The 142,543-nt window shown below is 41.7% G+C and overlaps 2 protein-coding genes across 3 annotated transcripts; one reads left to right on the forward strand and one right to left on the reverse strand.

Annotated features, from left to right (window-relative positions):
• SLK (STE20 like kinase) lies at positions 5,403–63,934 on the forward strand. 2 transcript variants are annotated; one of them, XM_001929430.6, is made up of 19 exons: positions 5,403–6,145; positions 24,801–24,965; positions 27,478–27,526; positions 28,394–28,543; positions 35,389–35,461; positions 35,625–35,819; positions 36,374–36,455; positions 37,885–38,013; positions 38,352–39,713; positions 42,006–42,136; positions 42,241–42,364; positions 43,882–44,061; positions 46,716–46,808; positions 53,750–53,879; positions 54,640–54,764; positions 55,283–55,471; positions 56,044–56,169; positions 57,064–57,177; positions 60,038–63,934. In XM_001929430.6, the coding sequence occupies exons 1-19, from the start codon at positions 5,996–5,998 to the stop codon at positions 60,182–60,184; spliced, it is 3,714 nt and encodes a 1,237-aa protein (XP_001929465.1). In that variant the 5' UTR covers positions 5,403–5,995; the 3' UTR covers positions 60,185–63,934. The 2 variants fall into 2 exon arrangements, with proteins under 2 accessions (XP_001929465.1, XP_005671492.1); XM_005671435.3 differs by lacking the exon at positions 46,716–46,808.
• On the reverse strand, positions 65,844–114,174 carry COL17A1 (collagen type XVII alpha 1 chain). The gene is made up of 57 exons (XM_013983710.2): positions 113,685–114,174; positions 108,741–108,803; positions 106,480–106,524; positions 105,368–105,472; positions 104,255–104,386; positions 103,444–103,491; positions 102,502–102,537; positions 101,390–101,437; positions 99,627–99,770; positions 98,264–98,422; positions 97,648–97,719; positions 96,241–96,312; positions 95,394–95,462; positions 94,154–94,315; positions 93,700–93,780; positions 92,515–92,559; positions 91,073–91,294; positions 90,266–90,484; positions 89,822–89,851; positions 89,419–89,445; positions 88,037–88,063; positions 87,872–87,934; positions 87,145–87,249; positions 86,303–86,365; positions 85,687–85,722; positions 85,031–85,084; positions 84,751–84,786; positions 84,196–84,231; positions 83,220–83,282; positions 82,065–82,100; positions 81,724–81,795; positions 80,884–80,910; positions 79,879–79,914; positions 78,032–78,067; positions 77,702–77,782; positions 76,610–76,645; positions 75,978–76,055; positions 75,054–75,107; positions 74,893–74,934; positions 74,683–74,736; positions 73,991–74,047; positions 73,686–73,712; positions 73,347–73,379; positions 73,189–73,263; positions 72,606–72,638; positions 71,949–72,074; positions 71,295–71,432; positions 70,760–70,828; positions 70,315–70,455; positions 69,712–69,801; positions 69,501–69,611; positions 68,888–69,034; positions 68,318–68,653; positions 67,691–67,828; positions 67,374–67,436; positions 67,140–67,220; positions 65,844–66,795 (listed from the first exon to the last, which is right to left on the reverse strand). Exons 2-57 carry the CDS (start codon positions 108,790–108,792, stop codon positions 66,743–66,745), a joined length of 4,521 nt encoding a protein of 1,506 aa, XP_013839164.1. The 5' UTR covers positions 108,793–108,803; positions 113,685–114,174; the 3' UTR covers positions 65,844–66,742.

Genomic DNA, 142,543 nt, shown 5'->3' on the forward strand with positions numbered 1-142,543 from the left:
ATGAAGATATTGGGCTAGACGCAGGAGGTGTAAGGATGTGCAAGACACAGTCCCTGCCCTCAAGGTGCTCTCGGTTTAGAGAGAGAAACATACCTGTACCTTCAGACATATATTCAGGTACACATATGCTCGCACAGACAGACTCACACATACCCCTGTACACATATATTCACAGAGACACACACACAGGCACATACACAAACATATCCACACTGCTATATGCTTCCACACACTCACACACATATTCACATAGAAACCTATTTACATAGGTACACGCGTTTGGGAGCTGATAAAGTGGAGACCATGAATAGAGTATGTATTCAAGTTATGAAGGAAAGGAGTAAGAAATAGTAGTGGAACAATCCTGTGAGATAGCTATTACAGAAGCTCAGTAAACCTAAGGAGATGTTAATAGTGGAGTTGTTAAATGCTAAGGAATTGATTTACCAAGATCTAAAGTCAAGTTCAAGTCTTCCAAGAGGATCTCTGAGGCCATGACCATGCTATTTATATTTAATGTTGCTTCCGTTTCCCTCACTTTTACATGGGGGCTATCAGAGCACCTACATCATAGGGCTGATATGAAATTTAAATGAGATGATACACGTAAACCACTTAGGGCAGTGCCTGGCATATAGTAAGCACCCAGTTTTTAATTTTTAATGCTATCCTTATTATTATTAGGGAAGGTTAATGACCTGGTAAATTGTGAAGACTGTTCTCCCCTCACCAAGCTGTGAGTGGAGACAAAACATTGAATATTAAATGAATACTTAACATGGCTACTGATTACACTTCACTTTTAAAGGACTAAAAATTCAAGGAAGTCAAACTATAATTTACAAATAACACAAACATCTAGATATCATGGTCATTACTGAGAAAATCTGAATCCGTCTAAATATCATCTCACCTGGTATTACTAAATAATTTATGTAGCTATCACATCATGAAAAAAACCATACAAGCTATTAACTCCATAAGCATTTCACCAGAGTATGTTAGACTCGATCACCTCATTTATACAACACTATTTGATGTTATTCATTGATACAATGAGGCAATTCGAAAAATAATAAAAGTGGCCAGTATACATCTGAAAATTGTAATAATCAGAGAATTGTAAATGAGAGATTATTTTGGACTATCTTGGCAAAGATTAAAAAGATGGATTGGGAAGTTCCTGTTGTGGCTCAGCAGAAATGAATCTGTCTAGTATCCATGAAGACGAAGGCCTCGAGAATTCCTGGCCTCACTCAGTGGGTTAAGGATCCTGCGATGCTGTGAGCTGTGGTGTGGGGTGCAGATGTGGCTCAGATTTAGCGGTGCTGTGGCTACGGTGTAGGCCAGCTGCTACAGCCCCAATTCTACCCCTAGCCTGGGAACCTCCATTTGCCACAGGAGTGTCCCTAAAAAGGCAAAAAATAAATAAAAAGATGGAATGGTACTATTAAGGGGCTGTGGAAACTGACATTCTCACACATACATTGTTAGCAGGAGCATAGATAAGTACAATCTTTCCAGAGGCCAATTTGGCAATAAGGGTAAAAACATTTTAAAATAGGGTCTTTGCTTTAGCAATTCTACTTCTTTTATAAAGTGGGTTTTTTTTTTTTTTTTTTTTTGCTTTTAGGACCACACCCGTGGCATATGGAGGTTCCCAGGCTAGGGGTTGAACTGGAGCTACAGCTGCCGGCCTACGCCATAGCCACAGCAACACCACATCTGAGCCACGCCTTTGACCTACAACACAGCTCAAGTCAACACCAGATCCTTAACCCACTGAGTGAGGCCAAGAATCAAACCTGCCTCCTCATAGATCCTGGTCGGGTTCATTTACCACTGAGCCACACGGGAACTCCATATTTTTTTTTTTATGAAGTGTTTTTAAAAATTGTTTTATTTTTTGTTTACTTTTTTGTCTCTTTTTAGGGCTGCACCCATGGCATATGGAGGTTCCCAGGCTAGGGGTCCAATCAGAGCTGTAGCCTCTGGCCTACACCACAGCCACAGCAAATCAGGATCCGAGCCCTGTCTGTGATCTATACCACAACGCCAGATCCTTAACCCCCTGAGCAGGACCAGGGATTGAACCCACGTCCTCATGGATGCTAGTTGGGTTCGTTAACAGTTGTGCCATGATGGGAAGTGTTTTCTTTTTTTTAAATTCCTTTTCCTGAATTTTATCTTAAGGAAATATAACCATACAAATAGACAAACATGCTTTTATACACATGCTCACTGCAGTGTTGTTTTTGATGATCCATGCCCCCAAATTGGAAACCACCTAAATGCCTGCCAATAGAGAAATGCTTAAATAAATGATGGTAGAGCTGTACACTGGGACTCTATGAACCTATTAAAAAGGATTAGATAGATTTATTTGTGCTGGCATGGCAAGATGTTCACGATCTATATCAGATAAGTTTTTACATTAAAAAGTCTATGCATAGAAAATCACAGGTTCTACATCTAATAACTTTTTTTTTTTTTTAAACTGCTGCACCTGAGGCATATGGAAGTTCCCCAGTTAGGGGTTGAATCTGAGCTGCATCTGTGACCTATGCACAGCTTGGGGCAATGCCAGATCCTTAACCCACTGAGTGAGGTCATCTATAACTTTTTAAAGGCAGCTTTACTGTGGTATAATTTACATACCATGAAATTCACCCATGTGAATCTACAATCCAATGATTTTTGGTCAATGTATACAGTTTAGCAATGATTACTACAATCCAGTTTTAGAACTTTTTTGTTACCCCCCCCTCCAAAGTTCCCTCCCGCTCATAAGGCTTAACTGTTAACAGTGGTTAGGTTTGGGGTAGGATGAAAGCAGGGTTGAAGAATTATAGACAGCTTTGGGGTTTATTATTTCTGAATTCATTTGAATTAATTTACAACAAGGATATACTACCTTTTAATTGAGAAAACAGTAACGCTTTTTCTACTTTTAAAAAACAAAAAAGGGAAACAGACTTAGACCCTTTGACCCAAATTTACTTCTGGTAATTTATCCTAAGGAAATAATCAAATATGTGGAAAAAGATCTGTGAACAAAGACATTTATCAATATTTTATTTGAAACAGAGGAAAGTTGTTTTGTAATCTAAACATCTCATGATGGAGGAAAAAATTACTAATCACACTAAACTATGAGAAGTATAGGATGTAAATCTTTATATGCAGTATAATTTTATCCGTGTAAAAAAAGTCAATGCACATCCCCAAAGTTGTGTTTGGACATATAATAAAATCTTGCCAATGGTTATCTCTGGATGGTAGAATTATAATACTTATTTTACTTATTGTTCATTTCTTCATTTCCTACAATGAGTATGTATTATCTTTATATCTAAAGCCACCTATACAAATGATATTAATTAAAAATAGATTGATTATGGTACTGTTTTCAGAGGTGTATACATTTGCCAAAACATAAAAGTATATATTTATTTTTTTTACAGTAACATTGCTTTAATGTTTTAAATTTTTTTTTTTTGTCTTTTTAGGGCCACACCTGTGGCATATGGAGGTTCCCAGTCCAGAGGCTGAATTGGAGGTGTATCCCCCGGCTACGTCACAGCCACAGCAATGGCAGATCCAAGTTGTGTCTGCAACCTACACCACAGCTCATGGCAACACTGGATCCTTAACCCACTGAGCAAGGCCAGGGATTGAACCTGCATCTTTATGGATACTAGTCAGATTTGTTTCCGCTGAGCCACGATGGGAACTCCTAATGTTTTTAAATTTTAATTTTTACTGCAATATAGTTGATTTACAATGTTGTGTTAGTTTCAGGTATACAGCAAAGTAATTCATATATATATATTCTTTATAAGATTCTTTTCCATTACATTATAGGTTATTACAAGATATTGAGTATAGTTCCCTAAAACATACATTTTATTTTATTTTAAAAATTATTTATTTATCTATTTATTTGGCTTTGCCCTTGGCATATAGAAGTTCCTGGGCCAGGGATTAATCTGGGTGGCAGCTGCTACCTAAGCTGCTGTGATCTGATACTTAACCCACTGCACCACAGCAGGAACTCCCTAAAAGCATATATTTTAAATATGTATAGTTTGTTTTGCTTTGTGATTTTTCTTTTCTTGGCTCTGTCCAGTGCATGTGAAAGTTCCACAGGCTAGAGAGAGAAACATACCACAGTGACAATGCTGGATCCTTAACATGCTGAGCCACCAGGGAACTCCTGTACAGTCTATCGTATATCAGTTATACCTCAATAAAACTATTAAAAATTGAAAGTCTTGAGAAACAAAATCATCTTATCCCTCCTACTAGAAGAGGGGTTTTGCTATGCCATTTTGAGGGTGGAGGGAAGAATGGTTTGGGTGTGGTATGTAGATAGCAATATGGCCTCTGCTCCAGACAGCTTTGATTAATTAATTCCAGGGATCTGTCTTCCTATCATATGCCAGGAATGTTGGTGGGTACCTGGATATCAAGGTGAACAAAGAGCCACTGCCCTAAAGGGCTCCTGTCTAGTGGTGGACACCATCTGAGAGATTCCAGCCAAAGCCCACATGGCCCATTAGGTAGACTGTCCACTAGAACTGCCCAAGGAGGCGGAGGCTGGTCAGGAAGTCAAGACCTTGGTAAGAGGTTTAGATGGAGTCATGAAAGGTGGCACCAGCGTTATAGCCACCATATGTAAGTGGCCAGAAGAAGATAGATAATCCTCAAGGGAGTGTCGCGGTCATCCCTGGAGAAGAAGTTGGCTTAAACAATTTTTACATGTATTATATATATCTTACCAGCACACTTGTAGCAACAGCAGAAACTGAAATTGAGCGTTTGCCAGTGCAGGCACCGTGCAAAGGGTTTACATCCATTGCCTTCTTTATTTCTCTTCACAGTTCCCAGGTCAGGACTTTTAAGGATTTTCATTTAACAATGAAGAAACTGACGCTGGAAGAGGTTACCCGCGCAAGGTCATAGAGCTGGTCGGCTCTGGCTCCAACGCTCCCATACTCCCCTCTCACTTAACTCTGGGACCGTTGGAGAGAGAACAAGTCCCCTCCGAACCGGACAGCTCATCTTTCACCCTACACATTTTCCCTGATCCGGAATGAAGGCAAGATCCACTAGTACAATCAAAGGGGTCGTGCGCAAAGGGGCAACTACACCAAAGCCATAGGCTGATAAAGATAATGGGGCTTGGAGGGCAAATCGGAAGCAACCAGCAGCCAGCCCTCGGCTCAAGCGCCCACTTCGCCCCCGCCTCCGCGGGGTGCCTGCAAGCCGCCCAAGGGCTGCCAGCTTGTGGGGCTTAACGCGCGTGCGCGGAGCCAGAGGTGACGCCCCCGCGCGAGTGCGCGGAGAGTCCGGCGCGCGGCAGGAGGAGCGCGCGGGCGCGCTGCGGCGTCGGCGTCGGCGCGCGCTCCAAGCAGAGGCTGCGTGGGCTGGGGAGGGAGCGAGGCGGCGGCGGCTGCGCCCCAGAGCCCAGGGGACGCGCGGGTCTCGCGCCGCGGGTGCAGACGGCTGCAGAGGAAACCCAGGGCTCCCGGCCCGGGGCGGGAGCGCTCGGCCAGCCGACTGCCCGGCTCCGAGGCCGCCGGCTGCGTCCCTCACTCGGAGTGGCCGCCGCCCCTGGAGACTCGCCGTGACACGGGCCTAACCGTGGCGGCTGCGGGCGTCCGGACCGCTCGAACCCGTCGGGCCGGGCCGGGTGTGGACGAACGTCCGGGCAGGTGCCGCCCCCCGAGGGCCGGCGGGGGTCTCGGCGCTTAGCCGCTCGGCCCCCGGGCCGGGCTTCGCGGAGGGGCCGCCGGCGCAGCGCCCCCACCTTGTGGGCGGGAGCGGGAGTCGCGCCCCGCCTTCCCCGGGGACAGCCCGGCCGGAGCGGCGGGAGCCCGGACGACCCGCGCCCGCCGCCGCCTGCCGGGCTCGCGCGGGAGACGAGGGAGGAGAAACTTTGCCTTGTATTGTTTTCAGTCCTTAAGTGCGAGGAACTCTGTTGGGAAGAAAAATGTCCTTCTTCAATTTCCGTAAGATCTTCAAGTTGGGGAGCGAGAAGAAGAAGAAGCAGTACGAACATGTGAAGAGGGACCTGAACCCCGAGGAGTTTTGGGAAATTATAGGAGAATTGGGCGACGGAGCCTTTGGGAAAGTGTACAAGGTAAGAGGGAGAAAACGGGAAGTTCCACTTGTGAGATCAAACAGCCAGTGGCCCGGAGTGGCACGAGGATTTCTAGCTCCTTGGTCCCGGTCCTGCCTTGTGGACCTTCTTGTGACTTCGTAACTGTACATTGGAACTTTATTTAGGTTACCGTTCGAAGAGTAGCTAAGACACAGGGTTTAAGGTTGAACAAAATGGGGCCTGGATGTAGTTTAAAGAGTGATTGCCAAAGAGAGGCAGGATATGCATTCTGCTCTGTCAAACGTTAAAGGAAATGAGGGTGTTGTTTAATTTAAAGGAGGGGTCTGGTCGTGGCCCTCAAGTATTTTCGAATCAGAAATCATTATACTTTTCAGTGGCTGCCTGTTTGTGCACTAGCTGTTGGCAGTCATATGTACACTTGGACTAAAACAGTTCCCTTTTTTGGGTCCAGGATATATATTTGGTTGTATCTGTACCTAATAATACATAACCAGTCTCTTGGGATGAGGGCAAAGTGATTGCTACTTGCAGACTATTGTTGAATTGGTTGCTTGACAACATACTATAAAATGGAATGGAATTTCTGATAGAAAATTTCCAGAAGGGAACCTGCATCTGGTACTAGTTTCCAAATGTAATAAGCATTGACTGGAAGTCCATACCAGGGTTTAAGAAACAAAACAAAACAAAACAAAAACAAGCACACAGGTATATACACATGTATTTTTATATACAGATGCTCATTTTGGTAGCAAGAGGTTTGATGGTTCAACCTGAAGGCATTAATGTTAACTGTTTACTGTCTTGTAAGGAGTATATGAATGATGTCATCGGAATAGTTTCATCCTGAAGGGTGAGGTTTTTATGAGACACAATTTAGAGGGAAGGACCCAAAAGGTTGCCTAGAAGTGAACATATAAATAACTTGTATTTGTACAGGCCTCTGTAGTTTTTAAACTATTTTCACATAGTTTGGCCCCTGTGAAAGTCCTGTGAGATATGCACGTCTGTAGTATCTGCATTTCACAGATGAGGACACTTGGAAATTGTTCACGGTCACAGCAGGCACAGCCTAGATGAACTCAGGTCTTCTGACCCTGTATTTACTTTTTTTTTTTACTTTAAAGTCTTTTGGTAGAAGTGATAGCGTTTTCTCTTCTTTCTAAGCACCATCACACATCTGCCTTTGCCTGCCCCTAATGCACAGCAAAACCCCTAGTCCTCATTCTTGACTCATCTGAAATATTTACTCTTTTCTGTGTGCTTTCAGAACACATTGTTCACATTGCTTCTGTGCTATAGTTAATGTGTTTATGTTTTTATGAGGAAACCAGGGGCCAAAATTAAGATATACATTTGGGTTAATTCTATTGTCCTAGCACATAGTGCATCTCTCCTTGTATTTGTTGAAATTAAAGACTGTGTATTACCTGCTTTTGAGTGCTGTTGAAGTTATTATGTGCTGTGAAAGTTGACAAAGTAAATTTCAGTGCTTAGTGTGGAGAGTAGGATATGGATTTCAACAAGAGCTTGCAGTATAGATGCATGATAGAAAGGCCCTAATGCAGTGGGAAGATCACTCCTGGGAGTTACGAACTGCGTTTGATTGCTGGTTGTCACAAACCAGCTTCAAGGTCTTGACTAGAACACTTAACTTCTCCGACCCTCCTTTTTCTTAGCTGGAAAATCATAGATTTCCCTAAATGTTTAGATTCCTTCACCCGTTAGTGTTCTGTGAGTATGCAGTTATCTAGGCAAGGTAAAAATAAATCATCAAGGCATCTGGGAACTGGTAGTTAGAAGGCAGTAGGTGATTATGGACACTTTTCATGGTGTGTTTTATCAAATAGAAACTGTAGTATTAAGGCAGTGGCTCTGGAGTTAGACTGTATCTCAGCTCCCTGTATAGCAGCCTGTGACCTTGGACAAGTTACTTAATCCTTCCAATGTCTCATTTTTCTCATCTGTAATATTTACTCCTCACTGTGTGAGAAAAAGGACATAATAAATATGACACAAAAAAGAGCTCAGTAAATGGCAGAAAATTACAGTTATTACATTTGGAGCTCAGAAACAAAATATGGGATGGGACAGGAAAAGAGACCTCTGAAGATAGTAAACCATTTTCCGACACAGACAGACTGTGTGGACATGCTAATGCTCTGTGATTTAATTCTTCAGTGATTGTTTCTGCAAAGTGAACCTATCTTCCTATGGTGAGATACCAACTGAAAATTTTCTGGAAAGTAAGAGACTTACTCCATGTAGTTTAACACTGTAAGATTGTGTCAAGGATAATTCTCCTGTGCCTGATAACTATTTCAGTGTAATATGTGTAGAGCATGCGTTCTTTGCATCTTTTCTTTTCATCTCACTATTTATACTCACAAAGAATAAGCTCCAAGATTTTTTTAAAGACTTAAATTATCTGACCTGTTTTGGTGTTTTTCTAAATATTTTTATTTTCTAAGATTCTCGAGAAATTGAAAATTTTTAAACTTAACTTCTGTGTAGGAGAAAAAGGTATCAGACCTTACAGTTGTATGTAGTAGTATGCATTAGAAAACTATTTCTAGAGTTAATTCCAACTATCCTTTGCTTATGGGAATTAGTAACTGTTACAAAGATTAAATTTTCAATAGGCAATCATCTTGTGTATTTAGTTTATTTGAAACTTTTTTTCATCATATTGCTGTATTCTTTCCTCTCAGTCCTGCACTACACAACTCTAACAGTTACTTTCTTGCCTTTAAAATCTTCCCAATTTTAAATTTATTTTCTTTTTAATATAGTATTATTTGACAAATAAATGAAGATGGTAATATCCCTCACAGTTTTTTGTTTGGATTTCTGTTGCTTTTAACAGAAAAAAAAATAGAAGGAATGACATAAAATAATCTATTGAATTGAAGCTGAACTACTACTGACTGTGTGCTGGAAAGTGATTCTTTTTATGTCTCTGATGGGTGTGTACTTTTTTAAAAAAAATAGTGAAATATGTAATCTTTGTGTTGAAAAGTACAAAAACACATGTACACTTAGTAAACAATACTAAAGTGAACTCATGTTAACAACCATCAGAGTCAAGGAATTCTGCCAGTACCCAAGAATCCTTGCCACCTCTTTTCTGAATTCATTCTCTCTCTCCCCTTAAAGGGAACCACTATTCTATCTGTAAGTTATTCATTTCATTGCTTTCTTTATAGTTTACTATCAAGGTGTGTGTAACAAAACATGACAGCTTAGTTTTGTATGTATTGAGTGTATTTTTGTGTCTTGCCCCTTTCAAAATCAGCATTATGTTTGTAGGTTTGTTATCACTAGAGCTGTAGTTGGTTAATTTTCATTGTTCCATAGAATTCGAGTGTATGATTACGTCAGCAATTATTTACCATTATACTGTTACTGGATACATCAGTTGTTTACAGTTTTTGGCTTTTCCACACAGTGTTGCTGCATATATATATCTTAAGTTTCACTAAGATTTAACTCAGGAGTAGAATTGCAGGGTTATAGGATAGTGTATCTTTGATTTTACTAGATAATGCCAAACTCTCTACCAGTTTACCCTTCCACCAGCAGTGCATGAGAATTTCCTTGCTCTGTATCCTCCTCATATTTGATAGTGTCAGAATTCTTAAGTTTTGACAATCTGATGTTATTATCTTAGTTTTGACAATCTGATGTTATTATCTTAAGTAATTCTTTTCATAGGATTATTGGTAATTTGTGTTCAGGTCTCTTGTTCATGTTCCTCTTGGATGTTTTTTGTTTATTTGCAGTGTATTCTGCATTTTGACCATTTTCTGGTTATGGTTATGCAAATATATTCTCATTTAGTGGCTATCTTTTCATTTGACCATTTTCTGGTTATGGTTATGCAAATATATTCTCATTCAGTAGCTATCTTTTCATTTTTTTTTTTTGGTGTCTTTTTAGGAACAGGAAGTTCATAATTTTAATATACTCTAATTTTGTCTTTTAAAAAAATTTTTTTTTAGTTAATGCTTTCTGTATTGTATTTGAGAAATTCTTTCCTAGAGTACCCTTCTAGTTGTTGGATGGGATGCTGACCAATTCATGAATCACCTAATAAGCCCAATTAGATCTTCAGATTTAAAAAAAAAAAGAGAGAAGAAAAGCTTTCTTAACCTGAGATATTGAAGACAATCCCCTGAATTAGCTTCTTAGAGATTTATGATTTTGTCTTTAACATTTAGGTCTCCAAGCTGCTTAGAATAGATTTTTGTAAATGGTATGAGGTAGGGGTCGATCCAGTTTCATTTTTTTCTGCATCTGAATACACAGTTGTCTCAAGTCTCATCATAGGGGACATATTTTCCCACTGCTCTGCGGTGCCCTGTCTTCAACGTGTATCTCTTTCTGTGATCTCTAGTCTCTTCCTTGATCTGTTTGTTTATTCCTTTATCAGTATCCTGCTGTCTTCACTAGGAAGGTATTAAAACAAATCTCTGCTGGACTGGGACGTCCCCTTGTTCTTCTTCAGTCTCTAGTATATGCTTGGCCCCTAGTGTTTTCATGTATATTTTAAAATTATTTTGAGTTTCACAAAAAACCTGTTGTTTTTGGTTTTTGTTTTTGTTTTTGCTTTTTTAGGGCTGCACCTGTGGCATATGGAGGTTCCCAGGCTAGGGGTCGAATTGGAGCTACAGCTGCCGGCCTACACCACAGGCACAGCAAAGTGGGATCCGAGCCACGTCTGCGACCTACACCACAGCTCACAGTGATGCTGGATCTCTGACCCACTGAGCGAGGCCAGGAATTGAACCCTCAACCTCGTGGTTCCTAGTCGGATTCCTTTCTGCTGCGCCATGATGGGATCTCCTTTGTGTGTGTGTGTGTGTGTGTGTGTGTGTGTGTGTGTGTGTGTATTTTCAATATTTTATTGAATTTATAGATTAACCATGGAAATATTAATATGTCTGTGATACCGAGTCTTTCTATCTATGCATGCTTAATCTCTAGGTCTTTTTTTTTTTTAATACCTCTCAATAATGAGTTATAATTTTTCTCCTTAGAAGGCTTAGGTGCTGAGACTACTCTAAGAGTGTCTTAAAAGCTTTGTTTTTCACATTGGAATTTCCTCCTTGTTTTGGTTATGTACAACCAACCTTTAGTAGTCTTCTGAGAAAGAATCCATGGAAGGTACATTTTTTAAAGACCAGGCCTGTCTGAATATGTCTTTATTATAAATGTGATACTTGATGTATAGTTTGGTTGTAGAATTCTAGTTCAAAAATATATTTTTCTTAGAATTTTAAAGACTTTTCCATTCATTGCCTTTTGGCCTCAGGTGTTGTTGTTGAAAATCTGATGCCATATTGTTTCCTGGTCCTTTGTGATCTTTTTCCCTTGGTAGCTTTTAGGATTTTCATTTTATCTTCTGTTCATTGTGATGTACTTTGAATAGGTTTTTTTTTTTTTTTTCCTTCCTTTTATTTTGCTGGACTCTTGGTTAGTCCTTTTAATTCAAAGACTTACGTCCTTCAGTTCTATGACATTTCTTTGACACCTCCCTACCCCCCTAATTAATGGTTTTTTGCTGTGGTCTCAGGACACTCCATGTCTCTAAATTCACTGGACCCTTAACTATTTTACTTGACCTCTCAAGAGTGTTTAAGACCCTTGACCATCCCTTCCTTTAAAAAGCTCATCTGTCACAAAGCTGGATCCTTAATCACTTGGCCACCAAGGAACCCCCTCTCACCCGTGTCTACTCCTCAGATGTTTTTTGACTGGCTCTTCCTCTTTATGACTTTTAGTGTTGGAATTCTGCAGGGCTTGGGCATAGGCCTTCTTCTTATGAGAGCCCATCTTCTCCTATGGCTTCAATTACCATCTGAATGCAACTCATATCTAAGTTCCCTTTTGAACTCTAGATGCACATATCCAACCATCTATTAGAGATTTCCACTTGAATGTTTCACAGATTCCTTAAACAGGTACAAAACACGAACAGATTGAACTCATGATGTCAGCCTAATTTGGGGCTTCTCCTTTGTTCCTCTTCAGTAATTGACATCTCCATCTACGAATTGCTTAGGCCGGAGACCTGGAGATCATTCTTAACATCTGCTTCCTTACCCACCAAACCCAGTCAATCACCAGGACCTGTTAATTCTACTTACTAAATATTTCTTGAATCTGTCTCCTCCTTTCGTTCTTCACTGTCATAATACTATTCATAACTGCCTTTAGCTCTTACCCAGACTGTTGCAACTTACTGGTGTATATTTTTGGGTTTCACATAAATGTAATCATACATGTGTTGTTTTGTGTCTGACATCTTTCCTTCAACATTGTGTGAGTGAGAATTCGTCTTTTTAGTTTAGTTGTATGTAGTAGTCGCTTGATCTTTTTTGTTTTTCTGTAGTATTGTAATATATGAAATTCAGTTTATTCATTCTTTTGGTGGACATGCGGATTGTTTCCACTTTTTGTAGATTAAGAATACGACTTGTGAATATTATAATACATCTTGGTGCACATTTACCTTTGTTTCTGTTGGATCTGTATCTGGGAGTGGACTTTGTTGGTCATTTGGGTATATGTATTTTAAAATTCAGAAGATACTGCCAGTCTTCCACCATTGGTTGTACCAGTTTACACCCTCATCAGCAGGGGATGGGAGTTTTCCCAATTGCTCTGTATCCTCCCCAACACTTGCTATTGTTATTAATACTATTATTAATATTTTATTTTGCCATTCTAGTCAGTGTGAAGTGATTTTATTTACATTTGACTAAAAAAATCGATACCTTTTCATGTGTTTATCAGATATTCGGGGTTTTTTCGTGTGTGTGAATTTCCTGTTTGTCCATGTAGAGGCCTTTATGTAGATATAATTTTCATACCGCAGAATTCACCCATTTTATGTATATAATTTAATGAGTTTTAATAAATTTGTACACTTGTGTACTGTCATTGCAGTTGAGCTTTGCAGTCCTCCACGACCTCCTAAAGTTCCCTGGTGCCCATTTGCAGTCAGTTCCTGTTTCCACTTGGATTTTCTTTCTCTGATTCCTAATGAGATTGAGTTCCTTTTTATGTATTTATTGGCCATTTGGATTTCTTCTTCCTACAGTGCTAGTTAATGTCTTTTGGGTTCTTTTTCTTTGTCACATTGGTTTTTGGGAGTCTTTATTCTAGATTCTAATTCTCTCAAGTTATATACGAGGCACCATTATTTTCTCTTGCTTTGTAGTTGGTCTTTTTATTTCTCTTTTTGATGTCCTTCTTTTGTATAGACATGAAATTTTAATATAGTTCAATTTATTAACTTTTTTACACAGTCGTTGCTCTTTGTCTTAAGGTAATTTTCTTACCCAAGGTGATGAAGATGTATGTCTTCTATGTTATGTTCCTCAAGTCTTATGGTGTTGCCTTCTACATTAGGTCTATAATTAAACTGATGTTGATTTTTGTCTATAGTGTGAAGTAGGGGTTTAGTTTCATTTTTTTCTATGTAGATACCCAGTTGTCTCAACACTATTTACTGAAAGGGTCACCCTTTCCAAACTGCACTGCAGTACCTCCTTCATATGTCAAATGTCCACATACACGTGGTATTATTTCTATGACATTTCTTTTTTTTTTAAGATAAATTCCTAGGACTTTTTAGGGTAAAATACATGATCATTTATTTTTACTGTGAACTTACTCTAGAAAGGTTGTATAAATTTATTTTTCAATTAAATTTTAATTCTACAAATAAATCATTTCTATTTATTGGGAAATTTAACTTATTAAAGTTAGTCTCCTTTGACCGTTACTACTCTAATTATTGTTCCTTGTCTTTTCTTCATAAGTATAACTTTTAAAAAAAATAAAAAATTAAAGTAAAAGAGAGTTCCTGCTGTGGCACAGTGGGTTAAAAATCCAACTGCAGTGGCTCAGGTCTCTGTGGAGGAGGAGTAATGGCTTAAAGGATCTGACATTGCGGTAGCTGGCCGCCGTAGTGTAGGTCACAGCTATAGCTCGGATTCAGTGCCAGTCGTGGGAACTTCCATATGACATGGGTGCAGCCATTAAAAAAAAATAAGTTGGAGTTCCCGTTGTAATGAACCCGACTAGTACCCATGAGGACACAAGTTTGATCCCTGGCCTTGCTCAGTGGGATAAGGATCCAGCGTTGCCTTGAGCTGTGGTGTAGATTGAAGATGTGGCTCGGATCCCACATTGCTGTGGCTGTGGTATAAGTTGGCAGCTACTGCTCCAACTGGACCCCTACCCTGAGAACCTCCATATGCTGCTGGTGTGGCCCTAAAAAGACAAAAGACAAAAAACAAACAAAAAAAAGTTAACAATTATAATCAGGTAAATGTATATATTTCTATAGATATTTTTCTATGTACTTACATGTGTGTACATGGGTTATGCCTATTTAAACAACTCAACAATAGTCTATTTCTTGACCTTTTTCAATGTTAGTTTTTATCCTTTTAAAAATACTTCATTTTTCCATAGATTGAAAGACTTTTATTTTCCATTTCTTTGATTTCTAAAGAGATTATCATTTTAAAAATAATTGAATTATCCATATTCTAAGTGCTGTTTATTGTTGATTTGAAAGTACTCTTTATGTACTGTGGAAACGAGCACTTTGTCATAGGTGGTGCAGTTACTACTTTAGTTTATGCTGCTATTTTGATATAAAGACTTACACATGTTCTTTATTCTATAAAATCTGTCAGTGTATTACTTTGCTTTTTTTCCCCTTGGCTTTTATGTTTAGAGGCCTTCTCTACCTAGAAATTATATAAGTATTTATATTTTCTTTTAGGCTTTTACAGTTATAAAGAACTTTTATTTTAACTCTTCTGGAATTTAATTGTTTTCTGTGGATTGACATGAAGCTCTATTCTATCCTAAGAAACCAAAAATACATTTTGTCTGTTTCTAAGAATTTAAAGACTCTTATTTTGAAAACATAGCTAAGTATAAAGAATATATAAAAATAAATTAGCTTTCAGATAACGTGTTAACAATTTAAAAAAACTCAAGAGGATACTAATGTTGCTAGAAACAGTACAAAAAATGATAAAGTTGAAAAGGGAAAGCTTTCTCTGCCAGTTCTTTTTTCTCAGAGTCAACCACTATAACAGTTTCTGTGTATTTTCACAGGTAAAATTTATGCCTGTATGAGCATATATATGAATGCTTGTTTGTAAAACTGAAAATGCATTCACACACATATGTATATATAGGTGACTTAACTGTATATCAAATTGATAACAATCATACTGAAAAAGTGCTTCATGTGAGTTTTGAATAGAGTTCTCTGACTAGTGGAATTTATTTAGAGGATAAAAAGAACAGCCAGGAATGCTTGAACTGTATTAATTAGGTTTGTTACTAGTAGTGATATTACTGTTGTAATTCTGAAAATACTTTATATGTATTATAGAATAGAATAAATGAATTTAGTGCTGTTTTAGAAACTAGGGTTGTAACTGGGAGAAAGGGGTTATAATTGAAATGTGAGGAAGAAAACTGAGATGTTGATTTTTGAACTGAAGCTTTCAGTTAGACCTTGTAATGACACATGCACTCATGTGTGTGTGCATACACACTCTCTCTCTATATATACACATATATACACGTATTCCTATTTTCCACTGAAAAGGCCTAGAAATATTCCCCACTGAAACTTTCCCCGCTGAAAGGAACCAGGGCTCATTGAGATGGTTGATCCAGATCTGGGCTAGAGAAGTAAAAAAGCAATAAAATTGAAAAGTAAAAGCCTCATTACTGCCCCCCCCCCCCCAGAGGAGTCTGGAATGTCTTGTACCAGAAAAAAGGAATACACTCAAAAATTAATGAGGACATGCTAAAAAAACAGAATAGTTTGAACAACAAAAATATCAACAACAAAATCAGTATCAACCTAATAGAGGAATGCTAGTGAGTTAATATATAAAGACATAAAATTTGAAAAACCACTGTTTTGCAACCACACTGTAATACTTGAAGCAAAAAGTATTGAAAAATTGTGGAGGAAACTGGTTTCACCCCATAACTATAAGTTTCACTCCATAAGGTACCTTTACAGTAGAGAGATCTGATGGATACCTTTTTTTTTTTTTTTTTTTTTTGGCTGCATCCACAGCATGTGGAAGTTTCCAGGCCAGGGATTGAACCTGAGTGACAACGCTGAGTCCTTAATTACTAGGCTGCCAGGGAACTCCTGATGGATACTATATTAATCAAGTTATCAAACTTAGGGTTAATTAGTAGGAAAAAGTGTGTTTTCTGATAAAATTCAGTGGAAAGTATATAATCTAATATAGTATTCTTGTCAAAGACATTTAACCTGAATCTAATAATGAGGAAATAATTGACAAATCTAGACCATGGGACAGTCTACAAATCAGTGGTTTAGACTTTTAAAAATGTAAGCAATAAGGGATTTTTTTTTAAAAGATATTTGAGGAAATTTAAATATGGAGTGTATTAGATATTATATCAATGTTAAATTTCTTGGGTGTGTTAATTATATTGTGGTTATGTAGAAGACACATTCTGAAGTTTTGGGGAGTGAAGTGCAGGTGACTTGCAGGTGGTATTGTTAAATGCATGTGTTTTTATGTGTACATATCTGTATGGAAACTATATGTATATGGATGCTTGTGTGTGTGAGAGTGAGAAAAGTAAATGTGACAAATGTTAACAATTGATGACTGGTTGAAGGGTGTTTGTTCACTGTTCTGTTCACTCAACTTTTCTATAGGTTTATATTTTTCAAAATAAGAAAGCAAGAGGTCATCCTTTTAATACAATTCTGCACATTGCTTTATTTCACTTAATAGTTCTCCTTTCCATATTTATATCTCTCTATATATATTCATTCATTTCTTTCTGTCTTTTTCTATGAAAGGAGAAAGTCTCCTTTCAGATCAGGCAACTATTTGTACATTATGCTGCTGAAGTTATTTGGCATTTATTAAATACTGCATTATGCTTTGTACTCAATACCGCATGAAGTCCAAATTCTAACATGTATACATTTATGTTTTAAAAGAAGTAAGAGAAACTTTGACTGTAAAAATAGCTTTAACATGCTGGCTTTTCTTTTTTCCTTCTTTGTAAAAATTTTAGTATTTGTGTTGATTTCCTTACCTTGACAGCACACTTTTTGGCCCTTTACTTTTATAACTTAAGGTTGAGAATGTTTGTGTGGCAGTGACCTTCCTTACCATTTAGAAGCCTTTATTTTTCTTGAATTAATTTCCAGAAGTAGTATCTTTGTCTTATTTTTAATTTTTTTAATATTGTCTTTTTGTGTTCTCATTTTGTCATCTTTTCAGCTATGCAATCTATGCATATTTATACAGTTATCTATCATACAGTTGTAAAAAATGTTGGTTTATTCATGCTGCTCAGAGTCAGCAAATCCTTGAAATAAGTGGGAAAACTGTGTGATCTAAATATTGGTAAAACATAATGGAAAACTGTAGATTTAGCCAACATTTACTTATTATTGACATTTTGTTCCTGGTATCTTGAGTGACCAGTAACTAAGATTGCAATATCCAGAATAATATAAAGAAATAGTGTTTGAGTATGTAAAGAAAACATAAAGTATATTCCCCTCTTTTGCAGAATTAGGAAATGACATGAAAATGCGTTTTTTTTTTTTTTTTTTTTTTTGCCTTCTTTTTATCGCTGCACCTGTGGCATATGGAAGTTCCCAGGTTAGGGGTCTCATTGGACCTGTAGCTGTGGCCTAAGCCACAGCCAAGGCAGCACCTGATCCAGGCTGTATCTGCATCCTTTGCTGGTAATGCCAGATCCTTAACCCACTGAGTGAGGCCAGGGGTTGAACCTGCATCCTCACAGAGACAACGTTGGGTCCTTAACCCACTAGCTACAACAGAAACTCCCAAAATGCTTTAAAAAAAATGAATTTCTGGGAGCTCCCCTGTGGCTTAGTGGGTTAAGGATCCAGTGTTGTCACTGCTGTAACTTGGGTCACTGATGTGGCACAGGTTTGATTCCTGGCCTAAGAATTTCTTTCTTTCTTTTTTTTTTTTTTTTTTTTTTTGTCTTTTTTTAAAAGGGTTGAACCTGCGGCATATGGAGGTTCCCAGGCTAGGGTTGAGCTGGAGCTGTAGCCACTGGCTTGCACCACAGCCACAGCAACATCAGGTCCGAACCGTGTCTGCAACCTATACCTATATCTTGCCAGATCCTTAACCCATTGAGTGAAGCCAGGGATCAAACCTGTGTCCTTATGGATGCTGGTTGAGTTCATTAACCACTGAGCCACGACAGGAACTCCTGGCCTAGGAATTTCTGTTTGCTGCAGGCATGCCCCCACTCCCCCCAAAAAATTCTATAATATTTTCCGGACACAATGCAAGGAGTATGTATAAGTGATTCTTGTTATTTGCAAATTCCACATTTGCATATTTTTCCACTTGCTAAAATTTATTTGTAGCTCCAAATCTATACATTTAATGCTTTCACATTTGTGTTCATGTGCAAAGCTTTTTAAAATGCGAGTCCCTAGCTGCACATATTCCCAGCTGAGCTGGAACTAGCTGATGCTTTGTCTTCTTTGTTTCAGCTCTGATACAGAGATGTCCAGAGGATGGAGACAGTAGAGGGTAGTATAGTGTAGTGTAAGAAGCTCCTGCTTTGGGACACGTTGAGTGGGGTTTGAATCCCAGCTCTGGCACCTGTTACGGGGCAGCTTCAAGCAAGTCATCCAATGTTTCTGACTCTCATTTTCTCTTTTGTAAAACAAAGAAAATAGAATCTACCATGATGAGTTGTTTCTGAGATTTAAGATTATAATCTGTGTAAGGGGTGTGTGTGTGTATTCCTTCTGGGAGCAGTGGTTCAGTATTTACTAATTCAAGAATTCAAGGTTTACATTGACTTTATAGAACATAACTAGCATAAATAATGGAAACCAGCTGTATATCTTTGCTAAGTGATGTTGAATACTTTTATTCTTATTTAATATTCACACTCATTCTTAGAAAAATCTTGTCATCAGAATTAGCATATAATGTAAAACATCAACAATATCTGAAGTCTAAAACTATCTGCTTTCTCAAGTGCTGTTCCTTTTTTTTCCCCTTCACTTAACTGCTCTTTCTAACTTTGAATATTTACTAGCCAAAATATTTAATACCACTCTGTGCCTTAGTTCTCCCATCTATAATCCTCATTGTTTTAGGATTAAGCCAGTTATTAAGTTATTGTCTTTCAGCTCCAAACACTCCCTTCTGTGGTTCTGCTTTGTGACGCTGTTCTAAGATTTTTGCAAATCATATTTCTGCCTTGTCAGCTGTTCACTTTTAGGTTTCAGAAGTACAGAGCACTAGAGGGAGGCTGTAAAGAGGATGATGAAAGAGCCTATACTTTCTCTTTGTTTCCTCTGGGCCCCTTGTCTGCTTTCCTGTTACTCTGATCATCATCCTAGTGGAAATTCTTCACCCCAGCAATAGTAGTCGAGTCCAGTTTATAGTTTTCCCAACACTCACAGAGCTAAGATCCTCATAACCCAACAGCAGCTCTAGTTGGCCAGCCCCCATTTCCTCACAAGGCACCCTACTCCCACAAGAGCCCTCTTGGTTCAGAGACCTGGCAGCAGCTGAGTAGCACTCTTTCCTCAGGGAGCTGAAGTTCAGCTTGCAGAATCTTTCTTCCAAACTTCTGAGTTTTAGTAATTCCAGTCTCTTTCCTTGGGTCCTGTGATTTATGTAGACATAAACATAGTGATTTTTAGTGATAATGAATGATCTCTGAAAATTTTTTTATCACCAGAAGTTATATCTTTAAATTAAATCTGAGTTTTTGTTATTTCCTTCTTTTTGATTAGCATTTGCTTAGTTATGATTATGTCTTTACATGAAGAATTTTCATGCTTTTAGGTAGTAGATAGACTTTCTTTTTAACACTTTATTTGCATTATGTTTGTTTAAAGTATAGTTTTACATCCTTATCAATGTTTTGATTTTAGAATTTTCTAGAATCAGATCCTGATGAGGAATCAAATTATTTTCAAGAAATAATGTAAGAAGCACTGTATTTTCTCCTGTAAATTTTACTTGTTATTTATAGTAAACCAAATGGCACTGTTGGTTTAATGAGTATATTCAGGGCAGTGGAATAATGAAATTTGTTACTACAAAGCACTTTAGAGATTATCTAGTAGTAGTTATTTCCCCCCCTTTATGCCATTCTATTCACAAGTAAGACACATCTGTAAAGTCTCCCAGGATATCAGTGGAGGCATGTACAAGCAGGATGACTTTTAACTCTACTCATAATATCCTTGGTCTCTTAACAGGGCTTGTATTTTATAGCGTTTCTCTTCAGGAACAGTTCCTCTGCTCTCTTTCTTTCCAAAGTGTTACATTAAAATGATGAGAGCAGAGCTTATTTCTCACTGACTTATTTCCACTGGAGGGTGAGTTCTATTTATTATTGGCTCAACTGTAGTGTTGAGAGAGTGTTTCTTAGAGAGAGAAATTTAATGCAGTTTTCACCACTTATGACAGACTTTTAACTTTTTAACATCTTTGAAATTGGGCTATGTCCCAGTTTCTTGATTGATGCCTTAGTATTATTGTTGGCCAGGTGGCAGTTGTGATATATCTGTCATTACCTGTGCATTTGAATGTAGTTGTACCTCTGGTGTTGTACAGTTGCAACCCCTTGATATTTCAATCAGTAAACCATTTGGGAATGTTTTGAAGAAAGAATGTGAGTCCTGGTTGTCATCTAAAAGCTTATTTTAGCACCTGTGGTAGGATCAAGACAGTCTCAGCATTATAGAGGCAGTGGCCTCAAATAGGAGGCAGTGGCCTCAAAATTTTGGAAAGAGTAGTAGAGCAGCACCTTAGTCCCACAGAAGAAGTGCTGCATCACCAAATTTTTTTTTTTATTTGTGCACTTTTTAGGGCCGCCCCCGTGGCATATGGGAGTTTCTAGTCTAGGGACTGAATCAGAGCTACAGCTGCTGGCCTATGCCACAGCCATAGCAACATGGGATCTGAGCCATGTCTGCAACCTACACCACAGCTCACTGGCAACACTGGATCTTTAACCCACTGAGCAAGGCCAGGGATCGAACCTGCATCCTCACGGATAATAGTCAGATTCGTTTCTGCTACACCACAATGGAAACTCCTCACCAAAAGTTTTCGTGGCCAGAGAATATCATGTGTTTGTAAAAACACAGATATTAGATAACTCTTGAGTGAAAAAAAGTGACTCAGAAGAGTCAAACTTAAATATGAGGAAATGTTTGATTTTTCATGTCTGAAAGGATAATACATATACAATAACATTTTTTTTGTCTAAATATGTCCAGAAGAGCTCTTTAAAAGGAATAATGCGAAAATTCTAAATGATAAGTGCTGTCATAGTTTAATTGGCAGTTTTTCTTCCTTAGTGGAACATAAGATAATTAAAAGTCATCCTAGATTTGTTAAAATACGATAGATTAGAATATTCCTCTAGAGTGGTAGTGATGACTGTATATAGATATCTTTTTGTCCATGCAAATTCTCTGAATCGTAAACATTAGGGTTACTTTGTTAGTAATTGGTATTTTTAGCTCTGTTTTTACTTCAGGCAGTAAAATGTAGCAGTAATCTGCTTAGGAGAATTCCCATATATAGGCCGTTACCTGGTTTGTTCGTCTTTCTTTTTTTTTTTGGTCTTTTGAGGGCCACTCCCAACGGCATATGGAGGTTTCCAGGCTAAGGGTCTATTTGGAGCTGTTGCTGCCAGCCTGTGCCACAGCCACAGCAACGCCAGATCCAAGCCACGTCTACGAACTACACCACAGCTCACAGCAACGCCAGATCTTTAACCCACTGAGTGAGGCCGGGAATCAAACCCACAACCTCATGGTTCCTAGTTGGATTCGTTTCCACTGCGCCAAGATGGGAACTCCCATCTCTCCTCATTATCTCAAAGGTTAGATAATAGATCCCAAAGAAATATCCCATCTGCTGATTTTTTAGTACCTTATTGTTTCTATAAAAATAATACCTGTCCATCAAAAAGTTTAAACAATATGAAAAATATAGAAAAAGTCAAACACATCTGAAACTCTGCCATCCTCATTGATGTCTTTCCAGATATTTCTTATGTTGGTATCCATATGTGAAGATGGATGTGTAGTGTTTGTAAAATTGCATACCTTTCATGCTTAGTAAGTTGTTTTTTTTCCCCCATTCAGTAATGTGTTGTGGCTTTTCTTCCATCGTAAGACATATTAATCGATTAATTAGTTAGCATTAATGGCTGCATAATTTTCCATTGTGTACTGAATGATTTAAGTAGGTTCCTATTAGTGGACATTTAGGCTAAGTTTATTATAAATAGAGCTTTGACAAATATTTTTATGCTTGCATATTTTATTTTGTAAACTTATCTCCTTATATATTATTTAAAATGAAATGTGGACATTTATTTATTGAAACACATATTACCAGCTTTTGTTTATTTATTATTATTATTTTTTAATGGTCACACCTGTGACGTATGGAAGTTCCTGGGCCCTGGGTTGAACTGAAGCTGCAACTGCGGCCTGCACTATGGCCTCGGCAACACTGGATCCTTAACCCGCTGAGTGAGGCCAGGGATTGAACCTGCATCCTCACAGAGACATAGGGTCCTTAACCTGCTGAGTCACAGTGGGAACTCCACTTATTGCTATCTTTTAAAAAGTTTTTTTTTTTAAGGTGATAGAATTGCTGAAGTGATGATAACATATGTAATACTGAAGTATCTTTTAAAACTTAATTAGTATTTTGAGATTTGATTCCTATCTTAAAAAAAAGATCTTGGCTTCTATCGCATATTTGGAAACCTTTCATTTGTAATAAATGGAGGTGAGAAATTAATTAAAGAAAATAGAAAAGTTAAAGTACTAAAAACACTGAAAAATAATTAAACTGATGGAAGTATAGGGAAAATGAAAAGGGTAATGATCGAGATAAAGAAAGAACTTTGGAGACAGCCTGGATTTGAATCCTGATTCTGCTTCTTACTAGCTATGTAACCTTGGAGAAGCCTTTTAATTTCTCTTAAGCTTATTCATGCTCCTTTGTTAAAGTAGGGATGCTAATATGTCCATGGGGTCATTTTGAGGGTAAATAATAATAGTAATAATTCCAGCTAACATTTTTAAATCCTTTTTGCTATATATGGCAGGCATTGTACTAAATGTTTATATATATAAAACTTTTGTTTAATATAAAATATAACATAAAAATACGCATGTATATATTTTTTAACTTGGCAAATGTTTATTATCTTAATTCTCCCAAACTGGTGAGATGTAAGTACATTTTACTGATCAGGAAACCAAAACTAAGAGAGGAATTTTGTAAGCTGCCCAAGCAACACAGTTAATAAGTGGCAGAATCAGAATTTGAACTGTAACAGCTTGACCCAGTGGAACCTGGGATTTGAAAGTATTCTTTCTGTATATAAAGCACTTAGCACAGTGAATAGCATGTGTCAGTTAATATTTATGTTTAGGCTATCTTTTAAAAATCAGTATGTTAAGAGAATGAGAAGACAAGCCACTGGCTGGGAGAAGATATTTGCAAAAGACATATCTGACAAAAGATGGCTATTCGAAATATATGAAAAATTCTTAAAGTTCAACAATTAGAAAACCAACAATCTGATTTTAAAATGAGCAGAAGATTTGAACACCTCAACAGAGAAGATATTCTCATGGCCAATAAACGTATGAAAAGATGCTCAACATCTTATGTCATTAAGGAGTTGCAGACTAAACAAGGAGGTACCCATACACACTCAATAGAATGGGAAAAATCTCCACTAGCACCAAGTGCTGGCAAGGAAGTGGAGCAACAGGAACTCTCATTTACTGCTATTGGGGATGAAAAATAGTCTAGTCACTTTGAGAGACAATTTGGTAGTTTCTTGCAAAACTAAACGTCCTCTTAGTCAGTGATCCAGTAATTCTGCTCTTTGGTACTTAAGGAGTTGGAGACTTATGTCCACAGGAAAACCTGCACACAGATGTTTATAACAGTTTTATTCATGATTTCTAAAACTTGGAAACAACCAAGATGCTTTCAGTAGGTGAATGGATAAACAAACGGTCACATCTATAATTGACTCTTCTTTAGCACTAAAAAGAAATTAGCTATCAAACCATGAAGAGACGTGGAGGAATCTTAAATGCAAGTGACTAAGGGAAAGGAGTCAATATTCATATTGTATGAAAACATACTGTGTGGAAACAGTAAAAAGATCAGTGGTGGTCATGGGTTGGGAAGGTAAGAGGGATAAATAGACATAGTTAAGGCAGCGATATATTATAATGGTGGATAAAAGTCATACATTTGTCCAAACCCACAGAACACACACCAAGAGTGAATCCTGTAAACAAAGGACTTTGGGTAATAATGACGTGCTTTGCAGGGTCATCACTTGTAACAAATGTACCACTCTGGTGCAGAATGTTGATAGTGGGGAAGGCTGTGCATATGTAGGGGAGAGGAGTAAATGGGAACTCTCTGTACTTTCTGCTCAGGTTTGCTGTGAACCTAAAACTAATCTAAAAAAAGTTTATTAAAGAAACTAATAAAATTTGAAAAGCAAGTAGGCATTATAAGTGTGACATTTCTGATACTTTCATTTTTAGGCCCAGAATAAAGAGACCAATGTTTTAGCTGCTGCAAAGGTGATTGACACCAAATCTGAAGAAGAACTTGAAGATTACATGGTTGAAATTGACATATTAGCATCTTGTGATCACCCCAATATAGTCAAGCTTCTAGATGCCTTCTATTATGAGAACAATCTTTGGGTAAGTATTTTCTGTTGATCTATAGGGATAGAGGTTTTTAAGTTGAATAGGCCTATTTTATGTATTATCTTTTCTCTTTGGTTACTTATGTTGCTTGAATGACAATTCATCAGCTGAGAGGGTCATTGAGAACATAATTATTATCCTTAGCTTCAACAGATGTTTAGATGTGTATTTCAAATTGTACCATATTTCATGATTGTTTGACAACGGACCCAAAAGTAGAAATTTGGTTAAGAATATTACATTTCCTAAATAATGTAATTAGATGGCCTTTCTTGGTTTTAATTTAAATTTAAGCATTTACTTATGTTATGTTATGTCTTTTTGTCTTTTTAGGGCCACACCGGCGGCATATGGAGGTTCCCAGACTAGGGGTCAAATCGGAGCTGTAGCCGCTGGCCGATGCCAGAGCCATAGCAACACAGGATCTGAGCTGCATCTGTGACCTACACCACAGCTCACAGCAATGCCAGATCCTTAACAGAGGGAGGCCAGGGATTGAACCTGCGTCCTCATGGATGCTAGTCAGGTTCATTAACTACTGAGCTACGACATGAACTCCGCATTTACTTATTTACTTTAAATATATATATAGATAGATAGATAGATAGATAGATACATAGATAGTCCTTTTTTTGCCATTTCAAGGGCTGCTCTTGCGGCATATGGAGGTTCCAAGGCTGGGGGTCGAATCGGAGATGTAGCCACCGGCCTATGCCAGAGCCACAGCAACGGGGATCCGAGCCACGTCCGCGAAATACACCACAGCTCATGGCAACGCTGGATCCTTAACCCACTGAGCAAGGCCACAGATGGAATCTGCAACCTCATGGTTCCTAGTCGGATTCGTTAACCACTGAGCCGCGACGGGAACTCCTACTTTAAATATTTTTAAAGTTTTTTTTTTTTTTCCCTGGAAATTGTTTATAATTTCTTACCCTAAACTTTTGGTAAATCATGTAGTAAATTTTAAAATGCTTACCAAGAATGTTAAATATTCATCTTATATATTATTAAGCTCACTTTAGTGGATGATGTAATTGCTAAGTCTGTATGTAAAAATTTTACTCATTTTTAGAAAATATTATTTACAATTAGACATATAAATAAAATGTTAATATTTATGGTAATAACCAGTCAGTCACCTGCTCTGTACCAACACTAATTTAATCAGGAGACTTTTTGAAACAATTTTGTTTTTTTTCCTTGAAGAAAGAAGCAAAATGTTATGAAAGAAGAGTAGATAGTACGAGCTGTATCTGATTGGGAATCAAAGGCCTTTAGTTTTTATTTTGGTGATGTAGGCAGGAGCTTGAATAAGTCAGTTAACCGTTATGATTCTGTTCACTCATCTATGTGATGAGTAATGACCTATCTCCCAAATTATTTTTCAGAAGATATAATGAATTTGAAAACAATTTATAATTGGCAAGCTCCTATAAAAAATAAAAATTGTTGTTTTATAGAGGGAAAAAAAAGCTTGAAGCTACACAGTTTGTTAAGATATGCAATTAAAAAAATACAGTTATTATTAGTGTGTTGTCTTCTAATACAATTGTTCAGGAGTCTAATAGAATGTTTCCAGAGATTGTAATGAAAATGAATTCATAGACAATTTAATAAATAGATAAGATCTTTACTTGAGATTATTGCAAAATAAAAAGTTTGACCACCATGAGGGACAGTCTAGTGGGGGAGATAGATGTGTTAATCACAGAATCATGATGAATATAAAATTACAACTGTGATAAAGGTTAAGAAGGAAAGGTGCATGGTGGTATGTCCCAGGGAGGTCTTGGAATGCATTTCATTAGGAAGTGATAATTGAGCTAGGATTTGAAACTTTTTGTGTGTTTTTTCCGTATTATTATTATTGTTTTTTAACTAAAAGCAGTCTCTCTATTTTCTGGGTTTATTTCTACTAGTAAAGTTAAAAAATATGCTTACTTAATCTACAATAGTTACCTTAAAAAGGAGAATAATGAAATCTTTCAGTGGTGATGAAATGGGTATATAATACTGTCTTTTTTTTTTTGCTCTTTAGGGCCACACTCACAGCATATGGAAGTTCCCAGGCTAGGGGTCAAATGGGAGCTATAGCTGCCGGTCTACACCACAGCTCACAGCAGCTCTGGATCCCCGACTCACTGGGCGAGGCTAGGGATCGAACCTGTATCCTCATGGATACTGGTTGGATTCGTTTCTGCTGCGCCACAACCAGAACACTATAATGCTGTCCTGAATAAAAATTCTGTACTGGTAATTTTAGAGAAGCAAGGACACTAAAAAATTTGGTGATTAACAAAAATGGATATAGTTCTACAGTGTGTTCATTTCTGCTTTCTCAAATGTGTATTGTTAAGACTCATAACTTTTGACAAAGAAAATCTTTATGGTTAGCATAATATTGTTTCTGAACCTAGGTTATTTGATACTTATTCCTTTATCATTTTTGCTAAATTGAAGAAAAAATGTCATGTTAGACATGTGCTTTTGTATTTGCCTGCAGATCCTCATTGAATTTTGTGCAGGTGGAGCAGTGGATGCTGTGATGCTTGGTAAGTGCCTTTTTGTTCATGTTTATATCTTAAATTATGCTTTTAAAAAACCATAGGATTTCAAAAGTTTGTACATATTTATCTTATGGTTGAGTGACATTCAGTAAGTTAAGAAATCAGCCAATTTTTATATGCTTGGTTAATTGTAATAAAGTTCTAAAATGAAATTTCAAGAAATTGTCTTTATAGATACTTAACTTTTTTTTTTTTGTTTTTTTTTTTTTTTGCTTTTTAAGGCTGTACCTGCAGCATGTGGAGGTTCCCAGGCTGGGGGTCGAATCGGAGCTGTAGCTGTTGGCCGACGCCACAGCCACAGCAATGCCAGATCCTCGCCATGTCTGTGACCTACACTAGAGCTCATGGCAACACCGGATCCTTAACCCACTGAGCAAGGCCAGAGAATCAAACCCGACACCTCGTGGATCCTAGTCAGATTCATTTCCACTGCACCACAACAGAAACTCCCTGATACTTAGTTTTTTGTTTTTGTTTTTGTTTTTGTCTTTTTGCCATTTCTTGGGCCGCTCCTGTGGCATGTGGAGGTTCCCAGGCTAGGGGTCGAATTGGAGTCATAGCCGCCAGCGTACGCCACAGCCACAGCAGCGCCAGATCTGAGCCGCATCTTCTACCTACGCCACAGCTCATGGCAACAGCAGATCCTTAATCCACTGAGCAAGGCCAGGGATTGAACCTGCAACCTCGTGGTTCCTAGTCGGATTCGTTAACCTCTGAGCCATGATGGGAACTCCCGATTCTTGGTTTTTTAAAAAATAAATTCACTACATTTGATCCTTGACAGTGATGCTAAAAGTATATAGCCTGCCCTTATGTTTCACTGTAAAAATAATTGTTTACTTTTCTTTACAGAGCTTGAGAGACCATTAACTGAGTCCCAAATACAAGTAGTTTGTAAGCAGACTTTAGAGGCTTTGAACTATTTACATGATAATAAAATCATCCACAGAGATCTAAAGGCCGGCAACATTCTTTTTACCTTAGATGGAGATATTAAATTGGGTAAGTTTATTCCCTTGAATAAAACATTTGAATTTGTGCTCTGAGATTTCCCTGTCTGTCTGTAACTTAATATTGTTTTATTATGACTGAAATATATGAAACATGGAGAATTACTGCATGGTAATTTTAAAAATACTTCTTTGGATAATTAATTATTTATAATTCCTAGAATTCCCAAGTATAGGCACCTAATATAAAGACACTTTAAAAGGTAAGAAAGGGTGGATTTTTATTTTTAGAAAGACAGGCTTTTCAAAGGCTGGTTAATTACTTTTCCCTTAAATTTTTGGGTATAGAGTTAATACTTACAATACACTTAGAACATGAGTATGTAAAACCTCTAACTTTTTCATTTCCAAAACTTGTATCTGTTGGTTTTCTTTTTCTATTTTAGTTTAGTTTTAGTTATTTTATAGATATGGTATTTTGGCTAAACTAACAAAGTAATCTTAGATCTGAAAAGGATGCCCGAAATAAATATAAGGACTAGAATTTTTGATTTTGTTTTTTACACTGAGGGAAGAAAGAATTTCATAAGGAGAAGTAGATGTGGGTTTTAGATGGGAAATTAAATACACACCCATATGTATATATACACACACACACACACATACACACAAACAGGGGACTTTGTCCTCTTTAGTCCTCTTTAAGTATCACCAAGATACGAATTAAGAAAAAAAATCTGGTGATGAAGTCTAAATGTGTGTATTTTAGAAGGATAGTAAAAGGTCAGAATATATTCAAAGGCCTTGTTGATACCACTGATCACAGTCATTTCACTTCACTTTGTCATGACATCTAAACAGATATAATTTGATATACTACTAAATTTTAACCTTTTTATTGAGAAATATAGATACAGAAAATCACACTAACGGTTGTGTAGCTTAGTGACTTGGTAGCTTTGTAACCACCACCCAGGTAAAGAAATAGAATTATGTCAGGCACCCTAGCAGCTCAAAGTGCCCCCTCTCAATCACTATCCCTCTGTTCTCCACAGGTACCCTATATCCTGACTTTTACAGTAATCACTTGTGTGTTTCTTTTTGACTCTTTTACCCAGTGTTCATCTCTAGATGTTAAGAGTTTAGGTTTGCCCATATTTAAAACCTGCTTTTTCTTTTGTCTCTTTTATGGGTTATCCCCACCCCCCATTCCTTTCTTCTCTTTATATTTATCTACGACATGCATTCTCATGGCATGCTTTGTCAAAGAAAGTTTGTTCTTTGGAGACAAAAGATTTTAGTATTACAATGGTTGTGACCTTCCAAAAGCCCATAGATATTTACAAACAGATGTATAGTATATCTGTGGCATTAAAATTTCATGAGGGGAGGGAGGATTAGGAAAAAATATTGGAAAACGCAACTTGAGAGCGTGATGAAAAAAAGATTGAGAAGTACTGATTTGTAGGATCTGGACTGTTGGATTTCTTGAGTTTCTCTCATCTTGCATTTTGCTGATTATATACTCATGATGACTTCAGTAAGTTCCTCTCTGTATTTCCCTCTCTTTGCAGATGAATCCAAAAGCTTCATCAGTCTCAAGTGTGATTTTTTTTTTTTTTCAGGACTATAGGTGGTTTTGTATTCTTTTATTGGGAGGCATGTAATACCTGCTTTTCGTTCTTTTTTGGTGTTAGCAGCTGTTGATGCTTAATGCCTAGATCTGTTGAATAGAGGGACAAAATGAATTCTGTCATTTTTTTTTCCTTTTTTTTTTTTTTTTCTTTGTCTTTTTAGGGCTGCACCTGGGGCATATGGAGGTTCCCAGGCTAGGGGTCTAATCAGAGCTGTTGCTGCCGGCCTACGCCAGAGCCACAGCAATGCCAGATCCGAGCAGCATCTGCAACCTACACCACAGCTCACAGCAACGCGGGATCCTTAACCCACTGATCGAGGCCAGGGATCGAACCTGCAACTTCATGGTTCCTAGTAAGATTTGTTTCCACTGCGCCATGATGGGAACTCCCCATTTTGTTTTCATTTATTATTTTTAATAATGATTTTGATGTAATTTTCATCATTTGTTTCATTATTTTCATTTGTCATCATTATAAAATTAGGAATACTTATGTAAGAAGACACTTCCTTTTGTCTTTTTGGTTTTTCAGGATTATAGTTCATATAGACAAGATAGGAAAAATGCTTGATTCTTTCCTTTTATTTATTTAGTTTTAAAGACAATAAATTTGTTTTCGCATCCTTAGTTGGTGACCAGTGTTTTTTAAATGTCATTATTAATTCATAAATCTAATTGTATTTTATAAGTTTCAAATTATTACAGTTTTTAATCCTTATTAAAGCTCTTTTTGTACCACCTTGATCAATGGTAGTCTCTTCACGTTGGCTTGTTATCTTGTTGACATGACTCTAGTAGTTTTTGGTAGCTTCCTTGTTATCTGTTAGGTTGAAATATTTCAGGCTCATCTTGTGTGTTTCCTGCCTCAGACTTGTAATTAGCCATTTCTTCAGGAAGCCCTGAAGAAGTTGTTTAGTAGGATATGGTATTTTAAGACCATAATTTAAGGGTAAGAGATATTCTGGATTGGCTTTCATTCTAGGCCTTTTCAAAGGACAGAACTCTCATGAGTTCCTGTGTATTTCCTATTCAAATTCAGGATAAAGATTTAAAAAAAATTTTTTTTTTTTGTCTTTTTCGGGCCACACCCATAGCATATGAAAGCCCAGGCTTGGAGTCTAATCTGAGCTATAGCTCCTGGCCTACACCACAGCCAAAGCCATGCTGGATCTTTAACCCACTGAGCAAGGCCAGGGATCGAACCTGCATCCTCATTGATAGTAGTCAAGTTTGTCAACCACTGAGCCACGTGGGCACTCCTAAAAAATTTTTTAACCTAGCGTCTTCAGTGTTACATCTATCTCCTTCTATCCTGAGAATCTTGGTTTTCAGGGACATGGATGATAGATTTGGATTTGGAACATTCTGTAACTACTTATTTAAACTTTCATGTCTATATTCTGTGCTCACCACCACTTCTTATGTTGACGTCTCTTTGTATGTTGGTTGTCTGAAGTTCATTCTCTGGTAGATTTCTCTGGAAGGGCTCTCCAAGTTCTTATGTAATGATAACAGTTCTACCCTTAACATTTTAAAGGTCAGTTTTGCTGAATAGAAGATCCTTGGCACACATTTCTTTCTTTGAATATCTGCATTATGTTACTTCGTTTCCTTCTGTCATAAAGTGTTGTTGAAAAGTCTGAGATAATTTGATTTTCTTTCTCCTACAAGTCATATGCTCTTTTTGCCTAGATGCCAAAAAACTTTTCTTAAAGGGCTAAACTTTTATTCCCCCCACCTCCAGGAAGATTTTCTGTAATAACAGATATGAGTATTCTGTTTCTTTGCATTGACTTTCTTCTTTAGGGACTTTTATTATCTGTTTGTTGGGTTTGCCAATCATCAGTATTTATAACTTTCTATCAAGTTCTTTTTATCTTTCTTCATTTTTTTTCATTGTGATGAAGTATACCTAACAAAATTTACTATCTTAACTTTTTTTGTGTGTGTCTTTTTACCTTTTCTAGGGCTGCTCCCACGGCATATGGAGGTTCCCAGGCTAGGGGTCTAATCAGAGCTGTAGTCACTGGCCTATACCACAGCCACAGTAACGCAGGATCCGAGCCGTGTCTGCGACCTACACCACAGCTCACGGCAATGCTGGATCCTTAACCCGCTGAGCGAGGCCAGTGATTGAACCTGAAACCTCATGGTTCCTAGTCGGATTTGTTAACCGCTGAGCCACAACGGGAACTCCAACTGTCTTAACCATTTTTAAGAGTATAGTTCTGTGGCATTAAGTGTATTCACGTTGTACAACCATAACCACTATCCATCTCCAGAACTTTTTTCATTTTCCTCAACTGAAACTTTGTACTATACTAACTCCGCATTTCCTCCTTCCCCCAGCCCTTGGCAGTCACCATTCTACTTTCTTTCTCTGTGAATTTGACTACTATAGGTGCCTCATATAAGTGGAATCCTCTAACATTTGCCTTTTTGTGATTGCCTTATTTTTCTTAGCGTAACGTATTTAAGGTCCATGTTGTAGCATGTGTTAATTTTCTTCCTCTTTAAGGCTGAATGATACTTTGTTATATGTATATACCACATTTCATTTATCCATTGATGGATACTTTGGTTCTTTCCACCTTTGGCTGTTGTGAATAATGCTGCTATGAACATGGGTGTATAGCATCTGTTTGGGTCCCTGCTTTCCGTTCTTTTGGGTATATATCCACCTACAAGTGGAATGGCTGGATCATATGGTAATTCTGTGTTTAATTTTTTGAGGGGTCACCATACCATTTTCTATAGTGGCTGCACCATTTTACATTTCCACAGCAATGTACAAGGGTTCCAATTTTTCTACCTCCTTATTAGCACTTTCTATTTTATTTAGTTTATTTTTGATGATAGCCATCCTAATGAGTGTAAAGAGGTAACGGATGTGAATCTGTTGTGTTTATTTGCTCTTTTTTCCTTCTAGTTTAGCCTGTTTATAAAATGATGTTTTATCTCTAATTTTCCCATGAGTTGTCATTTATGAGTTTAAAATTCTGACTTATGTTACTCTTTTATGTCTTACATCATTTTTTAAAGTCTTATAGCTCATTTTGGAATAGTATGTTATCATGTTGATCCATTTTTAGTGTATGTTTTTCTGTAAGTGTGCTAAAATCTTACTGGAATATGCCAGTATACTTTTATGTAAAATAATGCATTCTGTTAAAAATAAATATATTCTTGAAGATTTAGGGAAACCAGAATAGTTTTAAGTTGGTTGACATTTAAAGTAATTGAGGTCTGTTTCGTTAGTTTATAAATACAGAGAACCTTCCCTTTCTGTGACACCCTTTTAACTGAACACAGATATATAGAACCATATCACTTATAGAACTGTATATAATATGTTGCAGTGACCAAATTTTTGTGATCTTATCAGATCACATTGTTGCAAGTATGTAAAATAAGTTTGTAAAATGCTCTTTTAACAGACCAGTGTATATATGCCTCATGATTATCAGTAGAACTATAAAGCACATGATGACTTTAACTTAGCCTTTCCACAAAAGTGAAGATGCCATTCTTTTTTTTTTGTCTTTTTTTGCTACTTCTTTGGGCCGCTCCCGCGGCATATGGAGGTTCCCAGGCTAGGGGTCTAATCGGAGCTGTAGTCTCCGGCCTACACCAGAGCCACAGCAACGGGGATCCGAGCCACGTCTGCGAAATACACCACAGCTCACGGCAACGCCGGATCGTTAACCCACTGAGCAAGGGCAGGGACCGAACCCGCAACCTCATGGTTCCTAGTCGGATTCATTAACCACTGCGCCACGATGGGAACTCCCTGAAGATGCCATTCTGTCCCTCCTTAGTTTACGTCCTGCTCATAAGAGTGCTTAGAGAGGTATGAATGTTGACAGTGGATTTTGTGGTTTAGGCCTGTTTCTAGACTTCCTTTCTTTGTCATGTTCTGAGGGGAAAAAAGTTAAAAAGAATAGACTGTTAATAGATTCTAGGAAAACACTAGAATAAGTACTGTGTTGACTCTACCTGATTTTTAGAAAACCTATTCTGGTAGGAATTTCATATTGTTGTCTTATTCCCTTCCTGCAGAAACATGAGAAGTTGTAAGTTGAGGAAGTAGGGGGTAATAGGGATGGAGAGTCTTGAAAACATCTATTTATGTTATACTTTTTGTAAATATATCTTCCAAGTATCGTATGTTCTATTTGCTTATTTATTAATTTAATTATAAAACATTAATGAAATATCTAATGTAACAAAAGACTTCAATATACCATATTAGGAAGCTTAAACTTCATTCTGCAGGCAGTAGGTACCTGCTAAGATATTTTAAGCAGGAGAACTACGTGGTCAGAAAAAGAAAAGAAAGCAGTATGTGATGGACATAATTAGAATGCACGGCAGTATTTCCTAAGTTTTCAGAGTTCTGCAAACAAAATATCACAAAGGTTAAAATTACGCATATGGTTAGTAACGTAGCTGCCATTTATTGCATGTATATTGTGTGACAGTGCTTGGGGCATGAGCATTAAATACTGAATTTTTGGTATTTATTCAGTTTTGAGAATTGTGGCCTGAAACTTTAAAGTTTAAATATATATGGCATGAGGTATTTATGCAGCAATAACAATTTTATGTTGCTATTAATGGTTGTCTGAGCCCTAAGCTAAAAAGGTAGGGTTAACAACTGATAAAGTGATAACGTTGCTGTGTCCTGTAATTTATTTATTAAGTTTTATTGAAGTATAGTTAATTTACAAGCTTGTGATAATTTCTGCTTTAGCTATGCACTATAATTTAAATCATAAAATATCATTCCTAATTTTGTTCCTTCGTAATGTAATTTTATGAAGAGGTTAGCAAGACATTTGATATCATAAAGGTACTTTGATATAGTTTCTGTTTTTTACAATATGGAAAAAATGTCCTTTAATTGTAATATGTTGCACTAGTTGCATTTGTTCTGAAGTGGATAGACTGGTCTATTTTGAAGTTACTATTTTTTTTCAATTCTGAAAAATTTGTGATCTGACGATATGTAAAGGTGGTGGTATTAAGTGTATTAATGATGGAAACTTTCCTTTGGCAGTTTTTTTGAGTGGGCGGCGTGGTTGTGGTAGAAAGAGATTGGTCAAGATTAGGATGATAGAGAAGTTATTTCTCTTTCATTTTGCTTACCCTTTAATAAGAGTGACCTTATTAAGACTTCATGTGCTTTCCCCTTATGTTGAATACTGTGAACCTTGCCTAAAAACTATTAGTAATATTTTTGTATGATTATTTATTTCAAGCGGATTTTGGAGTATCAGCTAAAAACACAAGGACAATCCAAAGAAGAGATTCCTTTATTGGCACACCCTATTGGTATGTATTTAGTTTTGTGGATTTGCAGCATTAGTTATGTTAGCAGTTATTATTACTCATTAATTGTGTCTACATAATTGATTATACTGCCTATCTTTTATGTGGTTTGTAATTGCTGTTCTTTAAGTTAAACATCTTAATTTTCAATTCTCTGTCTTCACAGGATGGCTCCTGAGGTAGTCATGTGTGAAACATCTAAGGACAGACCCTATGACTACAAAGCTGATGTTTGGTCCCTGGGTATCACTCTAATAGAAATGGCTGAGATAGAGCCACCTCATCATGAATTAAATCCAATGAGAGTGCTGCTAAAAATAGCAAAATCTGAGCCCCCTACATTAGCACAACCATCAAAATGGTAAAATATTCTTGAATAAAGCTTTTTAAGAGCAAAACTTGATGCTTTATTCTTCCACCTTTATGGGGTGTTTAAATTTAGGTACATGGTACAAAGATGATATGAAGTAGAAAGTGGATTTTTGGTATATTTTCAAGACTTAAGGACCATATAATATAAACTCTTATAACTAACTTTCCCCATAAATTAGAAAATACCAGTGATTTGAGTTCTACATGAAAAAGGTATTTTCTGTACTGTGGGAAAATGAGGCATATATGTGGTTGATCTATATTTGTGGAGTTTAATATAATGGAAACATTTTTGTGCGTTTTAGCATATTTACAAATATATGGCTTTATGTCAGTTACTAAAACCATGAACCTACTTACGTATATGTCTAGGTCGTATTTATAGATGGATGACTTATGAAATAGTAATAATCTCACTAGTTTTCTTATATTGAAGTAATATTTGTTACACACATAATGGAACTTAAGCATAATTCATCAGAGTTTTGATTTTAACAAGAAGAAAATAAAATAGAATGTCATTATTAAAATGTTATTTTGAAGGTCTTCAGATTTTAAGGACTTTCTAAAGAAATGCTTGGAAAAGAATGTGGATTCCAGGTGGAATACATCTCAGCTACTACAGGTAAGATAAGGGTATTATGACAATGGTAAACCATAAAATTGTAACATCTCTTTAAGAAGAATACAGTTTCCCATTCATTCACTGTGCTCTCTTTTTCCTGGAGTTCCTCTTTGCAAATTCAAGATACACTGCAATAGTTATTAACATTTGCTTTACAAACACGCTGCCTCTACTGAAAGGCATTTAGCTTATAAGTCATTCTTCCTTTGCTTTTTTCTTTCCTTTTTAGGGCTGTACTCACGACATGTGGAGATTCCCAGGTTAGGGGTCTAATCGGAGCCACAGCTGCTGGCCAGAGCCAGAGCCACAGCAACTCGGGATCCAAGCCGCATCTGTGACCTACACCACAGCTCACAGCAATATTGGATCCGTAACCCACTGAGCGAGGCCAGGGATTGAACCCTCAGTCTCATGGTTCCTAGTTGGATTTGTTTCCGCTGTGCCACGATGGGAACTCCTCCTATGCTTTTTTGATTGTTTATGTTCTTTTCATTTTGTTTTGTTATTTCCATGTTGTCAGTTACTTCTGTTTTGTCTCTTTAGTTACTAGAAAGGAAGCACCTTAGTGGCAGGAGCCATGAGCTAATTAATTTTTTTTATAAATGTCTCTCAGAATGAGGCTAAATGTTCAGTAAATATTGCTAACTTTTAAAAAATGTTGTTAAAGTGATTGAATAATTTTGTTTGTAATATTTGAAATAAAATTTTGTTAAATAGTAGTATAGGTAGATAAATAAATGATAAGTTTTGAGGAAGTTACTGCCAGGTTGAGTTAATGTGTAACTTCTCCATTACAGTATTTTAGGTTGATCTGTTTATTTTGGGGAAAAAGCAGGAAAAAAAAATTGTCTTTCTCTGTACAACGTATATTGTCTCATTTCCTACTCCTGCATTTGAAGGCCTTGGTCTGTGACACACACTAAGTGCTGAGTGTACAGAGGTGAATAAAATGTCTTCTTAAGATTGTTAGAACTATGTCAAAGAAACAGGTGTTTGTAGGCACTTTTAACAGAACTCTGAAGCTTTTCGTAATTCTGTAATTGAGCCTGTATACAAGATAAAATGTACTGTTACTTTTTAAGAATTAGTAATGTACTTGAAACTTGCTTTAAATTTTAATTTTAATTTTAGGTTATGAAATTTTCAAACATACAGAAAAGTACATGTACCTACCACCCAGATGTACTGTGTTAACATTTTTGATATATTTCTTTGAAGTTCTTAAAGGTGCAGATACAGTTTGCAGGCTGCCCCTACTCTTGCTTAATTCCCTCCTCCTCCTTCCCTTCCCAGATGTAATATCATCTGAAATTATCTGTATTTTTCCTACTCATGTATTTATATTTTTACCACATAATAATGTGTTTTTATGTTTGAAACTTACTTCACAAGCAGGCATTTGAGTATGCTCTTTTTAATGATCAAACAGCATCCTTTTGTTACTGTCGATTCCAACAAACCAATTCGGGAGTTGATTGCAGAGGCAAAGGCTGAAGTAACAGAAGAAGTTGAAGATGGCAAAGAGGATGATGATGATGAGGAAACAGAAAATTCTCTGGTCAGTATTTACAAAGGAAGTTTCATGTAGGTAATTTTTAGAGTTGAGTTTTAAGATACGATTAGGCCTATGTCTATGAATAAATTTACTGCTAACAAATAAAAAACCTTTAATTTTAGAGGTGAAGATTAATAGCAGATTTGCTTTTTGCTACCCATTTTTGTCATGTTTATTATGTGAAGATTTGTCAATTCTTTATTTCTATAATTTCATCAAATTTTACTATGTAAAGATATTAAATCATTATATTAATTAAATCATCATATATATATGAAACATTATTTTGGTCACATGTTGAAATTAGTTTTAACACTAAAACTGTAAAAAATCTTTTTTAGCCAATACCTGCAAGTAAGCGTGCCTCCTCTGACCTTAGTATTGCCAGCTCTGAAGAAGATAAGCTTTCGCAGAATGCTTGTATTTTGGAATCTGTCTCCGAGAAGACAGAACGTAATACTTCTGAAGATAAATTTAACAGTAAAGTTCTCATTGAAAAACCCACCACCAGTGAACCTGTGGCAGATATTAATGAGCATGCTAATGATGCTCATTTAGAAGCTATGGCTGAACTCCATAACAGAGCAATAATAATCGAGGAAAATGGAAGAGAGGAGAAGAGACCCAAGCTTGAAAATCTACCTGACACCGAAGACCATGAAACAGTGGACATTAATTCAGTCAGTGAAGGAAAAGAAAATAATATAATGATAACTTCAGAAACAAACATTGAACAGAATCTGAAACCTGAGGAAGAAAGGGATCAGGAAAAGCAACAGATATTTGAGAATAAAGTTATAAAATCTGAAGAAATTGAAGATGCTACTATTCAAACAATGGATTTAGTTTCTCAGGAGACTGGAGAAAAAGAGGCAGATATTCAGGCCCTTGAGAATGAAGTCGAGTTTACAAAGGAAGACACCCAAGAGAAATTGGGAAGAGATGACAAAACTGAAAAAGATGTGATCAGTGATATAAGCAAAGTGATAGGAACAAATGAGGCAGCGAATGTTGTTCAGGAGGCAACTGAAAACCGTGCTGAGGATGCTCAGAGTAATGATGGGAAAGAAGTGGATGAAGTAGGTGAGAAATTAGTGAGCAAGCCCACAGAGAGTCCTGAGGCTGGTGGTGCTGAGGAAGGTCCTATTATAGAAATAGTTGAAAGTAACGAGATAGATCAAAAATCTGTAGAAGGTAAAGATGAGGAACAATTAATCTGCAGTTCAGAGAACATAGTGGAGACCAATGAGGAACTTGGGACAGTTGAAGTTGAGATTGCTGAATCTGGTAGCACTGAAGGAATAGAGGTCAGACGTGTAGTGACTGATACTGACCAAAAGGCTTTAGGACATGAAACTCAGGATGCTCCTAAAGCCACCACTCAGATAGCTACAGAGCAAAAAGAAATTCCGTGCGAAGTGCCAATTAAAACAGAACCTCAAGTTACTGCCGCTTCCCAGCCCAGTGAACCTCAGCCTGTCCCAGTACCCAGTATTAATATCAACCCTGAAGATGCAGAAAATAAAGGAGAATTAGGTGCTTTATCAAAAACTGAAACCATATTACCAGAATCTGAGAGTCAAAAGGAAAATGATACTGATTCAGGCACTGGTTCCACTGCTGATAATAGCAGCATTGACTTGAATTTATCCATCTCTAGCTTCCTAAGCAAAACTAAAGACAGTGGATCAATATCTTTACAAGTAAGTATCCATGGGTCCTTGTTTGTGTTTTTGTCATTTTGGCAGTTGACAGTTTATGTGAAACTGATGTCCTGAAAACAAAACAGTGCTAAACCAGTATAGTATTAACCCTATAAAATTCTTAAGGCCCATGAGGCCAACCAGTTTAAAAAACAAAATGAAACAAGCAAAAGACCACAGAGATTCCAGATGTAATCTTTAAATTTTTTGGTAGTACGTACCTATTTTTGCAACTTGATATAAATATAATACAGTTGCTTATTGGAAGTTGGCTTTTCCTGCTGCACATATCTAGGTATAACTGAGGACTTGAAAGAATGATCTCTTTTTAAGAATGTTCAGGGTGCAAAAAGCCCTTGGTTTATCATTGGCCATGCAGATGAACACTCTTGGCTCTTTTCAGTCATAGCCATCACTACTGCTGTGAGAATCATCAGGAGAAAACACTACTGAACACTAAAACCCAGAACCCCTGGAGCTGTTAGAGTATAATTCTCAAATCTTAGTGTGTTCAAGAGTTACTAGGGAGAACTGTGTAGAAGTGTGGAGGGGAGTCAAAAAGAAAGTATTTGTAACAAAGGGCCCCATGGAATTCTGATGCAGGGGAGCAGTGGACTACTTTGAGACTCTGGATTGACAGCAGAAAAGCAGAAACAACCTAGGAAAACTGACCTAAGGGATAGGACTCCAGGGCATGACCGATCAGCCTGCCCATCTGCCCCAAATTATTGCATGTATTGCCTAGGTGGTCTTCAGTTTTCAGTATTCAGTTTTTGGTTTATTTTATTTCAATGACTGAAATTCCATTAATCCGAAGTTCATTCACTTGACTTAATAGCCTTTCTAAAAAATACAAATACTTCTGTGAGAACTAAGGTGATATTAATTGTGGATACTTTAGTAGGCATTGAAGAAATGGAAAACATGAAGGTTACAGGGAGGTAGATCTATTTTGGGAGCAGCACACATTAAGTTTTAGAGGAACTCTGGATAGGGTGGCTATAGTCCTGGGCTTAGGGAGAGGAGTGTGAGGATGCTGGGAGCCTAGAGAGTAGAACTAAGAGGTTGCAGAAGGGTTGCTGGAAAGTGCTAAAGGCAAACTTAAAAATTCTGGTGCATTTTGCGTGTAGTATTTTCACATTCCCCATTTGCTCCCTCTGCTTTCTAATCTTTTCCCCCATCAAAACAAAGTAATTATCTCCTCTTAGTACTTCTCTGTTTACCAAGATGTATTTGTAGCAGTGTTATACTTCTGTTATTTCTCTTTGCTTTTAGAAAGCATTTGTATACCAGTTGAGGAATGAAGAGTTTGGTCTTGATAAAAAATTTTAGGCAATAGCTAACAAGCAGAGTTGGTACTTTGGGGCTGCAGTAGAGGTGCTGTCTTTCTGGTTTCAAATATCTGTTGAAGGTTTCAAATATCTGTTGCTTTTCCTGATCCCTTTCTTCCTCAGATTAGCATTGTATTATTCTCTTTTCCTTCTGAAATCACACATCCATCTTGGCCCTAAGATTAAGGAGGCCTATTGCTGATAAAACGGATTTTGAATCCCACTCCTGCCAGTGTTTAAAAGTTATCTAGGAGCCTTTTCAAAGTAAAATTCTCAGCCACCTTTATTTATTTATTTAGCTTTTTAGGGCCATACCTGCAGCATATGGAGGTTCCCAGGCTAGGGGTCCAATCGGAGCTACAGCTGCCAGCCTACACCACAGCTCACAGCAACCCTGGATCATTTAACCCACTGAGCGAGGCCAGGGATCAAACCCGCATCCTCATGGATACTAGTCAGATTTATTTCTGCTACACCATAGTGGGAACTCCCTCAGCCACCTTTAGACCTGTTGATTTAGATTCTTTAAGGAATGAGCTCCAGAAATTCATTTTTAAGTGCTTTGTGAGTGGTTCTGAAACAGAAAAGCAGAGATATCTGAGAATCTAAAAGATGAAAAAAGAAAAAACAATGATTAACGTGTAAAAGTTATACTAATTACTCATTTATGTGAATTGTTCATTACCACCTGTGCCTAATTATGATGTGGTATCATAAAAATTATGTGCATCATCAAAATGCTGAATTTCATGTGAAAATTGATTTCATCTATAAAGTCATGTGAGAGTCAGATGGAGTATAAGATGATAAGTTGTTTCTGTAGGTGAGTCTTATTGCTTTCTGTTCATACTTTTTATGTGTAGTCTTCATGGCTATTCAATTTTTTTGTTTTGTTTAAAAGAAGATAATGTTCTCTCTAATATTCCCCATATAAAGCCTAACTAACTAAAATCTCACCCAGGAAACAAGAAGACAAAAGAAAACACTGAAGAAAACACGCAAATTTGTTGTCGATGGTGTAGAAGTGAGTGTAACAACGTCAAAAATAGTTACAGATAGTGATTCCAAAACTGAAGAATTGAGGTTTCTTAGGTGAGTAGAGAAACAGCATGATTTAAAGTTTTTTCTTTTAAAGCATTGCTTCAGAGGTATAATTTTTGCCATCTTCTTCTATCATTGTCATTAAATTTTACCAGACGTCAGGAACTTCGGGAATTAAGATTTCTTCAAAAGGAAGAGCAAAGAGCCCAACAGCAGCTCAATGGCAAACTGCAACAACAGCGAGAACAAATTTTCCGGCGTTTTGAGCAAGAGATGATGGTAAAGTCCTGGAATTTTGTACCGTTTTGTTAATAATGAAGTTTTGTGCTAAACAAACAAACAACCCCCCCGCCCCAAAACCACTGGTGGATTTTAGAACTTATTATTTGATGACTAGGTTTCTCTGGCTTTGTGACGTATTTCTGGTCTTTATCTCTTTGGTATTCTGGATGCTTTTTTTTCCCCTCTCTCTGTCTTTTGCAGGGGCAGGGGGCAGTATGGGGGGTGGGGATTTGCCTGACTTACAGCGTGGTGGGTGCCTTCATTTTTCTTTGATTAAAATCTGTCATAAAAACCTAGAATCATGATGCTAGTGAGGCCAGTAAGTAGATGGTTTACAAAGTTCTTAGGTGTGCCTCTTGCTGGATAACTTTATTGTTCCAGTTTGACCTCTCAGATTTAGAATCTAAGATTTTAAGCCAGTCAAAAGCAGTTGCCTTCAAACCTAGCTGAGTATTAGAACTTCTTGGGGGATTTTTCACAAAATTCATTAACTTCTCTGGCTACTACAGTTAAACTTCCACATCCCTTTTCACAGCTGCTAGAGAAGTTAGTACTGACTCATCAAGGGTCATTGTCACCAAGACTTAAAACTTTTACCTGTGTCCAAAGTTGGAAAAGGAATTATTAATGTGATAAAAAGTTTCAGTAACTTATGTTGAACATCCAGCCTAATGTGGGTGAGAAAAAATTGTTTTAACTATTATAGGGTTCATATTTGAATATAGTTCTTTTATTCTTATTTCAAGTGCTAAGACTCGTTTTGTGTGAAGTATGGCATTGCTAATTATATATGTTGGATCATAACTGAGTTCCTAAGAAAATAATGAACTTTTGTTCTCACCAAGTATTTTTACAGGACTTACATTCTGCTTTTTCAGAACCTTATAAAAGCTGTATATTTTCCTCCCCCCATATTTTCCAGAATGTTTTTGTTTTTAATTTTCTAGAAAAAAACACCCTTTACAAATATTTAACTCTATTTGTATCTAAAATTTCAATATTACTCAAGAATTTTATAAGCAGGACTGTTTGTTTTTGAAAGAGTAGATTTATAATTCTAAAAGATTTGTTTCAATGAACTAGGATATTTAAGAATCTTAATGAGGAAAAATGAAAATGACAAGTAATGGTGTGTTACTGAAATAAACTTCAAATAAGACCTTTGATTTATCAAAAATTTTGTAGAATAAATACTGAAATTTTCCTTACTTTAGTATTTCATAATAACTGGATGTTCTGGATTGTCTAAAATTTTTGAACATTCTATACTTGTATAATAGAAAAAAGTATTTTCCGTATTAGAAAAAAAATGAAAGGCTCATCTTTTTGAAAAATTTCTACAACAGATTTTAGTGAATTTGACTTGTTCAGTATGGCAAAGGGTCCATACCACAGCACTAAATTTAAATGCCAGTCACGTGCTCTTAGTAAAAAGGAGAAGGTATTTTCTTCAGTATAATGAGTTAATATGAGTAATAAAAAGTTAAATGACCTTGAGCTACATCATTTTACAGAGCAAGAAGCGACAGTATGACCAAGAAATCGAGAATCTAGAAAAACAGCAGAAACAGACTATTGAGCGTCTAGAACAAGAACACACAAATCGCTTGCGAGACGAAGCCAAACGCATTAAAGGAGAACAAGAGAAAGAGTTGTCCAAATTTCAGAATATGTTGAAGAACCGAAAGAAGGAGGTAAGTGTAACTACTGTTTTTTTTTTTAATGTACATTTAAGACTGTCTAAAGAGTTAATAATACTTAATAGTTAAATAGCACTAATTCATTCTTTTTTTCAGTCTCCCCAGCAGTTATGTAGGGTAGTAATATGGTCAGATGTTATTCCATTTTATTGCCAAGAAAACTGGAGTAGAAGAGGTTTTAATGGCCTGTTCAAGTTCACAAACTGCCATTAAATGTCCAGCTAAGTAACTCTTGAACAAAGTCTTTAAACTGATTCTAATCCACTTCTTTTCAGTCTATGATTCCTTCTTTATTAATGCAAAATTTAAGGCCTGACATAGTAATGTTTTTTTTTTTTTTTTAAGAAAACATACTATGTTCTGTTTGTGGGTGACAACAATAATTCATCTTAAAGTTTATTTGCAATATTTAATTCATACTTAAAAATTTTTTTTCTTGATTAGCTTGATTACCTTTCTTGGGTGATGTGCCAGAACAAAAGCTGAGTAACCTGAAATTTGGAATAATGTTTATAAGTTTATCAAATTGTGAGATATTTTGAAGAATCATAGGTATAAAATACTTGTACAGTCATTTTATTAGAATGAATTTTTTCATTTTTTTCTCAAACTGTTCCATATTGTCATAGAATCTGTTTGTGGTATTATTTACTCTAAATGATTGTGATTGTTTCAGAAAGAGGATTTACATTGTATTAGTGTGCCTTTTTCTTCCCACATTAAAGTATAACTAAGAGAGTATTTATGCATTAGCAGTTTTCAGAGATGACTTTATAATTTATTCTGTTCCTTCAGTGTAGGAGAATTTACCTTTTCATGTACCCCCAGGACAATATTATGATCCTTTCTATTACAGTTGGAACAAACTAATCTCAACCCAAATAATGAATACACTTTTACTTTTGTTCATGTCCCAAATACTCAGATTCATTGACTTTTTAGTAATGAAATTATGCAGAAAATGAATGTCATATCACTAAACTCGAAGATCTGCTTTAAAAAGGATAGGATCAAGTACAATTAAATATAGTGCATTCTATGATTTCTTTAGGAAAAGATGAATGAAATGGTGTATAATTTCATTTGCTGTGACTACCATTTCTAGAAATCACTGTTTTGGAGTTCCCGCTATAGTGCAGTGGATTAAGAATCCACCTGCAGTGACTTGGGTTGGTACAGAGGCATGGGTTCGATCCCTGGCCTTGCACAGTGGGTTAAAGGATCTGACATTGCCCCAGCTGCAGCGTAGTTGCTCCTGTGGCTCAGATTCAGTCACTGGCACTGGGAACTTCTATATGCTGTGGGTGCAGCCATTAAAAAAAAATGACTGTTTTGTTACTGTTTAGTACATTTTATGTAGAATTGCCCTATATACCATGCTGTATGATTTTACTCAGACTAAATATTAATTTTTTTGAAAACATGGGTAGTTTTTATTAAGAGGTTTTTTTAAATATCAGGTTAAATTTTAAAATTTTGTAAGTAAATATTTAACCTTAGATTTTTAAATGTCTCCAGTTATTGTTACTGTTTTGGGATAGGAGAGGTTTAGTCAGTGAACATGTTCGAGATCATGATATGCATATTTTAAATAATTAATGTATTTTTTTCTTTATCGCTAAACTTCTTGCATTTGGGGAGTCTCTTCTTTTTAATGGTGATTTGGTTTCATTAGAGATTACTGATGGGAAATTTTAAATACACTATGTTAAATCAAAATCAGTCTCTTTCACAGACCGTCAGTGGCATGTGGTGATTTGGAATCTGGTTGCTTTTGGTTCTTCTACTTGTAAACACAATGATCATTTTCCTAGTTGGATTACACAGCTGTTGTTAGGAGGAATACATATCTAGGATTTTGAAATGATTAAAAGATGGAGCTCTAAAGGACACTATTTCATAATATATTTTATCTGGTATAATAAAACACAGTATACTAAATTGTTGTTTTATGAAGGCTTATATTGCTGATTTTAAAGTTAGCAATTGATATTGGCCTAATTTATCATCAGCAAAGGAGAATGTTACTCTAATCTAACCTCAGAATCATCAGATATGTTCATTTTTATCACACCATGTATAAAATGGTGTTTTATGAGAAAAGAAAACTTAGTATTCATTTATCTCTCCTTTGCATACCCTCAGGCTTACTTTCCCTTTTTCCTTTTGTTTTCATTAAGTGAATTTCACTTAGAATTATTTCTTTGGTTTTATCAAGCCAGTTATGAAATTTTGCACTTTTGTAAATGAATGGCATTAGTTTTCCTTGTATCCAGTATTTCAAACAATTTCAGTAGATACGCTTATAATTGTATGATCTTTCAAGGTCAGTTGAGTTCATGACATTTAGTTCAGCATCAGCACTGCGAGTAATTCTTTACTAATTGTCTTTGGGTCCAAAGAGAGATTGATGTGCAGGGATAATTGAACAACTAATTAACCTTATATGCTGTAATGTCCCTTTCTGCACTGAGATTCAGCATGTTCTGTCCTTTCATTCTTTTTCACCAAACTAACACCTATGCTAATGCATGTTGAAAGGAACTTTTTAACAGCTTTAATATTTGACTTGTAGCTTGTCTGCTCACATAAATGCTTGCTGTGGAGAAAGTTTTTTTCCCCACCTCCTGCATGCTTATACACTGTAGGTTATAAATGAAGTGGAGAAAGCACCCAAAGAGCTGAGAAAAGAGCTCATGAAACGCAGGAAAGAGGAGCTTGCACAAAGCCAGCATGCTCAGGTAACAGCAGCAGCTTAATGCTACTAAAAACAGAAAGCAGCATTATTCTCACGGCTCAGTAAACTGTGGTTGAAAGGGTAAATTCTGTACTTATTACATGATGTTGACGTCTCCTCATACAAAGGCTCCCAGGGCGTTCTTTAGGTAGTCCTAAATTCATGCCAATGGTGACATTTAAGTTGCTAATATGAAATTAAGTGAAATGTTTGGAAGCCTGACTCCAGATGAAATAAGCATGTGTGTTAATGTATAATCCACTGTATTATTTTAATTATGATGGAAGTTTATATTTTTAAGTGGTAATGTCAGTGTTTGATAGAAGACTTTTAGGACAGGAAAATATAGAGGGTGAGTATATAAAAACTTTATGCATACAAAAATAATGCTTATTAAAAGGCCATTAATTCTGTAAAGGTCAAAGTTCAAAGAAAAGTGGTAAATGGTAATGTTAAATGATAGATCAAACATTTGTTACTGTTAAACTCAACAACGTAAGTAACTTACAACCAGATTTAAAATTTTAAGTATGTTTTTCTTTTTGATTCAGAATCCAGCAGCTATACAAATACTCAATTTTTGCCTATATAAACTTGGTTCTAGGTTATGATAAGGATGAGCCAACTAGTCGAATTCTTTACAAAACTAGATAAAATAGTATTTTCAACAGATTTTTTTTAGAATTACCTTACATGACTCTGAGGTCTTCTCTACTTGCGATTACCTTTCTTTTAATTAAGTTTGCACTCACCTGGAAGCAAAGAGAAAAGAGTTCAGTACTTAGAAATGTTAATGAAAGTTAGAGAAGGCGTGGATTATATATTAGTTTTTGCTTTAAATTATCTTTTTAAGTAGGGTTTTATATAATTTAAAAAGTAGTTCCAGGACACTTAAATTTTACAAATTCCTGAAAAGAAATATACACACAGCAAAAACCACTGGGGACCATGACAAATGGGTTACCATTAAAACATTTTTTTTTTTTTTTTTTTGTCAGGTAAGGATATTTTGAAGCTTCCTCTTACTTGTCAATATCATTTAAAAGGAGAGATTATTTTAACACCATGAAAAATAAGGAAAATATCTCTGAAATTAAAATTTTAAGAAAGCTAACCTATTTGAATAAATTGAGGTTTTTTTCCCTTTCCTGTGAGCCAATGAAAAATTTTGTCTTGGCCCAGTATGGGAATTACTACAGGCACATTTCGTTTTATTATTTGTTGCTTTATTGCACTTTTGCAGTATTGTGTTTTTTTTACACATTGAAGGTTAATGCAACCCTGCAGTGAGCAAATCTGTCAATACCATTTTTCAACAGCATTTGCTCATTTCGTGTTTGTGTGTCACACTTTGGTAATTCTCACAATATTTCAGACTTTTTCATTACTACTGTATTTGTTATGGTGTCTATGATTTTTTTTTCTGGCTGACCCATGGCATATGGAGTTCCCAGGCAGCAATGCCAGATCCTTTAATCTACTTTACTGAGCCAAGGATCAAATCTGTGTGCTGGTGCTGCAGAGACGCTGCCAGTCCCATGTGCCACAGCGAGAACTCCTGTGATCTGTGATCTTTGATGTTACTACTATAACTTGCTGAAGGCTCAGATGATAGCATTCTTAGCAATAAGCTAAGTGTCCTGGAACTACTTTTTTTGTTTTTTGTTTTTTTTGTTTGTTTGTTTGTTTTTAATTCCAAAAGGTAATATGTCAGACTCTAGAGTTGAAATTGAGAATTTAGTGTTGGATGAATTAGGTGATCCTGTGCTTTAATAAAAACTTTGTTGGTGATTTTTCATAAAATTTGAGGGACTAGCCTGTGTTTTCCAGCTAAAGCAGAAAGCAGTAGTAAATTTTCTTCCTGTAAATTTAATGAAGACTTGAGTAATCTAACAAATTTCAGAAGTATTTCTATTTAGCTCTTGCTTTTGATGAAGCTGCCAGCACTTGATAACTTCACTGAATCTGACATTTTAAACCTTTTTGAGAATTTATAAATAGTAACCATATAGTCATGAAGCTAGGATGTATTTGATCATCTAGTCCAGTGGTTTTCAAACTGTATTCCCAGGAGTCTTGAGTTTGGAAGAAGCAACTCAAGAATCCTGCCAAAGGTGAGGACAGTAGGGCTCTGGGCCCCTGCTTCCACTTTAGCTAAAGCACCACTTTTCATCTGTTTTATAAATTGAGATTTTTGGGGGGAGTTTTTTTGTTTTTGTTTTTGTTTTTTAAGACAGTTCAACTGGTTTAAAAAACAACAGCAGCTAACTAGAGTTTGGAAACCACTGATCTAGTTCAAATCCTTCATTTTACAAATGAGAAAGAGGCCCCCTTTTTAAGTGACTTGTTCCAGGCCTCAAGAAACTCAACATTGATATAATTATTCTTTCCGTTTGCAAAAAGTCGTTCAGCTCTGTCCTGACCTGGGAGCTGCTTTGTGTTCTGACCCACAGGGTGTTGCTCAGGCCATGATTCAGTCTTTTCAGTTGTCATCTTGTGCAGTCTTCAACGCCCAAATGCAGGACGTAAGTCCCGCGTGTCCTGTAGGAAGATGCCTTCTTCTGTTTTAGCTGCTTTTTCTTTCGCTCACATGTGCGTTTTCGTTGGTAGCATCACTTGTAGATCTGGAAGATAAATGATAATATCAGTAGTGACGGTTGTAATAATCTGACATAAACTTTGTAGTATAGTATTCTTTGAGGAGTTTTCACATTTGATTCTCACTGCCAACCCCTAATATAGGGCTGGAGTGTATCCATTTTACAGATGAAGAAATTGAGGCTCAGAAGACTAAGTGATTTGCCTAAAGTCACAAAAGAGATTAGTAGTAGAGCTGGAACTAGAACACTTCTACTGCAGTGTTCTTTTTTTCTGCCTACCCCACCACCAATTTTAATCTGATGTTTTCATCTTTTTCAAGAAATATCTTCCCAATTAGTATTTTATAAGCTTTGCACATGTGAGAAATGTGAATGCTGTGATTGGATTTTTATTTTTGTGTGAAGTGACATTTTGATTGCATATATATTTATGTAAATGTTTTAATTATGGATATGGTCAGAAAAGCCATATTGAAAGTAGTGATTTTATTTCCATTTAGTTTCACTATTCAAATTGTCCATAATGAATAATGGTTTGCTATTCTCCTTGCTATAGTTTTAAATTAAGTCTGGAATTCCAGGCTGTATTCTTTCTCACAATTTCTATAGGGAAATGACTGGCTTATTTAATATTATAATTTTTTCGTGATGTTTGGTGTACACAACTGGAGTAGCTGGAATACAGCTGGATTTCAAACCCTCCTTTCCTCTCTCCTAAAATTAATTAATTATTAGCAACCATTGGACTCTATAGTTTTCTGAAAGAATGAGCAAAACATTAATTTTTGATAAGGGGGATAAATTATGAACTATGAACACTTTTCTGATCATTACCATTTTAAGCTTTTCTTTTGAGTTAAAATTTTAAAGATTTTCTACAAACAGCCCCATATATCATAAACCATTTCTTATAGTTTTCTAGAACTCAAAGCTGTATTTTCAGTGTTCACAGTTATCTGACTAATATGCTGAAATTCCTTATTAAATTAAAATTTGTTCATTTACAGGGCACTTATTTTACAGTTTATGTTACTCCTAATGATCAAATCGATGTGTTCTTATTTTTTTTAAATTGAATGTAATTTGTGCAGTCTTTGTGGAATGTAAGATCACTTTTCTTTTAGATCCTAGGAGTAATTTTCTAATTACAGTTTCCTCTGTGACAATGTTATACTTAGCATTCCAATTTAGGAAATTTAATGAAAGCTCTATAAAATTAAATTTTCATTTCATTTGTTGTAATAAAATATATTAATATGTTAGGGATCTTTTGGGTAGTTTTTAGCTTTAATATAAAAATTCAGTTGTGCAGCATCCTTGACCATGTAATCATCCACACTCTGCATAATTATTCAGGTCCATAGCTCTGTGAGACAGCTGGTGTCTTTGCTAATAACTCTGATGGTTAGGAAGCACTTCAGTATGTTGCCTGCCTTGACTCCTAGCGGTTGATCCTTATTTTATCTTCTGGAGCAGCATAATCTAGTTCTGCCCACTTCTTTATAACAATCTTAGCTCTTTTTTCCTCTTAGATATTTGCAGTCAGGGCATGCTTCTGTAGTTCTTTGCCATTCATTATATACCTTGATTTCTGGACCCTTTATTCCTTGCTTTGAAGTTCTCTGTGGTTTACTTTTTAACTCTTGAAAGTATGTTACTAAGGGAAGGGGCCCGCTATTCTTTATTTGAACTGCCAGATAAAACCAATTTGGGACCAGCAGAGTGAAAGAAGCTTCTTAATGGCAATACTTTATTAATTTTAGTAGCCCTGTGAATAGTACAGTGCCTCGCATTTACTAAGTGCTTAATAAAGGTTTTCTTTGAACTGAACTCTTTATTTTGTTTAATTTAGATGTAAATATATTATAATAATACGACCAAAAATTGTGTTGACAGGAAATTACATTCACTTTTTTTTAGTGGCACAGACCTATATAGTTGACCCTGATCAGTGTGGGTTTTGGGGTGCTGTCCCTCTGTGCAACTGAAAATTCACATATAACTTAGTATCCGTGGTTCTGCATCTGCATGTTCAGCCAACCACGAATTATTTGGTATTGCAATAAATACTTAGTGAAAAAAATCCATGTTTTAAGTGGACCTATGTAATTCAAACCTGTGTTATTCAAGGGTTCACAGTTTTTCCCTTTTTTATTTTCACATAAGTATTTGCTCCATCTTTTACACTTTTTTCCTTGAGTCTATATTTAATATTTATATTTACGATAATTTGGACTCATTATTTCTGTCCACACAGGTGCTTCCTAAAAGTTCTTTATGCAAACCAGTGTTAAAAATGTTGGCCAAAAGAAAACTTTTGATATACCTGCAAGTTACATTATTTATTAGAATAAGTTTGCATATAGAAATTTTACAGTGAAATTAGAGAATCGGTTTAATTTTTATTATAAATGATATCTCTGTAGGAGATAGAGAAGCTTGAACAACTCACTTTGTTATAACTGCTTATGAGATAGGATGGAGACTTTCTATCTCTTTTAAGTGATGCGCAAAAGCTTTATTCTAGATAATTGAATTTAAATATTCATTGAGTTTTTTTCTTTTTATGTTTTTGCTGTGATAAAGATAGGTGACTGTAATCAAGTTGGAAAATTTTTTTTGTATAAATGTGCTCAGTACTTCCTATATCTATAGAACTGACAATGTATTTTTTTTTAATGACACACAAATACATTTCCTGCCTCAAGTACAGAAGACCGTAGCTCACTAAATATAAAAGTACATCCTAGTCTATTTGCAGTTGGCAATTGTATTTTATAGAGACAATTCCTTAGTCTTCCTGCTACTGTGTATTTGTATTTATGCTAAAATACACATCACAATGCAGTTGAGACAGCAGCATTTGTGAAAACAAATGACATTAACAGGATGTCATGAATGGTAAGTTCATCTCCAGAGAAGCAGTGGTAGGACAGGCATTTTGAGGAACACTGCTAGCACTCACTCTTTGTGCAGTGAAGACCAAGCTGGTAGTGATCCAGGTCCTGTCAGACTCTATCCAAGGCCTAAAAAATAGTTCTGAAATGGATCTTGGGGTTTTATCATCTCTTGGATGTGGAAGAGAAGGGATTATAGGTGAATTGCTGCTTCAACCCTGATTTTCTAAATCCACACTCAAATTGATCAGAATATCCCATGAGCTAATCGCAAACTGCTATAACTGCCAAGAGAGGGATGGAGAGCCAAACATTTACCGGCAGTATTTGCATTTCTTCAATTTGGATATTGTTCCTTTCCTTCTGTAAATGTACAATCCAACATAGAGGCCATAAGTCACTTAAATCTCTCATTTTCTTACACAGTAATCGAAAGATTTTTTTAAAAGCATAATTTTGGCATTTGGGCAAATATAAGGTACTCAGTAAATATTGAATGAATGAATGAATCCCAAACATATTGGTAGAATTCTAGGATTATAAGGAATTTTGTTTATAGAGTTATAAAATGTAATTTATTTGCCTATTTCTAGCTTACATTTCTCTAGCCACGAATTATTTCTCATTAAGAACTTAAAGTATTGTTCTTGTTAGGCACAGGCTAAAGATCCAGAAACTGTCTTTCTCTGTTAGGAAGAAATACCATGACTACATTAACTGTTAATGGAAAACTAGAGAGTTTAAAATCCCAATCTGCTTTACTTATTTGCCCTTTAATGCTTTTCTCCCTGAAAGACATTTCTTGTTTATTCTTGCTTTATCCACACTCTAGTGGAATGAGCAGTCAGTTATAGAAGCTGTAAATTTATTTTTTTCCGCAACGATGTAAGTGTAATAGAACATTTTAATTATAAATGGAGTATAGACTTCTTGCGTATGTATTATTCTTTTTTTTTTTTCCTTGTCTTTTTTTGCCTTTTCTAGGGCCGCTCCTGCGGCAGCTGGAGGTTCCCAGGCTAAGGGTCTAATCGGAGCTATTGCTGCCAGAGCCACAGCAGCGTGGAATCTGAGCTGCGCCTGTGACCTACACCATAGCTCACGGCAGTGCCGGGTCCTTAACCCGCTGAGCAGGGCCAGGGATCAAACCCGCAACCTCATGGTTCCTAGTTGGATTCGTTAACCACTGAGCCACGACGGGAACTCCAAGTGTGTATTATTCTTAATGGTGAGCTTAGAGTATTATGTATTCTAGTATTTTCTTTCTGGGTTTGATTTAGCTAATACATTTATATTATGTCTATACTGTATAATTTTGGTGATTTTTAATCTAGGTAACTTAAGAAACTTGGTTCAAATATCCTCTTAATCACTAATATATACAATCTTATAGATAAATGATGTTTTGCCCAGTAGATACTTATTAACTGATGGTTAACTATGTCTAATAGGAACAAGAATTTGTTCAGAAGCAACAGCAAGAATTAGATGGCTCTCTGAAAAAGATCATCCAACAGCAGAAGGCAGAATTAGCCAACATTGAAAGAGAGTGCCTGAATAACAAACAACAGCTCATGAGAGGTATGTGAAATTATGTAGCATATGTGTATATGTGAAATATCTCCAAAACATTGCAGAGATATACCTTGGAAATTATTTGAATGTTTTCCTTTGCTAGAGTGGTAGAGGGAAAGATAAAGTTGAGGTAAATAAGAGAAAGATGCTTTATAAAATTGAGAAATACTGCAAGAAGTAGAATTCTTTTATGGCAATAGAAGTGAATATAAAAATAATCCTTAAAACATCTTTCTGTCCAGATGATGCTGGAGATATACCTAAATAATTTTATGTACTCATTATGCTTTGTGATATTGGTATACTTAGTTGGCTACATGATAGAATGGAAATTTAAGCACTTATTTCCCCCTATTAAAAAACCTTTGATTTTCTTTTCTGTTCTTCTTTTTTTTTTTTGGCTGCACTCGTGGCATGTGAAAATTCCTGGGCCAAGGATCGAATCCACACCACAGCAGTGACCCAAGGTGCTGCAGTGACAATGCCAGATCCTTAACCTGCTGCGGTAGAGGAGATCTCCTTTTTTTCTTTCTTATTAAGATGATTAAATGTAATTTTGGTATTGGGAGTAGGACATTCTCTTTATAGGACATTAGAATAGAAGGGATATTATGTTTACATTGGTAATACTTCATTTATAGTTCAGAGTGTAATGTGTGTAAAAAATAGTGTATTAGAACACTTTTGTGTGAATATTAAAATATAACCCAAAGTACATTAGTAAAAGGAACAAGGTAACATTTTGAAAATTACTTTCTTCTTGTAGCTCGAGAAGCTGCGATTTGGGAGCTTGAAGAACGGCACTTACAAGAAAAACACCAGCTGCTCAAACAGCAACTTAAAGATCAGTATTTTATGCAAAGACATCAGCTACTTAAGCGCCATGAGAAGGTTAATGAAAGGAAAATTTGTTCACTTTTTGTTCATTTTAAAGTTTGCAGAGCTATTTATTTCTGAAATATTTCTTAGAGAATAAATTTTAGATTTCCTTTCTTTTATCCTAAAATTTCTTTGATGCAATTTGGAGTAATTACTTGTATATTGATCATGACTGTAAATTTCTTTTCTACAAATTCCAAGGAAGGTAACTAATTACAATGCTTAAAGACCTATTATACACTATAATCTTTTTCTTGTCTTTCAAAAGTAGCTATTTTAGCTCCATTTATAGTTCAGGTATCTTAAAAATGTGGACTCATACTTAAAGAAAGTCAATATAAGACTCTTATTACTAATAGTTCTATTTTTATTATAAATTATTTTTTTGTGTAATATTTTGCTGGTCAGTATGCAACAAGAGAGAAAGTCATTTGGGGAAACAAAGGCAAAATGTTATTTTTAAGCATACATGTGGCTACTGAGTATTAAATTTTATCATTGTCACTGGATTCTGTTTCAAATTTTCTTAGGAAACAGAACAAATGCAGCGATACAATCAACGACTTATTGAGGAATTGAAAAACAGACAGACTCAAGAAAGAGCAAGACTCCCTAAGATTCAACGCAGTGAAGCGAAGACTCGAATGGCCATGTTTAAGAAGAGTTTAAGAATTAACTCAACAGCGACACCTGATCAGGACCGCGACAAAATTAAACAAGTAAGTAAGCAAATTGCTCTCTTCTCTTTTAGGTTTGAAATTTTTAGATGGCCTTGCCACACTGTTTTGATTACTGTGGCTTTGTAGTATTGCTTGAAGTCTGGGAGAGTTATGCCTCCGGCTTAGTTTTTGTTTCTCAGGATTGCTTTGGCAATTCTGGGTTTTTTGTGGTTCCACATAAATGTTTGGATTGTTTGTTCTAGTTCTGTGAAAAATGTCATGGGTAATTTGGTAGGGATTGCATTGAATCTGTAGATTGCTTTGGGTAGTATGTTGGCCAGCTTTTTAGTTAAACATATGGTCTCACTATACTTCTGCAGTCACAGGGCCCACATAGAAATTAACTGAGGTCACTAAGTAGTTGGGAGGTACAAGGATTTAATCAGAAGTCTCTCCCTACCCCCGACCAAAGCCATGATGTGGACTGCCATTTTAAATCCCAGAATATTATTACTTGGAGCTTTAGTTTATTATACTTTAAGCTTTGTTAAATTCCATAATTATACCTCTGGAACATGCAGACATTATATTATTTGTTAATCATATTTATCTTTTGTTTTTCTTATTTGTAGTTTGCCGCTCAAGAAGAAAAGAGGCAGAAAAATGAGAGAATGGCTCAGCATCAAAAACATGAAAATCAAATGCGGGATCTTCAGTTGCAGTGTGAAGCTAATGTCCGTGAACTGCATCAACTGCAGGTTAGATCCAAAAGCGGGAACACAAAGCTGGTCGTAGATGCACAGCACAGATGACCGGTTTTGAGGAAGTAATAGCTACGCAAAGTAAGCTGCAGCTTGCTTGTGAAGGCGGGGTGATTTAAAGGTCTTCTTTCTTCTGCAGACCCAAATGAAGATCAGTTGTTGAGATTTTATATAACTGTGATTAATGTAAACATGAAGCTAATTTATAATCCAAGAAGTGGAATTTTTCAAAAGTACTATTGGGAATTTTTAGTGTATTTTGCAGAGAAGATGAACAGAGTTTTTTTAAATGATGAAGGCAGTTTTGTTAGATTCTAAATTTAAAATTTCTTTTTATCTAGGGAGAAAGAATTCATTTTCTTCAAAGTTTTTGGAAAAAGGGATAATTTCTCCTAAGGAATTTAAACATTACTTTAGAGAGGACTGTTTTTGAACCTTACCTAAGTATGCAGCCCGTCTTATAGACAGATAGATAGACAGCCTAAACTGTTTACAATTTCAGAGTAGTGTCTACATTGTGGATATTCTATGTATTTGCCTAATTTACTAGAGCAGAATGACTTCTTGGGGTAAAATCCTTGAAAGGTGCCCTCTCTAAGTAAGGTGTGTCAGTTGTGTAAGTAAACCTTCTTAGAAAGGGAAATCAGGCTCAAACTAGTTCTTTCTATTCAAGATCTTTTCATGTGGTAAATAACAGATCTAGCCTCTAAACTTGCAAAAATAAAGCAGTGACTCATTTCATAATTCTTGGCCCTTGATTTTTAGAGGAGAATTTCAACCTCAGTAATAGCCTGATGTTTGATGAGTACTTTATTATTTTGAAAGATAATTGTGTTTGTGAAAAATTGACAACTTGATCTGAAATGTTTTTAATCCAAACTTAATTTTCAGAATGAAAAATGCCACCTATTGGTTGAACATGAGACTCAGAAACTGAAGGAGTTAGATGAGGAACACATCCAAGAATTAAAAGAATGGAGAGAGAAATTGAGACCTAGGAAAAAGGTAATTTTAAAAACTTTAATTAAGATATGCTTGTGAAGTTCCCATCATGGCTCAATAGTTAATGAACCTGACTATTATCCATGAGGATGCAGGTACCATCCCTGGCCTTGCTTAGTGGGCTGAGGATCTCGCGTTTGCCGTGAGCTGTGGTACAGGTCACACACGTGGCTCGAACCCTGCGTTGCTGTGGCTGTTCTGTAGGCTGGCAGCTGCAGCTCTGATTAGACCCCTAGCCTGGGAGCCTCCATGTGCTGTGGATATGACCCTAATAAAAAATAAATAAAATATGCTTACATTCCTCCGTCCCTCCCACTTCCTAGCTGTTGGCTCCTTACCTAATATTTGTCAGGGATAGTGTCTGGGACAGAGTTGCAGAGATGAAGAGTCAAAGTCCCTGTCCCCCCAGGGCTCAGAATGTAGTAACAAGCAGTGGTCAATCAGTAGGAGCATTTCTCTGAAGGAGGTTAGTACAGGATATAGAGCACAGTAGCACAGGGTACGAGCAGAGGAGGAGGAGTGTTTGACTCTGCCCAGGGAAGTCTGGAAGCCTCAGAGAGGAGATGCCTTGTAAGCCAAGTGAGGCTTGAAGGATGAGTAAGAACTTGCTATGCAGACAGACAGATTGGAGTGGGATGGGGCACTAAGTACAGAAAAGAGCATGAGTGAAAATCATGTGTGCAGGAATCGTAGGTGGCTCCTTATCATTGTAGCATTAGGGGGACTGTGTGTCTGTGTGTAGGCTTTAGGGAGGGAGACAAGGCAGGGATGACATCTTAGTCTGGATGGGTCGACTGGAGCCCGATGACGGGGCCCTTCTGTGCTTGTGAACTGACAAACTAGTGAAGTAGGAAAGGCGTCCTTCCCTGCAGCCAGCCAGCCAGCTGTCTTTCTTTATGTGCTTGGCTTGCTGGTCTAATTGGTCAGCCATTTTAGCTCTGTCTTCACTATTACTGTGTGATTCTCTCTGCTAACTCTCACTTAAACCTTTATTTTCTCCTGGCTTCCTGCCTGTTGTTCATTTCAGCGTTCCTTTCTTCCAATAATCCAATCAATCAATGACATATGTATTTAACACCTACCTAATGTGCTGCAGCTTCCTAGAGAAAATGAACCCACCAAGTCAGCTCATAGTGTGGCTTTTTGAGTTGAATTTGATTTATTGTTAAATTTTTGAACAGGTAGTGCATCCATGTGTTTCTGAATGCAGAGGTACACAGAGAGGTTACAGTGAGAATCCCTTCTCCAGCTCCTCTTTTCATTCTTCCCAGTCTAGCTTCCAGCTCACACTCCTCCCGGTTGAATTGGTTGACAGTAGTCCCAGTCTCGTAGCATTATCTACCTGTTCTTGTTAAAAACCTTCTTTCTTAAAATCCCCTTCTTGCCTGACTTTCGTGACACACTCTGTCCTTTCTCCGTGCTCTTTCTCACCTTTCCTTTGTCTTCCAGTCACCTGAACTATAGCCCCGCTTTGCACCCTCACCCCTGCTCTTGATCTGGATGGTCATGTAGCCAGTCAGGACTTCCTCTGTTGCATATTTAAGGACAATTCCAGAGCTTGTATAGAACACAGTTATTTTTTTTGGCCACATCCGCAACCTGTGGAAGTTCCTGGGCCAGGGATCAAACCCAAGCCACAGCAACAACCGGAGCTGTTGCAGTGACAGTGCTGGATCCTTAACCCACTGTACCACAAGGGAACTCCTAGAACACAGATTCTAAAGTCATACAGGTCTGGGAATTCTCTGGTGGCTTAGTGGTTAAGGATTCTGCGTTGTCACTGCTGTGGCGCAGGTTTGATCCTTGGCCTGGGAACTTCCACATTGTACAGGCACAGCCAAAAAAAAAAAAAAAAAAGTCCAGTAATGTCCTGATGGTCCTTCTGGTCTCCAGTTTCCTTTCCTTTCCTCCTCCTTTCCTGCCGTCACCAGTGTTTATCCTCAAGAGCATCTCTGATACTGTCATAGTGGTTCCATAGAGAAGAGAATATCAATGCCTCTCTTTGACTTTGAAGCCTCCCTAGTGCTACACTTTGGCCACATCTGCGCTTCTAGCTTCATTTCGGACTAGCCACTTTGTTCCCAGTTCATGTTCAGTACTGGCTGAGATCACCATCCCTGGCACAACTCCAGTGTCCTGCCTCTGCATGCTTTTAGCTCACTCTGTCTGGCATATCTTCCCCATGCTGTCTGTCAGATTCTTATCTTTCATTTGAAACTAAGCTTATGGTCTTCTTCTTTTGAGAAACCTTCCTGTATCCTTCCATCTTTTCCTGTACTTTGTATTTCTATAGCAGTACTTCTCCCTGAGTCACTTGTCCACAAAGTCCCTGATACCTTAGGTATTTATCAAGCACTTAATTATATTTGTTCCATATTTTGGGACTGTAAAGATAAATCTGGTTTAGGTCTTACCTTCAAACAGTTTATAGTTCACTGTGGAAGAAAAGACATCCACATCCATAATCAAAGTAAAAAATAGAAAACGGTAAGTTCCATGTGCGGGAGACAGATAATAGTTAATAATAGGTGCCATCTGTTGAGTGTCTAGTATGTATTAAGTACATTATTATCATATTTAATCCTTATAGAGCAACTCAGTGAAGTAGATGATGTCATTGCTATTTTAAAGCAGAAGAATGAAATGATTCTGTAACATAGAGAAGATGAGTAATTGACCAAAGTTATCCGTTCATGTGGCTGAGCCAAGACTTAAACCTAGGGCTGCACAGCCTGTGGGCCTATCTTCTTCCTTAGGCTCACATACAGAGAAAGTCTTGGGGGCAGATAACTTTATCTTGGCTGTCAGAATAAATTCTGTTTGTAATACTAGCACATAATTTCTTTTCCCCTTCCTTTTTAAGACACTGGAAGAAGAGTTTGCTAGGAAACTGCAGGAACAGGAAGTGTTCTTTAAAATGACCGGGGAGTCTGAATGCCTTAACCCATCAACACAGAGCCGGATTTCCAAATTCTATCCTGTTCCTAGCTTGCATTCCACTGGATCATAACAATGGGAAGCATTCTGTGGTTGGGTTTGACTTTTTAAATGTCATTCTGTTCTCTTCATCTTCTGCCACAGTCTGTATCAGAGAGCTCACGAAGACAATCACCTGCCTCACCTGCTAGGTGTTTATTTCTGTTTGTTTTGTTTGTTTAGCAAAGATGAAGGGAAAGAAACTAAGACAGATGCTGGGCCATGCCGGCAAAGTAGCATCTTGCAGTAATTCCCTAAGGTGATTTGTATATAATCTTAAAAATTACGTTGTTTGGACACTGTTACCTGAAAAACTGGTAGAGATATAATGTTTAAAGTTATTTTTTAAAAAACTGTTACATCACTTAAGTATTGGTAAATATCTTTTTACCTGACTTCTTCTCAGTGATGCCTAAAGTCTATAATTGAAACTCTGATGTAGAGAGTTGGAATAATTTTCTTTTGGTGAATCAGCTGTCATGAAAAAGCTATGAGTTGATCAAAATATGCTTTTGATTCAGTAAATAAATTTATTATCTTTAAATATTGGAACAAACTCTTTTAGAGAGAAAAATTACTTCAGTAATTTGCCTAAAATAATAAGGCTTGCGCTAATGAAGGGTGCTAGTTTTATTAAAATAGTGCCTAAAACACTAAATTTCAATTGAGTCTAAAATAACATGTTCTTTTTTGATTCAACAGGGACAAAACACTCTTAGCATTAAGCATTGTTTTTTAAATCTTGCTCCTATTATCGTTTGATAGAAATTTTCATCCTAAAGTACATGTTGTACAAATTTGGAAAGATTGAAGAAAAAGAAGTTAGCTTTTAGATATCCAAATTGGAAATGCAGAACTCACCACATTAAAAGAAATGTAGGAGTTCCTGTTGTGGTTCAGCAAGTTAAGAACCCAACTAGTATCCATCCATGAGGATGTGGGTTCAATCTCTGGTTTCACTCCATGGGTTAAGGATCAGATATTGCCGCAAGCGGCGGCGTGGATCGCATATGCGTCTCGGATCTGGTGTTGCTGTGGCTGTGGTGTAGGCTGGCAGCTGCAGCTCCAATTCCACCCCTAGCCTGAGAACTTCCATATGCTGCAGGTGAGGCCCTAAAAAGACAAAAAAGAAAGAAAGAAAGAAAGAAATAGTTTTAGCTATCTCAGATTACCTCCTAAAATAATGCATGAACTGGTTAAATGACTTCTCCCATCTTAGCAAATTCTGTTTAAAATTCTCAGAGACTGGTAGGCTCTGAGTAATATTTATGAATATATTTTTTTCTGAAATTTAAAAGAGGCAGTTGCTCAGAATAGTTTTTAAGAAAGAATTTAAATAAAATATTTAGGCAAATATCAGAAAGGACTTTTTGTTTTGAAATAAAGTCATTTATATTTTGGTTTTATTTTGTTCCATGTTTAAATGATTTGCTTTGAGTGGGAAAAGGCTGAAATCTTATCATGTGATTGCTGGTATGTGTAATTATTAATGAAATGTTCACTCTCAGTCCCTCTCGAGGGTTAGAATTTCAATCACGTGTCAGGTCAAACAGTATTATAAACCATATTTTGGGGTGTGAGACAGTATGTTTTCAGATGAAGCTTGCTCCCTGCCGTTTGTGGCCTGTTCTCTTATGAGTACTAGGTACCAAATTTTAGAAGATTCAGTTTTAAGTTATGTTACACTTGAGGCTGGTGAGAAATTCAAATAAACTTTGTGGGAACACTGATTCATGTTAAGAAAAATGTAAATATCTGTAGCACTTTCTTGCAGTTAATTTGAAAACTTTGCTGAACATTATTTTGTCAGTGGTTTTTTTGATTTAAAAAAGCATGTGATTTTAATTTTATAATTGTTTTGACAAGCATAATTTACTTGGACAACTTTGTAGGTAGCCTTAACTTCTGGCCAAGTTTGTTTTTTATATAAATATGTATACATATATATTATGTATGGTTGTAAATTCAAATATACTTATCACATGAATGTGTTACTGTATACAGAACTCTTAATGCTTTATTCTCAAATGCTGGGATGAAAAATGTTTTGAAAGCCTTTAAAATATATATAATGTTTAGGATGATGATGGGAATTGTTTATATTATGATAGAAATGACAGTATAGTGTTACCCAGTATATTTAATGCTTCATTTGAAGAGGGAGAGAGGGGGACGGTTCTCATACCAGTTTCTCCTTTGAAATTTTCAGTTTATTGGCTTTTTAAAAATTAGTACTTCAGGCAGTGGACTTTTTTCCCATTTCGTTTAAATGATATTATCCTATGTGCTGAATAGTTTTGGCACATAATTAATTTGGTCTGAGTATTTGGTTCTTTTTATTCCTTTCCACTTGACATTCAGAGTATTGAATAAAGGAAAGAGGCTCAGAGTAGAACGGTTGACACTCTGGTAAGTTCATTAGCAGCTCTTGCATCTCCCTTAAAATGGCCCTTTGGATCCAGTGTTCACACCTGAGTTCTCTTTCAAATACGACCAGACCATATTCCTGTGGGTGCAGGACTACAGAATGATTCGTGTGTAGAGGTAAAACCTTCATTTTACTACTTAAAGTCTCATAAATCTTTTCAAGAAGTGTTTTGTTGTAGACCACGCTGTTTGTACCCAGCCCTGCCCACTTCTTGCTAGGCCCTGTATTCGCAGACAGCGGAGTGGTCTTTCTTTCTCTCTTGCATGAGGTGTGGGTGGGGAGCTGGGGAGGGCACAGATGCAGAAGTTAGAGTACAGTCAAGTCCATCCCTGATTTGGTGGTTTTGTTGCCGTGGCAGAACGTGCTTTGAAATACATAAACGAAATTCTCCGTGTGTGCATCTGCTCCTCTCCCCGCGCACGGTGACACACCAGGCTGCCACACTTCTGCAGGTCCGGCTCACGGAGCTCCTCGCACCAGGTTGCCTTTCCTAGTCCTGTCAGTCTGTGGTTGGGGGTGAATTGCTGAATTAGCTGCTATCCTCTATGGAGTTACAGTTAAGATTCTTCTTACCCTTTTCTATGGGGCAGCTATAGGCTGGGTAAGGAGAAATTTGGAGTGCTTAATGTTGCTGAAATGTTAGAACTTTCTTGTGACAGGATACAGCAAATTGTAATTAAATATAAACCAGAACCAGAGCTACCTCTAAGTAGTGTTTTCCTCAAGCACAAAGCTCTCAGGCATATGAGACCTCTGGTAATGGAGGGTCTCTGATTTCTTGAGCATCAGCGAGTTTCAGAAGTTGACTGTCTTTTGTACTCTTCTAGTTCCCTTGTAACTACATACTCTCCCCCATTCCACACTGTGCTTAAATGACAAAGACTCTTCTGAGAAGCCAAATTCTGTCCAATGATTAGCTAGAGATACTGCTGATTAAAAGAAAATGTAGAACTGAGGTGGAGGAGGAGAGCTCTTTAGTTCCAGTTCTAATAGGCTTCTGCTTGAAGAAATCAGTTCTTCTCCGGGAAATGATCTTTTCTAGGAAATGGGATATTTTAAATGCTTTTCTTAAGTTGAAGGCACAACAGTTAATGCCACTATTGTTGCTATCCTGTGGCTGACATGGTTTTGATATAGCTTTAAAACTTCTGCTACTAAGCTTGGGGTAGAACGTTATACCAGTTGCAAATGTTGGCTGTAGCTTTTTGTGTTCCTTCTCTGATTTGCAGTGGAATAACCTCACAAGCTAAATTTTCAGAATCTTGTTTCCGAAAATGCCTCTTGTCTATTTGGGAGCACGTGTCTTTTCAATCATGGAATTGACAAGTGAAAAAATAAAGTTATTTCTTAATCTACTTTGGGAAGCAGTCTTTTATTGAGAATCTTTAAAACTAGTTTGTCCTACGTGAGAACATTCTGTAGCTTTTTTTTTTTTTAAATCCCGATTATATTTTAAAACCTACAGTCCTCCAGATCTTCCGACCCCTCAGACTTCTTAGTGTTCCAGACCATCTCTAGTCACCACACGAGTGTCCTTTTTACTTGGAGTTTTTTGTCGAGCAAGCTCCTCCTTCGGGTGGTGCTTAAAATAGTTCTGTCAACATATGTGTATATACATTTTTTATGTCCTTTTTTCTCTTGGGATGGATTATTTTTCTCACCAAAATTTTCATGAATCGTATGACTTTACTTCTGCTAAAAATAACTTCTTTTTACCATTAATACATAGGTTCATGCAAGAATCAGTAAGCATTAGGTAGCATCATTTGGCAAGTGGTCAGCTTGGCTAGAGGCACAGCGTGTCATTTTCTAATCCTGGAGCGTTGCATACTATGGAGCACATGCTTGACTTTTTTTTTTTTTTTTTTTTTTTTTTTGATGAAACAGAGAGGCTCAGATCTACTGCCATCCAGCTGAGGACATATCTCATATCTGGGTTCTGTCCAGAGATGCTAGCAAGTTTGGGCTTTTACTCTGTTTCCCTTTGGAGCATAGGAGTCTATAAAGACTTGGATAGCTTGGAAAGGTAAATCTCGTGTAACTAGGGAAAAACTCATGTCTTGTGAATCAAGTATCATTAAAGGGGATGTAATACCAGAGCTTCTAAAGCTACTATTACAAAAACAAATTGATTCAGCATTTAGGTAAAACTAAAATATGAAAAAGGCATGATGCAGTCATTCATTATACATAGTAAGTTTTCATGAGCCAGTAAAACATTGCTTGAAATTCAGCAAGGCCTGTGCACTCATTTTTCCCACACTGATCACAGCGGTTGCTCTCAGGATGTGATAAAGGATGCACAGGACCACACAGGATGTTCAGTGTATCTGTGGCTGGTGGCTGTTGCTGCAGTTGTTTGACACAGTGGAATTAAATGGTGATTTTTCTTCCCCTGGATAACATGTGATACACTCAGGAGAGACATGGAATATAATCCCATCTTTCAGACGAGCAGAGGTGTGTGGAAGTCGACTGAATTGACTCCATTTTTAGTTATCCAGCAGTGAGAGTCACAGCTTGTAACAAATTCACAGGTTGGCCCAGTATAGCCTCTTCTGACTTTGAGTGATTTTACTGTGCATTTCTGTGGAGCATTTGATATTTGTGCATTTTTCCTTTGTGTGTGTGTGTGTGTGTGTTTTGCCATTTCTTGGGCCGCTCCCGCGGCATATGGAGGTTCCCAGGCTAGGGGTCTAATCAGAGCTGTAGCTGCCGGCCTACACCAGAGCCATAGCAACGCAGGATCCGAGCTACGTCTGCGACCCACACCACAGCTCCCGGCAACACCGGATCCTTAACCCACTGAGCAAAGCCAGGGATCCAACCCGCAACCTCATAGTTCCTAGTCAGATTCGTTAACCACTGCGCCACGATGGGAACTCCCTGTGCATTTTTCCTTAATGGAAGTTTTGCTATTCCATGTATTATTACTTGCCTTGCAAGCATAGTTCCTTTGCCCCAGGATAAATCACTACATTAATTGCACATAATCTTGTTGCTCATCTGTTGCCTATGTGTTTCTCAAGTAGTTTATGCTTTGGGAAAACCTTAAATGCTTTGTTATATGCCCAGATTGACTTAGTAGTTGCAGATTAAGGTCTGCCTTTAATGATCTCAGTGATTAAAACAAAAGGCCAGAATCTCCCAAAGTACAAGCAACTCTATGTTTGTAATAGTGTTAGAATCAAACCCAGCTGACCCAAAATATCTTTTCTTTTTAGCTTTTTTTTTTTTTTTTTTGGTTAGATAGATCACGTTAAACAATGTTAAAAAAGAAACCCTTTAATTGGAAATTTTGCAATTGAAATGACTCAATCTAATAGACCACATGAATGTTCATAGACATTGAAAAGTGCTTAAAACCCAACTGCACCCAGTCCCCCAGGCATTTCCCAAGTGCAGAGCAGGGGTGCCAGCTTCCCACCAGGCGGTCCCCTCACCCTCCTCTCCCCTTCTTTCCTCCTGCCCACCGCCCTTCCGTTCCTATGGGCTGCAGCCTAGTTCACCGTAACATACTATCAACTCTAGTGTGGCCCTATGCAGACAGGTCAGAGCTGCAATCAAACAAACTTCCTAAGCAAGTGGGAATGTGAGATACAGTGAGAGATAACTAGGAAAAACCCTGTCACCACCCTTAGAGGAAGTGGATTTCCTAATTTTTTCAGTTGCGAGAGTTGCTTCTTAGCTAACTCTTTTCTACGACTAGAGAATGTAGAGTGAGCAGGGAAGGAAGGAGCTGAGAGCACAGCCTTGCAGACTTAGCCGGAACAGCCTCATCGAGTGGCACCCCAACTTCCATTTACTGGGCTCATTTTTAGGCAAAGCTCCAGGACTCCTGAGCCAACGTTTATGGTAACTGGCTTCCTAGGCTGGGGCTGGAACTCAGTGTCACAGACAGACGCCTGGTCAGCAGGGAAGCCAGTCTCATCCTATACCATCGCTGAGCCCACCCAGTGAAGCTGTTTCAGGCTGTGTATCTTGGACTGAATTCTACATACATATATATTGTTCCAGACTAAGATAAGGGTTCTAGTTGACTGTTCGTGGTGCTGTCTCAGTAGGACAATGAGACTCCAGCTTTTGCCCTCTGGAAAGGTTTTGACGTAAGTGCCATAGGCCATTGCAAGAACTGGCCCAGGGGGCCTTTCCACTAAGGGTCGCTCATGGCTTGACGGCAATGCTTCTCCTTCTCCGTCCAGCGTAGACTTGGTCACCTGGAAGTTAGAAGATGAGTAGGACGTTGAAAAAAATACCTTTCAGTCTTCGGAAACTTAAGCTTGGATAACTTAAGGCACCTGTGGCTACTGAAAAACTGGCTTGAAAGGTGACCTCTTTTGTAAGACTTAGCAGTGGGTTTACATTGATTTTCATCATGAGCTTGGTTCTCCATTCCTCCTTGCGTTGACACTCCTTCCTTTCTCCCTGGCCTTCATTTGATTGTTATGCAGATGATGTTGCTGGCAGTGTCTGCCTTTAGTAACTGGGCATTTGCCTAACATTTTCCAGTTGCCAGAGTTGCTGGCTCTGGAACATGTGGCCTGTCTCCCAGCAGGCTTACCTTTGTCTCCTTTTTCTCCCTTGTGCCCTCGAGGGCCGGGTGGCCCAGGCCGACCTGGTGGTCCTGCAGGGCCTCTCTCACCTAGGAGGACACATGGGGGCATGGCTGAGTAAAGCACTGGTCGGGGCCCGGAGGCGCACATGTGAACCCAGCACAGCACTGGTAGGGGAGCTGCTTCCCCTGAGAGGCGGTTGTTACATAGGATCCTGGTGGCTGTTTCCTGCCACCACTTACCTTTGGGTCCAGAGATGCCCACTTCTCCTTTCTGCCCAGGGGGTCCTGGGATGGCTCCATAAGCTGCAAAGGGGGAAAACTGGCCTTAGACTAGAGATCACCCTGGAGCTTGGGAGTTAAGTGGCTTGTTTGTTCAGATTAACACAGGCAGGTAGTAGTAGAGTTTGGACTTGTAAGAGAAAAAGTGTAGAACTCATTGGATTTTCAGCATCTCAAGTGTTAATGAGGTTTTTCATGAGACTAGTTTCTAAGGAGCAGGCCCCTCATGAGTCGAGGCGGCAAGTTAAGTGTTGGGAAAATCATCGGGGATGCCTTACTTCTGAAAAAGTCCATGAGATCCGCAGTCACGTTGCTGTAGGCAGAGAAGACCTTGCTGACTCCAGGGGGCCCCTGGGGCCCAGGCCGGCCTGGTGGGCCCTGCACCGTGTAGGCCATCCCTTGGAGCAGACCCTGACCTGCGAAACACAGGGGGCCAGTCACCCGACACTGTCTTCCTAGTGGGGACACAGTGCCCTCCAACACCCAGCGCAGTTACTATGAGGGGGGCTGCGAGGGAAGGGCGCCGTGGCTTCCTTTGTCTCCTTGCTGTCGGCCTCCCTGAGCTTTTATCCCAGGCGTTTTACTGCGTAGCTAGCTGTACCGGTAAGCCGCGGGGAGGAAGGACTATTAGCTAACAACCTTCCTTCAGCCCCACCAGAAAACCTTCGTAATCAGAAATTCTTCTGAGAAAGGATAGTTGGGAAAACAAAGTGTAAAGACCCTAGCATCTCTGTTCCCCACAGCATGACAGGTTCCAGTCCCCACTGGGCCCTTTGAACCAAGCCTGTCTTCAGTCCCAGCCCATCTGACTCCAGAACTGCTGTCCCTCTGGATGTGGAGATGCTCACAGGGCCCCCTGCATCCCACCCCAGCCTGCAGCGCCGAGGCCGAGTGTCCCCACTTACGCTGCATGCTCTCGGACACCCGAACGGCCAGCTCGTTGTAGTCCAGACCTCCGGCATAGCCGGCCCCGAAGCCACCATTGCCACCGAACATGCCACCTTCTGCCACTGTCCCATAGCCCCGGCCCATGCCCATGTCCAGGCCAAAGGCTCCCCCTTCGCCCAGGGAGCCCCCACTGGCTCCTCCTATGCCCATGGAAGAGCTGTAGGAGCTGCCCCGACTGAGGGAGGAGGAGCTGCTGTCCAGGCTATAGGAGCTGTCCACCGACACCAGGCGGCTTTCCCCAGGGGGGCCAGGGGGGCCAGGGGGGCCGACAATGAAGCTACGCACATCAGGACCTGTGGGGAGGAAGAGGCATCTGTGGGAGCCAGTCTTGGGGAGAGAAAGAAGGGGATGGTGGGGGTCTCTCCCAGGGTCTCCTGCCCCTGAGCGGGTCGGGAACTCACACTGAGTGGGAGAGTGCGGGCTGGGAGGAAGCTGGGCAGCTCATGTGTTTGGCCTCTGGGTCCCTGCAGGCCCCTGCTGCCCCTCTCTCTGGAGAAGGAGAAGCACGGTCGGGGAGGGGCACCTACTTGTGAGGTAGCTGATGAGCTCACTCCGGAAGCTGTCACTGTTTTCAGCTGCATATGTCGCCAGAGCTCCTGAGACACCCGGAGGCCCTCGAGGGCCCGGGGGACCAGGAGGGCCAGGAGGGCCTGGGATGGATGACAGCCCGGCAGCTGAGCGGGAGGCAGGAGAAAGAGAAAGATGAAGACCACAGCCAGGCCTGCTGCGTCTGGGCCTGGGCCCCTCTGGGAGGAGGTGGTGAGGGAGGCCTTCCCGAGCCTTCCTCAGCATCCCCCTGAGTGACTGCTGACCAGCTCTCTGCTCCCACGCCCCAGCCTCATCCAACCATCCCCTCAGCACTTCTGCCCCTGGGAGTTGGGGCTCCCAGCTGGGCACCTGGTCACACGCTGGCCCCCGAGTTCTCTCAGGACTTGGGAGCACTGTTCCCCCCACCCACCCCCATCAGAGCCAAAAGTGCCTCAACAGCAAGTGTGTCTGCCTCCAGAGCCCAAAGCCAGCCCTGCGCTGGCTCCAGGAGGCCTAGGTGACCACCACCTGGGCTGAACCACCACTGCTGTCCTAGCTCAGCCCCTCGGAGTCCTCGAGGCCGGGCTGCAGCCCTGGCCCCTCACTCCTTACTCTGCAGGTAGGCTGAGAGCTCCTCCATGTTGATGCTGGACCACATGCTGCCTGGAAGCCCTGGTGGCCCAGGGGGACCTGGGGGTCCGACGATGCCTCTGAATTCAGACCCTGAGACGCCAAAGAAGAGCAAGTATGGGTCATGGCTCCGGCCAAGGGGGTCTGCCCTCCACCCTGAAGCACTGGTTCAGATGGCCCTGCTCAGCCTTACCTTGGAGCAAGGAGAGGAGTTCCTCGTAGGATGTGCCTGGCAAGCCTGGTGGTCCCGGGGGGCCAGGAAGCCCAATGCTGACTCCGGAGCCTGAGGAACAAAATCCCAGCCTGTGATGGATGCATGTCAGACAAGGAAGGGCAGGTGGAAACACCATGTGGTAGATGAAGCTGGACAGAAGCAACTTGAGTGGGGGCGGTGCAAAGAGAAAGAGGAGGAAAGGTGGGGTGCAGGAAGAGACCAACAGAGAGTAACACAGACACGACCCTGGGTCACCCTGGGTGCCCACAGCATGGAGGAGGGGCTCCAGGTCCTTGAAGAGTGTGGGTCAGAAGTGCCCACACACTTCCTGCTGTTGTGTGTGTGTGTGTGTGTGTGTATAGAGAAGTGTGCCTGTGAGTCCTGTTCAGACTCCTTGCAGGATGTGCCCAAGATACTCATTCTGGCTTCCCTCATCACCAGGCTCCGTGACCTGCTCTGGCCACAGGTTTGAATAGCTCTCAATGCCTCTGTCTGGGTTGGGTGCAGCCTGGCAGGGACATCCAGCACCGAGTCCCCACCGAGGCCCTCCTGCCCACCCTGCCTGAGAAGGCGGACACTCACTGGACATGTAGCTGAGGATGCGGCTGCTCAGCTCGGCGTAGTCCAAAGACTGGAGGGACCAATCTCCGCTGGCTCCCGGTGGACCGGGGGGACCCTGAGGGCCCGTCAGGAACTGCTGGAGATACTGACGCACGTCATCCCCTAAAAGGACAGGAGGTGCTGGCATGAACCACCGAGATGGCCTGGTTTCCCCGCAGATATGTATGAGCTGGGGGCTCAGGACCTAGGGGGACAGCCCCAAGTGTCCAGTCACTGAAGGGGCGCCTGCCTGGTTGCCTGGCCTTCAGGGAAAGACTCGATGCCCCTTTTCCAGCTGGCTGCTGGGAGTGAGGAGGAAAGGGCTCTTTGTCCCACTGTGCTGCCCCATAGGGCTCAGACCCAGACACGTGTGCCTGCCAAGTGTGGTGCCCGCCTGCCCTCCCTCCCACTGTCACAGGTGACTCACGCTGGAGTGCAGCCAGGATGTCTGCAGAAGAGATGGAGGCAGAGGATGTGCTGATGCTGTACCCTGAGGCTGTGGGGAGGAAACCGAGTTACCTGCTTAGTTGGTACTGAAGTCATGCCCTCATTACTCTGAAATCACCAAGACCTGGCCAAACAGCTCTCTCCATTTGGGGGAGATGAATGAATGGGGGCATTAGGAGGCTATTTCAAAAGCATGAAAAGGTCAAAGGTTGGGTTTTTTGGGGAGGAGGGTAAGAAATAGTTTGTATTCAAGAGTATTCTTTGGCTTAACTCCTCCATGATCCCTTTTCATGTACTTAGGTCACAACTGTTACCTGCAAGAAGGGCTCAGTGCTGTTATTCTTAATCTCAACAACTCATTTTTGGAGCTAGATCCTGGCAACCTGCTTACGGTGAATTCAGTATTGGACATCACATTCAGAAGGACAAAGCAAACAGCAAATTAAGAGCTGAGGCTCCAGGAATAAACATGGACCTGGGAGGAAGGTATCATTACAGGGTGGGGAGAGGCTTACTCTGTAAATAGCTCACGACGAGGCTGGCCAGCTCCGAGTAGTCGAAAGTCTCACCCCCGATGGTGGTGACAGGCCCCGGGGGACCACGTGGGCCTGGAGGGCCCGGAACTCCAGAGAGATAAGACCTGATACTGTCACCTGCCAACAAAGAAATGAAGCAAAATCAAGCTTGTCCCCAAGAAGGCATATCTTCCCCACAGAGGTGACCTGAAGTACTTGATGAAATGCCTACTGTATCCTGCCCACTGGCCAAGGCAGGGCCCACAGGGAGCATAGACTCCCCTTGTTACAGATGGAGAAACTGAGGTAGAGCCTGTGCTGGGTCAGGTGGTGCTCAGGAGCTGTGGCCAGTGAGACTTCAGTCAGCCACCCAGCCAGCTCTGGTGCCCATGTGTGTGGAGATTACATCCTTACCTCCACAGGGATGCAGGGATGGGGGGGGCGCGTGGGGAGTACACACAGGTGTGAAAGCATGCATGTGCGTGAGCACGTGGGTGTACAAGCCTCTGGGGGCTGAGGACAAGGCTATGTACAAGGGCAGCTGTGGGAAGGTGGGCCACCCAGGAGTTCACTGACCTGCAGTCTTGGTGCGCGTGTACCCCCCACCCCGCGCCAACACACACACACTGCCCCACCCTGATACTGGGCACTCACTCTGCAGGTAGTCAGAGATGTACTGCTGAATCTCCAGGCTGGAGCCGCTGAAGGAGCCTGGAGGCCCAGGGGGCCCTGGTGGGCCTGGCGGGCCCGCCATGAGCATGGTGCCCGATGACGATCCCCCTGCAGGAGAGAAGGCTTCTGAGTTGATCTCTCTACCCTGGGGTCACATAAAGGTACCCAGGCACTGCTTCCAGTCTGGGGAGGGAAGGACTTTCTCATAGGAGAACTAGGGCGGTGGCAAAGAGACAGGTCCCCCAGAAAGACAGAAGGAGTAACTTGCAGCAGCCTCTGTCTGAACGGGGCACAGAGCTCCTAGGAACCCTCCCGGCTGAGTCCTCCCCTTCCTCGGGCAACCTGCTTACCAGCCACGTGGCCTTTCTCACCCCTGGACTCCTAGCTCCCAGGTTCTGTTCTGCCGCCATCATTCATCATGGGCATCGTGAGTCATCTTCATCATGCAGGGGCCCTCCCTCCCATCCAACTAACTTTAACCTCCTTAAAGGCAGCTCAGAGATCCTAGCGTATGGAGAAAGAACCTCATCTACACTGAATCATGGGTAAGTGACGGGATTCGTTGAGTGCCACCCTCATTGGCATGATCAGCTGTGCTTGAAGAAGGGAAGCAGGACTTTGGTCACCTTTGGTTCTTACCTCGAGAAGGACCACCTGGGACTCCAGGATCACCTGAAATCCAAACAAGAAGCTCTGTAGGAAGCCTTCCTTGGTTAAGTCCAACCAAACCATCAGCTTGTAGATCAACAACTGTCCCATCTCCCTTCCTTCCTTTCCCTCCCTCTTTCTTTTTTCTTTTCTTTTTATGGCCACATGCGTGGCATATAGAGGCTCCCAGGCTAGGGGTCAAATTGGAGCTGTAGTGGCTGGCCTACGCCACAGCCACAGCAACATGGGATCCGAGCTGCGCCTGAGACCTACACCACAGCTCACAGCAATACCAGCTCCCCCGACCCACTCAGTGAGGCCAGGAATCGAACCCACATCCTCATGGATACTAGTTGGTTTGTTACTGCTGAGCCACTGGGGAAAACTCCTGTCCCATGTTTTTAATCTCGTTTCTGTATTGATACTGCAGCTTCCTTGGGCAGGCTGTATTCCCCATCCTTTTCTCCCTCCAGACTCTCCTTTCTTCAGCCTCTTCCTCCCAAGGCTGTGGCATCAGTAAGTACCCAGGCTCCGGGAGCCAGCCTTCCTCCCACTCTTCACCGCCTTCACTGACCTTTGTCACCCTTGGGTCCCTGGGGGCCCGGTGGGCCTGGTGGTCCCTGCAGGTTGAGTCCAAGAGAACTGGAGCCTGGAGGCCAACAACACACAGTGCAATCAGCCAGGTGGGGAGAGGCCCTGGCAGGCCCGCAGTGGGGGGCGCTTGGCACTTACCTGCGGCTGAGAACCCTGGGAGGCCTCGCTCGCCTGAGGAGCACAGCAGAGAGGGACGGTCAGCTGCGCCTGCCTCCCTCTCCCCAGGCGCCCGCTCAAGACACCACCTCCCTCCCAAGGCTCCCTAAGACTCAGGATTACTGGGGTGCCCCTCAGGCAGTATCTAGAGCTGCCACGCACAGGTGTGCACACACGTACGCATGCAAATTCTCAACCATCAGACACTCTGATCTACCCTCTTTTGTTTGAACCAAACTTAAGAAGCTCAGGGCTCCTGAAAGGTCAGCTTGGCCACCACCATCCCTACCCCAGTTTTATTAGATGCCAGCTCTATTGTACCTTGGTGTCCTCGGGGGCCTGGGGGACCTGAGGGAGAAGGCAGAGTTGTGAGACATGTCCCTAGCAGATGATGCAACTTCAAGGGAACCTTGCGGAGGTGGGTGTGGGGGCCCTCCTCCCACCAGAACAGCAGAGGCAGCAATTCTTTGCAGAGCTTCTGACCACTGTGCCTCCCCCAACCCCGTGCTCCAGGCTACTGAGCTCCTAGTGGAGCCCTGGCTCATCCAGCCTCATCCCAAACCTCTGGGCCACTAGCTGGGTGGGCAGGCATGTGTACACTGTTTTCCCTGAGACACTATTCTCACCTTGGTCTCCTTTGGGGCCTGGGGGGCCAGGTGGGCCTGGAGGGCCGGAGATGGTCTCTATAGAGGAAAAGAATGGTTTTGAGTGTGAATGCAGTGATGTTTGTGGGGGAGCAGCACCTAGCATAGTGCGTGTCATTCTGTAAATGCTCAATATTTGTCGGATGGATGGATGGTTGGGAAGTTGGATAGAAAAATAAAGAAGGAAAGAATGAACAAACAGATGGGTGGGTGGGAGGGAGGGATGGATGCATGGACAGATAAATGGATGGGTGGGTGAATTTTACACCAGGGACAAGTTCTGGGCTAATGTTTGCTCTGAAGTTATTTCCGTAAGTTTCTATGTTATACTGTCAGCATTTGTCTCACTTCATGAGCATGCGTCCTGCCTACTTTATCAGACCTAGGCTCCCTGAGGACGGGAACCAGGTCTCCCCAGTCAGTCTAGAAGCTCCCCAAAGGCAGAACTGGCATCTCCCCCAGGATAGGCTGGCAGGGCTCTCGGGGACTGGGTTGGCACTGTACTGTCTCCATGCAGAAGGTAGCATGGGATTTAAAGAAACACACCCATGGTGGAAAGTCAGAAGGAGGAAGCATGGTGAGTAGGTCCGGAAGGCCGAGTGCCTGTGACCACAGCCCGTGTGGGGCCCAGGGCTGAAGTGGAGAACAGGAGTGACATGACTCCCCAGCATTACCTGAGCTGGTCAGGAGAGATCCTGGTGGGCCTGGCGGGCCTGGCAAGCCTTCCCCTAGGTAAGAGAGGCCCAGGACCCATTAATGTCAAGAGGAAGGCAGGAACCCTCTGCCCAGGAGAATGGCAGGGAAGCGCTTTCCTAATAGTCAGATGGGAAGAAGCCTGGGCTTTGGATCACATTGTCTCCCACCTCCCACCACTCAGCTCTCACCTGCTGGGCCTCGGGGTCCTGGGGGGCCTGGAATGGACAGTCCTATAGAAGAAGGTGAGAAAGAGGCAATGCTGAACCTAGGCTCTTGGCTTCCTCACTACGTCCCTTGAGCCGCCTGTCCCCAAGATTCCCCACCTTCCAAAGATCCCTAAAGTGCTTACCTGGTGGGCCAGGTGGCCCAGGTGGGCCTGGAGGACCTCGTAAGTCCAGACCCTCTGTGGAAAGAAGAAACCAGAAGTGAGCAATAGCGGCCATGAGGCTGCTCTCTGCCGGGTCTTCAGTGCCTACACTCACCCCCCTACACCAGGCCACGGGGTATGGGGCACAGCACAGATTCTCAAGGACCCCCTCTGCCAGGGGTGCCTTTTGCTCACAGGCAGGGAGGGGTGGAGTTGAGCTCCCTGATGGCGCTGTGGGTGTACATATCAATGCATAAGAGCGCGACTTCAGGGTCAGACAGCCTGAGTTCAAATCCCACCCCCATGTTGCTGCTGGCTTGCGACTTGAGGCAAGTCCTTGACCTCTTTCAGCCTCAGCTTCCTCCACTGTAAACCAGAGGCCCCAGACCTGTGTCACAGGGACCTTGTGCACCCTGAGTGGGGTGCACAGCCCGGTGTCTGGTGCATGGCGACTGCTGGGCCAGGGCTGGCACTGTCTTTGCCGTTCAGGTGTCCAGGTGTGAGGTCAGTGGCATCTCCGCCTGGGCTCTTTAAAGGACTTTGGGAACAGGGAAGACCTCTGAGTCAGCCCTGCCAGGCCAGGCCTGTGGCTGAGAACCCACAGACCCTTGTCATTGCTCCCCTTGTGGGGGATAAAGGACTCTAGCCATACTCACAGGGCCGGGATCAGAGGCCTCATGTGACCCTGGTCCTTCTGGAATCCCAAGACCCTCTCTGACAGCTGTGCCATCCCTGTGACTCAGCCTCCACAGCTGATAAAGCCCCTGCTGTTCCTTCTCAGCTAGCAGGGTGCTTACACTGGGGCTCGTGATGACTCACTGGTGCAGCTGCCACAGGCCCCAGTGCACGCAGCCTCCCTGACGCCCGCCCCGTTTCACCTGTCCCCAGGAACATGGTGGCACTCACGAGCAGCGAGGACCTCAGAGATGGAGCTACTGCTGCCCAAGAATGATTCGCCAGCAAGTCCTGGTTCCCCTCGTGGGCCTGTGGGGAGGACACAGAGTTGAGGGGCACCGCCTGCAGCAGTGTGTTCCTGCTTCACTCTGGAGCTGCCCAGTTGCTGGGGGTGGGGGGCTGGGAGCCCAGCTGAGGATGAGACACAAGCTTGGGGGGTTGGGGGGGAGTGTGGGCAGGGCCAGAGTGTTGGCTGAGACTGATAAATGCCCAAGGAGGAACCGGATCCTAAGCCTATTTTTTTGATATTTGAATAAATTGCCAGACCCTGACACAATTATCAGGATCTGGTCACAAGAGGCCTGAGGCCTGTGAAAATGGTTGAGCTGGTCCCAGATCCAAGGGCCTCAAGCTCCCTTTCCAGAGGACCCCTATCTTCTCTGAAATGTGGAAGGAAGTGAGAGGAGGGGTCTTCCCCGGCTGCTGAGGCCTTGCAAGGGCCTTGGTGAAGAGCTGGTTGCCCCCTCATCTCCCTTCCGAAAGGGCACATCTCTCACTTCACTTAAAGATGGGGCACAGGTCCACCCTGGGAAGGAAGGTCTCACAATAGCCAATGTCCTGTGTTCTTTCGGGATGTGACATACCTTGCTGTCCTGGGAGACCAGCTGGGCCAACAGGGCCTGGAAATAGGGTTGGGAAAGAAAAAGTTTCATGACTCCTCTAGGGTCAGAATTTTAGAAAGAATTGGAAGAAAAAGCAGGTGCCTTGGTATATAAGTAGCTTCTTCACAAGGCATTGAATAGGGCCCACAGAGGTCAGCTTGCTTATTTGAAAGCAATAAGCAAGGACCGACCTTTTGGTCCGTTTTGGTGAGAACTCCTCTGTCAGGCACTGGGGCCCCTGGGATGGACAGGGCTGCCCTCTCTTACACTGTCCTTCAGTGGTTAGGGACTTCCTAAATGGGTCCCTGCTCTCATTGGACTTAATCAATAGGGAAGGCTGGTCCATACTTGCATTTGGTTATATTAAACAATGCATTTCATTTATACACAAACATCTTAAATAATTAAAAATAGGTAAAACAAAATAACAGACATTTTGGATAAATGGAAAGAAGTATCACCTGCAAATTCTTTAACTTGCAGGCATTTTGTTTTATTTCCTTCAAGCATTCTTTAATCTTATAAAAGTATAGTTGCAACCACAGAGCACATATTATTGAGTATACTGCTCTTTTAAATAACGCTATTATCTGCAAAAAACTTTGTCTTCATATTTTTGTAGCCATCTCATTATAGTTGGACAATTTGAGGATATTTGCTTCAAATAGATTCCTAGCATTTTTGTTGTCCTTGAGGCATATTATCAAGTTGTTTTCCAAGAGGAAACAATTTAAGGACCAATTCTGACTGGTCAAACACTGGATCCAGAGGCAGAAGGACCTGGGACCAAACACTGACTCTGCTACGACTTCGCCATGTGACCTTAGCTCCCAACAGTGCTGGAAGCCCCCAACAGTGCTGTGGAGACCTGGTGAAGCAGTGCCCGTGCAGGGCTCGGGATACTTGCTGGGGTGAGATGAGGACTCACTAGGCTGTCCGGGAGGGAGATTTCCCAGCCCCTCCTTAGTCTTCCTTGGGGTCCTGCCTGGGTTTCAGGATTTGAGCAAACATTGCTATATCAAATTGCAGCCAAGGCTGATGCTGATCTGGGGCAAAGCAAGAAAACAGACTGACCTGGAGCACCTGGAGGTCCCGGAGGTCCCATGGCTCCAGGAGGTCCTGGAGGTCCTGGGACAGTGAGAGTTGATGATCCCTCTGAAAACAGAAGGCACATGGGATGCTGAGTGGCACTGTCCTTGCTCAGAGGCACTGGGACCCAGGCCAGGCTGTGGGCCAGGTCAGGCCTGTGGCTCTGGCGGGCATTCCATCTAAAGTGTACCCCCTTCCTCAATTCTGACCAGAAGAACATAAGACTGCATCCTGCCCGAAACACCGAGCCTCCAGACTTGGAGGGTGTTGAGGCAGAGCCAAGGCGGACACACTACCCAGTGCAGGCCTGCCTACCTGAAGTCATGATCCTGCCTGGAGCTCCTGGTTCACCTGGGAGGGGAGAAAAGGGAGAGCAGTTATTCTCAGGATCAATTACTAGCACAATAAATCATTTTCAAGGCTTCTGAGTACATTTGAGTCCCACTTCTGGGCCTCTAGCCCTTAGGCTAAAGACATTTTAATGAACTGAAGGGGAAGTGCAGGATGCATTAAGCACCAATCTGGCACTGGAGACCCTGGAGGCCCGAGCATCAATCTTATGGGCCCACATTAGCTTTTGGAAGAAGCTGGGATTCTGTGAAGGGGCGTCGTTTATGGATGTCTGAGAGTCTGACTCTCAGGGAGGCCAGAATGAGCTGATCTGGAATGAGTTACCACCACCCCCTCCTCCCACCATATCCTCCCCCACAGTGGGCTTCATAGGCTCTTATTGGGAATCACTTTTGGTAGGTAAAGTACCGAGAGGTCAAAGGACAGAGGCAGTGAGCCTGTGAAGAAGAGCCTGGTTCCCCAGTGCTGCTCAGGTGCTCATTCCCTGGGAGGGTAGAAGGGCCTGGCAGATTTGAGGGGCGGGATTTGGCCTGGGGAATCCTAGATGGTATAAGGGTTAACAGAGCTCTGCTCTGCTCTGTGCTGCTTAGAGGACAGAAATGCAAATGTGTGTGGAGGGCCTCGAAGAAAGGAAGAAAGGAATGTTGGATTCACACTTTCCCAAGGTCCCCTCGACCGGGGATCTCTTAGGCCTGGAAGTCCGTGGAGTCTGGAGAACTGAGTGAGGTAGAGGATGGAAAAGCCCTCAACTGGGGGGTTCTTTAGGGACCTTTTTGTCATTTCCCAAGGCCTGTGGGCAATTCAGTTGTTCATACAATGGGGGTGATACTGATTACCCCCTTTGAGGCAGTAGAGGGATGGGCTTTGCTTGTTAGTCCCTGGGGGTCGAGGCCAAGAGGAGAACGTACTTGAGTTCATTTTGTTGGAACACGATCCAGTATTAGGGGCAATGCCCACCTCCTGTGCTCAAAGTCACAGGCCCTTGAGAAGGGCGGGGTGTCTTTCCTGGGGATTCCCAAACCTGTGATCTCTCACAGGTGCCATCAAGCCATGAGCAAATCTGTGGACCCAGAGGCTCATCTCCTGGGGATGTACCGAAAGAACTCCTTGGCTCAATCAGTTGTTAGAAATAGTTTAGAAAGTAGAAGGTTCCAAGTGACAGTGACTGCCCATCACAAAAGGCCAGGGTTCAGGAATGTGGGGTCACAGGGACAGAAGGACCATCCCTGAGCAGTGCCTTTCCTGGACCGGCTCAGGGTCGGGGTCTGATGGCACAGAGGTAGAAGAGAGTGGAGAGAGTCACCCCTGTGTATAAGGGTCAGAGTCCCAAGGATGCCCTTCTCAGAACTCAGACTTTGCCCTCTTAGCAGCAGCCAGGACCCTCCTTATTGCCTGCAGAAAAGCCCCCTCTCAGAATGGGGCAGGGTGGGGGCAGTGTCTCAGGCACACTGAGGCCCATGTGGACCAAAGAACCTAAGGTGGTTACAGGGGGACCACACCTAAGTGAGGGGGACAGAGCACCAGGGGGGCATTTTAGAGACAAGCTGGGGGATAGAAAGGCTTTCATAGGCGGGGCAGCACCTTTCAGATCCTCCTCCATCAAGGGCTTGGGGACATCCAGGTACCAAGTGAGGCTGGATTGTGGGGTGGAAGGTGTGGGGGCTGGGGTTGGCTTAGTTGATCAGAATCCCTGACTTCTCAGCCTCACAGCCTTTCCCTGAACCACTAGATGCCACTGTTGATCCAGGCTCTGGCCAGAGAAGGGCCCTCCCTCCTGCAAAAATGACTGTCTGATTTGGAAAATCACTTACCTCTAGGCCCTGGTCGGCCAGGGCTACCAGGAAGTCCTGATGTGATTGAAAACAAGCCAGTCAGGATGATTAAGAGCCAACAATTCCATAAACCCTGTGGTAGTACCTACGCTGGCACTCGGCACAGCCACAACCCACAACCGCTGATTGAGCCCCACAGATCCACCTGCTCTGCCTTCTGCCTCAGCCCTCAGCCCCTCAGCCCCTCAGGGGAGCCTCTTGCTCTGAGCCCTTCTCCCTCTCTGGGAAATGGGGTAACAGCTGAGCTTGAGGCAGGCACTGGCTCACGGACTCAGCTTTGGGGATCCCACCCCCTCTGGGTTATGACCTCTGGCTGCCTGCAAAGCAGCACTGTCCCCACCCACTCCTGCAGTGCAGGGGAGTGGGGGCTGGGCTTCCTATATCTGAAGCAAACCCTACCCCCAGCCTCCCTGCTTTTGGTCATGGATCTCCGCTATGGAGCATTTAAAAGATGTCCCTGTGCACTCAGCTGCTGGGAGCGGCTGCTTGATTTTATTTTACATCCTTGCCTAACTTCCTTTGGGAGTCAGGGCTGAGGGGTTACATTTTCTCAAATCCAAGTGGGTGCACACTGTCCAACCACTGGACAGGCTCTGACCCCAGGGCTGTCCCACAGACGCTGGGCCTTTGCACATGAGGCGAGCACCCATCCCCTACCATGTCGTGGGGGATGTGGCCCCTGTGGGGCTATTGGAAATCCTGGGCCCAAAGCCTCCTCTGGTGGCTGGAGGCCGGTGGTGGGGGTGGGGGGTCCCTGCACGAGATCTAATCTCTTCTCTTCCAGCATGATTTCTAGATTGTTCTCTGCATAATTTTCCTTCCTAAGGTGCTTCTCAAGACCCACAGTAAAATGACTTGAATCCACTCCTAGGGGAGTGAGAGAAGGAGAGGAACCACTAAGATGACTAGAGAAGCCTCTGCTAAATGCTGGGAGTGGGAGGCTTGGTTGTGGGGTTTGGAAGTGGGTGTGACCTCATGACTCACCCTGAGGTCCTTGGGGTCCTGTGAGACCTACAGAAAATAAAACACATTGAGAGGAGAGTTGAAGGGCTGAGGAGCAGGCAGAAAGGATTGGTGGGTGGAGGAGGATGAACCCTATCTCTGGGGCAGCCAGACCCTAGGGTCCTCCTAGCACTGGACGAAGCAGTGCTTTGGACTTGGCAGTGAAGTGACCCACTGCTCCATCAGGGCATGGTGCTTAGCCCACTTGGGGTCACAGACCCTTTGGCATCTGAGAGTTACAAACACAGGGAGTTCATTCACTCATGGACCCCTAATGCTGCCCCCAGGCTCCCTCCTGGGCCTTCCCTAATCTGTACACCCACCAGGAGGCCCCCTGCTCCTCACAGGCCCCTGAGGACTGCCACCTTGCTCTCAGCTTTCTAGGCCTGTTTGGATTCATTCCTCCTGCAGTTCTGAGGGTCTTGCTCTTACTGGGTAGTTGCTGGAGACCCTAACAACAGCTTCTCTCCCCAGACTGGGGAGAGTCCAGGTATAGCCTGAGGGGGGATTCTGCTGGGGAAGGGCTCAGAGGAGCAAGGCACTGAGGTGGCATTAAACTGCCATTTTTAAGAGACTCCTTGCCCCTTTCTAGAACTCCTTGCTTTCAATTGTGGATCCCTCTCCTCCAAGTTGCCAGATTTGGTGACTCAGGTTTCAGGACCCTCAGCCACTGTGCCCAGCGCAAGCCAGAAGTTGTGGCATTTTGGTGGTGAGCTGCAGAAGAAAAGTGGAACAAGGCGTGCACGCATGCATGCTCGTGGACACACACACACACACACACACACACACCCCAGGGCTGGCTCCCTCTTCTCATTCTGTTACCTGGCTTTCCTGGGTCTCCAGAAGGTCCTGGTGAGCCCCGGGTTCCAGGCATCCCTGGAAGACCTTGTTCCCCTAGAAAGAGCATGATCAACATGGAAACATTTTTCCATTAAGCGAGGGGACTGGCCACCACATCGGAGCTGGTAGTCTCTTGGGGTTTTACTGTGTAACTTGCTGGCAGGTAGAAGGGAGGAAGGAGGAGGATGAGACCCGGACCAGGCACATTTCTGCATGACACCCTCTGGCATTGTGACTAGAGTGGTGGTTTGGGGGCATGGGCAGGGTGGGGAGTCATAAGCAGGAGAGGCAGGGAGAGTGAGGAGAGCAGGTCAGTGACCAACCTCTTGGGCCTTGGTGTCCGTCGGGGCCAGCAGGTCCTAGGAAAGCAGATCCGAGCTCATCAGTGAGTCTAGGAGCGACTCAGGGACTCACTCCCTTGACTGCCCTACAGGCTCACAAGCTGTTTCCCAGGTGGGGGGTGGGGCACGTGGCCCCTCTCATAGCCATCAGACTTGGAAGAAGCCCTGTCCCTGTCATTGTCACACCCATGGGGTATAGTTTCTCCCTGCCCTCTTCTCCTAAACTAGTAACTGTCTCTCCTCCTGAGGTGTTCTGTGGCTTTGAACTGCATCTCCAGCCCCTGATGGCAAGGACTCGTACACACCAGATGCTCAATACATGATGGCCTCATTTACTCCAGGTCCTGGAGGTCAAGGTTCCCCAAGACTCGTCTCCTTTGCTTTAGGCATTATCCTGACCTCTGTCCAAAGTGATGTCCTTCTGAGACCAGCTCTTGCTTTTTCCTCACTCACGTGGTTGTCTCTGCATGGAATTTTCTAAACTGATGCGATGAAAATCTTTCTTACTTTTTAGAAGCATCTGAAAAGCCACCTCCTTCATCCTTCTGCTTGGAAGAACCTCCCCCCTCACTGCTTCCTCATATCACCCTGTACCCTCCATGGGCTTCCTCACCTCACACAAGCTTTATCTCCCTTCGAAGGAGGTAAGGCATCTTATTTGCCCAGCCTTTCCTAATTGTTTGTTAAATGAATGAGATTGTGAATGCACCACATCCCCCTCGGTGGGGCTTAAACTCTTCTGGGACATGGTGCTAACTGCCACCCAGGCTGGCAGGGTTGGCCAAGGGCTGAACCCTGGATCTGGCTGTGAGACCAGCCCTGGGATATCAGAGCTACACCTGGAATTCTGCACGTTCCAGAGGACCTCAGCCTTGTCTGCCCTCCCAGGGGCCTGAATGGCTTAGAGGCAGGAACTAGGGTGATGGCCCAACTCCCCACCCCTAGAGCAGTAAGAAACCTTCAAAGACAGCAGCAGTTCTCTGAGCCCCAAGAGGAATGCCCAGATCCAGGAATAGCTTGTAAATGGAGCCTCTCCCAGGAGCTGGGAGATGCAGTTCTAGGAGATCTCAACTCTAGGGCCTTGATGATGACTGTAGAAGGGTAGATGCATGGTGCTTGTTGCTGTGGGACACTCACCCATTGCTCCTTTAGCTCCGGGCTCACCCACAGCACCAGGCAAACCTTTCAAGCCAGGCTCCCCTGCAAAGGAAATGGACCAGCTGGTTAGAGGTGCCTGACACTGGTAGAATTCTCCACCTTCCTGGCCACCCCCAAGTCTGCTACCCCTCAACCAGAGGAGCTTGGTGTGCCAACCAGAGGGTGGGGACACAGCATCTTCCTTGATTCTAAGGTCAGGACTCCCCACCGCCCCCACTCCATCAGTAGGTGTGGACTTGCCCAGAGGCCACGCCTAGTCTGAAGGAACCTGTGTATGAATCTTATTTCCTTGGCAACAAAAAGCTGCCCCTTGTAGCCAAAGCACCAATACTATTAATTTCCTTTTTAATCATGCACATTGGCTGGAGGTAAGTGGATGAAAGGTTCAAGTAATTCCAACTTTCTGCCACTTTGGAAAGAAGTTAAGTTTCCCAAATGAATTCTTCAAAAGAACCAGAGACAGTCATAAACACCCTTTTCTGCCCCAAACATTTACTGTCTGGACCATACATGTTGATTCTGCCTTATACTCCATTCAGTGCTTTATTTTATCTTGTCCTGCTCTTTTGTCTAGATTGCAAGTTCCCTGAAGCTTTTTAGACAGAGAGTCTGTCTCATACCTCTATTTTTCTTTTTTATGGCCACACCTGCGGCACATGGAAGTTCCCAGACTAGGGATAGAATCAGAGCTGCAGCTGCTGGCTACACCACAGCCATGGCATTGCTGGATCTGAGCAGCTTCTGTGACCTGTGCTGCAGCTTGTGGCAATGCTGGATCCTTATCCACTGAGTGAGGCCAGGGATTGAACCTGCATCCTTGTGGACACTATATTGGGTTCTTAACCCACTGAGACACAATAGGAACTCCAATACTTCTTCCCCCTCCACCTCCAGTGCTCAATGGATTTACAAAAAGTCTTCAGTGAATCACGGTAGATTCCTGTGTGACACTGACCTGTGAGGCCTCGTGGTCCTTTCTCACCCTGGTCACCTAAAATATACATGGGGCAGAGGCGAGGGGAAAAAGAAGCATCAATCAGGAGTAAAGAAAACAATCTGACCCAGTAAGAGCGACCCCCTGGCTGCAGAACAGTTCCTGTTGTACCTGTAAGCCACTGTCAGCTGAATGCTGGTGAGGGCTTGGCATCAACAAAGCCCTGGAACAACGCTAAACCTCTCCAGGGTCAGGGCCTACCCGTAAACTGACCCAGCCTTTGCCATTGCACCAGTGGGCATTGGGGGGACCAGACTAGAGGGGAGAAGCCTCAGTGCTGCATCCTTGCCACCCCAAGGACCACCCAACCACAGCACAGTGATGCTGGTGCTTTGTTTCCCCTCTTTGGGCTTCAGTTTCTCTATCTGAGAACTTGGACTGGAATCTCAGATCTCTCCAGCCCCAGGGTCCAGGGGCCACATCATCTGGGAGGGCAAGGGCAAAGGTCATATCTGGGTGGGTTCCCAGGTGTCAGCAGACTGTGGTGACATCTGAGCAGTAGGGAGAGCAACATACCTTTGGGTCCTGGTGGTCCCATAAGCCCTTTGTCACCTGAAAAGGAAAAGGACACCTCAGTGAAAGAGCATGGGTGGGGACGACCAAGAGGGGGCAGAGTGTGAGTCTGAAGACAGGCTCTCCTGCAGTGCTGACTGCCCCTTCCTCTCATCCCCTGTTGCCCCACACAGGCTGCTAGTCATGACCACGAGACCCTGCCTGTCCCCCCAGGCCTCCTTCCTGAGAGTGGCATCTACACAGTGATAACCCTCCTCCCCTCCAGGCCCTCCTCACAGCTTACCTTTGGCACCAGGGAGTCCCACTTCACCTCGGAGCCCTTGGGGACCTACAGAGCCTGTGTGTTGAAGAAACCACACAGGGGGATGAGTGCTCTCAGCCTTGGAAGGGATGGCCGTGGACACAGCACATGTACACACACATACGCATACGCATGCACGCACACACACACACTCCCTGAAGTCAGTGTCAAGGGCTGCGGTGCATGGACTCCTCTCCCTGTCCCTACTACATCATCCTGGTCTAGGTGTCTTGTCCCTGTGATCACCAGGCCTGGCCATGAGGCCCCCCTCTTGGGACCCTGGCAGGGGTGTTGGCCTGCCTTATGGTGTGGGCTGCAGCTCTAGGCTCCCGGGACAGAGGGATGAACTGGCCCACAGGGGATGAGTGGAGGCAGGCACTTCACTCAGATCAAGACAGAATGGGAGCTGCCAGATGCAGAAGCCACCGGAGGGCTTTGTGCCACAAGTTGGGTCAGAATAGCTCTCATGGGACTCGTTGGGTCCTCGACCTCAGCCGCAGGGGACACACAGGCAGACATGAGCTTCTCCAGGAGGCTCTCTTTATGATTTCTTCTTTTGTCTAAGTTTTTTTTTTCCATTTAACATCCTTCTCTTTGGCCCAGGAATAGTGTCTATTTATAAGAAAAAAGCGACTGACCTGGGGAACCCTGTGGGCCAGGAGAACCGCTGGAACCTGAGGAGGACGACAAGACAAGGATTATCAGGTGGGTCAGGTAAAGGCCAGGGACAGTGACCCCACAGTGAGCAGCAGGCTGAGGCCGCATGCTCACCAAGACCCCCGTCAAAGTCCTCCTTAGGGAGGAAGTGGCAGCTGGTGGGATCAAGAGACCCCTCCCTCCTTCCTGGTCAAACATCTGGGCAGGGGTGGAGGCAGGGAGGAGAGGTGACCACATGGGCATCGCACAGTGAGGAGGCCCCGTTCGCCTAGCTTGCCCAGACACGGTGTTCTCAAATGTGTGCGCCTGGGCCCCTGCCAGCAAGCAAACTAGCTTCGCTGATCCATCCACTCATATAGGGACCACATAACAGGACCATGGAAGAGAGATGGAAACAGGCCCTAAATCCACATGGAGCCAAAAACAGCCCCGATTTTGAGGCCCAGGGACTATTTAGTAGAGGAACCCTCTCTGGGCCTGCTGGCCCCACACAGGCCTAAAGCCGTATGTCAGGGCCGTCTGGGATTCCAGTGCCTGGACCTCTAAGATCCAATCCGGATGTGGCAAACGTGGGTACTATCTGGAGTCTTGGCTTACCTTTGGGGCCCACAGAACCTGGGACACCAGGTGGGCCTGGAACACCCGGTGGACCAGCAGCCCCTGAGGAGAGATGAGCCCTTTAAGAAAGTCTTCCGGTTTGCTTGCCCGCCCAGCCCAGTGTGGTGTCCTTTAGGGGGGTGGGGGTGGAGACACTTCCTGCCCTGCTGGTGGTCTCTGAGCCACTGGGGCCTCTGTGAGGCCAAGAAGAGCAAAACACCTTCAGTTCCTACCTCCAGAGCCTTTTTTGTCCCATGAAGTCTGACACCCAGTAGGTGTTCAATCAATATTTGTTCCTGGTTGAGCAACATTTTTAAGAGAAGGTGAAACTAGAAATCAGGCTTCTAATTCACCATCTTTTGGCATTGGGAGGATTTCTGGTGTCTAGTGCTTGGTTTCCCCTGATAAAGGCAGACCCATGGTTAAGAATCTAACCGCATCACCATCCCAGCTCCCTCCAGGGCTGAGCTCATGTCTGAAACTTTCCCGCCACCTCCTTCCAGCCACGAGAGGCTCCAGGGCTTGTACCTGCTCTGCCTTCTGTCAGGCCCCGCCTTGAGCTCTCCACCTCAGCCCTGACTGCCCCTGTCCCCATTCAGGAAGATCCTTTCTCTGTGTGACCGCCCTTCTCTGTGGACTCTGAGCACTGCAGGGTCCCTAGCCTGAACTCCCAGCCCAGCCCACCTGTCTCATGAGACCACTATCTCCACAGGGCCCAGCACAGACCCTGGCTCAAGCAGGTGCTCAGCTAATGCTAGTGAGGCAGGGGGCAGGGGTGGCACGGGATATAAGAAGGAAGCAGGAGCTCAGCTACCCTTCCTGGTGAAGGAATCGCCTCTTACCTCTGTCTCCTTTGTCTCCAAACCCAGGAGGCCCAGGTTCACCACGAGGTCCTATGGGGCCTTCTCGCCCTCTCTGGCCCATGGGTCCCTCCATGCCGGGCTCTCCTAAAGACAGGAATGGCCACCTCAGTTAGGACCCAGTGCCACCACCAGGGGCATCACAGGCAGCATCTTGCTGGCAGGGTGCCACCTGGAGCCACTCCCTCTAGAGTCCAGGTTCAACACAGAAGCCAGGCAGTTTGGGAATCAAGTGCCTCATGTCCTATTTCCTGCCCCAACCTGCAAATGGCTTCTCAACTCACTGGGGGTAAAAGCTGAATCCTTGCAGGGCCTCCAGGGCCCCTCTCTCTCCACGATCCACCTCCTTCATGGGCCCTGGGGACCTGTGGATACTCCCTCTGCCTAGAATGCTCCCCCCAGATCTCCTCAGGCGTGCAGGTCTTTGTGCAAATGGTACAGTCTCTGCAAGGTCTTCCCTGCCAGCCCTATTTTAAATGACCCCTCAGCACTCCCAAGGCCCTGCTGGGCTGTCATCCCTTTTCACAAACCACCTCCTGCCCTCTGTATCCATCTCTACCCAAAAGTAGGCAGAGGTTCTCTATTTTGCGCACAGCTATCTCCCCAGCACCTAAACCAAGGCCTGGCAAACAGCAGGCACTTAACCAGCATTTAGTGAATGAATGAATGAATGAATGAGGGAATAAGTGAACAGAAAAGTGGTTCTTACCCACACTGCCTTTTTGTCCTTTTGGTCCCTCCGGACCTGGGTGGCCCAAGGGCCCAGGGATACCTGTGGACACACAAGAATAGCTCGGCCCTGCCTTCCTCCCAGGACCCAGGAGCCAGGACCAGGCAGCCCACAACCCCAGTGGCACCATCAGAGGCTACATACCCGGAGTCCCAGGGAACCCTCGATCTCCTGTGGAAACAGAGAGAGAAGTCAGCCAGAGAACATGGGCTGGTCCCCAAAAGGAGCTGCCAGCAGAATTCAAGTAGGATTGTCACATTTACCAAGTAAAACTAGGGGCTACTCAGTTAAGTTTGAATTGCAGACAAACATTGAATATATTTTTAGTATTTGAGACATAATTATAGTCAAAAATGATTTTTTATTTATCTGCAATTCAGGTCTGACCGAGCATCCTGTATTATGGTCAATAAGGGTGTGTGGCCTGCAAGCTGGAGCCTCTGGGGAAGGGGCCGGGGTGGCGACCCAGGCTGTGTGCCTGGGGGAGGGGAATCCTGAAGTTGAGAGCCACCAAGTGAAGGAACCCCAATTCCTACACTGGGACCTCCTGGGAAGGAAGGTGGACCTGAGGAGAGAGTGGAGACCCTGTTGTCTCCAATGGTGATTCTCAGAATGGACAGTGCACCTGTGGCCCTCACCTGGGGGGATTCAGACCAGAGACTATGGCCCTGCCCACACACTTGCTCAGTCAGATGCTCTCAGAGCGGAGCCCAGAATCATCTGGCAATTCCCATGTACACTGAAGCTTGTGAACCCCTCTCAGCTAGAGCAAGGGGCACTTTTGTGGTCACGAGGATGGGAAAGCTTTTCCTCCCACACATGGGCCTCACTAATTGTCAAACCACTTTTCTGAGGACATATATGTCAATTCCCTACAGCAACCATGTGCCACCCAAGTTATTATGTGATTGTCCCCCACACTAACCAACACTGAGAGGCACCTTTTCCTGTGATTGTGTCCTTCCTCCCTGATAATCACCCCCCACTTTCCTTGAAGGTAGGTGGTGCTGTGTCTGCTGAATTTCCCCCATAGGAGCTCCATTCCTGACTGGTGGCTTTTGCCCCCAGCCTCCTGGGCTAAGATCCTTCAAAGAAGGCTGCTCACCTGGTGCAGTGATTCCTGACCTGGTTCATCAGAATTAACCTGCGGGGAGGGGCCCAGTCCCAGAGCATCTGATTCCCAGCAGGGCCCAGGAATCTGTATTTCTCCAGCTCTCTCTGGGGTGTGCAGTAAGAGCTGTCCTTTGGAGCTGGGGAGATGCAGGCCTGGGACACAGGTCTCCTTGGGATCCTTGCTGTGGGAGCCCCTGGAAAGGGGCCAAGGACTATGCTGCCCCAGAGGTGTACATGAAGCTCTCTATTCCCCAAAAGCCTGAGGGTCTACAGGATTCTCTGCACCTCGTGGTCCTCTCCCAGGGGAGATGGCCAGGGTGAGTGCAGGGTACATTTTCTGACTCTTGCTGATTGCTTTACACCATCAACCTTCACTAGCATTTAAGGTAAAAATTTCCATATGTTCTGTTTACCTTTTGGACCTTGGCTTCCCATGTCACCTAAAATCAGAAAGACATGAAAACTGTGAGATGGGGTGAGAGCCCAAGGGCCATTCTCTCCCAGTGTCTTAAGGCCACGTGACAACACATAAACAGCACTTCAAGGTGAGCTGGCAGGTGGCGTGGCTTCTTCGATCTCTGTCTGTGTCTCTTGGACATGTCACTGAGCTCCTCTTAGATGATGCCTTAGTTCCCTTCCCCTTCTAAGATATTCTGACTATAAAGCCAATTCTCAGCCCTCTCAACAAATTCCGTAAAATCTTTCCATTGCTCATTCTTCAATTTGGAAAAAAGAAAAATTTTCTAATCCTCCCAGAAAACCCAGCTCCAAGTGTAGGAAATGAGAGTAGGAAATGGGCTTCATCCAATGTGATACCTTTAGGGCCAGGGCTTCCTCGGAGGTTTCCTACAAGAGATGATAAAACCTGAGTTAGCTGCATACCGTCTCTCTCTCACTCTCGCATGTACACATGCATATACATGCACGCACGTGCGCACGCACGCGCGCGCACACACACACACACACACACACACACACACACCCTGAAGGGGATCACCATGGTCTGGCGGGAAGAAACTGAGGCTAGGACTAGCAATCAGATTCTAACGTGCACAGGTTGTGTGACCTTGATCTTGGGCAGTTCTCTCTGTGTTTCAGTTTTCCTAGCCATAAAATGGGATTACAACACTGATCTTCTCTCACTCCCAGGGCTGGCAAGGCGGCTGGATGAAGGGAGCTTGAGAGTGCCCTGAATGAGTACCACTCCACACATAGGAGCTGGGACTGGGAGCTGCTGGCCCTTTCCTGTGATGCACTCACCATTTTCCTGTTCTGCTATCAGCTTGGCCCACACATATTGCCAGAGGTCCTCCTGACTGTAGCCATCAAGTCCAGATTTCCCCACATCTGGCCCCGTCCTGGGTGCAGCACCCTGCACAGCATCCTGGCTGCTCCTCTCCATCTTCTCGTAATGCAGCAGGCTGCTCCTGACCTTCTCCAGCTCATCCACACGTGCTTTCAGCTTCCTCACTTCCTCCGCTGAAAGGGACACATGGAAGCAGAGTCAGCTGCAGAGACCCCAAAGCAGTGCCTTCCAAGTGCACCCTCCCTCCCTCCCTCCAGGGGAGCCTGAAGTAGGGGATCTGGAGTTTATAGCAGCTATTTCATGCCACGGGGACATTTGGCTGGAATATTTACATGGAGACAGTCTGTTTTGTCTACCAGCAGGCGAGCTGCTCAAAACTGGAACGGAGCCTTGAAGGCTGGCCATCATCTGAGGTGGTAAAAGAGCTGGTCCCCACTCTCCCAGGGGGCTTGTTTGAGAGCCAAGGAATATGGGAAGTAAAAAGTCTGTGAAAGGTCTGCCCTGATTATTCAAGGCAACCAGATGCTTAGAATAGGCTGCCACAGGGACTGGACAGGACTCTAGGCCGGGAAACAGGAGCTGCCTAGAGTCCCAACTCTGCCACCTAGTGGCTATGGGACCTTGGCCACTTGCCTCCTGTAGCCTGTTTCCTCACGTGCAAACAAGGGGTCTGTACCTATGGTCTGGGGCCCCTTGGCCCCAACACTTGGCACCGATTCCCACCTATCTTAATGGGCATTGGGGTCACTGTCACTACGCACCCAGAGCGATGAGGCCAAAGAGCAGCCCCAGCAGCAGCAGCCAGGTCAGCAGCAGACCCAGCAGCCACTTCCACCAGCTGCACCAGGAGCCGCAGGGGCACCAGACTGGCGCTGCCCCCCACATGCCTTTGCCGCTGCCAGTGCCCCCACCGGCACTGCCAATGCCGCCACCACCACCGCCACCACCACCTCCACTGCGGCGGTGGTCGTAGCCATGGATGTCTGTAGAAGAGAGGGCAAGGGTAAGGTGAATGCCAGTGGCTCGGGCTCTCTTCCCTCCAAAATTTCTGACTTTTGTTGACTTCCTGCGGGCCTGAGTAAATGTGAACATGGCTTTCTGGTTCCTGTGTGGCTCCTGGAACGAACACAGGGCCGTGGCTGGTGAAGGGCAGGAACCATGTGACCCTGAGAAGGTCATTTAACCTTTTTTTTTTCTTTTATGGTAAATCTTTTTTTTTTTTTTGAAAAAATGTTGGAGTATAGTTGACTTACAATGTTAGTTCCAGGTGTACAGCAAAGTGAATCAGTTATACATACGCATATATCCATTCCTTTTCAGATTCTTTCCATATGGGTCACTACAGAGTATCGAGTAGATTTCCCTGTGCTATACAGTAGGTTCTTGTTTCTCATCCTATTCTGTACACAGCAGTGTGTATATGTCAATCCCAACTTCCCAATCTATTTCCTTTTAATAAAAGATGCGGTTCAAAGTTGACCTTCTTCAGGGGATGTTGAAGGACATGAGATAAGGCATGTGGAGTAATCAGCAGAGGGTATAGCAGAGCCAGCACCAGGCTTAAAATTCTTGACTATGAATGTGGATCCGCCACAACCTCTTGCATTTTACTAGTCCAAACCTGAATAGTTCCCATCTCCACGTCTCAGTTTAGATAGCTCTTTCTCTATAATCCCCACAGTGCCTAGATTTATACTCAGCACCTAAGGGGTGGCCAGGACTTTTCTTTTTTTAAAAAAACATATATATATTGCATCTAAAATGGGCTGACACCCCTTGATCCCAAGACCATGGGAGCAAACTAGGAAGGCACGTGTCCTGGTGATGTGTGTGGTCTTAGTGCCACCTTGAAGCCCATGCGGGCAGGGGGTAGATAGTGGTCCATAAGACACAACAGTAACCCTGCTGTGTTGCTCCTGCCATGTCGGCAGCCCTGGACCTACAGGCAGGCAGTGGGTACCCAGCAGGGGCAGTGCAGCCTGTGAGCTAAGCTCCTTCTGTAGCCCTGCCCTTGCCCCCAGATGGTGCCTCCCCTTCCCTCCACCCCCTTCCCCCCATACCATTTGAAGACCTTCAGAGAAACTCTCCCACATTAGGTGGCTCATTTATGCATTGGATCTAGGCTAGGGGGCTGCTATCAGTTCCATTCACTATAACCAGTCCCTTTGGCCCCATCACTGCAGGACCTGCTGTTCTCACCCACCTGCAGAGGTGGCCTTGCCCTTTGTGGACACGGTCTTCACATCTCCTGAAAGAGAAACAGCAAGAACACTGAGCTTTTAAATTGTAGGAGCTCACAAGACAGCCCGTGAGTGGACTTGGGGCAGGGCTTGAAGTAGATAAGCCCCAGGCACCTTGTGGAATAGCCCCATGGCAATGTCCACTAACTCAGTCCTCACGGATCACACGTTTGCAATAATCACATTGATGAAGACATGGCTTGGCACACAGTTCACAGTGGGAGAGAACCCAGTGTCACAACCTTCTTGGGACCTTAAACTTCTAAAGCCCAAGATGTTTTTGGAGAACCACCTTAGGGGTAGCCATGGTGTTCAAACAATAAATGTGCTTGTGAGAGATGACCCTTGATTTCTTGGTTAAGGGACTTTGAACACAGGCCCTAAACTGGGGTGGAGGGAACAGAAAGGCAAAGGTGGGCTTGGAGGAGGGATCCTAAGTCCAGGATGCTGCTTGACCACTGAGGTTGTGGGCATGTGTGGAATTTTCTGGGGAAATTGGTTGTAGGTTTCACCAGATTCTGAGAAGGGTGTTTTGGCTCCACAGCTCCACCTCCACCCCTAAAATGTAAGGAACTACTAACTTGGAAGACCTAGTATCAGGCCTTGAGAGAGGACTAGAACTGATTTAATTTGCATTTGAAAAAGATGTTCTATGCCTCTTGCTTTACTGACTTCCTTGAAGTCAGTGATTTGGAGACTTTTGTAGGCCTCAGAGCAGGGAAGAAATGTGATTTTCCAGGACAGGATCCAGATATTTGGGAAGGAAAAAAAAAAAGGAAAAAAAAAAGAAGAAAGAAAAGAAAAAGATAAAGCTTGCAAGTGCTTTGCAAAGCTTTTATTAGTTCTGAAAATTATGGGAGGACAAGTAAGGTGAGAAAAATTACAACTGTGGGCTTTAGATGTGCTGTGGGAAGGCTTTGCTTCCATCATAAGCACACACGAATCAACGAGGGAGCTTATTATAATGCAGCCTCTGACAGAGCAGGACTGGGCTAGGGAATGCAGGACTCTGCATTCCTAACATGCTGCCAGGTCTTATGGATACTGCTGGACCAGGGTCACACTTAGAGTAGTGAGATCTTGGAAGATAAACAATGACAGATAGATTGGCCAAAGTCAAAGTGGACAGTGATCAGATTTGCACTTACCATTAGCTTCTGCCATTACGTAGGTGTCAGTGGTGTATGCAGCTTGTTTTTCCTTTTTCAGGGTATCCTCTGAAAAAGAAGCTGTGCACACAACCCGTGATAATCCCCTCTCCCCACTCCTCCACCCTTGCCCCATATCCTCTCCTGCTTGTGGAGGTAGAGGGTAGTCTGATAGGAAGAAGGATCTGCTTTTTGTGGGTTAATTCCCTAGTCTGGGCCTATGGGTAGGAGACCTGCTGTTGCTGAAAGACCCCTCTGAGAGCTCTTTGCTGGGATTTTCCTGGCTTGTCAGCATTCAAGACAGATGCTGGGACACCCTATTCAGCAGGCATTTTTCGTTTGAATGGGATGACTGTGGTTTCATCATTCAAACATCTCAAACCACCTTGCTGGGACATCTGCCTATATTGTTGGTCTTTCTTCCAAAACCCGAGTACCATGGGCTCCCACATACTTGCAGTGACGCTGGCAGGGGAGGCCGTAAAGACCTTCCCACTGTCTTTGGTCATGATCAGCAGCTCCATCTCCTTCTTGGCGGGCACGTTGTCTTTCTCCAGGATCAGGAATTTACAGTCCTTGTGCAAGAGGTCATCGTTCTGGATGCTTGTGGTGCTGGCTGTAGAGGAGAGAAGTGGGTGAAGAGGAAGGAAAATGTGGCAGGAGAAAGAGAGGGAAGAAATGACCAGAAGAGGGAGGAGAGGAAGAGATGGAGGGTGGAGGAAAGAAAGGGGCTTGTGAGTGTGTCCGAGGGTCTCCTCTTGCTGACAGCGGTTACTAAGAAGCATCTTGGGGACAAGGGACACCTTCCCTTGCCTGACTGGGCTTGGCCATCAGGTGGTTGGGTCAATGTCAGAAGCGCTGGGCGCTGGCCTAGGGGGCTGCCTCCCACCTAGATGTTATAGGATCTTCCGTGAATGGGCAAAGTCACCATTCAGTCAGGCTCCTCTTTAACTGGATGGGTTCATTTCTAACTGTGGGACTTAAGTGTTAGCATCCTGGGGGGACTTTTCCTGAGCACCTCTCCACCTAACATATACACACACCTGTCTCTCTACCTCCTCACTATGTCTGTCCTTCAAGTATGTGTCATTTTCTGTAATTATTCTTGTCCACTTGTTTGTTATCCACCTTTTTGACTGGAACTGTCAGCCTTGTGAGGGCAGGAATCTAGCCTGCCTTTTCTATTTTATACTCTAAGCACTCAAAACACTGTTTTCTACAAAGCAGGTGCTCAGTAAACAGTTTTTGAATGAATTGGTAAATGGACGGAAACACCAGGATTAGAGCAATGGAAGAAATCACCGTGTGTCATGAACCTAAGTTGATGAAGATTCTACAGAAAGCAGGGAGGGTGTGGCAGCCTCTGGGTGGGGGGTGGTTCCCAGGCCCCTGTGATGGGTAACCTGTGACCAAACCAGGGGCTTCCAACAAGGGCGGGGGCTGGGCTGTGAGGGCCTGACCCTGGGCAGGCATGGAGGGTGGAGCTTCCCGGCCCCCCTGGACAGGGAGGCCAAAGCAAAGCGAAGGGCACGCCCGTCTCTGCTGATTCCTGGAAACAACTGAGAGGCCCTTGAGGTGAGTCCCATTTGCAGACCTCGGACCACCAGTAGGTTATGTCTCCTCCTGCCATGTGTCACCAAGGAGTAATTTTTCCTGTGTGCCAGCGTGCCCCAGCAGCTGGGGATAGCACTCACCCGCAGAGGTAGACACCCCGGTGCTCACGACGGCAGGGCTCTGGGGCATGTTTTTCTTCACACCATACGCTGCAGGAGAGGAACCAATGAATGATCAGGGCCAGTAATGGGTGGGGGCAGCTCCATGCTGCTAAGAAGTAGCCTGACTAGCCCTGGCAGAGAGGCAATCTCTTCAGGTGAGAGGAAGATAATAAGGAATGATAATAAATAATGGGATCAACTTTCTCCAGCCATCGGGGCAGCAGTGAGTTTAGCTGAAACTTTTCTTTGGTATAATCTTTATCCTTGTTGGACCATTCCAAAGGCCACCTCCTCCACGCAGTCTTCCTAGGCCCTCCCACGTCTCCTCCCTTTCTGAACTCCTACAGTGCTCAAACCTGCTCTGCATGGCTTGATTCATGCTCTTATAGGATCCTCCAGGTGTTTCATGTATATTAAACTTTCTACTCCAACTAATCAGTAGGAAAATTCAGGGAAAAGTCTGAGGCTCACACCTCTTCTGTCCCCTCTCCCCCAGATTTGCACAGAGGGTACACCATAAAGTCAGCCAGATGATTGATTGTCAGTGACAGTGGGCCATCAAGGACAGCAGTGAGACATGGGGATATCCAGGTGACACCCCCTAGCAAAGCTCCCTGCAGTTTCACTCATGTCTGAGCCAGCAAATGACTGAACTTGGTACCTCTGTGTTAGGGTGTGGAGGGTTGTTCATTTGGTGGGAAAAGTCAATTCATTTTTAGGGACATTTTGGTCCTTCTAATTCCATCATTGAACAGGGGTATTATTGTGAGTTACAGCTGCAAAGAGCTGTAGCTTCCCAGCCCGAGGCTCCAAACCCGTTTCAGACCTGTGGATGTGGTGGCCGTGCCATGGGAGAGGGCGGAAGAGCTGGGGGCCAGATTGTTCTGCATGCCGAACACTGTGAGAAGAATGAGGACAGGTGAGTGCAGGTGCATAGATGAGGCCCCTGGGGTTAAGTCAGCACCCCCAAGACCCCCCCCCAACCACTCTCATGACAAAGGACTTTGCATATGGCAGATTCCCAGATGTTCTTAGTTCCCATGCTCTTAGTGATACAGTAATTTTTTAATATCCCACCTCCTTAACCCAGGACAAAATTTCTAAGGTCCATTTGGTGAGTAGTTAAGTCCACAGAACTTAATCGTGGTAATTAGAATAGGATCTGATAGATGTTGCAATAACCCTCAAAATCTTTAGATATCCCAGGGTTCCCTTTCTTGCAGGATCCTGGGGTGCCTTGGGGCACAGTGTGGGAAATAAGAACACAGACACAGCAGAAGCCGAGAGGCACTAACTGGGCAGGACCCTAGCTTCCATTCTGACCTTTCCGTCTCCTGACTCAAACACATAAAACTCCTCTTGCCCTCATTATGATTTCAAAGGCTGGTTATTTGTTGGTTTGTAAAAATGTGCAGAAGCTTACTCCTCCCTCGTTAACAGCTTCTCTTATTCCATCCCGTCTAGTGTTTGGGGCACAATGTCATGGATCTAATATCAGCCCACCCTCCTCAGTCAGTGCTTTGCAAAGTAGAAGAGCAAAGGCAGGAGGAACATAGCTTGAACCTGGTGTCTTCTGGGTTTCTAGTCAACTGGAGGTGTGAAAATCGGAAGCAGATATGCCAGCCAAGGGAATAAAGAAGGGATAGTAACATTAGTAATAATATTAGTCAGGCTATCGCAGAGAGAAGGCAGATTCATTTAACAAAGGATATGGGCTGGTCATTCATTTATAGAGAGGCTAGGTACTATGATGTATGTGAGAACTGAGTGAATAAATACTTCTTCAAAATTATCAAATATTTGCCTTATTTGAGCCCCCAAGTAATTATGATACATATTAAAAAAAAAAAAAACTTAGGATCTTTCTAAGTTAACAATGCTTTCCACCTAAAAATATCCTTAGTTGTTCCTTGCTTAGCCCCTTTACTCCCATCTCTCCACCTCTTCCATTAAATAAAAGGACTAGCACAGAAATAAGCACATAAATGTGGTCTCTGGTGCCCCTCCCCTTAGCCCTTTCCCTTGGGGATGGAGCTAGGTCAAGGACGGAGGGCAGGCTCTGTGCCTTCTAATGCAGCTCCTTGGCGGCCGCTTCTGCATGGCCATGTGCGTGGAGGAAGTCCATGAGGATGGACCGCTCGTCCACTCAGGAAGGACATCTTCCCTAGAAGCCATTCCATTCTCCTTACTAGGCGAGAGCATGCCTAGTTTTCCCAGGCTGGCAAGAACTGACCTGAGGAGCTGGTGCTGATTCCCGGGTGCAGAGTAGGGGAGCAGGATGCCATGTTATTTGGAACTCCAAAGACTGAAGGGAAAGGGGAAGGCTGGTAAGAGGGTGTCCACACAAAACAGGGGCGAAGAAGCACCAGAAAAGATGCCAGGGGAAAACTGTGATCTTGTCTTACAGCACAGAACAAAACATTAGTCTGTGGTGTGCCTTGGGTTGTAGGTTTGTCAGGCCTTGAGTGGGCATCCATGCCGGCCAAGCCCCTCTTGTGTGTGACCATTTTACAGAGAAGGCACCTGAAGCCAAGAGTTAATAAACAACTTCTTAAGGTCACATAGTTAATGCACATGGAGTGAAACTAGGTTCCTTGTATCTGTTTTCATGTTCTTTCCCATTACATTTTTTTTATTTGATACCTTGTACTATATAGTCCTTACTATAGGGGACCCACAAAAAGAAATGCCATAGAAGTTCCAGTGGAAAAATCTTGGGATGCTTGGTCACAGAAAGCCCCTCTAGGAAGTCTTGGGGATGGCGAATGCCGGGGTGGCGGTGGTCATTCAGCTGCAGGGTCAGGGGTGGCGGGTTCGGGTGGGAAGGGATGTGCGTGCATACCACATACCTGATCCTGCAGAATAGGCATTGGTGTTGAGGAGGGATGAGCTCTGGGTTGTCATGTTGTTGTGATAGGTGCCCATGGAGGACCCTGCCGGCAACGTGGAAGACCACACGTGGGAGGGAAGGTTGGCATCCAGGATGGTGGCGTCATAAGTGCCAGACACTGGAAACAGAGACAGATCCACTCTCTGTGCCAGGGGAACCCCATGGGCTCAGTTTGCCAGGACTTTCCTAGTTTTAGTCCTGAAGGTCCCATGTCCTGGAAACTCCCTGAGTTTGGAGCAAACCAGGACAACGGTCATCCCATTCCTATCTGAAATCTTGGAGCGGGTGAAAACTTATCTCTTGAATTAGAATTCTTGATGGTTCACGGTGAAATTTGAAGTTGTAAATTTTGCTCCAGCATCCACCCGTTTCTCCTTCTAAGCCCCACTCCCCACCTCCTGGTGGGATGCTCCTATCAACCCCCTCTCTCTCTGTCAGCGATGCTGTGGAGCAGTGATTCCTTTACCATACAGTTCCAGGCAGAGGGTAGCACAGGTAGGGAAGCCCTCAGTTCTGAGGCCACCACATTCACAGGTGACATTCTTTTCCAGTTAAACCCTCCTTAAACTTTCCTGTGTGTCAACCAGACCCAAGGTGCTTTGGATACTTCTTCAAATCTGAAGCCAGTTCTGCCCCTTCATTATAAGAGAGGGAGTTGGTCACAAAGTACCCAGAGGTTTTGGTTTTAAACTGAAAAATGAAAGATCATGGTCTCAAAGTTGTTTGTTTGTGTTTTTTTTTTTTTTTTCCAGTAGTGAATGAGAGGAAAACTTCACAGCAGAACTGGCTTCTTTATCTCCCCCCAAGGGTCTGCTTATTCATCTTTCTGTCTCCCACAGAACCCACCCTGTACTTGGTAGGCACGTGATATACAAACGCTGAGCTATGCTCACCCTGCCTGACTCCCCTGGAGGCCCTCACCTCAACATGGGCAGTGGCTGTGTCTGTCTTGCTCATTGCCTTGCCCCAGTGCCTGCTGCCTGGCATAGAGGAGAACTATAACAAACCTTCATCAGGTGAGTGGATGAAAGAAAACACTACAACTTTCTTCAATATTCTGCACTGGGGGACCTGGCCAATACTGTCCCAGGACATGTCAAGAATCTCCAGGGAGAGGATCTCTAGGATCTAGAGCCAGACCGTAGCTGGCACTTGGGATGGTTGACCAGTAGGGGTGGAAGAGTGCAGCCCACACTTTCATGCTGTAGGAAGAGCAAATGCGCAGTACTTTTTGAAGTTGCTGCTACAGCCTGAAAGGCCTGCCTGGGCACCTGCTGCCTTGTTCCCTTCCTGACACAGCAACCTGATGGAGGGGCACTCACCTGACTGGGAGCTCGCCGTCACCACTCTGGTCTCCACGGTGCCTTTCTTGGGGATGGGGAGTGTGTTAGAGGAATTCCGGGTGGGGCTCACGCTCGCTGATCGGCTCCCCTTGAGCAAACGCTTAACATCATCCAATTCCGTCCCTATAAAAGTGTCCCCAGATTTTTTATTAGGCCCAGGACCCCTTCCTGAACTCGAAGGCAGTAGAACTGCCACAGTGTTCTGGATACAAGGAGGACAAGGCAGCCACTTCACCCACAGGACATTTTTGGTTAGCTTTACAATTTTTGCATTTTGTCAATTTATAGCACTTATCAACCTGACAATCTGTAATATGAATGGCTTCATAAATACAGTGCCTCTACAAATTCCTCAGTAGATATTTCCTAATTAGGTCTCATCAGAGACCACAGGGAAGATTCTGCAGCTAGAAGACACTGCCACCCTGGATCCAGGGAATATTTATACCCAGGACAGCTAGAAACCAGACCTCTTGAATCAGATGGTTCAACAGTGGTTTATTCTGTGCACAGGATGCCTCAGATCCAGGTCTCTGACCTTGTAATGCTCTGGAGGGTCAAAAGGAATTTGTGGCTCATAACTCTTAAATGTTATACTGCTTTCCTGAGAGTTGATTTCAAGACCCTCTGGCTGATCTCCTTGGTAGTGGGGTTATTCAGTGTAGTAAGCACCCTGTGCCTTCCGGAGAGGAGAGGAGAGAGGCATTGTACAAAGGCAATGCGTCAGAGGAGACAGATTTGCAGACACCAGGTGCAGGAGGACGGCCCAAGTACTCCCTCTCCTGAGAGCTCCATCCTTTGGGCTCAGCCCCCTCAAGCCTAGAAGGACTCAAGTGAGACAGCGTTAGGCCTGGAGTCAGACCCCATAACCTGGGCTCTGAGCTCTTCAGGTTAGTCCCAGTGTCTGATTCCTGAGCCACTCAACCCAGCTTTTTCTCCTCCTAGTCTTTGTACTTGGCTCCTGCCCATTTGGGCTCATTTCAGAATGGCAAACAGGAGAACAACACAGTCAGCTACAGAGACTGGGGAGTTCCCGTGTGGCTCAGCAGTAACGAACCAAACTAGTATCCACGAGATGTGGGTCTGATCCCTGGTCTTGCCCAGTCGGTTAAGGATCCTGCATTGCTGTGGCTGTGGCGTAGGCCAGCAGCTGCAGCTTCAATTTGACCCCTAGCCTGGGAACCTCCATATGCCACAGGTGTGGCCCTAAAAAGCAAAAAACAAAAGAAAAGAAAACCAGAGACTGGGGAACCCCTGACATTTGAGATAAGGTTCAAATTCTCACACTCTACTTCTGACCCTTCTCTACTCCTAACCACCCCACTGGGTCCCTTCCTGCTCCTTCTTCAGCCACACCAAAGGTTTCTCCTGTGTCTCTGCCGGCTCATCTCACTGAGCCTGTTTGATCTACCCTCCAGTCTCCTTCAAGCGACTAACTAACCCAGGAAGACTTCTCTGCCCTCTTCCTCATTTCCGAGTTATCTTGGTTGGGAGGTTTACTGCTTCCTCTTAGCCTGTGAATTACTATGCAGCAGGGAGCATGACTCAGTTCCTTACTCCTACCCTTTGCACCTAGCCCAGAGTCCCTGTCACAGAAGGCTTTAGACAGGTCACCTATGATTGAGTGACTGCACACACACACACACACACACACACACACACACGCACGCAAGCACATGCACACACACACACACACACACACAGCAATAGCCCTGGATCCTTCATAAGTCAGGGGCACTTACATCGGGTGGATGGGGATGCACTCTGCAGTCGGACTCGGATCTCGCTCTCTGCACAGGGGAAGAGATGGAGAGGCTGTGAATGGAGGAGCTCGGCTCACAGCCCAACACTGAGCTCTGAGGCAGATTAATCTTTGGGCTGCTCTGAGATCTATGGGTCCTGGGAACAGAAAACCTAGGTGTGCCCAGAATGAGTGCTGCTTAGAAACAGGTGTCCTCTCTGCTGACCCCAGCTGCCCATGCATACCTCGCCCTCCTGGAGGAGAAACCTGAGGCTGAGCCCAGAGGCTCCAACATAAGTGCAAGGACCAACCCCTTCCCCAGTGCCTTATCTCAGTCACCAGAACCAAGCTGCTCTCCTGTCTCCAGGATTTCTCAGGCAACAGCAAGAGAATTTTAAAGGCTTTAGTGTTTACTTAGCCACTGTGGCCTCTTCAGGGCAGGAAGTGGGTGGTTTAACATTATTGGCTTCAGGTGGAGCATGGGTATCTGTCAACTATCAGCCTAAAGTTGGAGGTGGTTGGTATGTGTCTAACTTTTGAGTTACTGATGTAACAAGGCCCCTGGAAGCTTAGAGTGGTCATGGAGAACTCCCAGAGCCTATGAAAAATTCTGCCCTCAGCACAGCCCTGACATGCTCCTCCCCATCCTCCCCAGATCTATCAAGGGCAGCTTTCTCCAGGACCACATCCCTTCCTAGGGTCTCATCTACCGGCAGTAGTGGAGAGTGAAAATTTCTCATGGAGCCTAGTCCCCTGGAACAACTTGAAAACAAGGGGCTTGTGCTTATATTTGCTGCATAAAGGCAATCACAGCAAATCTTGTTAAAGTCGCCCAGGAGACCAGAAGTGAAACCAGATCTGACGCCAGCCCCTTCAGACAATCCACAGCAGAGCGAACCACTTCACGTGCTTGCTGGGATCATCATCAAAGTCTCCCCTTCCCACCCTGATGGAGCCAGCCGAGGATCCCCAGAGGCTACAAGCATCTTGAGGGCAGAAACCAGGGCTTATCCATTCTCTATGCCTCCCATGTCCTGGCTCATGGCTGGACAGGTTAGATGCTCAGAAAATACTAGTTGACTGAAGTGAACTGAACCCAGGGACAGAGCTCACCTCGTGTTTGGCTCCTTCCTCTGGTTGAAGAAGATGCTGAGAAACGAAAGTAATATTAGACATATATAAGAGGTGGCATGCCAAGTATTTGTGACATGGGGGCAGATCTAATTGGGTGAGGAGAGGAGGAGGTTGTTTTCATAGAATGTTTATATCTAGATAGAAGGATGGTGGATGCTTAATAAATGATACCTGCATAGCCAGAGGGCAGAGAAAATTTTGTAAGCCGCATTGCATTTAGGGTATTGAGTTAGCACATGAATATTAAGGTGGCTCACACTTAGCGTGTTCGGTTAACTAAAGTAACTATCTAGGAGCACATCCATTTGGACTAGCCGACCACACTGATCGAATGTATCGAAGGACTGTCAGGTCTTTCCTTTAGTTTTTTGTTAGAGACTGCCTTGGTTTTCTCACTGTAGGCAAATAAATACAAGAAATTATAATCACTGCATAATCTATGATCATATAAATTCACATGCACAGTGAGAATCCAAGAATATGGACTAAAGGTTCACGTGAAGATACAAGCTAGGGTTTTACTTGGCATAAAATGTGCCCCTTTGAGGCTGCTGTGGTGGAATTGCTGGGATGTTTGGCATTTGCGTGTTCTAACCCTTGCTCCCCTTTGCTGGGAAGTCTGTGGGCACCTTGTGGAGGGAAAAAACCCTATGATTATTGCTTGGTCTTAGGGCTCATCCATCCAAGTCTGAGCCCTATATGAACAGCATGGCATTTCATGAGCGAAGACTTATGACAGCAAGCTCATGTGACTGACCCTCCACTTAAGATGCTTCAGGATAAAGAGCAAAGGAAGAGGTCAGCAGTAGTTAAACTTCTCTAGAGGAATCCACTCAGTTCATTTGTGAACTCATGAGGTTCCCCTTTCATCCCTACCAGGCGTGCTTGACCATTTCTTCAGAAAATAAGGATAGGACATACCAAATTCCTTCCGAGGGTATTCTGGGGAAGAGTTGCCACTGGAGCTCCCTGAAGAGAGGACAAAACATTTAGTACAAATGGCCATTTAAGTCCAAACGACTTCTGAGAGTGGGTCGTTTCTGAACTTCCACAGCCTGGGTGTTCAGTACCAGATTTAAACAGATGTGCTTGTGGCCCTTCCTTCTGGTACTACTCTACTTTCGTGGGGCAAGGTTTGAGCCCAGGAGAGCAGGAGGTTTTCATTTCTTTTTTGTTTTCACTTCCTCAACTGCAGTTGCCCTACACAGTGCTGGTGACCTGTCTCTGTCAAACAAATGTGCCACTAGCACCAGGGGTTTTTGACCCCATGCAGCTCATCCCAAATGTGGACGTTAAAAGAAGAGATTGCCCAGGGCAGAGCAGCAGGAAGAACCATGGTGACACAATCTACCTTGCCTGAATTTGGGACTCTCCCTAACCCTGGAGCCCTGGGTCAAACTCATTTACGGGGGTACCCATCCTTTAATCCTGCTACTCCATCACTGGTACCCATCTCCATTCACCATCAAGCCCATTTGCTGCCTGGCTTTTTTGTTTTCCACTAAAACTGCTTCTGCGGATCACCAGGAACTCCAGTAACCTTAGGAGAAGAACCCAAATGTCTTCCTCTCACTGCCTCCTCCTTCTTGACCATGAGCTCTCTCTGTCTTTTTTTGGCTGTGCTCAAGGCACATGGGAATTCCCTGAGTCAGGGATCGAACCCAAGCCAAGTCCTTATCCACTAGGCCACCAGGGAAGTCCAAGAGCCTAGTTTTCTCTTAAAGTCTGGTACCTTCATATGTTCCATGGCGGGTGACATGGGTTTTCCTCTCAAAGGTTGAGCCTGGAGAGTTGGGCAGCGTGGAGGCAGGCGAATGGGCCCTCCTGTAACTGGAGGTGGAGGCATTGCCTCGGGTGCTTCCACCTAGGAGTGGGGAAAGGCGTGAACCCTTAGAGCACTTCACAGATTGACATACAGTTGTACCAAGGACATGCAGATTGCTCCTAGTAAAAGAGGGCCCTGTGGAGGGTGGTCACAGGACTTCAGGAGAGCATGACTGAAAGGGTTCACTTCAGGGTTCCCGCGGATGCTCAGAAATGGAGGTGGGATTATTGCCACTGCCCTTCCCCTGCTGATGGGAAGGTAGAGAGGTCCTCCATGTCCATGGCCAAAGTGCATGGAACGATGAGGCAGGATATTTCTCATGTAATCGTAGAGCACTGCTGGGTGGACCAGAATACAACCCCATGTGAAGTGCTCCGGGACAGGTCAGGGAAGACGCTGCTCTTGGCCAGCCCTGCTGTTTGTATGTTTAGTCTTCTCTTTAGTGTCACTCAAAGATTTTTTAAATGGCTTGACAGGTTAACATGTGTGTACGTGTGTGTGTGTTCCCTGCTTTGTTTTGCTTTGTTTCAGTTTAAAAGCTCCTATGAAGGAGTATTCCTCTGGGAACAGCTGGGCCTGCGTTGGATACTTGCCCAGTGGAAACCCAGCGTGGGATCTTATGTTACCGGATTTTCTTAGTGCAGTAATCCAGTCATTAAATTTCTTTTGTTGTTGTTGTTAATTCAAATTGTAAACCCTCAGACGTGCACATCCTTTCCTAAAAGAGATGGCTTAAAGAGAGTAATTCAGTGGGAAAGGAGTCATCTTCCCAGGAAGGCTTCTTAATTAATTATTGTTATTTATATTGGGGACATAATGATGACTGATCCCATTTTAAATAGGCGTCAAATGCAGATAATTCGAAAGCTGCAACTTCACCGACATGTGTGTTTTTTCCACAGCTCTTTGGGGGCATTGAGAATGGGTGACAAACAGCGGTAAAGGTCCCTCTCCAAGTAGGACTCTCTCTCCCTGTCCGTCTACCCTTCCCCCAGCCCCCCTCCCCCAAAGAGCACTTACTGGAGTTTATGTAGCTGCTGCTGCCATGCATTAGGCTCTGTTTCTCCAGCCGGCTCCCTCCACCAAGAGAACCTGTTTTAGCATAGCCATTGCTGGTCCCCCCTTCTGCAGAAACAAGGAGCAGGTGACAATTTATAGACGAAGTCAGGGCAGAGGGTTTCCTCCTCTCTCCCTGCCCCTCAGAAGCCATCCCTGGCTTCCCACTCATGACCTTCTTGGTTTGGGGCCCTGTACCACCTGTGCTGTGTGGTGCAGACTTTTCATTTTGTTTAGGACAGAAACGTCAAGAGCAATATCCTAGCTGGTTTAAATTTCTTTTCCTGAGTAGAGCATAGCAAGGTTGCTGATTAGGAAAATTTAAATCTTAGAAAAGTTGGTGAGCGGTAAGAAGCTCCTTGAGGCCAGGGCCTGGGTTGGGCTTGCATTTTTCCAATGCCTGGTCAGTGCCCTGGCCACGACAGCCACTGGAAGTGTTGGAAGGGCAAGTGACAGCTCTGTGTTCCACCTGCCCGCTCATCATTCTCCAACCTCATGTTGGAGGGTAGATCTCCCCACACCCCTCACAGAGCCAGGCTTCTTGGGGGGTGCAGGGTCAGTTTAAGGGCTCAGATCTCTATTATAGAATCCACTAACCCTAAGGCTCCCACCTTACCCCAGAAAAAAAGTGGATTCAAACAGAAGCCTGACTGTGGTTCCCTCCTCCCACCCCATGACTAGGCTGGATAAGACTTCTGATATTTCAGTGTCCAGACCAGGCAAATCTATAGACACAGAAGGTAGATTTGTGTTTTTCAGGGGCCGGGGAGAAGAGAGGGAGGGTAACTGCTAATGGCCATAGAGGTTTTTTTCTTTTTGAGCAACAGAGATGTTCTACATTTAAATTGTTGCAAAGGGGTTGCACAACTCTGTAAATACATTAGCAGCCATTGAATTATCCACTTCAAACTGGTGGATTTTGTGGTATATAAGTTAATGGCAATACAGTTACTAAAAAATAAATTTCAGATGTTCTGGACTTGCCCAACTGGAAAGTGAGTGCCATGAAAAAGGCTACACGTGGAGCCCCTCCCACAGGGCTTACTGAGAAGAAAGCTTTCCAGATTGTCACTTACTTGGTGGTAAGGACGTAAGTCTTGTAGTTACTGTTTCCGTGATAACTAGGAAAAGACACAGAAAAGATGAGCTCTTAGGTAATGCACTGAAATCCCTGAACTTTGGCAAGGTCTCATGTCTGTCTTAGGCTCAGCACATTAAATTAGGTTCAACATAGGTTTTTATATATTTTGGCTTTAAGGAGTGTGATCTGACCCACCGTATAAGCACATAGGTACAATAATAATGGGACTTAACCTGCCTGGAAGGTAAGTGCATATCCCTTTGGAAACAGAAGTAGTTAGTTACCAAATGATTTGAAAAATGAGTCGTCTTGCAGTAACATCTTTCATACAACACTTAGATTTAGTCCAGGCCTGGATTTGCCTTTGAAGGAGGGCCAGGTCCTCAGTTCACTCGCTTTCTCTGCCCTGTCCCTTCTAAGCCCTCACCTAGTCCAGCTGGGGCCGGTACATCATCCTGGCTGATTTCACTGGGATGTGGATAATTACCTTGAAATTTTTTAATGAATTTGAGGGTGTCTCAAGGACATCATAATTCATTCTAAAATCTTCAGGGCCACCCCGAGTGTGAGGAGATATAGGAAAGAAGGGGTTGGTAAGTCACATTTGGTGCTTGGTGAAATCATGGATAGACGAACATCCAAGACAGACTTGAAGAACTTGTCCCTTTGCCTGCCCAACCCCTCACCTCGAAATTGAAAAGGCTCCAAGTGATGGTGAGTCTTTATAAAAGTGTTTGTCATTTTTTAAAAAACACCAGTTAGAACAAAGACCTCTTGCCTTCCTGCATCACTCTTTCCCCTACAAGAGCGTGGGGAGGTGGGTAGAATCACAAAACCATAACTGGGCCAATTTGGTGCTCTGTGACCATCACCAGTACTTCCCCTCTGGGTTGGCCATCAAGGAACTCCTATGTAGCTGAGGTCACAGGTCTCTCAAAGCACATGTCTCCTGCACGCTGTGTGTGCACATGCCCAAGTATACGTGTATGCATGGTGTACACACAGGTATGGTGGCTGAAAGGAGAAAAGGATGGAATAAGATGATGAGGCATCACTTTGTTCCACTTTAAGCTGTGCTGCCGGCAACTGCTCCATCCCACACTGGTCTTACTGTCCCTACCTCTCACCCTTTCCTTCTTCACCCTGCATTTTCCTGTTAGTTCAGTTGTCCTCACAGGAACATGGGGTTATGAATGTAGCAGAAGCAGTGTTCCATGCATAAAAGCAAATGGGTTTTCAGACTGAAATGGCAGCTTGAGTTGAATAATAGTCCTTGAGCTTTCGCTAAACCTCTTGTTGTGTGGCCCTCTGGGATTCTATGACACATAAAAGTAAGTTATTTCTTAACCTAAAGTTCTAAGTCTGTGGAGCCAGAATTTTTTTTTTTTTTATTGGAGATATATGAAAGTCACAGGATAAGTGAAAGAGTTAGAGCTGCTTAGGGGACAGTTTAAATGTCTCTGAATTTATCATTTGGGCAGTTTCACAAAAGAAATGTGTCTGTTTTCAATTTTCAGTGTAGATTGCAACTATGACACTAGTTTTATTCCACCTTGGTCCCTGCAATAATGGAGACATTATTCTTTTGGATTTCTCTTGCCCTGTGTCCCTAAATAAGGACACAACTAAGTAAACTATGGCAAATTCATTTAACAGAATATTATGAATTTTTATGAATTAAAAATTTTGGTTATAAAACTATACATCAAAGGGGTGATTTTCATCTTTGAAGAAAAAGCAGAACATATTTTGATTACACGTGTTAAAAATCAACAAAAAGGCAAGAAATTGGAGGAAATAGTCTATTTAGGAATACATTTAAAATAATATGGTGAGAAAAAAAAGCCAAAAAAACCCCTAAGAAAAAGCTAAAAGCAAAAACATGAGAAATAGGGAGTTCCTGTTGGGGCTCAGTGGTTATGGACCCAACTAGTATCCACGAGGATGCGGGTTTGACCCCTGACCCCGCTCAGTGGGTTAAGGATCTGGCATTGCCATGAGCTCTGGTATAGGTCACAGACACAGCTCAGATCCCACAATGCTGTGACTGTGGCAGAGGCAGCTATAGCTCTGATTTGACCCCTAACTTGGGAACTTCCATATGCCACAAGTGCGGTGCTTAAAAACAAAAAACAAACAAACAAAAAAATATATATGAAAAGGGGGGAAAAGCTACAGTAGTTGTAGTAGAATTAGGACTTATTTATTCTTTCCAATTTTTTATTACTTTAACAGTGACATATATCATGCTCTTACTTCTTTCAGTGACTTCAGTACCATCTCGTTTGTTTTTCTTGGTCACATCCATACCATAGCCACCTATGGAAAAAGCCAGAAACCATGAATGGCCATGTCTGTTACCATCACTTTTCATAAAGTATAGGTCCCTTTTATTCAAATGAGAACCAAAACTTGATTCCTAGAATTCAAAGCATAATTCTTTCATGTGCATATTTTAAACTAAGAATCATTGCCACTTTTATATCAATTGGAGAGTCATTTAATGGTTCCACTTTGAATTCTATTTCTTTGTATTGGGATCTTTTCTTTTCAGGATCTAATTGATCAGGCTGCCCCCTGCTGAGCATTAAAGGTCTCACATAGAAACATAGACCTTTGACTATTAATTTCTCCTTTTTTTTGGCTGAAGTAACACATAGATGAGGGGTATGTGTCAAAGCACTAGTGCTTTTAAGTAATTCATTTTGATGTATCCCATAATGTTTTGTGTTCTAAATGGAGCTTTATGAAAATAAGACATCATGCTACATTATTTAGAGTTCGATGTGGGAATGATGTTTGATGGATTGAAACCAGGATAAAAATCACTATAATGGTCACATCTGTGTGGAACCTGACACTTTTCACAATATGAAATTTTCTCTTCATAATACACCAGCCCTACAATGCTTATTTGCAGCCATAAGTAGGAAAAACTTATGAAGAAAATCAGTGTAAAATCTATTGAAACATGTAGGAAAATACGTATTTGTACATGTCATCTGTGTTCTCACTCTGTTATGGACAGAAAAGTCATTGAGATCTTCTCCACCGAGTCCTGAAGGGTGGAAAGGATGAGGCAAGGCTAACTTAAGGGGTGGAGCTGAGTTGGGGTTCAGGTATAAACACACAAAGGATGAGAGCAAGGATCCCAGTCCCAGCTGGGAGCTTTTGGCTGTAGCGCCCAGTCTCAGGCTCTACACGGACTTGAAATCTGGCTTTCCCTGTAGTTCTCTCCTCCCAGCCCCACATCATCCTAGCTTTTCTTTCGGATGAAGTTCAAATTGGATTCTAGAATTCTGGAGCAAGCTACTTCCATGCAGTATACTCCTTTCTTGAAGATCTTCCTTTTCAGTTTTTTTCTCCTGCCTGGTGATTTTAGGGTCTACTTATCCATTAGGTGCAATGGGCACAATGCCTAGCCTTATACTTTTAGGGGCCACAAAATGTTTTTGTTTGGGGGTTGGGGGGGCATGTCCATAGCATTTGGAAGTTCCTGAGCCAGGGATCGAACCCGTGCCACAGCAGTGACCCCAGCTATATCAGTGATAACACTGGACTCTTAATCCACTAGGCCACCAGGGAACTCCCATGTTTTAATTTCTTTTAAAATCAGAAGGAAAAATGAATACAACTCAATCTGGATTATAGTCTTCCAATGCAATTATAAAATATAATTTTAAAAAATTTTTAATGGAGGAAGGGCATTCACAAAGGCAAAATTGTCCAGGGCCCACAAAAGTCCTAAGGCAGCCCTGGGAGAAAATCAAGACCACATAAGACCAACTGGTCAACTACCCAATGGAATTCACCAATACCACAGTTAGCTTCAGGGCCTGATCATGTGTGCCAACTTCTTGCTCATCGGAGTTTTTTAAATGCAGCTCTAGGCAAGGAATGAGGCATCATGGAAAAACTCTTGGCTGCATCTGCAGGTATGTTTCCCAGAGCCAAAGAGGAGGGGCTCCATAAACAATTAACAATGGATTCCAGTCTCATTAAAGGGTCAAACCTAGCCTGAGACTGTTTCTGCATTCCAGCTGTTTATTACCTGTATGACTTATGTCATGTCAACCCACGTACAACCTGACACCCTCTTTGAAATCCTTTGTTTAAGCATTAATTGCTTTTGGTATCTCTGAAGCCCCCCCCCCCCTTTAAATTGGTCATTAGCTGTGACCAGGAGGCATTTTGGAAATTAAATGTTCAAATGCACCTGGCTGCCAGGGGAAAGCCACCTAGGATGGCACCTGAATTGATAAGAAATATTATCCTGAAAGGAACTATTTATAACACTCCACGGAAACTTTTACTTCCCACTAAGTTATTGCTTATTATGATCCTTTAGTGAAAGTTGCTACCAGCAGCTGTGAATTTGGGATTAGCTGGGTTGATTCTACTTGAAGCCATCAAGGCAGACTGATCATAGCTCTGTTCGCTGAGTCTCAGCGTCTAGGCAGCAAACCTGGCAAGTGTTTTCTTGTTCTTTCTGAACCTGGGAAGGTAATAGACATTTCTAGGCACCTCCATATTTTTCTTAAGTCTGGAGATGAAGCCTTGAGATCTGCAGCAAAAAGCCAAGCATTCCTCAATTGGCAGAGGGCACAGGGAGAGAGCCTGCCAAGAAATCAGATGCTCTCCTCCAGGGCCTGGGGGCTCCTCACTGGCCAGGCTCTGAATAGAAGACCTCCTAGGTAGGTGCAGGCAAATTGGTTCTTGCCTCTCTCTCAGCCTGGAGGCCCTAAATGCCTGTATCCTATGGCCTTATAGAAGGAACTCTAGGGCCTGAAATACACAGGGCAGAGTCCTGCTGACTTTGCCAAAGCTTTCCCAGATCGATGGTCTGGAATGGCAGGGAAGTGTTGGGAGATGGAGTCCTTTAACTCAAAGGTAAGAGGAAACTTTCTGTGAGTTATCAAAAGGAAAATGATGGGTTGAGGCACAAACCTGGAAGGAGATCATCCCACAGGGCCTACTGCTTTCCCACAGGACTTCCTTTTTAAGTATTTTAAGTGCCAATAGGTTTTTAAAAAGTGTAATGTAAGGGAAAGCAAAGTTACATGTCCAGGCGTGTACCTGAGCCTGCCTCTCCCAGCAGTGCCTACCTGTATGCCCTCCTCCGAAAGCACTACTTAAGGTCAGGAAGCAGAGTTTTAAATTTCTTAGATGTTTGGGCCACTTTTCGAGAGCTGAGGGTGAGCAGGTCATTTAAGTTCTCACTTCCAAAATGATGCTAATTTCTATTCATAGTTCTCAGGGGCTGCTTCTTGAGTATTTCATAGTTAATGTTCTTTTGAAGATGTTGAAGTGGTCCTGGGTCATTTTCTTATGTAAGACAACACCCTTCAAAATCATTTTTCTATCTTTATGTATTTCCTCCCTTTCTCCTTCACTGAAATGATTTCCCATCCACCTAAAACTATTCCAGTGATAAGGGGGTATAACATAGGCATAAACAAGGCCAAACTGCTGGAACCAACAGGAAACTGTCTCACTGATCTTCTCATATAACAACACATGAAACACTTGGGTTTTGACATAAAGAAGGGAATGGAGAAGCTAAGTGTGTCTCTATTTTCTATTTTAGAGATAAATGTTCCTTTACTCATACCTGTTTTTACAAGCTCCTGTTACTCCAATATCTGTACACTTTATGTTTTAAAACAAAATAGCAACAAAATAACCAAAGTGTGAGGAAACCACCTGTTAGCCATTGATCTGTTAACACAGAAGGGCCAAGCAGTTTGCTGGGCAGGACACCCATACCCTAGGACTGACTGTCCCAGAGGTTTCTGTTTCTCTGCACCCCTAGCAATGGGTTCACCCGCTTGCTGTGTTTGGCATCCTCCATTTTTGTTAACTTGCGGGTAGCGGAGCTAGGGCTCTGGCTTTGTAATTATGCTGCTTGTTTACAGCCATGTTTGGTTAAACCCTGCTGCCGCTACATGGCGAATGAGCCAAACCACGCAGACTTCTCTTGCTCAGGCACTATATTTAAGAGTGTGTTGGTTCTGAGGTGAGATCAGTTTCACCAACCTGAGTTTCTACCCAAGCTTGAAGCAGGACTCCTTGCTTTAACTGCCCCCATGGAAACTCTGATCAGATTTCTGTGGGTGTTTTGAAGAGGCTGAGAGTAAAGCTGCCCCCTCTGATTCCTGGAAGGGCTCTGTTGGGGGCTGGACATCTGCTTAGTTTAGTTCCCACTTAGATTTGTGCCTTAGCCCTATGAGAGCACACATGGGGTAAGAAGGAACAATTCCACTTTCCAAATAAATTCCTTTAAAAAAAAATCTCACTACATTTTATGGACAGAACAACTCCAACTATTAGACTGCTGATTAGCTGCTTCTCAAAAGAAGTGAGGAGCCAGAGGCTTTGCCTACATGTTAAAAAGTAAAGTGATAATTTGTTAGTAGTTTGTGGGGTCCAATGAGATACCTAAACTGGTAATTCTCACCCTAAATACTTTTTTTTTTTTTTGGTCCAAATTTGTCAGTAAAAGCATAACAGAATTTTCTTTCTTTTTTTCCTGTTCCAAGTTTGACTCCAGGAAGTTCTTGGATTAATCATATCATTTCAACTATTTCACTTTAGATTAGGGACACTAAATGTGGATTATGATAAATAGCAGTGTTCACTCAGCCCCTTGAGCAAAATCGGAGCCTGCCAGCATAGCCGCCTGGGTGGCACATCGGTTCTTAGTGCCCTGGGGCTGCTTCTAGAAGCCCTAACTCACCTACACTTCAACTTTACCTCTGAGCAGTTCTCTGCTGTCAAGGGGAGAGAGGGAAAGAGAGAGGGGGGGAAAGAGAGAGAAAGAGAGAGGAGAGAGAGAGAGAGAAACTGAGATTGAGAGAGAAGAAATTATAAATGCATCGCATTCTAAATAAAACAACACAAGTCATTTTACAGTCCTTGAAAACAACACCCCCAAAAATCTGGCCGCTAGCACTCATTTTATCTCAATTGGCCTTTGTCTTCTTTCCCTCACTGAAAACTTTTCTAGTTCGTTTAAAAGACCTACCCTAAGTAGAACACATAAGCCAAAATAATCATTTATGATCAATTAATCACTTCAGTCAGAACACTGGAAACTAAACCACCATCATTTCACATTCTCTGACAGACATTTAAGTTCTCAGTGGCAAACCTCAAAGTCTCATAAGAAGAGAGAACCATCAAATTCCTCCTGTTACTTACCTAGTTTGAGATGCTGAAGGAATCGGAAACAACGTTGAATAAATGCCCCTCTCTTTCCTCTCCCGACCTTTTCTTCTAGACGTTTGCCGTTCCCACCTTTTTTTTTTTTTTATCCAGACCCAGCCAAGGTGTGTTAGAGCTGAGTGATCTTTCAAAAATGTTCACTTCTTCTCTCCCCCTTGTTTCTCTCAGGTCTCTGCTTCCAAACAAGTCCTGACAAAGGTGTGTCGGGGTTTACAGAGTGACTCCACCCTTCCAATTATCTGACACTTGCTGGATTAAAAGAAAAAAAAATCTGCCTCCAGGAATCAAACTTTATAGGAGGCAGAAAGCTTTCTCTAGTTTAGGTGAATTAACCATTTACGGACCACGGGGAAAGGAACAAAAGTTCAGCACAAAGGAAATGACCTTTTATTACTTCTCCTTAACTCCTACAGCCAGAGAACTGTCACAACCTGGTATTCCCCTCCCTCGCTGCCATGCGGAGCCTGAATCCCAATATGCATGACTCATGGTATACAGCCAGGCCTGTCAGGGGCCTGTGGTCAAGGTCCAAGCCTGAGCCCTAGGAAACCTGTGAAGTTGACAGATTTCTATTCAAGATCCGTTCCTTCTTTCCCTCATTCTGACCCAACACAGGTCAAGCCTACCTGGAGGAAACAGTAGATGAACTAATTCAGAATAAGGCCTTAAGGATGATAGAGTTCCCTGGTGGTCCAGTGGTTAGGATCCAGAGATTTCACTGCTGCAGCCCAAGTTCAGTCTCTGGTCTAGGAACTGAGATCCCACATCAAGCTGCTGCATGCTGTGGCAAAAAAAAAAAAAAAAAAAGAGAGAGAGAGACATTAATAACTGAAAATGTCGAACAATTAGGGTTCATTTTTATAAAAAGTTAACAGATACAGTAATGCTGACTCCAAAGAATGATGTGAGTGACAGGATTTTAGGCATGTAGCTGCCTAATAGTGGAGAGAGATACTGTTGGGGAAATACTGTTAGGGACCTTCTTGCCCCTCAAATCAGCACCCACTTAATCACCATACATATAAAGACATGTGTGGACTCTCAGAGGCCCTGTAAGTCCAGATACACTCCATGGAGCCATTAGACTTTTCTAGAGGGCCAAATTGCACCAATCTAGAAAGTTCTCACAAACACCTGGATAGCATCTGGCTTTCTGGAGCCCCTAAAGACTAACTTGAGACCTTTGGTCTTAGTAATATGGGAAGTATGATCCTGGAACACACTCAGATGATTCTTTGGAGCCATAATATATTCTTGGGACCCAATGCCAGGTTTGGATTCTGTTCTAAGGCCTCATTCCAAGACCCTGGAGGGGAACTGTGGGATTCTCATAACATGGTACCCACGCATGTCTGCATCCTCCTACTGCGGGAACTTACACCGCATGGAAGGGTAGCAGACTCCTAGGTACCTCCTACGAGGTTCTCACCCCTAAGCTTCCAGTATTTCTGCATTGAAGTCACACATATCAGAGCCCTTTCAGTGGTCTAGAATATAACAGTATTGTGTTGTTGCTTTCTAGCATGTTCTTGTGTTCCCTAAATAAATACTTCCTCATCATGTCTGCTGTCAATCTCATTTAAGAGCATTGAAGAATCTGGAAGATGGAGAACTTTCAGCATGAAACTGATATCATTCTGCCTGACTCATTCACTTATTCATGAATTAAACAAAAATATCTTAGCCCCTGCTTGGATCAAGATATTGAATGAGAAATTACTGGTGAAATAGAGACATATTCTCAGTTCTTAAGGAATTCAGCATGTGGTGGAAGAGGATAGGCCTTAAACAGTGTATTAGTTTTCTAGGACTGACGTAACAAATACTGCTGGCTTTGTTAAAAAGAAATAACAAGGCCAAAATGAAGTCATTTACCCCCACAACAGCAAACCAAGACTTAATTGCAGTTTCAACTTCTCCCAGGAATGGAGCCTTAAAACAAGCAATCTGAAATTTCCGGATCAGCACTAGTGAGGCCTACTGCATAATAAGACCCCTGCTGTTCCCTTCCCCCTAGAAATGATGACCTGGCCTGAAACAATTCTTTCTTTTCTTTTGCTAATAACATCCTTGTCCCATCCTCTTCTACCTATAAAAAAACTTTCCATTTTGTACAGGAGAGATCTTCTGTTTATAGGTTGGGATGCTGCTTGGGTCACGAATCACTGAATAAAGCCAATTAGACCATCAAATTTACTTGGTCAATTTTTTTTTTTTTTTTTGACAGATTTGTGGCAACCATGGGATCCAAAGTGAAATCCTGATGGAACCTGGGACCATTAGGAGACACAGGCGTGATGCCCCGTGAACTATTTTGAGTTCACTGTCTTTCTCATTTGAGGTCTGTTGCTGAGCTCCTTACTGTTGAACTCTGCTTTTTTGCAGTTGAGCTTCCAATCTAGGAGTTCCCGTCGTGGCTCAGTGGTTAACGAATCCGACTAGGAACCATGAGGTTTCAGGTTCGATCCCTGGCCTTGCTCAGTGGGTTAAGGATCTGGCGTTGCCACGAACTGTGGTGTAGGTTGCAGACGTGGCTTCGATCCTGCATTGCTGTGGCTCTGGTGTAGGCCGGCGGCTACAGCTCTGATTCGAACCCTAGCCTGGGAACCTCCGTATGCCGTGGGAGCAGCCCAAAAAATGGCAAAAAGACAAAAACAAACAATAAACAAAACCTCCCAATCTAATTGGCTTTCCTCTACAGGACAGATCAACTTGAATTTGCAGGTGATTCTACCCAGAGCCCAACTGAGCTGGCAGAAGGTTTTGCCTAGAGCCCATACCCTAACTTTTCAGACAATTCTCCAGGTGGAAAACCTAGCCCTTAAGTCTGTATCTGGATTCCACGTTGGGCGTGGCTGATAGTTCATTCTGCAGTTCTCTGCAGTCCTTCCCAGGTTCCACACTGGGATCTGCTGCTGGCAGCTGTAGCTCTCCATTTGTGTGGAATCAGACCACAGTCCCCATTCCTTGGGGTCCGCTGGTCCAAGCCTCTCCCCAGTCCAGAGTTCCATGGGAACTGGTGTGGTGCACACAGGGCCTTCTTGTGGCCGGGACACAGTAACATCTCTCAGTTAATGCCATTCGTTAAGGTATACGTGGTTGTTTGTCTCGTTTTGTGCAGATCAAGGCAATTGCTAAGTGGGTATCCAGGAAGCCAAAAAGGAATCCCTAGCCCTCTGGGGTTTTGTCCCCAGATCCCCACATTCCATGTTGGGAATTGTTGGTGGCAGCCACAGATCCCTATTTACTTGGACTCATTCCATAGTCCCCATTCGTTGGGACCTGAAGCTTCAGTTCTTTCTCCACTCCCCAGATTATTAGTGTGGTTCCAAGAAACCCAAAGGGCTAATTAAAAGAAATGGGATCCTTTATATCCACAGTTGAGTGTGCCACCTTCTGGTACACTTGCTTATTTTGTGTTTAATAAAGACAGTCTCAGAGTTGAAGATATCTAACAAGAGGGCAAGATTTTACTAAAAACAACCTAGAATTACAACAGTCATTATAAGGAACATTCCAAATAGATAAGATCATTTAAAAAGTGCACTTAAAAGCAAGAGCTCTCACAGCCAACAAACAGAATGTAATACCTATTTTAATTAGTATGCTGAAGCCTCCAAAAAGTTTTGAAATTCCAAAATAGTTTCATTAAACGATCTGTTATAGGAGTTCCCATCATGGCACAGCAGAAACAAATCCAACTAGGAAATATGAGGTTGCGGGTTCGATCTCTGGCCTTGCTCAGTAGGTTAACCTTGCTCAGTGGGTTAAGGATCTGGCATTGCCATGAGCTGTGGTGTAGGTTGCAGATGTGGCTCAGATCCGGTGTTGCTGTGGCTCTGGCGTAGGCTGGCAGCTGTAGCTCCAATGAGACCCCTAGCCTGGGAACCTTCATATGCCGCAAAAAAAAAAAAAAAAAAAAAGAGAGAGAGAGAGAAAGACCAAAAACAAAACAAAACAAAACAAAACAAAACAAAAAAACAAACAAAAAAAACACAAAAAACCCCACAAAGATCTGTTATAATAAGCTAATGAAAAATTAAAGACACAAAAGGCATTTAAAACAAACCTAGGCCTCTCCCATTATACACTTCTAGTTCATCAAGACCCCTGGGCCGGAAATTGATGTCTCAATTGTAATTAACTGAAAGAAACACTGGAAAAAAGATTCTCTCTAAGGCCCCATGCAAATTCTTCGACATTAAGTACTCCCATATAGGCCCCTCCCACAGTTGACAAAACTCTGAGGGATTTTGTGGTAAACTGCTACCTTATTCCCCTTAAAGGGGAAACAAAAGGTAAAATTTCATGGTGTTGTTGAGAGTGTGGCTCAGTGGTACTGAACCCGACTAGTATCCATGATGATGTGGGTTTGATCCCTGGCCTCACCCAGTGGATTAAGGATCTGGAGTTGCCGTGAACTGTGGTGTGGGTTGCAGACTTGACTCGGATCCTGTGTCGCTGTGGCTGCGATGCAGGCCAGCAGCCACTGCTTTGATTTGAGCCCTAGCCAGGGAACTTCCATATGCTACACATGTGGCCCTAAAAAGCAAAAAACAAACAAACAAAAAACAAAAAAACCTACTGAAAACAAAAAAACAAAATATCTCTATACACAAAGAAAATAGGTTGTTTGTTTTTGATTAAGAAAAGATATGAGGACTGAAAATGCATTTTTGGCAAGGGAAATGAGAGTAATTTTGTCCAAATGAGAATTCCTGTTTATTTCAGAATGGAAGGGAAGAAAATGAAAGACAGACTAAATGTACACAGAAAGAGAAAAAAAAGAATTTTACCTTGTGTAATCAAGCTGACTAAAACCCAATAATAAGAGGGTTTTTTAATTAAGCTTTATTATAATAGTGTATTAATATGAAACAAGAACTTAATTCTCTTTCATCTGCTAACTAGATAATTAAGTATTGTTTCACACTGGTCTGTGATCCTATTTAGTCAACCTTTGATATCATTGACAAACTTTCCAAAATAAAGTTCCAAAAATAAAGTCTTTTTGACCTAGAAAAAACTTTGGGACTTTTCCAGAGGGCCTCTGGAACATGCCAAAATATTTGTTAAACTAGTTAGGCTTACTTGATGTGTTAAATTACATGGGACTTAAGTAACATTAAGCCTTATTTATGTCATGTCTATATAGATGGATGTTATGAATATTCCAAAAATTATGTAAATTCCTGGAAGTCTGATGTGTCCTGGTATAAAATGTTATCTGTCATCAAAATTGAGACTTACACTAAAAGCACTGAACAGGAGTAACAGGGAGATGTTCCAGCTGACTTTCTTGCAAGGGCAGCAGTAATAGAATCTATAAAGATGGTGGCACGTGTGGATGAGGTCCATTCTGTTTTGGCAAAACAATGACCATTCATTGCCAGACTTATGTCCTTACAACATGGCAACATTCTGCTCCTGAATCAGAGAAATTAAGATGGGTACACAATGGCTGTAAGTAAAATGACCAGGTAGGACTACGGAAGAACTAAGACAGTAGCTTGGTTCTTCCTGGCTCCCTGGAAAACTGCATTTTTTGTTTCCTAATCTCTTAACCCATTATAGAAAAAACTATTTTTTGTCCCCAGAGGCCTCAGAACTCCTCCCTCTGGGCTTCTGAGTATCTGTACCTGGACTTCATTCAACTGTCATTTAGCACAAGTTATCAGTATGTTCTTGTTGTGGTATGTATGTTTTCTGGATAGGTTGTAGCCTTCCCTTCTGCCCTTATATAAATAATCGGGCCAAATTTCATATAAACAAATTCGTTTTACTGTGATTTTCTTTGGGGAAAAAATGGAGGTAAATGTGGAGAGAAGGGTTATGTTTGTACCTTTATAGATGTTAGAGTCTTGTCCTATTAATTGTCTTTGATTGTTATGTACATGTAAACTAGACTGAATCCTGAACTCTTCAAGCTTTCTCTGAATCAGGCTATGACTCACTAAACTAAGTTTCAAGTTTTCTCTCACTCTTCTGATTAGGAATCACTAAGAACAAAGATGGCCCTTCAGTCTCCTTAGAAGGGGCTATACCAGATCCTTCTCACTGTCCAGATGGCAGCTACATCTCAGGGACTTAAGCCTAGGATACACATCTCACAGCTAAGAAGACTATACCTGGCATCTGGTTCTGTACAAACACTAGAGAACTCTGAGTCTAATTGAAGAGAAGCTGCCATCGAGGTAGACAGCCTCACCCAAAGTGCCTCTCAAGACCTCTTACTTAACCAACCATGAAACCAATTCTTCTCTTCCTTTCCTTTACTTGTCATTGGCCTTGGAAAGGATAACACCCTCACCTGTATCTCGGAGGCCATTAATAAGTGTGTGTATATGGGGGAACCCTGGAATTTATTTATTTATTTTTCTTTTCTTTTTTGTCTTTTTAGGGCTGCACCTGTGGCATATGGAGGTTCCCAGACTAGGGGTCGAATCGGAGCTGTAGCTGCTGGCCTATGCCAGAGCCACAGTAATGCTAGATCCAAGTTGAGTCTGCTACCTATGCCACAGCTCATGGCAACACCAGATCCCTAACCACGGAGTGAGGCTAGGGATCAAACCTGCAACCTCATGGTTCCTAGTCAGATTTGTTTCCGCTGTGCCACAATGAGAACTCCTGGGAACCCTGGAATTTAAAGCAATTTTTATTTCAGGTTAGGAAAAAATCTTACTGATCCCTAGCTTGAATGGACACAGTCAACAATTCTTAAAAATGACTCCATTAACAGTGCCACCTTAGTGAAGTAGTTTGTGCCCCAACAGAATTTATCTTTGTCTGTGGTAGTTTTATTCTCCTTGGACCTATGAATGCCTAGATGGTTGGCACACAGCTGGGCAATGCCTCCTAGTTTGACTAATTTTAATGATGAAGGGTTCCAAAGGTTTTTAATGATTCAGGGTTCGCTGCCATTGGCAGGGCCCTAGCTCCCTGATTGGGAGTAGACGTAAATGATATCTTGCTGCTCCCCGACTCTTTTTTTTTCTTCTTCTAGTTTTATTGAGATGTAGTTGAATGCAGCACTGTGTAAGTTCAAGAGGCATAGCACAAAGACTTGACTTCATACATCATATTTATGACCACAATAAATTTAGCAAACACCCATCATCTCATATAGATACAAAATTAAAGAAATAGAAGTGTTTTCCTTGAGACGAGAACTCCTAGGATTTACTCTGTTAACTTCTGTATATAACATGTGGAAGTATTAATTACGTTCATGAAGTCCCCAGTACTTCCAACTGTAATTTTATACTTTTTGACTACCTTCATCCATCCCCCCCTCCTCCCCCTACACCTCACCTCTGGTAACCACAAATCTATCTCTTTTTCTATGAGTTTATTTATTTATTTGTTTTTAAAGTATAATTGACCTACAACACTATGTTCATTTCTGGTGTACACGGTGATGTGATATTTCCATACATTTCAAAATTATAATAGGTCTCCATACAAAGATATTATACAGTTATTGACTATATTCCCCACACTGTACATTTCATCCTTGTGATTCATTTATTTTGTAACTGGAAGTTTGTACAGCTTAATCTCCCTCATCTATTTCTCTCTTCCCCCCATCCCCTTGAAGCTTCTCCTTGGCTCTTGATATTACTGCAGCTTCTATTGCTAGGCCATTAACTGCCCAGCAAAAATCTTTGGACTCTCTGGCCAAGGTTGTTCTTGCTTATATGATAATCCTTGATTATCTTTTAGTTGAGTAATGAGATATCTGTACTATGGCCAATAGTACTATGGATTAGTACTTCTGGGGAAGTTGAAACTCAGTTATGTAAGATCACTGAGCAAGCCACTTGGCTTAAGATCACTCCTTCATGGAGTTTTTTAACTTAATTTGATTTTGATTGGTTTGGGTCTTGGGTCTGTGGGTCCAAACTGCACTCCAAACGTTAGGAACTGACCTGCTTACTGTTATCATAAAAATTCCCCTGGTGCATTTTATCCTCTCAAAAGCTATAAATACACATTTGCAGCCACTTAACTACAAAGCAAGTGATCCCCCTAAGACTGAACGTCAGAAAAGGAATGAGAGAATGACTTGCTTAAGGGTTATGAACCTGGGACCTGTGAATGTCAGGGGATCAAATAGAATATTACAACCTCTGGACACCACACCCAGGATCAACAAAGGTGCAAGAACTGCAAAGTGGTAGCCAAGAGAAGCACTGGTGCCTTAAATTTTGATCACATTTTCCAATTGGTCTGAGAGTTTACCAAAAAAGGGAATTGCTGGAGCTCCTGTTGTGGTTCAGCAGGTTAAGAAAATGACTAGTATCCATGAAGATGCAGCTTTGATCCCTGGCCTCACTCAGTGGGTTAAGGATCCAAAGCGTTGCTGCAAGCTGTGGCACAGGATGCAGATGTGGCTCAGATATGGCGTTGCTAAGGCTGTGGCCTGGCTACGGCTTTGCTTTGACTCCTAGCCTGGGAATGTCCACATGCTGTGGGTGTGGCCCTAAAAAGACAAAAGGGGGGGGGGATTGTTAAAAAGAAATAAGCCCACAATGGTGTCATTTGTCCAAACAACAGCCAACCAAGACTTAATTGTAATTTCAATTTCTCCTAGGATTGTGACCTTTAAACAGACCACCTGTGAGTTCCCACTGTGGCACAATGGGATCAGTGGCATCTCTGCTGCACCAGGATGCAGGTTTAATCCCTGACCTGGGAACTCCATTATGCCAGGGGGGCAGCCAAAAAACCCAGACAACCTGAAATTTCCTGATTAGCATTAGCACAAGTAAGATAATCTGCATAATAAAGACCTGAGCCATTCCCTTCCTTCCCAAGATAGAGAACCTGGCCTGAAACAATTTTTTTCAAGCTAATAACATCCTTGTCTCACCCCCTTTCTACTTATAAAAACCCTACATTGTGTACACTCCCTAGGAAAACCTTCTATTTTCTAGATGGGATGTTGTCCAATTCATCACTGAATAAATCTAATTAGATTCTCAAATTTACTCAGTGGAATTTTTTTTTTTTTTAACAGCTTAAACAACACAAACTAATTGTCTCAAAATTCTGGAGGCTGGAAGTCTAAGTACTGGCGTGTTTGGTTTATCCTGACGTCTCTCTCCTTGGCAGATGGCTGTATTCTTGCTGTCTTGCATGTGCATTTCTTGGTGTCTCTGTTGTTCTAATTTCCTCTCCCTGGGACACCAGGTGGATTGAATTAGGGCTCACCTAACAGCCTCATTTTAACTTAATTTCTTCTTACTATCACATTCTAAGGTATTGGGGATTAGGCTTCAACATCTTAATTTTGATGGGACACAATTTATAACAAATTATGTACATAACAAATATGTACCAAAGTACAATTAAGGATGTGACAACTGCCCTTAAAGCTATGCTTTTAATAACTACTGAATCACAAAAGCAGACTCTGTGCAATGTAGAAAAGCGGAGCAGTCGAGGAAAGATTAAAAAAATGAAAAAATAGACTTAAAGTTTCTGCCTCTCTGTAATACCTCCCCCCCATGTGACAACTACTATAAAGAAAGAATTCTAAATGCTATGAGAGAGCAGAGGAGGAGACATAATATTGGGGAGGGATGTAAGGGAAAATGCTGCTAAGAAAGTGACATTTAAACCAAGAAAGGTAGAATAGAGATTATGCAGGTGAAGGGAGGGATTGAGAATTGTCTAGAAACTAGGCAAGGGAAAGAATATTTGAGAAGACTCTGAAGTAGAAGAAGCATGGTGAGTCTGAGGATAAGTTACGAGGCCAATATCTTTAAATGCACCAGTTAAAGGGAGGGTGGCAGTGGAAGAGAAGTTGGAGAGATATGCAGGGGATAAATCACACAAAGCCTCACTAGCCATGGTAGGGAGGTGTTTTTTGGGACTTTGCAAATGTCTTTAAATTGACAATAGGGAGTGACTCTATAAGATACCTGTATCTTATAGAGTGCTTGTATCATTAAGAAAGGAGAGAGATTTTTCTAAGGTCTATTATGTGCTAGATATTTTACATGCTTTATCTTATTTAATCCCTACAGTAACTCTAAGTGGTGCACTATTACTATCTTCTTTTTTTTTTTTTTTTTTTCCCTAAGAAAAGTGAAATTCAGAGAAGTTAAGTAACCAGGTCAAAGATCTTACATTTGATAAGTGGCTCCAAAGATAGGTAAGGAGCTGGAAATGGAGTTCATGGTTGATTACGTCAATCCATAAAAATCACTGGAATTCAGAGAGCTTCCAGGTTAGTGAACATGTCCACATCCTGGGAGGGTAACACACCCCCAACTCCACAGAGACAGAAGCTCCTACTCTCAGGAACCTCCCAGACCTTGCCCTATGTACCTCTTTATCTGACTGCTTATCTGTATCTTTTATCATGTATTTTAATAAATTGATAAGTGGAAGGGTTTCCTCAAGTTCTGTGAACTATGCTAGGAAATAATTGAATCCAAAGGGGAGAGGGTCATGGGAACCTCTGATCTGTAGCCAAGTCAGACAGAAGTTGTGGGTAACTTGGGAATCTTCTGCTTGAAATGGAAGTGAGGAAGGACAGTCTTGTGAGACTGAGCCCTTAACTTGTGGGATCTGATGCTATCTCCTGGTAGAGTGCTAGAATTGATTCAATTATAGGACACTTTGCTGGGGTAGCAGAATCGGCTGGTTTGGAAAAAAACCTACATCGGTGTCAGGAGTGTTGTGAGTGTGGTAGTTGTGCAAGAGTAATGGAAAAGCAGGAGGAGGATGGGGAGGTTTCTATCCAGTGCCAAAGCCTATATTCCACTTGCTTTTGAATACTTATTTCCCACTGCCTTGTGTATTATTAAAATTTAAATATGCCCATGCCTCTGAATTGAAAGAAAATGGGCAGAATCAAAACAGATCAGGCTGAGGGCAAATGACTCAACTAAGAACTAACGCCCCTGGAACAATAGGGATATATTTTCAGTCAACTGCATTATGATGTTGGTGTAATTTATTGATGACTTGAGATATAAAAATCTGTCTAGTAGCAATTGGCATCCATAGAGTCAATTATTCAACTATACTACATAAAACCAAACATGCTAACTAACCACTGGAATCAGCATCAACTCTTCTTGGGTTCCTATAATAATATTGGTATTCTCTAGGTGCAATGGAGAAGTCAGATCCAAAATAGATAAACCCCGAAGTAATTCATCCAGCATTCTTTAAGCTAACTTCATAGCTAATAAGCCTGGGTGTGTGTCTGTGTGTGTATCCTGTACTAGGCACTTTGGGGGAGATGGAAATTAAAAGAATTCAAGTGCTTATATTCTTGTTATTCAAGGCTCAGAGCTTGCAAAATGATTTACAATAAGACTTGTTATCCCAGAACACTGAGTGAAAGAAACCTTATGGTCATTCAACATTCATATATGAAGCTCCTATCATATCCTTGGTACTAAGGGAGTTGTCTTTTAAATATTTTAAATGAACCAGGAAACAACACAATTCCTGCTAAAATGAAGGAACAAGATTGAGGAGATAGCAGTGACTAAGACACCGGAAATGTGTTTCTTGTTCCCTGCTCCATCTGGAGCTATGTAATGAGTCATATTTAATCAATTGTTGATGAATCAGAAAGGCAATTTCCTTAATAGGCAACTGGAAAAATATTTACCCTCTCCAAGTTATGTTCTGACTTTTAAATAGATTAGGGAAAAAAAAATGTCTGTTCACCTACAGCCTAGATTGGAACCTGGTAACCAGATTTTCATCCCTTGCTGAACGACAAGAGTACAGGTGGTCCCCATTTTACATTGTACATGAGGAGTTCCTGAAAAGTGCTGTATTTTTTCAGTTTTTGGTGATCAGAGTATTTTTATCAAATGGCCAGTCACTACCTTATTGATCTTTGTGAACACATATCTCTTTGTTTAGTTTAATGGAGTACACTCTATAGATAGATTTCTACCAATTCTGTGACCCTCCTCCCATAAGACAGCATTACATGACCATGATATGGTGTTCTTATGATCCTTTCATCTGGAAATCCTAAAGCTTTGGGACACATTTGTCTTGCATTCCTAAGAAAAGATATGAAGTAAAGTTTGCTAAAAAAGGAGGTGAGAGAAGAAAAATTTCTATTTAGTGAGATAATTCCAGTATCTACCATCATTGCTTCGGCTCTTTTGTGGATAGTAAAGCCAATGATTTTTTTTTAAAAAAAAATGAATTCCGGAGTTCCCGTGGTGGCGCAGTGGTTAATGAATCCAACTAGGAACCATGAGGTTGCGGGTTTGATCCCTGGCCTTGTTCAGTGGGTTAAGGATCTGGCATTGCTGTGAGCTGTGGTGTAGGTCTCAGACATGGCTCGGATCTGGTGTTGCTGTGGCTCTGGCATGGGCTGGCAGCTGTAGCTCCAATGAGACCCCTAGCCTGGGAACCTCCATATGCCACGGGAGTGGCCCAAGAAAGGGCAAAAAGACAAAAAAAAAAAAAAAAAAAGAATTCCTACACATTAAAATAAAAATGATACAATAATTATTTGTTGCAGTTTGCAACTACCTTTCTAAGGTTAGAAGACCATACTTCTTCCTAGCTTTCCCTTTGATTAGCAGGTGCTCCTAGATAATAAGACTTCCCTATAAACAATTATGACAGCAGCATATGTCAGTTTATGAAGAGGTTTGACTTTTAGAAGAATGCCGCTGAAAAATAGTACCAATGCCTGCCCTTCACAGGTGGGCTTAACATCTCCATCTGCTTTTCTTGTCTATAATGGTTCTTGAATTGCTCCCAAACTGTGTTCCTTGCTGCCTTTCTTATAATAACAAAGCACCCTGGTTTCCTTTCTTCCAATTTCAGATCTATTCATTCATTTATCCATTCAAAACTCACACATACTTGCTGAATGAGTAAACAAATATCTATTAAGGATCTACCACGAGCATGGCATTGGTTATATAGATACAATTGAGAATGAGATAAAAAAATCAAAAAACCTTGCACAGCAAAGGAAACCATAAAAAAAAAAAAAAAGACAACCTACAGAATGGGAGAAAATAGTTTCAAATGATGCAACTGACAAGGGCTTAATCTCTAAAATATACAAACAACTCATATAACTCAACAGCAAAAAACTCAACGACCCAATTGAAAAATGGGCAAAAGACCTGAATAGACATTTCTCCAAAGAAGATATACAGATGGCCAAAAAGCATATGAAAAAATGCTCAACATCACTGATTATTAGAGAAATGAAAATCAGAACTACTATGAGTTACCACCTCATACCAGTTGGAATAGCCATCATTAACAAGTCCACAAATAACAAATGCTGGAGCGGGTGTGGAGAAAAGGGAACCCTCTGGCACTTTTGGTGGGAATGCACATTGGTACTACTATGGAAAAGAGTATGGAGATGCCTTAGAAAACTAAATATAGAACTACCATATGATCCAGCAATCCCACTCTTGGGCATATAGCTGGACAAAACTTTCCTTGAAAAAGATACATGCACCCATATGTTCATTGCAGCACTATTCACAATACGCAAGACATGGAAACAACCTAAATGTCCATTGACAGATGTATAGATTAAGGAGGTGTGATATATATACACAGTAGAATACTACATAGCCATAAAAAACAATAAAATAATGCCATTTACAGTAACATGGGAACTAGAGACTCTCATACTGAGTGAAGTAAGTCAGAAAGAGAAAGACAAATACCATATGATATCACTTATATCTGGAATCTAATATTTGGCACAAATAAACCTTTCCACAGAAAAGAAACTCATGGACTTGGAGAACAGACTTGTGGTTGCCGGGGGTGGGGTGGAGTGGGATGGGCTGGGAATCTGGGGTTATTAGATGTAAAATATTGCATTTGGAATGGATAAGCAATGAGATCCTGCTGTATAGCACAGGGAACTATATCTAGTCATTTGTGATGGAGCATGATGGAGGATAATGTGAGAAAAAAATGTACCTATGTATGTATGACTGGGTCACTTTGCTGTACAGTAGAAAATTGACAGAACACTGTAAACCAATTATAACGAAAAAATAAAAATCATTTAAAAAAGAAAAAAAACTTGCCCTTAAGGAATTGACAATATAAAAAAAGATATCTGGCAATATTCACCACTTATACAAAGGATTATAATATAAGGAAGAAGTACACTGTAAGAGAATTAAAAACTATGGAAATTCACTTCCAACTGTGGGTGTCAGCCAATGCTTCATGAAAAGAGTATCATTTGAGCCGGACTTCAAAGGATGAATGATATGAAGAAGCTGAGGTTGGAGCTGGAACTTCAAGCAGAGTCCAGCATAAGAGGCACAGACACAGGAAAAAGTAAAGACTGAGTGGAGGATGGTAAAACACATCATGAAAAAAGAGTCGGTGGGGAAAGGTTGGAAGTATAGGTGTGCCAATCAGATTATGGGAAATCTGAAATGCCTGTCTGAGGAGGGTGTCCCGTGTTCCATGACCGAAGGGGAGTTGTGCAAAGTCAAATAATGAAATGATGAGAACTGGGCTGAACTGGATGAATTTGGTAACGATGCAGTGTGAGCCAGAAAAGACAGAGATGAGATAGTGGGACCAATCACAACACCATAGCAATAGCTTCTGTGAAAGATGCCAAGGGCCTCATGTTTAGTGGGACATAGATGAAAAAAGGAAAGGAACAGGCTTGGAGGGGCAATACTGAGGCTGGGACAAGACAAGGCATGTACTGATTGCTGTTGGGATGAAAGAGCAGGGCCTAGGATGACGCTGAGATTTTTTTCCAAGCCAGCCACCAACCACAGCACCTTCCTCCTCCTTCCCTGCCAAGTTACCTTCCTCAGAAGTCCACCTGTTTGAGCTTACATGTCAATGAGGGGTTCAAGGAAAAAAAAAAAAAGTCATTCTCTTTGAATTTTGTCCTGTGTTTATGACCTAACACATCACAAATGGGAGGTTTAAAAAAATGGTTTACTTTTCTGTCTTGAAGACTTTAGATACTAAGATAATAGGATAGTGTTAGAATGTAACACCTACATTTAATTAGTTAAAAACCACCATGTGTTAGGCCCTACTAAATTATCTGTAACTTATTTATAATAATTCGACATTTATAGATGGGTTCATTGCTGTTTTTTGATAAAACTAAAGAAAAATATATGAAGTGTTGGTCTTAGCAGATGCTGTTCTTTCATAATCAGAGAAAACACATGACTGCATTCCAAAAGTTTCTTGCATTCATGGAAGAAACCAAAATCCTCCTGTGCGAGTAGGAGGTAATTTCTAGTCTTACCTGTTTGTCAGTGTTGACCTGCCCACCATGGTGGTGTTAATCCTCTCTAAGAACTGGGACAAGCCAAGTTATTGCTTTATATGCTCAGAAATGACATAGGAGGTATGTCAGAAGCATCAAGGAGATGAAAAGTTGAGTACTATTCACAGACAAAGACGTGCTCTCCAAAGTGATTTAATGTTAGTAGGCTAGTTTTCTAAAATTTGTATTAGGCTTGATTCCTATTGGGAAGCAAGGAAGAACAACTTAACAAAACAACAGGAAGCCACCTGACACAGGGATTTATTACTGTGTTTTGTTGGCTCTTAGCCCACAAATCTGCAAGGTCTGTGGCAGGTGATGAGAGTTCTTTTGTACTGTAGGGCATGATTCAGAAGACGGGCTTGGTTCTCCCAAAACATGTTCACACAAGGACTATCTTCATTAAGATGAAGACTGTACCCTATTATCTAGTTTGTGATTACCACTATTCTCCTCATGGGTGTATCTCTCATACATAGGCTCACATTGAAAATCAGGTCTCATTGCCTAACGTACTTACTGACTTCTTCCACTGATTATAACATGCGTCTAAAAGTTTCTGGTTGCCAGCTTGTGTCTTGGAGGACACCAAACAGTTGTTTTAGACATTTGCCAGAATTGCATGTATATCAGATTTAGTAAAGTTTGCAAAATTCACCTTTTTTTTCCTGTTCTATGAGTTTTGACAAATGCATAAAGATTTTTATGCATCCCATTTAAGCTACAGAACAATTCGATCACACCCCAAGATCCCTTGTGCTCCACTGTAGTACACCCCAATTTCCAACCCCTGACAACTATTAATCTGTTTTCTATTCCTATAGTTTTGCCTTTTCCAAAATATCATATAATGGAACCAGACACTGGATAGACTTTCGAGCCTGGCTTCTTTGACTTAGCAACTGAGATTCATCCATGTCATTATGCACATGATTAGCTTGTCTTTTTATTACTGAGTAATACTCCATTGTTTGAATATACAAATTTTCTGCATTCATATGTTGATGGATATTTGGATCACATCCATTTTTTGTCAATTATGAATAAAGTTACAATAAACATGATGTACAGATTTTGTATGAACATATATGTTTCCATTTATCTTGGGTAAATATCTAGGAGTGGAATGCTGACATAGATAAATACATATTATTGATAGGAAACTGGCAAATTATCTTTTTAAATTTTTATTTATTTATTTCTGCTGTACAGCATGGGGACCAAGTTACACATACATGCATACATTTTTTTCCTCCCATTATTCTGTTGCAGTGTAAGTATCTAGACATAGTTCTCAATGCTATACAGCAGGATCTCATTGTAAATCCATTCCAAGAGCAATAGTTTGCATCTGATAGCCCCAAGATCCTGATCCCTCCCACTCCCTCCCTCTCCCCCTGGGCAGCCACAAGTCTATTCTCCAAGACCATGATTTTCTTTTCTATGGAAATATTCATTTGTGCTGTATATTAGATTCCAGTTATAAGTGATATCACATGGTATTTGTCTTTCTCTTTCTGACTTATTTCACTCAGTATGAGAGTCTCTAGTTCCATCCATATTGCTGCAAATGGCATTATGTTGTTCTTTTTTATGGCTGAGTAGTATTCCATTGTGTATATATACCACATCTTCCTAATCCAATCGTCTGTTGATGGACACTTGAGTTGGAAACTGGCAAATTGTTTTAAAAGATGTTTGTACCATATTGCTTTCCCTCCAGTAAGATATGAGAATTCTCATTGTTCTACATCCTTGTCAGCTATAGGTACTGCTTATTTGTTTGATTTTAGCCATTCTAATAAGGGTGGAATGGTTTTCATTATAGTTTTAGCTTGCTATTCTCTGGTGACTGATGATGAGAACTGTCTTTTCATGTGTTTATTTGCTATTCATATATCTTTTTTGGTAAAGTGTCTGTTCAAATATCTGCCCATTTTCAAATTGGATTGTTTTCTAACTATTGAAATTTTAAAAATCTTTTTAGGAGTTCTCATTGTAGCGTGGCAGAAACGAATCAAACTAGGAACCATGATATTGAGGGTTAGATCCCTGGCCTTGCTCCATGGGTTAAGGCTGTGGTGTAGGCTGGCAGCTGTAGCTCCAATTCATCCTCCTAGCCTGGGAACCTCCATATGCTGTGGGTATGGCCCTAAAAAGAAAAAAAAATTTTTAATTTTTAAAAATTAAAAAAAAATAAAATTCTTTTTATATTATGGGAGTTCCCATCATGGTTCAGTGGAAACGAATCTGACTAGTATCCATGAGGGTGCAGGTTCAATCCCTGGCCTCACTCAGTGGGTTAAGGATCCAGCATTGCTGTGAGCTGTGGTGTAGGCTGCAGACACAGCTCAGATTTGGTGTTGCTATGGCCATGGTGTAGGGCAGTGGCTATAGCTCCGATTAGACTCCTAGCCTAAAAACCTCCATATGACATGGGTGTGGCCCTAAAGATAAAAAAATAAATAAATAAAATTCTTTATGTATTCTGGATACAAAGCTGTATCAGAAAGGTGTTTTTCCAAATATTTTACACCAATCTGTGGCCAGACTTAGTATTTTCTTAAGAGTTTTTTGGAGATGAGTCCAACTTACCTTTTGTTTCTTATTATAAATCATATTATTGGAGCTATGTGTAAGAAATCTTTGCTTAACACAAGTTCACAGGATTTTTCTCATATTCTTTTCTTTAAGTATTATTATTTTCAGCTTTACATTTGTATCTATGGGTCATTTTGAGTTAATTTTTATGTCAGGTGAGAGGTATGGATTAAAGTGTTTTTTAAAAAAATAAAAGGATGTCCAATTGTTCTAATATCATTTGTTGAAAAGATTATCTGTATTGAATTGCCTTTGCAAATTTGTCAAAAATCAGCTACTCAAAAGTATGGGTCTATTTTTGAGCTCCCCATTATAATTTCATTAATCTAAGTGTTTGATTCTATTGATATGATCACGTGATTTTTTTTTTTTTTTTTTTTTTTTGTCTTTTTGCTATTTCTTTGGGCTGCTCCCGCGGCATATGGAGATTCCCAGGCTAGGGGTCGAATTGGAGCTGTAGCCACGGCCTACACCAGCGCCACAGCAACGTGGGATCCGAGCTGCGTCTGCAATCTACACCACAGCTCACGGCAACGTCAACGTCGGATTGTTAACCCACTGAGCAAGGGCAGGGACCGAACCCGCAACCTCATGGTTCCTAGTCGGATTCGTTAACCACTGTGCCACGACGGGAACTCCCATGTGATTTTTTTTTTTTAGCCTGTTGATATGATGGATTACATTAACTGATTTTTGAATGTTGAACCAGGTTTCCTCACCTGGGATAAATCCCACTTGGTCATGGTACACAATTCTAATACATTGTTGAATCTGATTTGCTAATATTTTGTTGAGGATTTTTTGCATCTATGTTTATGAGAGATATTGGTCTGTAGTTTTCTTTTCTTGCACTGTCTTTGCCTGATTTTGCTATTAGGGTAATACTGGCTTCATAAAATAAATTAGGATGTATTCCCTCTGTTTCTATACTCTAAAAGAGATTGTAGAAAATTTGAATAATTTCTTTCCTTAAATGTTTGGTAAAATTCACCAGTGAATGCTTCTGGGCCTGATGGTTTTTTTTTTTTTTTTTTTGGAAAGGTTGTTAGTTACTGATTCAATTTCTTTAATGATTATAGGCCTATTCAGATTGTCTTTTTTTTTTTTTCTTGTGTGAGTTTGGCACATCATGTCTTTCAAAAAGTTGATTTGTTTCATCTAGGTTATCAAAATTTGTGGTCATAGAATTTTTGTAGAATTTATTAACATTTTGATGTCAATTGGATCTGTAGTAATGCCTCCTCTTTTCATTTTTGATATTAGTTATTTATGTCCTTTCTTTCTTAGACTGACTAGGGGCTTATCAATTTTATGGATCTTTTCAAAGAATCAACTTCTATTTTCTTTGACTTTATTTCCTATTTTCTTTTTTTAAAATTTAAGTATAGTTGATTTATAATATTTCTTCAATTTCTGTCATATAGTAAAGTGGCCCAGTCACCCCACTGCCCATTCATTCCAAATGTAACAGTTTGCTCCACCATCCCCAATCTCCAAGACCATCCCACTCCCTTCCCTCTCCCCTCTGGCAACCCCAAATTTGTTCTTCATGGCCATGATCTCTGTTTTATAGATAGGGTCATATTTGCCATATTTTAGATTCCACATATAACTGATATCATATGGTATTTGTCTTTTTCTTTTTGACTTACTTCACTTAGTATAAGAATTTCAAGTTGCATCCATGTTGCTGCAAAAGGCATTATTTTGTCTTTTTAATGGCTGAGTAGTATTTCATTGTATATATGTACCACATCTTCTTAATCCATTCATCTGTCGATGAACATTTAGGTTGTTTCCATGTCTTGTTTATTGTGAATAGTGCTGTGATGAACATAGCAGTCCATGTATCTTTTTGAATGAATCTTTTGTCTGGATATATGCCCCCTATTTTCAATTGCATTATTTTCTGCTGTAATTCTTAGTCTTTCTTCTTTCTGCTTACTCTGGATTTTATTTGCTTTTCTTTTTCTACTTTCCTAAGGTGAAAAATTAGATGATTTATTTCAGATTTTTCTTTTCTATTAACATATGCATTCAATGCTATAAATTTCCTTCAAAGAGTGCTTTCATTGCATATGACAAAATTTCCTAAGTTGTGTTTTCATTTTCATTTAGTTTAAATATTTTATTTTTAAATGACCTTTATTTTTTCCATTATAGTTTGTTTATTCTGTCAGTATTCTACTGTACAGCAAAGTGACCCAGTCATACATACATATGTACATTCTTTTTCTCACCTTATCCTCCATCATGCTCCATCACAAGTGACTAGATATAGTTACCTATGCTATTTAGTGGGATCTCATTGCTTATCCATTCCAAATGCAATGGTTTGCATCTATTAACCCCAGATTCCCGGTCTATCCCACTCCCTCCCCCTCCCCCATGGCAACCACAAGTCTCTTCTCCAAGTCCGTGAGATTCTTTTCTGTGGAAAGGTTTATTTGTGCCAAATATTAGATTCCAGATATAAGTGATATCATATGGTATTTGTCTTTCTCTTTCTGACTTACTTCACTCAGTATGAGAGTCTCTAGTTCCATCCATGTTACTGCAAATGGCATTATTTTATTGTTTTTTATGGCTGAGTAGTATTCCATTGTGTATATATACCACATCTTCCTAATCCAATCATCTGACGATAGACATTTAGGTTGTTTCCATGTCTTGGCTATTATGAATAGTGCTGCAATGAACATGTGAGTGCATATGTCTTTTTCTAGAAAGTGCATGTGTTTTTGTCCAGCTATATGCCCAAGAGTGGGATTGCTGGGTCATATGGTTGTTCTATACATAGTTTTCTAAGGTATCTCCATACTCTTTTCCATAGCAGTTGTACCAGCTTACATTCCCACCAACAGTGCCAGAGGGTTCCCTTTTCTCCACACCCCCTCCAGCATTTGTTATTTGTGGACTTGTTAATGATGGCTATTCCAACTGGTGTGAGGTGGTAACTCGTAGTAGTTCTGATTTTCATTTCTCTAATAATCAGTGATGTTGAGCATTTTTTCATATGCTTTTTGGCCATCTGTATATCTTCTTTGGAGAAATGTCTACTCAGGTCTTTTGCCCACTTTTCAATTGGGTCGTTGGGTTTTTTGCTGTTGAGTTATATGAGTTTGTATATTTTAGAGATTAAGCCCTTGTCAGTTGCATCATTTGAAACTATTTTCTCCCATTTCATAGGTCATCTAGTTTAAATATTTTAAAAATGTATCTTAAGATTTGTTCTTTGATTCATGTGTTATTTAGAAGTATATCATTAAATTTCCATGTATTTTTGGGTTTTCCAGTTATGTTTCTATTACTGATTTCTAGTTTGATTCCATTGTCATTAAGAACAGACATTATAAGGAGTTCCTATTGTGGCTTAGCTAGTTAAGAATCTGACACAGTATCTGTGAGAATGTGGGTTGCTGCAAGCTGCAGTGTAGGTTGCCAGTCTGGCTCAGATCTGGCTCTGCTGTGGCTGTGGCATAGGCCAGCAGCTGCACCTCTGATTTGACTCCTAGCCTGGGAACTTCCATATGCCACAAGTGCAGACATAAAAAAACAAACAGACATTATATTATTTACTTATTATTTAGTTTTATTTTATGGTTGCACCCAGAGCATATGAAGGTTTCCAGGATAGGGACTGAGTTAGAGCTGCAGCTGTGACCTATGGCACAGCTGCAGCAATGCCAAATCCTTTAATGCGATGTACCAGGCCAGGCATCAAACCCCCTGCTCCTGCATTGACCTGAGCTTCTGCAGTTGGATTCATAACCCACTGTGCCACAGAAGGAACTCCCTATAAATTTCTATTTTATATTTATTAAGGTGTGCTTTATGTTCTAGAATGTGGTCTATTCTGGTGGGTGTTCCATTTGAGCTTGAGAAAGATGTGTTTTTTGTTGTTTTTGGATGAAGTAGTCTATAGACATCAGTTGTATCCAGCTGATTGTTTATATTGCTAAATTCAATTATGTTGTTACTGGTTTTCTGCCAGTTGGATTTGTCCATTTCTGATAGAAGAGTGCTGAAGTCTCCAACTATGATAGACCATTTATTTTTCTTTGTAATTCTATTAATGTTTGCATCATGTGGTTTGATGATTTTAGGCACACACACACAATAAGAATTGTCATGCCTTTTTCCATAGTTGACTTATTTATTATTATCTAATGCTCTTCTTTATCTCTGATAATTTTCCTTGCATTGAAGTCTTTTCTGTCTTAAATTAATATAGCTATGCTTGTTTTCTTTAGATTAATGTTACCATGGTATATTTTTCTCCTTCATTTTATCTTTCATCTATAACTTTAGTCTATATGCATCTTTATACTGAAAGTGGGTTTCTTGTCAACAACATACAGTTGATCTTGTGTTTTGAACTATTGACAATCTCTGTATTTCAACTGGTGCATTTAGATCACTGACATTCAAAGTGACTATTGTTAGAAACTCTCTCCATTGACTGGAGGCAAGATGGCAGAACAGAAGGAACTTTGAGCTCATCTCCTCTCATGAGCACACCAAAATCACAACTAACTGCTGAATAATAACTGATGTGAAAGTCTGAAACATACCCAAATATATATTCTCCCACCAAAGACAAAAGAATAAACCACAATGAGGTGGTAGAAGGGGTACACTTGCGATATAATCAAATCTCATATTATGTGAGGGGTGACTCACAAACTGAAGAACAGTTATATTGTAGAAGTTCTCTCATAGGAGTGAGAGCTCTGAGCTCCACATCATGCTCCTCAACATAGGGGTCTGGCATCAGGGAGAAGGGACCCCAGAGCCTTTTGGCTTAGAAGACCAGTGTGGTTTGATTGCAGGAGCTCCATAGGACAGGGAGAAGCAGAGACTCCACTCCTGGAGGGTGTACATAAGACCTGGTGTACACCAGAACTCAGGAAAAAGCAATGGCTTCATAGGAGCCTGAGACAGACCTACATGCTGGTCTTAGAGGGTCTCCTGGGGAAGCTGGGGGTGGATGTGGTTTCATCTGGGCTTATAAAAGCTGGCAGTGTATATCTCAGGGAGTGTTCATCTGCTTGAACTCTTGTTTGGGTCATTAGCACAAAGATCTGGCCATACCCAATAGCCTGTAGGCTTCAGTGCTGGGATGACTCAGGCCAAAAAAACCAACAGGGTGGGAACACAGCCCACCCATGAGCAGACAGGTTGCATAAAGCCTTCCTGAGCCCATGGCCACCTCTAAACATTCACCTTGATATGGCCCTGCCCACCAAAGGACCAAGACCCAGCTCTGTCCACCAGTGGGCAGGCATTGGCCTCTCCTGCCAGGAAGTCTGCATGAGCCTCTATACCAGCCTCACCCACCTTGGGCAGACACCAGAAATACAAAGGGCCATAAAAGGCTACTACAGGAATGGTATGCTAATAAGGTGGATAACCTAATAGAAATGGACAAATTCTTAGAAATGTACAACCTCAAGACTGAACCAGGAAGAAAAAGAAAATATGAACAGACCAATCACAAGTATGAAATCAAATGTGTGATTAGAAAAATCCCCAGCAAAAGTTCAGGAACAGATGGTGAATTCTGCCAAACATTACAGAAGATATCCTTCTGAAACTATTCCAAAAAACTGCAGAGGAAGGAACACTCCCAAATTTTTCTATGAGGCCACCATCACCCTGATACCAAAACCAAAGATATCACACACAAAAGAAAATTACAGGCCAATATCACTGATTAATATAGATGCAAAAATCCTCAACAAAATACTAGCAAATCAGGTCTAACAATACATTAAAAGGATCATAAACCGTGAGCAAGAGGGATTTATGCCAGGGATGCAACATTTTTCAATATCCGCAAATCAGTGTGATATACCACATTAACAAATTGAAGAATAAAAATGATATGATCATCTCAATAGATATAGAAAAAGCATTTGATAAAATTCAATATCCATTTATGATAAAAACCCTCCAGAAAGTGGCCATAGAGGGAACATTCCCCAGTGTAATATATGACAAATCCATAGCTATCATACTTAATGGTGAAAAGCTGAAAGTATTTCCTCTAAGATCATGAACAAAACAAGGATGACCATGCTTGCCACTTTTATTGAACACAGTTTTGGAAGTCCTAGACACAGCAATCAGAAAAGAAAAAGAAATAAAAGAATACAAATTGGAAAAGAATAAAATGGTCACTGTTTGCAGACAACATGATACTATATATAGGATATCTTAAAATTTGCTACCAGAAAACAACTAGAGCTCATCAATGAATTTGGTAAAGTTGCAGGATACAAAATTAATACACGGAAATCTCTTGCATTTCTATACTTGAACAATGAAAGATCAGAAAGAAATTAAGAAAACAGTCCCATTTACCACTACACCAAAAAAAAAAAAAAAATCTAGGAATAAACCTAAAGAGGCAAAACACCTGTACTCTGAAAACTATAAGATATTGATGAGAGAAATTAGGGGGTGACACAAAGAGATGGAATGATATAGCATGTTCTTGGGTTGGAAGAATAAATATTTTTAAACTGACTATACAACCCAAAGCAATCTGCAAGATTCAATGCAATCCCTATCACATTACCAATGGCACTTTTCAAAGAATTAGAACAACAACAAAAAAACTTGTATGGAAACCCAAAAGACCTCAAACAGCCAACACAATCTTGAGAAAGAAAAATGGAGCTGGGGGAATCAGGCTCCCTGATTTCAGCCTATACTACAAAGCTACAGTAATAAAAACAATATGGTACTGGCATAAAAAACAGACATATGGATCAATGGAACAGGATAGAAAGACCAGAAATTAACCTACACACATATGGTTAACAATCTATGAAAAAGGAAGAAAGAATTTACAAGGGAGAAAAGATAGTCTTCAATAAATAGTGCTGTGAAAATTGGACAGATACATGTAAAAGAATGAAATTAGAACATTCTCTAACATCATACAAAAAAAAAAAAAAAAAAAAAAAAAAACCTCAAAATGGATTAAAGTCCTAAATGTAAGACCAGATACTATAAAAGTCCTAGAGGAAAACACAGACAAGACACTATTTGACATAAATTGCAGCAGTATCTTTTTGGATACATCTAAAGTAATGGAAATAAAATAAAAAATAAACAAATGGGACTTAATTAAACTTACGACCTTTTGCACAGCAAAGGAACATAAACAAAATGAAAAGACAACCTACAGAATGGGAGAAGATATTTGCAAATAACACGACTGACAAGAGATTAATCTCCAAAATATAAAAATATCTCATACAGCTTAAAAAAACAAACTAATCAGAAAATGGACAGAATATATAAATATATATTTCTCCAAAGAAGACATACAGATAGCCAACAGGCACATGAAAAAATGATCAACACCACTAATTATTAGTTAAATGCAAATCAAAACTACAATGAGGTGTCATTTCATACTGGCCAGAATCACCATCATCAAAAAGTCTACAAATAATAAATGCTGGAGAGGGTGTGGAGAAAAAGAAACCCTCCTATGCTGGTGGTAGGAATGTAAATTGGTACCACCACTATGGAGAACATTATGGAGGTTTCTTAAAAAGCTAAAAATAGAGCTAATAAATGATCCTGCAATCCCACTACTGGACATATATCCAGAGAAAACTATAATTCAAAAAACATATGCACCCCAATGTTCATAGCAGCACCATTTACCATAGCCAAGACATGGAAGCAACCGAAATGTCCATTACAGATGAATGGATAAAGAAGATATATTTATACAATGTAATACTACTCAGTCATAGAAAAGAATGAAACAATACCATTTGCAGCAACATGGATGGATCTAGAGATTATTATACTAAGTAAGCTGGACAGAGAAAGATAAATATCATATGATATTATTTATGTGGAATCTAAAAAAAAGATAAAAATGAACTCATTTACAAAACAGAAATAGAGGCACATACATAAAAAACAACCCTATGGTTACCAAAGGGAAAAAGAGAGGAGGAATAAATTAAATGAGGTTGAGATTAAAATATGCATGTTACTATATATAAAATAGATAACCAATAAGGACCTACTGTATAACATGGGGAAATCTACTCAATATTCTTAATAACCTATATGAGAAAAGAGTCCGAAAAAGAATGGATATATGTACATGTATAACTGATTCACTTTGTTATACTCTTGAAACTAACAATGAAATTTTAGAAAGAATCTGAAAAGAAATATATGTATATACACACACACCCCCATACACATATACATGTATAGATGAATCATTTTGCTGTATACCTGAAATGAACATGACATTGTTAATCAATTACACATGATTAACTCTCCCCCCCATCCAAGTGGTCTACTAGTCAATTTGGTCAACTAGTTAAGAAGTTATGAAAAACTAAATATTCATGCAATGGTTTGAGGAGACATAAAACATAACTGCAGTTATTTTAACACTTCTCTTTCAATAATTGATAGAACAAGAAATAGTCTCTAAGAATATAGAATATTTGAAAAACACTGTTAACTTGATTTAATTGACATTTATAGAACACTATACCTAGTAGTAACAGAAAACATTCAATTTAATATGCAAAGAAATTTCATCAAAACATATGCTAAGCCATAAAATAAATCTCAATAAATTTCAAATCACACTGAAATACAGCACTGAAATTATACAGAATATGTGTTCTGAATACAGATATGTTAAATTAATCAGGATCTAATAGACAACAAATTTGTATCATTTGCGGAGGGAATGGGGGAGGGGCAAAATAGAGGTAGGAGATCAAGAGGTACAGACTAGTGTGTATAAAATAAGCTATAAAACATATCGTGCAACACAGGGAATATAGCCAATATCTTATGATAACTTTAAGTGGAGTATAACCTTTAAAATTTGTGAATCACTATATTATACACCTGTAACATATTATACATCAACTATGCCTCAAAAAAGTTATTAAAAACCACAAAAAAAGAATGAGTATCTAAACAGTGTCTAGAAAATTCTTAAGTGTTTTGAAATTGTTCCACACAACTTTAAATAACACAAAAATCAAGTTTTAAAAAATCACAAAGTAAATTAGAAAAAATTTTGAACCAAATGAAAATGAAAACAAAATGAAAATTTGAATGTACAGGTATATCATTCTATAGAGGGAAGCTGAGAGCTTTATAGGCTTAAATGAGATAAATGCATTAGTTTTCTATGGCTACTGTTACAAAGTACCACAAACTTACTAACTTAAAGCAACACACATTTAGTCACTTACAGTTCTGGAGGTGAGAAATCCAAAAGCAGTTTCACTTGTCAGAAATCATAATTTTGCCTGGGCTACTTTCCCTCTGGAGGTTTTAGGGAAGAATTCATTTCCTTGCTCTCTCCATTTACTAGAGGTTTTACTTCGTATCCCTTTGTTCCTGGATATTTTTCCATCTTTATAGCCGGAAGCATAACATTTTGCTGCAGTCATCATGTTGCCTCCCATCTCTGTAGTAGCAGGAGCTCCCCCCACTCCACTCCCTCTTAAAAAGATGCTTGTGATTACATCATTGGACTCACCTGGATAATCTAGGCTCCCCTTCCCATCTTAAAATCCTCAACTCCATCACATCTATAGAGTCCTTTTTGCCATATAAAACAACATTTTCACAGGGGCTGAGAAAGAGTACTTGGATGTCCTGGGAGCCAATATTCAGCTTGTAGCTTAAAAGTTGTAAAAGGCTGTTCACACACCACAGGGGACCACAAGTCATCTCAATAGAAAGGGAATTCCCATCCTGACCCAGGGGAAACGAATCCGACTAGGAACCTTGAGGTTGCAAGTTCCATCCCTGTCTTCACTCAGCTGGTCCGGGATCCAGCATTGCTGTGAGCTGTGATGTAGTTCGCAGATGTGGCTTGGATCTGGCATTGCTGTGGCTGTGGCGTAGTCCAATGGCTACAGCTCCCATTAGACATCTAGCCTGGGAACCTCCATATACCGCCAGTGCAGCCCTAAAAAGAAAAAAAAAAAGGTGTCAGGCAAGGCATTCCACAGGGTTTGCACTGAATGGTTTGCACTGAATGGTTTGGGGTGAGGCTCAAAGAAGCAAGGGTTTCCTCTAGATTGAGGTGTCAGAAAGTCCCAGAAGTTTTAATTTTACCTTCCCTATTCCTTTTTTGATGCTCTTCCTTATTCCTCATTTTAAGTTTCCGACTTATATAGTTTTCCTTCTCTCTAAAGAACTTCTAACATTTTTGGAAGGCAGGTCTATTGGCATCTCAGTCCCTCAATTACTGTTTTTTTGAGAAAGTCTTTATTTCTTCTTCACTTTTGAAAGATAATTTCACAGGGTACAGAACTGTTGGTTGTTGGGGATTTTTTTTCTTTCAACACTATATACTGCACTCCACTCATTGCATGGTTTCTGAGAAGTCAGATAAAATTCTTTGTTTCTCTGTATGGTAAGGTGCTTTATCCTTCTGACTTATTTCAGGATTTTTTTCTTTATCTTTCATTTTCTGTAGTTTGAAAATGATGTGCCTCTGTCTTTTTGGCATTTATCTGGCCTGGTGAACTCTGAGCCACTTGAATCTGTGGTTTTGTGTCTGACAAGAATTTGTGGAAGTTCTCAGCCATTATTGCTCTAAATATTTTTTCTGCTCCTTTCCCTCTTTATTATCCTTCTGGTATTCCCATAATATATATATATATATTTCATACCTTTTGTAATTTTCTCTCAGCCCTGTATTTTTCATTCTTTGCTCTCTTTGCTTTTCTGTTTTTGAGACGCCTACTGATATATCCTCTAGCTCAGAGAGTCTTTCCTCAGCTGTGTCTGGTCTACTAATAAGTCCATCAAAGGTGTTATTTCTGTTACAGTGTTGTTGTTGTTGTTGTTTTTAAATCTCTAGGATTTCCTTTTGGTTCTTCCTCTGGATTTCTATCTCTCTGCTTATACTGCACATCTA

The sequence above is a fragment of the Sus scrofa genome, chromosome 14 (assembly GCF_000003025.6).
Source record: "Sus scrofa isolate TJ Tabasco breed Duroc chromosome 14, Sscrofa11.1, whole genome shotgun sequence".
In the NCBI taxonomy this organism is placed as follows: Eukaryota; Metazoa; Chordata; class Mammalia; order Artiodactyla; family Suidae; genus Sus; species Sus scrofa.

Excerpts from the sequence above, each read along its gene's own strand:
- SLK (XM_001929430.6), top strand. The coding sequence starts at position 5,996 with ATGTCCTTCTTCAATTTCCGTAAGATCTTCAAGTTGGGGAGCGAGAAG. Across the intron at positions 38,014-38,351 it reads AGGAAACAGAAAATTCTCTG|CCAATACCTGCAAGTAAGCG; the intron begins GTCAGTATTTAC and ends AATCTTTTTTAG. Across the intron at positions 39,714-42,005 it reads GTGGATCAATATCTTTACAA|GAAACAAGAAGACAAAAGAA; the intron begins GTAAGTATCCAT and ends AATCTCACCCAG.
- COL17A1 (XM_013983710.2), bottom strand. The coding sequence starts at position 108,792 with ATGGATGTGACCAAGAAAAACAAACGAGATGGTACTGAAGTCACTGAA. Across the intron at positions 97,720-98,263 it reads TGCCTATTCTGCAGGATCAG|TCTTTGGAGTTCCAAATAAC; the intron begins GTATGTGGTATG and ends CTTTCCCTTCAG. Across the intron at positions 67,221-67,373 it reads GGGCATCTCTGGACCCAAAG|GTGAGAGAGGCCCTGCAGGA; the intron begins GTAAGTGGTGGC and ends GTGTCCTCCTAG.